We start from the raw sequence: 144179 nt of genomic DNA, 5'->3' as shown, positions 1-144179 counted from the left end.
ATATATCCTAATACATTTTTCCTAAAAAATGAAAATACAACCTAATCTATTTTACATACCAAATATAAAATAAATTACATAACAAAATAATATTATTACAAACCAATTGAATAAATATTATTACAAACCAAATGAATGAATTAAATCAACCAAACATTCAACCAAACACAAGGTCAAGGCTTAGATTGTGAACATTATCATACAACCAACTATGAACCAAATGGAAGAGCCCAAAACCCACTTTTGGGACTCAACAAATTCGGCCAAAATGGAACCCCACTCAAACCCGAAAATTTTTGCATTCTACTTTCATGCATGTTCATAAAATGCAAAAATATAGTGGGTTTAATAAATCATCTCGAAGCATGTTCCAATAACTTCAGCTCTAGATACCATTGTTGGGATTTAACAAGTTCATATATACTTAAAAACATTTTAAGAACAAATAAAGCGGAAGCATGTAAGTATTACCATATTAGAACTTGTTATACTTTAACCAATTAAAGTTAAATCCCAATTAGGATCAAGTTGTGTAACATACTTACAAACTACAAGCAAGAAAAGAGTTTATACCTACTCCAAGCTTGTTGATAAGTGATGAAGATGATGATGATGAATGGAGCTCCAAAAGTATGAAACCTCAAGTTGTTATACCCCAAACTTTGCACCAACACCTTGTACTTTGGTTAGGATTTGATAACACTTGAATATAGCTTGAAAAAAAAAATGGACTCTCTTATGACCAAGAAAGGCCACGGCCAGCAACTATAGGAGAGGGAGTGCAGAATTTTTTTTTGCTAACTTGATATGTTTGAATGCAAGTGTGTGTTCCAAAGAGTCAAGACTTGCATGTATATGGAATGGGAATTTTATTTGACCAAGATGGAATCTCTAGCATGCTTACATACAATTTCAAGGCCACTCCCATCCTTTTATAAAATAATACTTGACATATTTATAAGCTTGCATCTCTTATAAACTTGTTTTGTAAAATTAGATTTTATAAAAAAAATTTTATTTATGTTTGCATTATTTATAAAACTAATTATATAAAATTCCATACCATTTGTTATGTATACTTTATTTTATAAAATCAATTTTATAAAATGCAACATAACTTAATTAATTATTTAACCTATAAATATTTAAATCCTTATTATATAAATCATTCCATGATTTATATATATACATATCAAGTGTTATTTAAGAAACCATTTTTCTTAAAGTTCAAGTGTCGCGTATTTAATCAACGATCCAACCGGTAAAATCAAATACAAATAAGGTGTCGGTAAGTTTGTTATTGGGTATGACCCGACTTGGATCAAAACATATTAGCCACGTTAATTTAATATGTCTCTCGGGCATACGAAATACCTTCACCGCTAACTGCTGGTCTATTGAAATAAAATGTAGCTCCACATCTTCTTTTTGAACATGATCCCTTATGAAATGGTATCGAACGTCGATGTGCGTAGTCCTTGAATGCATCACAGGATTGTTGGTAATAGCAATAGCACTTGTGTTGTCACAGTAGATTGGAGTTTTTGTAACATGAACACTATAGTCCTTTAGCTGGCTTTGTATCCATGGTACTTGAGCAGTACAACTACCAGCAGAAATGTATTCTGCCTCAGCAGTAGATGTAGATACAATATTTTGCTTTTTGCTCATCCAGCTAACTAGCCTACTACCCAATAACTAGCAACCACCGGTACTACTTTTCCTGTCTATTTTACACCCTGCAAAGTCAGCATCTGAATACCCAATTAGCTCAAAATCCTAGTCTTTGGGATACCAAGGACCATATTTAGCAGTACCTTTCAGATACCTAAATATCCTTTTTACTGCTAGCAAGTGTGACTCTTTAGGACCAGCTTGATATCTGGCACAGAGACATGTGACAAACATCATATCTGGTCTGCTGGCTGTAAGATAAAGTAGGGATCCAATTATACCTCTATATTCAGTGATATTGACTGGTTCACCATTGGGATCAGTATCTATTTTAATAGATGCTGCCATTGGGGTCCCTATATCTTTTAAACAGGTCAGACCAAATTTCTTTAACATATCTTTGATATATTTATCTTGACTTATAAAAATTTCATCATCAAGTTGTTTAATCTGCAACCCAAGAAAGTATTGCAGATCTCTTTGTAAACTCATTTCATATGTCTTAGACATAAGTTTTGAAAAATCTTGACAATGTTTCTCATTTTTAGAACCATAAATAATATCATCCACATATATTTGTATCAACAAGAGATCACCATCTATCTTCTTTGAGAATAGAGTGGTATCAATTGTTCCAACTTTAAAACCTATACTAGTGAGATACACATGAAGTGTCTCATACCATGCTCTTGGTGCCTGTTTGAGGCCATAAAGAGCTTTGTTTAGCTTGTAGACATGGTCTGGATATTTACTGCTTACAAAACCAGGAGGCTGTTTGACATAAACTTCTTCTTGCATCTTGCCATTTAGAAATGCAGATTTAACATCCATCTAGAATACCCTAAAGTTCATCTTAGCAGCATATGCCAAGAACAATCTAATAGCTTCCATCCTAGCCACTGGTGCATATGTTTCTCCATAATCCAATCCTTCTTCCTGTTTAAAACCCTGAGCTACCAATCTAGCTTTGTTTCTGATCACAATCCCATCTTCATCCATCTTGTTTTTGAAAACCCACTTGGTACCAATGATCTTTTTAGTTCCATCATCAGGTTTAGGTACCAATGTCCACACCTTATTCCTATCAAACTGGAAGATCTCTTCTTGCATAGCTCCTGTCCAGCTTAGATCTTTGATTGCTTCATCAGGACATGTAGGATCAATGGTATACACAAAATTTACATGTATACAGAAATTGCTGGTTGCATGTCTTCTTGTTTTAACACAACTTTCCAGATTAACAATAACTTGTTCAATTGGATGCTCCTTTGTCCATCTTGTGTTATGAACAGGTGATCTTTTTGTGGAACACACAGCATCTTGATCATCAGCTGGCTCAGAGGAATGAGCAGCAATGGGAGACAGCTGTTCATTATGAGTGTAACCAGTACCAGCTTGAGATCCTTCAGAACCAGTAGACCTATGCTCAAGTTTTAACACTTTTGTAGAGCCAGTAGGTCCACCTGGTTTAGACACAGATAGAACAGAGTGTTCCATCTCATCATCAGAGAACCCGGTAGCATGGATTGGTGAGGGATTTGCTGCTGGTTCTTCTTCATCATCAAGAGCTTGCTGAGTTGGCTCTTCAAACAGTAACTCCTCATCTTCTTGACCAGAAGATGAAGTAGGGGCAGTTTCATCAAATGTAACATTAATAGATTCTTCAAAACAATCCCTTCTTTTATTGAAATCCCTATATGCCTTTGACATGTTGGAATATCCAAGAAATATACCTTCATCAGCCTTAGCATCAAACTTGCCAAGCTGATCCCTATTGTTTAGAATGAAACAGGGAGTGCCAAATACATGAAGAAATGAAATTGAGGGTCTTCTGCCTTTGAGAACTTCATAAGTAGTTTTCTGATGTCTTTTCACTATTAAAGATCCATTCTGTTGAGGTGTTCTCACAGCAGAAAAATTTTGTGAAATACCTTTGTCAGCACAAAATTCTTCCAAAGTAGCATTTCTGAATTTTGTACCATGATCACTTCTAAGCTGCTTCATCAGTTTCCCATTCAGTAGTTCCATTCTTTTGATAAAATTGATGATTTCATCAGCAGTTTCACTCTTTTGCTTCAAAAAGAATACCCAAGTGTATCTGGAATATTCATCAACAATCACCAGTGTATACTTCTTCCAACTACAGCTGGCTATATTAATAGGACCAAAAAGATCCATATGAAGTAGGTGAAATGGTTTCTCAATAGATGAAACCTACTTTGACTTGAATGAGGCATGGTGATGCTTCCCTTTTTCACAACCAGGACACAATCTGTCCTTCACATAAGACATTGTGGGTAGCTCAGACACCAAACTTTTACTAGATAACTTATGAATATCTTTGAAGTTGAGATGTGAGAGTCTCTTGTGTCATAACCACTAAAGGTTGTCTGCTGCCTTTGAATAAAAACAAGTATCAGTTGTTGTGACTGCTATGTTCATGTCAATTTAATACATGTTCTCATGTCTTTTTGCTGTCAGCAGTGGCTTCCCTGTCTTATCAAAAATAGTGTCAATCTTCTTTCTAAACTGGACTATCTTACTTTTGCTTGTCAGTTGGCTTATGCTGAGTAGATTATGTTTAAGCCCAATGACATATGCTATATTTGAAAATGTAACATTCCCATTTGTTAAAGTACCAAAATCCTTTGTGTAACCTAACGAATTATCTCTATATGATACAACTGGACCATCCTTTTCTAGATAGTCCATCATCAGGGACTTACATCCGGTCATATGTCTCGAACAACCACTATTGAGATACCAGATTTGCTTGTTTTGAATGCCCTGCACAGTAGCTAAGAGATTAGTTCTTTTTAGGAACCCATCCAAGGATGGGTTTTGGAAGGGTCATCTTTGATGATCTCTTCCTGTCTGCTAGTTTGCTTGAAGAGGCAGCAGCAGATAGGGTTAGGGTTAGAGTACACCGGTTGGCTAAGTGAAACTTGCTGCCACACTTGTAGCATTTTCTCACATTTGATATCGGTGACTGGTCATACACTGAGTAAATGGTTGCAGTAAGATCGGGTCTACTTTCAGATATGGCAGCAATGAACTGGTCAAGCTTGACAGTTATTATCTCAGTGATAGATGACTCAGCACATGATTCCACAATTTAGCTTTTCCCTTAAGAACAGCTTTCTTTTTGGAACCAGTACCATAATCATGGTATACTGCTTTGCCTTTGTTGTTCAACGAGCCAGTGTGGGAAGTTACTGACCCATCAGCTGATACCAGATGATTCGTGTGAATCTTGATTGCTTCCTTTGACTTGCCAGTATTGCATTTTGGTGGCTTGTCAGCAGCTACTGGTTGACCAGTACAATTTTCATCCGCTGGCTCAGCATCGGTGGAATTTGAACATGAAGGGGAATCAATTTTTTTTGACTTTCTTTAGTTGTTTTCAGTGATTTCCCTTTTAATGTATCTTTCCTTTGGAGTCATGCAGTAAATGCTTGAGGGATCAGTAGTTTCATCAATTGAAGTACTGGTTTCCTTGGCTTTTACTTCATCCTCCAAGATTTCTTTCATGGATGGTGGTGGGGTCCCTGTAGGTCTGAAAAACTTATTTGTTAAGACCTTTTTACCCTTAACTATCTTGGAAAAAGTATTTGGCAAGACAGCTTCAGGATCAGTTTCGAGAATGAGGTCCATGTAAGTAACTTCTGCAAGAGCAGCAGCAGCAACATAGTCACCAGCAAAGAATGCTTCAACTTGAGCAGGCACCTACTCATTCACACATTTTGTTGTGTGTTGAGCAGATGTACACCAGGAAGCAACAATCTTTTTGAGATTTTTTAGCTGGTTCTTGACCTCTGCTGCCTCAACGTGAATAAACTTTAAAGCAAAAAAAAAAAAAATTTCAAGTTTTGAAATTTCATCTTTCAAGATTTTAATTTCATCGTTTTTGCCTTTAAGTTTTTCATTTGAAGATTTGTTATTATATTTTAAAACTTCTTCACGTTTACTGCCTCTGCATAGATCAACTCTGAGGTAGTCAAACATTTCAGCTTTTTCATCATCAGTATAAGTTCGAAAATTATCAACCTTATACATCATCTCATATTTCCATTGAGGTGAATCCTTTTTCAGATCAGCTTCCCTCATATCAGCCATAAATGTACTACCATTATCATCCTCATCAGACTCCTTGACCTCCTTGTCCATCAAACACAACTTTTTACCAGAAACATAACCAGCACTATCATCATTAGTATCACTGTCAGAAGATGAAGAAGAGCTGGTTTCATCCCAATCATGATGCTCAGCAACTAGAACCTTTTCTGGTTTCTTTCCCTTCTTAACAGCCTTTGCACTTTCCTTCATCTGAGCTTTCATAGCTTTGTACTTGTTCTTGTACTTATCAGCTTTTGAGAAAGAGTTAGCATGTGAGACAGAAGGTTTCCTGGACATGCATTCAGCAGCAAAATGTCCAACCTTCCCACAATTGTAACACTCGGATTTAGGACTTTTGACTGATTTGCTGCTATACCTAGCACTTGGTTTCTTACTCCCTTTGTATGACTTACTGGTTCTATTACGATTAAACCTTTTGAACTGCCTAGCCAGCAAAGCCATAACTTCAGCAAAACCTGCCACATCATTTTCATCACCACTGCTTTCTTCAGACCCAGTACCACTATCCAACTCATCTTCAGCTGACTCTTCTTCTGTTGTTAACTTTTGAACCAGTAAAGCCTTTTGAGCTTTCTTTTTAGCAGCAGCAATAAGAGCAGTATCATCTGTTTTAGAAGATTTTGAAGTGATGGGGGCAGACTTAAAGTTTTCTTTCAAGTTTAGTTCAAGTTTACCTTCTGCCTTCTCATGGTTTCAAAGTGTACCATAGAAGGAAGACATGTTAAAGTTCTTTAATGTCTGGGTGGTTCTTAGAGGTTCAGTCACTGGTTTCCATTTAGCAGATAATGAGTCAATGAATTTGTTTTCTTGTTCAAAATCAGTATATGTGATTTTCAAAGTAAGCAGGTCAACAACCAAGGAGTTAAACCTAATGAAGGTTTGCTCAAGGGTCTCATTCTTATAGGCAAAGAACATTTCATACTCTCTTTTCAAAGAAATAATCTTGTTCTGCCTAACCTCATCCATGCCTTCATAAGTAACATCTAGATAGTCTAACATAAGTTTAGCATTCAGTTTTCCTTTAATCAGTTTGAACAGGTGATTAGGTAAAGGTATAGCTAACAGAGTTCTGATCTTAGGGTCAAGTCTAACACGACATTTGTCCTCAGCATCCCATTTGGCTGGAGTGAGAACAACCTCTCTGCCAGGAATGGCAGGAGTGTCAGCAGTGGCTGGAATGTTATCAATAGTTTCAGTTGGGACAAATGGACAATCTGTGGCAATACCAGGCATAAGTGGGTCAATAGACTCCAGGTGAAGCATGAACCTTGCCTTCTAAGTTTCATACTCATCTTCATCAAATTTGGGTGGTCTATTGGATGAACCATTTTCAAGGTAAGCTGTATTTGAGTATGCAGTCATGAGAGAATTCAGATCCAAGATATTAAATTAGCAAGACTGAAACTCTGATACCAGTTGTTGGTCCCTTGATTAACAACAGGAGTATTGTAGGGGGGGTGAATACAATTTCTTTTAATTAACTAACCAATTAAACACAGTTATTCTTTATTGATTAAATCACAAAGGATTACAACTATCCTTGGTGGAATGATAGTTGGTTGATACAGATTTACCTAAGTATAGCTATGAGGATAAACTTAAAGCTATTACACGTTTTGGACTCTAAATAATAAAACCCACACCACTAGTTGTTACAATAGTGGATACAACAATTTATAGTAGTCCTATTAACCGTGTAATGGTTCTAATGTCCACTGGTACATAGGATGTCTGTACTTGTGGGGACAACTGCATCAGAGAGCATGCTCTCCTCTTTCCTCTTTGGTAGCTATTTGTAGGAACACCCCAATTTGGTTTGGCAACACTATTCGTTTAAACAAATAGAATGTTGTGTTCCCTAGGCATTGACAAAGTATAGCACATTTCTGCACATGCGTTAAACTTCTACATTCCCACGTGGTCTTGTAAGGTCACTTGTCAGCCGCCGACGCGTGTCCTTTCCTATTCAACATTGTCTTTGACTTCTGTTGAATAGTACAATTGATGTAGACCACTCAGGAAACCACCATGCTTGTAATGGAGCATGGTTATCTTGTGTTGTATGCTGCTTACCAGGTTTACTGGTTCTTCTTATGATGAGTCACTTGATATTCTTGAATTGCTGGGTACTCATCGTGTGCTGATTCGAAGAATACACTCTACCTGGTAGACTAGGCAACATACTGAACACTTGACACAGCAATATTTGCTGTCTATACATAAACAAACTTGTGCTGGCTGCACATAACATTTAGTGCAAATAAATTACAGTTTTGTCATAATTAAATCCTTAATTATTTTGGGGACTCAAAGTGTCATTAGGTGTGATTAATCAAGATTAACATCTTTTGGTTCAAAACTCTTTTGAAAACAAAGAAGGCAACTATTCTAAGTATATTTAGAAAGATTTTGTAATTTATAGATGCCTCAAAATGGTCTAAATCAAAGTGAATGGATTTGGTAACAGGAAGAACTGTGGTCGATCTACGATCAGCCGTGAGGTCAACCATGGATCATATTTTCAAAAATCGTTTGAAAATGTTAGTACAGGGCATCCACAGTCAGGCCTATGGTCAATCGTGGATCAGCCGTGTTTTATTTTTGCCAATTTTATTATTGTGAATTGGTCTTTTGCTAGAGAGAGTGAAGGTTTGTGAACTTGTGTTGTTCGATACGTTGTTTACGCACATTGGTGTCATCATCAAAACAAAGTGGTTAACGTTTGAATATTAATATTGGATCACTAACCAACACTCTTCAAAACTTCACTTAAATGATGTTCATGCTCCTTCATAGTCTTAGAATAAAAGAGTATGTCGTCAATGAACACAATCACTGACTTGTCAAACATAGGTTGGAATACTCAGTTCATAAGATCCAGAATACCGCGGGCGCATTCGTAAGACCAAAAGGCATTACTACAAAATCAAAATGCCCGTAACGAGTTCGAAAGGCGGTTTTCTCAATATCTTCCTCACGGACCCTCTTTTGGTGATAACCGGACCGTAAGTCAATTTTAGAAAAATAAGTCGCGCCTTGGAGTTGGTTAAACAAATCGTCAATCTGGGGCAATGGATAACGATTCTTAATCATAACTTTGTTCAACTCCTGATAATCAACGTACATCCGCATACGACCATCTTTCTTATTAACGAACAAAACCAGAGCACCCTATAGTGAAGCACTCGGTCGGATAAAACCCTTCTCTATTAATTCTTGGGTTTGATTCAATAACTCTTGCATTTCCGTTGGTGCTAATTAACGATAAGGTGTTTTAGCAATGGGAGTAGCCCCCGGAACCAATTCAATGCGAAATTCAACTTGTCTTTCCGCTGGAACACCCGGTAACTCTTCCGGAAACACGTCTTCAAATTCATTCACCATCGGAATACTACAAATGGATGAAGGTTCTTCACGAGTATCAACTACATGTGCAAGAAAAGCCATACAACTGCCACCAAGGAGCTGACGTGCCCGTCCATAAGTGCATAATGGCACAAGCCTTCTGTTTTTCACCATGAATAATTAACTCTCCCCCACTTGGGGTCTTTACCCAAATCTTCTCATGGAATGAAATATCGGCTCTATAACAATCGAGCCAATCCATGCCAACAACAATATCGAACTCACCCAAAGTTATCAGAATGAGGTCAATTTTAAAGATTTCGTTACCAAACTCAACATCACAATTTTTACACACATCAACCCCTAGCACCGTCTTACCATCCGCTATTTCGACTTCTATCGGATGACTTAACTTTGCTAGCGGTTTATTAAGCTTAGGCACAAACTTTAGAGACACAAATGATAAATTAGCACCACTATCAAAAAGTACCTTCGCGGGTTTAGAGTTACCAATAAAAGTACCTTAAAAGACTTCGTTGGACTTCTTAGCCTCCTCATTAGTCATCAAATAATTTCGCCCCTTTGTGGTACCCGCCGCCTTTTCGAGCTTCTTGATTTGGTCGCCATGCAAATCGGGACACTCCGACCTTCGATGCCCATCCTTTCGATAATTAAAACAAGTGATTTTTGTAGAAGAGGAGTGGGTACCACACTTATTAACACTACCGACGCTTTTGGTTGCACTCTTGATCTTCTTGTTGGAGTGACTTGTAGCTTCAAACTTTCTCTTGCTTAAAGTGAAATCATTCTTTTTCGGGAAAAGCGACTAATCTTCTCTTGTAAGTTGTCATTCAAAGTTCGATAAAAGTCTTCCATCAACATGCGATCATTACCTATGTACTTCGGGAAAAATTGTGTCTTTGACAAGAAAGTGGACTCGAGATTGTTCAAATCCATTAGCCCTTGCCTCAAATCCATTAATCTCATACATTGCTTATTACCAAAGATTTTAATTCCCCCATCCCATCATAGCTTGGCATCACCCCTCAACATGCTACTACCATACCTCGTCTTCTTTTCAAGAGGACTCTCACTAGTACGGAAAGCCCATGAATATCGAAGATTATCCAACTAGTAGTCTTGAACGGATCTCTTTCACCATCAAAACTGGGAGGTTGAGAAATCTTGAAGTTCTTGTAGAGGAAATCCCTTCTTCCATTATCACCCGCATCACCTTCCCCATGCCCACCTTGCGATTTAGGGAACCTCCTTTCAAACTCCACTTGAGGAATGGAACTCAGTTGTTCCTTTATGAGATCGGGCACTTGCTCATCAACCGATTCTTGAAAGACTTTTTTGACCTTTGCGAGGACATCCGCGTTATGGCTTTCCAAGATGGCCTCTACTTTGGCCGTGAAGTCACTTTCATCACTCTGAGTTCCATTATCATGCCCGTTTCTCTTTTTCATTCTATAAAACAAAATAAGTTAAACAACGAAGCACATGAAAAGCACACACACACCATACCACCCCATCTTGCTCAACACTCGTTGTACCTCAATTGTTTCACACGATTTGAACCCGTAACAGTTGTAGCTAGTCATTGTTACGCGAACACGTCGCATCAACTCGCTAGAACAACAACTATCTTGCTCGATGATTGCAAAACAATTACCATACAATCATCACATAGTTAGTTCACCAATGTTATGGCACTAACCAATCCCGTTCTGACCCGTATCCTAAAAGTCCCGCATAAAATGCGCACACAATAAAATGTAAGTCTATGTACATATCTCAAGTCACCTAAATCCATTGTGCCATGCTCTGATGCCACTTGTAATGACCCAACCCGTCATTAACCCGAATAATAAAAAAAACATTAATAACATTAATACAACACCGCATTACGTTTTCGGAACATAAACAACCACCATACAAGTTAATAACATGAAAACGTTTCGTACAACGCTTCAAGTATTAAAAGTTTAGTACAACTCAAAATGTAATATCGACCCATGAGTTTAAATGCCAAACAAAGCACGAGCATGTCGTTTGGGGTTAAACTACCCAACAAGGTCGTATTAAAAAATATCCTCCCATAGCCCGCTAGATGGAGGTCTATAGTCCACAAATTTAACCTTGCCTTTGTCCACACCTGAAACTAAAAAGAATAAACAACGAGAGGGTAAGCATGACGCTTAGTGAATGCAATACTTATACATATACATATATAACCTACTTACTTGCAAACACTTACACAATACCGCATACATGCTAGCAATGTATTTAGCATACCATAACAAAGTATAAGGCTAAAGTCTCAAACACACCCAAGCTAGCATAACTAATAGCATAACCGATACAATATAATATGCTAATAACAATCCAACACATAACCATGGTTAACCATAACACACACAAGGGAACGGTACTCGCACGATGACCGTTAATGTACACTAACCCCCATGGTGGACGTCCGCAGTTACCGAACCACCCCTTCATGCACATGTGGTCTTCATCACAAAAAAGAGTAGTGAATCCACACGCACGGATAACACTATAGTGAATCCACACGCACGGATAACACTAACCACAAGCCCGCAAGCAAATAAACTATATACACATATATATAGTTATTCCACTCACCTTAACACTTTGGTAGTGGTCAAAACCAAATCCTGCAACCTTCAATGCAATGTACCTATTACATTAGTTAAACAATTTAACACATAGACAAGTTGGACAACTTACCAACTTACAACCCTAGTGCATTAATGACTCACTGTGCAATTATGACCCATTGGCATTAATGACACTCATACTAGGTTAAGACTATTATAAATCACTAATGGCTAGTGATTAAAGTCTATCCACACCAACTAACACACGTTTTGAGCAATAAACATATCATCTTGGTAGTTGGGTCACAATACACCCATTTGACCCATTTCAAAGCCAATACTTGCATTTGGGTCACCCATAACCCAAATGACACCCATTTCACTAATAACTAAGTGAGCTAGTGCTCTAATCAATACTTTAAAACTTACAACCCCAAATAATAACATAAAACCCTAGATTATGATTCATTAGATTTATCTACATGAATCTTACCCAAAGTCACCCCTTTATCATGGAAATGGGGCTTACACCAAACCCATGAACAAAACTCCAGCCCTAACCCAATTTAAACATCAAGACTTGGAATTAGAACTTACCACAACACTAAATGATGGCTATCAAGTGGATTCAACACAAACCCAACTCAAAATGATGAGAACTAGCTTCTTCTTCACTAGAATCAAACTCTCTCTCTCTAGGGTTTCTAGCTTTCTCTCACTAAATTGAAAATTTTGGAATGGATAAGAATGAGAGCTAGATGAGCTTGAGGTGATTTTTGTGGCCAAAAATCCGACTCTAATGTGAAAGGACCAAAATGCCCTCTTAAAACCCCCTATTAAAACGAGTTGTATGGGATTTCTGGCGCCATCCTCGCGACCGCGAGGCACACATCGCGACCTTGATGTCGCACTAAATAAAAACGCTGTTCGATAACCCGCATCCCGCCACCGCGATTCGGCGTATTGCGATCGCAAAAACCTCATTATGCGTACTGTAGTTCTGTTACCAACTCGCGACCGCGAGTCATAATTTCGCGAGCGCAAAATTTATGTTTTTCAGTCTTGTTCGCACTTGGGCCACCAGATCACTGTTGTTTACATGTATCTCAAGACCGCGAGAAATGATGTCGCGAGCGCGAGCCTCCGTGCTCAGCTTCTACTTTGTTTTATGATTAACTTAAGTTAAACAAGGTTAAGAATTATACAATAAAGATCAAACTCGTACCTTGAACTTCACATGGTAACCAAATCAACGCGTTATGAAAAATGGGGTGTTACAGGAGGCTAAATTTCTTTTCAAAATGGTTTGCTGACTAGTGATAACACAACACATAGAAGGAGTTTTGTGTTGAATACCAAGATTAACTGTATGCAGTTAAACCAAATGTCTTATAATTATGTAGGGGCCAATTAAAGATCACATGCTTTGAAAATGATCTTGTGGGTTCTTTTCAATGAAAATGAATGCCAAAATGAACTGATGATTACACTTTGGAAACAATCTATTTTCTTTCTCAGAGTGATCCGAGCTATCAAGCTCAAATTGAAATACAGTTTGAGGAAGTTTTTCCAACCACACAAAGTTCAGAATTTATGGATCTTATTCACACTGTGGAAGGTGGTCCATCAACATCTCACAACCAGTCAACAGTTGTTGATGATGAACAACAACGATGAGATGAAGAACAACAACGAAGAGATGAAGAACAAAATGTAGTAGCCTCAAATGATGGTATGTCAACTTCAATCGACAGCACAGTTTCTCATTATAGCACTGAAGAGAATGTTTCTGGTGACGAAGGTAGAGAAGAGGAAGTGGAACAAAATCTAGAGCCTGCCCCAGTTTAACGTTTCGGGTTTGTTAATCAAGGTGAGGCTAGTAATACTTTTCCATTCGATGATGACCAAGAAGCTTCATGAATTTTTTATGATAAAGAGAATGGTTCTATTACAAAAGGAATGGTGTTCCGGAACAAAGCCGAACTTATATATGCTGTTCGAAAATGGAATATAAACATTAATAGAGAAATCATTATTCCAAAAAGAAAGTCGGGTTATTGGAAAGCAAATTGTAGAACAACTAGCTCAAATTACAAGGGTTCACAAGAAAGATACCATTATTGCTAGACTGTAAGTGGTTCGTGCCACAATAGATCCAGGGTATGGAAAATTTCAAAATGGAAAGATGAACACACTTGATATGGAAACGTCTCTGAAAAAAACAACCGTTGTTTAACCTCTAGCTTAATTGCTAGTGAAATTTCCTATCAAGTAAGTTTAAACATGGTTTTTCCTGTTAAGAACGTCCAAGCACAAATAAAAAATACATGGCATGTGGATGTCCATTACACTAAAGCATGGAATGCTAGGCGTATTGTAATCGAACGATTGTTTGGAACTTGGGAAAGTAATTTTGTTCATCTACCAAAGTATTTAAATGAATTAGTTTTTACCAATCCATATATGTTTTTTGGGCATTTTGTCCAGTTATTAAAGCATATAAAAGGTGTATTCCGATAATTTGCATCGATGTCATCAATTTGAAAGGTGGTTATAAGGGTAAGCTGCTAACAACAGTTGAAAAAAATGCTAACAATCAAATTATGCTTGTTGCCTTCGCAATAGTTGATGAAGAAAGTAACGATAGTTGGTCTTGGTTTTTGGAAATGTTCCAAGAACATGTTGCTGGAAACATAAAGTTGTGTGTCATCTCTGATCGACACCTAGGCATCCTACATGCAATGGTTGCTCGAACATACGGTTGGGAACATAGGTACTGTTTGTGCCACATTCGTAGCAATGTATTGAGCAAATTTATTAAAGTAAAATTGCTCAAACACTTATGTCGGACAGCCGGTTCGACATCCAATAAAATACTCTACAAAAATTCCCTCAAAGCCATCAAAAAAGGTAGTATAGAGGCTTGGAAATATTTGCATCATGTTGATTCAAGCATGTGGACTGTGTATAGGGACAAAGATAGGAGTCATTGGAGTAACACAATGATAAATATTGTTGAGTCCCTCAAGAATGAGTTACATCATGCCCGTATGATGCCGATCAAAGCATGTATTGAATATACCTTTGACTACACCAGACAACACTTCTACGATCAAAGTCGAGAAGCAAGGCAGTGTAATTCACCACTATCCAAGAACATGTTAAACACCTTTAACGAACGAGCAAAAAGAGCTCAAAGATACAACTCAAGTGTTTCTTCAAAAACTCCAAATAAAACATACAACTCAATTTTTTTTGAAAGTATACATGCTTTGCCTACTAATGTATACCATTCTTCATCATAGCACATTACTTCGGGTTCAGCAACTTCTCGTTTGTAATAGTATATGTCCATTAAAGTTGGCTTCTCTGGTAACTTTTCTCGAAGGAACTCTATCAACTTCTCCATATTAAAGCCGCGAACATCTACGTTATCAAACGTTATTTTATGCCCTCCAGAGAGTTCCATTTTTCATCATTCCATACAAAATCACAACTATGATACACGTCAAATGAAACGTAACTCGGATCCATTTTAGTTATGTGGTTATGCAACAATCAAAATTCACTTTTATAAGCATAAATCTACAATAACCTGGCATTTTAAAGTCCGGATTCAGACCTTTCAGAAAAAGCAATAAAAAACGGTGTTGCAAAATTCGGTTTGTCAGGTACCAGACATGTCATAAAAAGAAATTAAAGATACGTTACTGTTACCTTTTACTGTTCGTCAGCTTTCACTATTTGTCAGCTATTACTGAAACCAGTTTTTAAAATTCCGGTTTATTAATTTTACATTAGTCTATATAAACCGACCTCCATTAGAAGAAACAGATGTATCACTCTCCTTTCTAAAAAAATAAAAAATCAAATTGAAAACATGTCACCAATTATTGTTCAGATTAATATCTATAGGAATGGTAAGTTTTATCACAATTCACGCATTACTCTGGGTACACTTGTAACACCCTGATTTTTTTTATCACAGCAGAAGTACTTGAAATCACCAAAATAACCCTGATTAACATTTACAAATCATAGTTAAGAAATCAACTTAATTATCATTCATTACAAAATTCCAAAACGACGGTGTTACATAAAACAGTACAAAAGAGACAACATCAGAGTTTAGCTTATAGTCAAACATGTCTTCAACCCGTTCGTAGCACCCTTCTAAACAGGAGTACCTAAACCTGCAAGGGGTGCAAATGTGGGAGAATTAGCACAACTGCTAAGTGAATGGATACTAACAGACCAAGCATAAGCAACTGAACATGCAAAGGTCACCAATATGCCAACGTCCTGAACTAGCATAGAACAACAACTGACAATATGAGGATCGACGGCTTGTACGAGCACACGGCTTAGCTGATCAGGCTACAGTCTACTGATAGTCTGCTTTACTGAATCTGCTGCATAACCGTCCAGATGCAACACATGCGTCCTTCTATGCTATACTAAACAATCAGTAATATCATGACCCAACCAGGCTACCATGGCCGACCTCACACAAACCCTACCTTGCCGCCTCGGTGGGTTCCCAACCTTGCCGCCTCAGTTGGTGTCCAACTAACAGTGTTCATATAAGATCACAGATAATCAGTCATGCAATTGTTCTAACTAGCATGGCAATATCTAACTACACTTGGCAATCATACAGATATAAACATAGTAACAACGAGTCTGAACAAGTACTGTGTCAGCTACTTAATACACTATCCGGAGATCGACCCACTCACCTAATACCAGCAACTAGCTCAGATAATCTATCACTGAGCTGCTTCCTTGTCCTTATCAACTGAACATAAGGAAAATCAAGTTAGTTTCTCTCCGTTAGCACAAAACAGCACAATACAGTAAATCAGTATTAAAAACGCCGCTAAAATCTACTCAACACTTATGCATTTTCAGAATTTACATTCTGATTATCATAAGTCACACGGACAACATAACGGCTAGACATCAACACATAATAAAATTTCCACTACCTAAGACCATCGGCCGACTGACCAAGACAATCGGCCGACCGTCATCACACCATCGGGCGAGGGTCTCTTCCACCGACCGAACGTCTAATGTAATTTCACTAACCGAAGGACTTCCACCATCGGTCGATGGTCAACTACCATCGGCCGGTTGTCAGTCACCATCAGTTGATGGTCAACAACCGTCGATCGAAGGTAGTTCATCAACTGCAACTGCAGAAAGTGACGGGTTTCGAGCAAAAAATCACCAAATCTCAATCTTGGACCTGTTTTTGACCTCAAAACCAACCATATTTTGTACACAAAACATTTAGAAGCATAAATCCACAACTTTTAAGCACAAACAACAACAAATTGTACCAATTTTGACATCAAAACCCACTTTCATAAAACTTAACTAAAACACCCATTTTGACACTGATTTGATCACGAAATTAAACAAACTTTACCTTGTTAGTATCACAACAACACAAGGAATGATTTGACACTAAAATCAAGCTTCAATTCGAGATCAAATGATTTAGGGTTATTTAAAGAAGGTGAAGTTAGGTGAGAGTGAGAGAGAGGAAGGTTCAAGAAACCAAACGAGAGAAATCAGCTGGTCTTACACTTATTTTGGGGTTAAAAGCCCATAGCTCACAACACACGGGTATTTACCAGTTATCTGATAACTTTCGTACTTAATTTGACAACCCTAACGGAGTCCAAATTAAATAAACGAACCTGTTCTGTGACCCTTGTCACAAACTGGTCTTAACTAATTAATAAAATAACACTAAATATTTAAAATAAAGGTATAAATAATCACACAATTATGTCTAAGGGCAAAAAGGTCATGTTACATCTAAGTCCGATCCGAGGGTGTTACAAATCCACCCCTTACGAAGTTTCCATCCTCGGAATCTGGTCTAGGTCAAACAGACGTGGATAACGAGCCTTCATCAATTCTTCGGTCTCCCACGTAAGGTTCGATCCTAAACTATGCTTCCACTCAACAAGCACTATATATATACCCTTTTTTGTTAACTTTGTCACTTTTCTATCGACTATCCTAATCGGTTCTTCAACTAGCTTTTGATTCAGATCCTCTCTCAAATCACTCAATGGAACAAGTTGCGTCTCATTATCGGCCTTACACTTTCTAACGTAACACACGTTGAATATATTATGTATTCCTGCCAACTCTGCTGGAAGTTTTAACACAACAGTCTGGTCGTTAACCCTTTAAATAATCCTGAACGGCCCAATGTATCTCGGTGCTAACTTACACCGCTTACCAAACCTGATAACTCCCTTCCACGGAGAAACTTTCAAGTAAACATGATCTCCAACCTCCAAGTTTACCGAACGTCTACGTGGATCAGCATAGATTTTCTGTCTGTCACGTTCTGCTTTCAACTTTTCACGTGCTATTGCTACCTTTTTTACTATTATCTGAACTAATTCTGGACCTGCAAACTGTTTCTCACCTGCTTCTAACTAGCAAGTCGGTATTCTACATTTGCGACCATATAGCATTTCATAAGGCGACATACCAATACTCGAATGATAAGTATTATGATAGGCGAACTCGATCAAAGGTAAATGTTTATCCCAGGGACCACCATACTCTAACATGCAAGACCTAAGCATATCCTCTAGTGTCTGTATTGTACGTTCACTCTAATCGTCGATCTGTAGATGATACACTGTACTCAGATTTACTCTCGTTCCCAAACTTTTCTGTAAACTATTCTAGAAGTTAGGCACAAATCTAGAATCCGTGTCGGATACTATAGATAACGCCACCCCATGTCGACTAACTATCTCTTTTAAGTATAACTCTGCTAGAACACTCAACGAGGCTGTCTCGTTTGTTGGTAAAAAGTGTGCACTCTTCGTCAGTCGATCAACAATTACCCATATCATATTTTTACCTCTCTGAGATGTAGGTAATTTGGTTAGAAAATCCATCGTAATATGATCCCATTTCCACTCTGGAATTTTCAGCTACTGTAATGAACAGTAGGGTTTCTGGTGTTCGGCTTTAACCTGAGCACAAATATGACATCTTTCTACCAATTGAGCAACATCAGTTTCAAGTCGTTATACATCTTTGTACTACCCGGATGGACAGTCAACCTCGATTTGTGCGCTTCATTTAAGATCAATTTCCTTAAATCTCCAAGCATAGGCACCCAAATTCGGTTCTTAAACATCTTAAGTCCACGAGAATCGTCAGTCAATTGGTATTTTATTTTGTTTACCATTTCAGTCTTTAAATTCTCTTCCAATAAAGCTTGGGCTTGAACCTATCTTAACTATTCAATAAGGTCTGATACTATTTCGGTTCTCATAAATTTCACAGTCTCCACAGTTTTCTTACGACTTAAAGCATCGGCAACAACATTTTCTTAGCTCGGGTGATACTTTATTTCACAATCGTAGTCTTTTATAAGCTCAATCCACCGTCTCTGTCGCATATTCAGTTCTTTCTACGTGAAAATATACTAGAGGCTCTTATGGTCTGTACATATCACACACATTGTACCATATAAGTAGTGTCTCCATAGCTTTAACGTAAATACCACTGCAGCCATTTCTAAATCATGAACTGGAAAATTACGCCCGTGTGTCTTTAACTGAAGAGAAGCGTACTCGATAACTTTATCTCTCTGCATCAGTACACACCCCAAACCGGCAATTGACACATCACAATAAACCACAAAGTCATATGAACCCTCTGGTAACGCTAACACTGGAGCCTGACACAACAACTGTTTCAGAGTCTTAAAGGCTTGTTCCTGTTGGTCACTCCACCGAAAACTTACATCTTTTCTGGTCAATTTGGCCAACGGATCCGCTATTTTAGAAAAATCTTTTATAAACCGGCGATAATAACCCGCAAGACCTAAGAAACTCTTAACTTATGTCGGCGCCTTCGGCGAATTCCAACCCATTACTGCTTCTATTTTCGAAAGATCCACTTTAATAGCTGCCTTACAGATAACATAACCCAGAAATTGCACTTCTCGGAGCCAAAACTCACACTTCAAGAACTTAGCGTATAACTGCTCTTTCTTTAATAACTCTAAAAATGCTCAAAGATGTATTGCATGATCAGCTTCTTTCTTATAATATACCAATATATCAGCAATAAATACAATAACAAACTGATCTAAATACGGTTTATAAAACCTGTTCATCAGATCCATGAAGACTGCTTGGGCATTCGTCAAACCAAATGGCATAACCAAGAACTTGTAATACCCATATCGTGTTCTAAATGCTGTCTTTGGTATATCTAATTCTGCAACCCCAACCTGATGATACCCAGATCTAAGATCTATTTTTGAAAAGTATGACACACCCTGAAGCTGATCAAACAGATCATCGATTCTAGGGAAAGGATACTTGTTCTTAACCTTCCTCTAATTTAATTCTTGATAATCTATTCACATTCTCAGAGTACCGTCATTCTTCTTTACAAACAACACTAGGGCACCCCACGGCGAGGAACTTAGTCTGATAAACCCTTTGTCTAATAATTCTTGTATCTGAGACATCATCTCTCTGATTTCAGAAGGAGCCAATCTATAAGGAGCCTTAGCTACTGGAGTTGTTTCCGGAACCAACTCAATCTTATACTATACTTCTCTTACTGGCGGCAACCCCGGTAATTCATCAGGAAATACCACAGGAAATTCTGAAACCACCGGAATATCGGTAACAGATCCCTTCTCTATCTTAGCATCAACAACATAAGCCATAAAAGACTCACGCCCCTTAGAAGGTGACTTCTTTGCCTTCATCATAGAAATCAATGGAAAACTGAACCCACCACGCTCCCCTTGGGCCACAACTCGGGTTCCATCATTCAAATAAAAGGACATAATCTTCTTATCACACTTAATGTGGGCCTTAGGTAGGCTTATCCAATTCATCCCTAACACAACATCAAAACTAAGGATAGACAATACTAAACAGGACATAGCAAGCGGTCTACCATCAATTTCTATACTAGCTCCAGACATATACGTTGTGACTGGAACCGTCTTACCATCAGCTACCTCTACTCTAACAAGCTCAGGCAGCATAGTAGCAGATAACCCTAACTTAGTATCGAAATATATAGACATAAACGTCCTATTTGCACTCGAATTAAACAATACTCAAGCAGGTATTGAGTTAATCAAAAATATACCAGTTATGATGTCATCATTGTTACTAGCAGCCTCAACTATCATCTGAAAGGCTCTTTATTCCGCAGTCAGCGGGTTCTTTCTCTTCTGTCTACTCGAGCCTGTGGAACCCCCGATAGATTCCGAACATGCCCCAGACCCTGCCCCGGAACTAGCACCCTGACAACTTGCTGAACGATAACCCAGTTGATGACAACTCCAACAATCATTTTACCTGAAGGAACACCCCTGAGAATCATGTCCTACCATACCACATCTCAAACATATTCTCGTTGCCTCAGAACACGGCCTACTATGAGAAGATTTACAACCCTTACACCATTCTCTCTTTCTCGAACCAGACCTTGTGCTTGCATGATTACATTTACCCTTTTATCTAAACCCAAATGATTTCTTAGACCTCCAGCTTGATTGACTGGTAGCTTCATTACCCTACGGTACCAAATTCCTTATATTCATACCCCTCGCTGCTCTAAAATCACTTTCTACCATCTTTGCCATCACAAAAGCATGAGATAACATCGGCGCGGACCTCACAAACGTCCTGTATTTTGGAAAGATCATATTCACAAAATGTTGGATTCTTGATTGTTCATCAGGAACCCATTGTTGTACAAACCTCAACATATCCATGTATTTCTCAATTGTGACGACCCGGAAATTACCGATCAAATTTAAACTTAATCTTTATATGATTTCGACACGATAAGCAAAGTTGATAATGTTGAGTCTTAAAAGTTTTGAAACTATTTACATTGATTCATTTAACCTCGGACTGTGCCCGGCGATTCAAGAACAATTGTTTGTAAACAAATAAATGTATATATATACATATAGATAAATATATATATATATAATTATAAAAATAAGTATTGGAAATTATAAAATGTTATTAATTCATTAAAAATATTAAATATGTAAAATATTATACAAAATAAGTTGTTACTAAAATAAATCTATGTATAAATACAAATTATTCTATAATAATTATTATAACAGGTATATTGGAATATATATAGATATTATATGTCGAAATATATTTTTTTTAGAATGTAACATATCAAGTAAATATATATATATATATATATATATATATATATATATATATATACACACACATATATATATACATATATATATATATATAAGACAATTATATTTAATATACAAACACATATCATATAATGTATTAAAAATGAATAGATAATATTCCACATATGATATATGTGGTACAATTATAATATATATTATTAATATGTTAAATATAATTACATATTAAAAATATGATTGTCATATTAATATTTCTAGTGTTACTATCGTTATTACTAATAATATTAATATTAATATTTATATCATTAATATTATTATTTCCAATCTAAGATATATATATGAAATTTGGTATGAATAAGTTTATATATATATCTATATATATATATATATATATATATATATATATATATATATATATATATATTGATATATTATTATTATTAATATTATCGTTATTAATCTAATTAGTATTATTGTTACTAACAATATTACTAATATACAATTATGGTAATTACTATCATTATCATTAGAAAAAAAATTATTATTCAAATCATGTTATTATAAATTGTATTATTATTATTATGTATAATATTAAGATCATTAGTACTATAGTTATATTTATTAATAATATTAGATATAATCTATAAAAATAAATATATAAAGAAATGTACATATATTGTGATAAATATATAGAGATATATGTATATGCTGTTATATACAGTTTTATTTATTAAGAAATCATTAATATTATTTATTTATCATTATTATTTATTATTATTATTATTACTATTAATGTAATTATTATTAATACTAATATATATATAAATTATATATTCTATAAATAAAAATAAAGAGAACAAATCTGTTATACACTTCAACACTGTGAGTGAGCTTTAATATCTTTGTTCCTATCTGAAATTGGTTAGATGTCGATCTCTTAACAAAGTTACAGACAAAATCTGTTGAACGTACCCATCTGCTTTTCAATTTTTTTTAAAAAAATCTGTCCTTGAAGAATAATTGCTGTCGACACAATTGAGTTATAAAAACCAATGATTTCTCAGTGTTATTACGAGAATCACTCAACTTATCACCAATTACTATTATACATTACCCTAAATTTGAAATTTAAATAAGAACTAAATAAGCGTAGCAGACCGTACCCTGTTCTTATCACTTTTTCACAAAAATTCGATTTTAAATGATTTTGAAAAATGTATTAATGCCATTGTGTTAGGAATTCTTTATATAATCTTTCTGCAAAATCTTGGTTTTCAATTCCTTTTATTCAATTCGAATTTTGGAGTCAAAGGTTGTTTCTAAAAAGTCAAACTTGGTTGTTCATCGTATAATTCGATTTTAGTTGAGTGTTTCAATATCAATTAAGGGTCCAGAAAGTTTTTAGGATGGATTTGCAATCATTTTCATTTAGTAATCGTGGTCTAAACCGCTTAATTTTTCGAAAGTGAATTTGGGTTGCAACGTGTTCATCAGCGAGATTTTAAATTTTATTTTACATTTGTTTTAATTAATATAAAAATTCTGTGATCGTTCTGTATAGGTTTTAAATATTAAAATTTATTAGAAAATCCATTTTTAGTTGGGTTAGATTGCTGGATTTGATCCCTGGTTGATTGTGGAGGAAGAAGGAGTTAGAAGAACAGATAGAAGAAGATTAAATATGTTTTGAGTGTAAATTAAATCAGAAAATTGGCCTTGGAAGAATGGTTTAGGGAAGTGACGGGTATTCGAGAGGTCAAGGGTTCGAGTCCCTGATGGGGCAATTTATTTTTTTTAGCTGATTTCCCTAGAAGGTAGCTTCATTTTTTGTTATTATTATTATTATTATTATTATTAGTAAATCATTAATATCAAAACTATTATTTTTAAACAAATGAATATTTTTGTACATAAAACATACTTAATACATATAATACAGATATATTAATATTCCATATAACTATATATAAATCATGTTAACATTACTTATATAAAAACTTACATACAACAGATTAGATTTTTTTATATATAATCCTAAATATATATAGATATTAATATAACTATATTAATCACTTTAAATACATATACCAGATAAATACATAAAACATATAATTTAAGATATAACATCAATCATATGTTTTTAGATGAAAGCTAGTATAAATCTTATAAAACTATAAAATATAAATAAATAATATATATTATTAAATGAAATTTTGGTACTTCTATTATATGTTTTAATAGAAATGCAATTAATATAGGTTCGTGAATCCGAGGCCAACCCTGCATTGTTCAGTTTTGTAATATGTATTTTTACTACAAAATACAGTATGGTGAGTTTCATTTGCTCCTTTTTTAAATGCTTTTGCAATATATATTTTTGGAACTGAGAATACATGCGCTACTTTTATAAATGTTTTACGAAATAGACATAAGTAATCGAAACTACATTATATGGTTGAATGATCGAAGCCGAATATGCCCCTTTTACTTGGTAACCTAAGAATTAGTAAACCAGTCTACTAATTGATGCGAATCCTAAAGATAGATCTATTGGGCCTAACGAACCCCATCCAAAGTACCGGATGCTTTAGTACTTCGATGTTGTTTTTATCATGTCCGAAGGATTTCCTGGAATGATAGGGGATATTCTTATATGCATCTTGTTAATGTCGGTTACCAGGTGTTCACCATATGAATGATTATTTTTGTCTCTATGCATGGGACGTATATTTATGAGAAATGAAAAATAAAAATCTTGTGGTCTATTAAAATGATGAAAATGAATGATTATGATAAACTAATGAACTCACCAACCTTTTGGTTGACACTTTAAAGCATGTTTATTCTCAGGTATGAAAGAAATCTTCCGTTGTGCATTTGTTCATTTTAAAGATATTACTGGGAGTCATTCATGGCATATTTCAAAAGACGTTGCATTCAAGTCATTGAGTTCAGTAGAGATTATTATTATGTAAATGATAGATTAGGTCATTTATAGTTGGACATTATGAAATGGTATGCATGCCTGTTAATTTTCAATGTAAAGAGAGTTTATCTTTTAAAAACGAATGCAATGTCTGAAAAATGTATCATATAGAGGTCAAATACCTCGCGATGTAATCAACTATTAATAATCGTTTATAATGTATATGAACGGGTCCTTTCAGTTGGTCTCAGAGCGGTGGTCTTAGCGAACTAGGTCTTGCATTAGTGTGTCTAACTGATAGTTGTTTAGATGCGTCTGGACTTCGACCGTGTCTGCATGTCAAAAGTTTTGCTTATCATTTAGTGTCGAAAATTATTTGTTTATCATCCTTAAAGTCTAGACACGTCTTACTGCCTCTATTGCATAGACAGTGTATAGATAAATTCATATTTTAGCGTATCTGTTATTGTTACATTTTCCTGACAGCTTCCGTAGATTCCTCCGTAACTTATGGGATTTGAGTATAATATATGCATATGTAAATTATGTATTGCAGGGTACTAATCTACACCCTATAATCTATTTCTTATCGAAAATCCTTCATTTGATCGTACGATATGGATCCCTCAACTAGTTCGAATTCCTCAGATTCTGACAGTTATTCCGACACGGATATTCACCTAAGCTCCGGAAGCAGCATCACCAGAATGAATCAACCAATCATCCATCCCCAATTCATCTAATGGGTTCGTAGTCAACTTAATCAATGGAGACGTGAAGAAGGTGATCCCTTCCACCAACCGAATTCACATCTTGGCGAAGAACCTGAAGCACTTACCGGAGAACCTATCCGAAACACCATTTTCACCCTCATTTCCTTAGTATCTCGTCACAATTATATAATATCTCAGATTCTAGATCTTATTCATCCGCTCGTTCCGACCGACAAATCATTCCGGAATAATAGAAGAAGTCAACAAACTTCGGGCTCGAGTAATCAATTTGGAGAATATGGTGCAAAATTTACCAGCTTCAGCAACATCACCGGCACCAATAGTACCATCAATAACAGCACCAGTACCATCAACAATCCATGCCTCAACATCTCATTCTGTACCTCGAGTATAATCACCGTTCTACTTGACGTTCTACATCATTTATCTTCGTTTAACATGATGGTTATGTAACCTCTAATGTTTTAGAGATTATATATTCTTGTTCTAACAGTAAATCAGATGAGTTAATATCATATTAACTCATTAAATCCATGATTACATCTGAGGAAAATATATATGTAAGTATATTTTCATAAAGATTGTAATTAAAAATTCTTTTTTACAAACTGTTAATGATGAAAATATTTTAAAGGGTAGGTAATACCCGAGGAATATTCAGATTTCACATTAATAAGTGCACTGTACATTCTTTCAAATCTAATTCAACAGTCATTTACTATCCTATTTACAACCACCGATATACGGATCCGTTCACCACAGAATAACCCTTTTCATTCAATTTCTTATTTGGATTTTGACCTATCAGAATCCAACAAGTGGCATAATGAAGAAAACATTGGACAAAAATAAAATTTGTTAGAAACAAACAAATTAACCATGAGAAAAATTTTGTTAAGAATCCACGCTAACAAAATCCTAGCTAACTGTTCCTGGCTAACTGTTAATTCCTTATTACATTTTATTATCATAATTTATTTATTGCAGTTTATTTATCATAATTTATATTCTCGCAATTTTATTTATCGTCACCTAATTTCTGTTATTTATTTTACGCACTTTAAATATCGGGACACGTATACAAGGTTTTGACATATCATATCGATGCATCTATATATATTATTTGGAATCACCATAGACACTCTATATGCTGTAATGCTAGAGTTCGCTATACAGGGTTGAGGTTGATTCTATAATAATATATATACTTTGAGTTGTGATCGTGTCTGAGACATGTACACGAGTCACGATATATATTAATTAATTCGAATATTATATAGTAAACTATATATGAATTATTATTTATACACTGCTAACTGTGGACTATCAACATTGGACAATTAAAATATTAATTATAACATATGAAACTAAACAATTCTTTAAGTTTGCCACTTGATTTCATCTTAAACTTCATTTGTATCTTGACGATTCCAATCTGCGTTCAAACCTTTCATGATTCTTGAAAACACCTCAATCGAGAGGATGAACCAACCGCACTTCATCTACGGAAGAACAGATTGATGCATATAGTTATGCACCTAAAAACACTCGAAACCTGAGCAAACGTTTAACACGTATCTGTGCTAGCTTCTTTGGCATTGTTATTACCGAAAAATAACTTTGCAATTCTTTTTCAAATTAGCCAATTTTGTCACAGCTCCAGCAAATCAACTTCGACTTTTCGTTCGAAATAAATTTATTATAACCTTGATATAAATGCGTGCTCTTTTATTGCTACCAGGGAATCTTTTATATTCCACCACACTATCAGCAGATGAACCAGCAATCTTGTTACCCTTTGGCGTAAGTCTCTCTGAAAAATCTTTTTATCTTTATCGAAACCCTATCATATATTCATCCACATGTTATAACGAGAATTACTATATCAATTACCGGGAATCAGCAAATCTGTATTTTGAATCTCACAGCGTTTCTACATCAACAGTTATATGTATACATATAACATTTACCTCTTAGAATTATGATCTTCCATTTTGAAACTCTGAAAAGTACCCAGTCTACGAATCTATACTCTAAATGTTGAAAAAGCTGAAGGAACCAGCAAAACTGTAAACCACCTTAACAGTCAAAAGTTTGATGATAAAGAATGGAGTGTTGGAAACGTTCAATAGAAAATTTAGTACCGTAAATCAAATTATGCAAAACTATGAAGAAGGCCGTGGACAAATCACAAAAACTGTAGTGACCCGAACTTTTCCATGTTTATATATATTAATTGAGATTGATATTTATATGATTAAATGTTTCCAACATGTTAAGCAATCAAACTTGTTAAGACTTGATTAATTGAAATATGTTTCATATAGACAATTGACCACCCAAGTTGACCGGCGATTCACGAACGTTAAAACTTGTAAAAACGACATGACAATATATATATGGATATACATATGGTTAACATGAGATTATGATAAGTAAGTATCTCCATAAGTATATTAACAATGAGTTATATACATATAAACAAGACTACTAACTTAAGGATTTCGAAACGAGACATATATGTAACGATTATCGTTGTAACGACATTTAAATGTATATATATCATATTAAGATATATTAATATATCATAATATCATGATAATATAATAATTTAACATCTCATTAGATATAATAAACAATGGGTTAACAACATTAATTGAGATCGTTAACTTAAAGGTTTCAAAACAACACTTACATGTAACGACTAACGATGACTTAACGACTCAGTTAAAATGTATATACATGTAGTGTATTTAGATGTATTAAAATACTTTTGGAAGACTTCAAGACATATATCAAAACACTCATACTTAACGAAAATGGTTACAGTTACTTTCCCATTCTTTTCTTTCATCAAGAATTCTAGTCGTATTCTTACCCGTATTATACACAGCTTCAAAACGTACTTACTATGGGTATATACCAATAGGAACTAGCATGGGATTCCATTCTTGATTATTTCATGTATGACTAATCAATTTTAACTTCTACCATGAGCTAGTCAACTAACTAGAACTCCTTTTAACCCCACTCACCACTCACCAATTACCACTCATCATTCACTCCATTTCACTTCCAATTCTCTTTCTAATTCTCTCTCAACACACCCACACTATTATGAACGTATTTTTCCAGTAGTTAATCATCATATTCATCAAAAATCACTTCAAGTATCAAGCTATAATCATCATAGGAAGAACACTTCAAGAACACTTCAAAAATCCCTTCAAGTTTACTAATTTACTTCCAAGCTTTCTAATCCATTCCAAGTAATCATCTAAGATCAAGAAACCTTTGTTATATATATTAGGTTATATTTCTTATTCAAGGTAAAATTCATATTCAAACTTTGATTCAATTTCTATAACTATAAACTATCTTAATTCGAGTAAAAAACTTACTTGAACTTGTTTTTGTGTCATGATCCTACTTCAAGAATTTTCAAGCCATCCAAGATCCTTTGAAGCTAGATCATTTCTTGTCACTTTCAGTAGGTTTACCTACTAAACTTGAGGTAGTAATGATGTTCATAACATCATTCGATTCATATATATAAAACTATCTTATTCGAAGGTTTAAACTCGTAATCACTAGAACATAGTTTAGTTAATTCTAAACTTGTTCGCAAACAAAAGTTAATCCTTCTAACTTGAATTTTAAAATTAACTAAACACATGTTCTATATCTATATGATATGCTAACTTAATGATTTAAAACCTGGAAACACGAAAAACACCGTAAAACCGGATTTACGCCGTCGTAGTAACACCGCGGGCTGTTTTGGGTTAGTTAATTAAAAACTATGATAAACTTTGATTTAAAAGTTGTTATTCTGAGAAAATGATTTTTATTATGAACATGAAACTATATCCAAAAATTATGGTTAAACTCAAAGTGGAAGTATGTTTTCTAAAATGGTCATCTAGACGTCGTTCTTTCGACTGAAATGACTACCTTTACAAAAACGACTTGTAACTTATTTTTCCGACAATAAACCTATACTTTTTCTATTTATATTCATAAAATAGAGTTCAATATGAAACCATAGCAATTTGATTCACTCAAAACGGATTTAAAATGAAGAAGTTATGGGTAAAACAAGATTGGATAATTTTTCTCATTTTAGCTACGTGAAAATTGGTAACAAATCTATTCCAACCATAACTTAATCAACTTGTATTGTATATTATGTAATCTTGAGATACCATAGACACGTATACAATGTTTCGACCTATCATGTCGACACATATATATGTATTTCGGAACAACCATAGACACTCTATATGTGAATGTTGGAGTTAGCTATACAGGGTTGAGGTTGATTCCAAAATATGTATAGTTTGAGTTGTGATCAATACTGAGATACATATACACTGGGTCGTGGATTGATTCAAGATAATATTTATCGATTTATTTCTGTATATCTAACTGTGGACAACTAGTTGTAGGTTACTAACGAGGACAGCTGACTTAATAAACTTAAAACATCAAAATATATTAAAAGTGTTGTAAATATATTTTGAACATACTTTGATATATATGTATATATTGTTATAGGTTCGTGAATCAACCAGTGGCCAAGTCTTACTTCCCGACGAAGTAAAAATCTGTGAAAGTGAGTTATAGTCCCACTTTTAAAATCTAATATTTTTGGGATGAGAATACATGCAGGTTTTATAAATGATTTACAAAATAGACACAAGTACGTGAAACTACATTCTATGGTTGAATTATCGAAATCGAATATGCCCCTTTTTATTAAGTCTGGTAATCTAAGAATTAGGGAACAGACACCCTAATTGACGCGAATCCTAAAGATAGATCTATTGGGCCTAACAAACCCCATCCAAAGTACCGGATGCTTTAGTACTTCGAAATTTATATCATATCCGAAGGGTGTCCCGGAATGATGGGGATATTCTTATATATGCATCTTGTTAATGTCGGTTACCAGGTGTTCACCATATGAATGATTTTTATCTCTATGTATGGGATGTGTATTGAAATATGAAATCTTGTGGTCTATTGTTACGATTTGATATATATAGGTTAAACCTATAACTCACCAACATTTTTGTTGACGTTTTAAGCATGTCTATTCTCAGGTGATTATTAAGAGCTTCCGCTATCGCATACTTAAATAAGGACGAGATTTGGAGTCCATGCTTGTATGATATTGTGTAAAAACTGCATTCAAGAAACTTATTTTGTTGTAACATATTTGTATTGTAAACCATTATGTAATAGTCGTGTGTAAACAGGATATTTTAGATTATCATTATTTGATAATCTACGTAAAGCTTTTTAAACCTTTATTGATGAAATAAAGGTTATGGTTTGTTTTAAAATGAATGCAGTCTTTGAAAAACGTCTCATATAGAGGTCAAAACCTAGCAACGAAATCAACTAATATGGAACGTTTTTAATCAATAAGAACGGAACATTTCAGTTGGTATCCGAGCGTTGGTCTTAGAGAACCAGAATTTTGCATTAGTGTGTCTTATCTAGTTTGTTAGGATGCATTAGTGAGTCTGGACTTCGACCGTGTTTACTTGAAAAATGATTGCTTAACAAATTTTGTTGGAAACTATATATTTTTAACATGTGAATATTATGTGATATATTAATCTCTTAACGCGTTTGATATTATGTGATAGATGTCTACCTCTAGAAAAAGTCCCATTGACTCACCTAATAATAATGAAGAGTCAAACGTAAATTGGAATGATTCGTGGACTGATTCACAAGTTCCCGAAGAGGAACCGGAAGAAGAGTCGGAACAGGAAGAAGAATCGGAACCGGATGAAGAAATAGAATCGGTGGGGGAAATAATAAAACGGTTAAGTAAAAGAAAATCCTCAACCAACCGACCAAGGTTAATTATGGTCAATGGTGTTTCCGCCAAGGAAGCAAAATATTGGGAGGATTACCAATTCTCCGATGAATCGGATTCCGATGAGAATTCCGATGATGTTATAGAAATTACCCCAACTGAATTTAAAAAGGCAAAAGAGAATAATAAGAGAAAGGGCATAAAAATAGAGAAATCTAATTCCAACCCCGATGAACTTTATATGTATCGTCAACCCCCGAAGTCCTTAAGTTGTAACAATGACCCGGGAACCTCTAAACCACCAGGTTTTTCTAAACCAATGTGGATAACGAAGGCTCGTATTAGGGGAACATCATATATCCCTAGAAACTTGGCAAAACGAACCAAAACCGAAGAAGAAGAAACAAGTGAGTCGGAATAAGATAGTTGTATTCGTGTGGTGTAATATAAGTAATATAGTGTGCTTATGCTTTATGATATATGTAAAAATTGCTTGTATTAATAAGTATTTTTTTTTTATGAATCTAACTCTTGTCTATTTTACAGTATAAAAACACAAAATGGATAGACAACCCAATATTTTAAGAGACCTACCCGGAGACATGATTGATGAAATCTTGTCTAGAGTCGGTCAGAATTCTTCGGCACAACTATTTAAGGCGAGATCAGTTTGTAAGACATTCGAAGAACGTTCCAAGAATGCCTTGGTTTATAAAAGGCTTTCGTTCGAAAGATGGGGGATATCACATTGGGAAATCCATAAGTTACGATGTGTTTACTTTGACGCATATATTGCGGGGAACCCAAATGCTATTTTACGCAATGGGTTAAGAAATTATTTTGACTCAATATATCCGAATATTGGACTTCGTGATTTAGAAAAAGCGGCTAACATGCAACATAAAGAAGCATGTTATGCTTACGGATTAGTAATGTTCGCTTCTCACCAAAGTGAGAACAAGAACATCGGGCTACAACTATTAAACAAAACGTTCCCACAAGTGACGGAGTCGGTAATTGGGGTAAGAAATGAGGTTTTTAGATTGTTACAGGACTGTTGGACATTACGTAACCCTCGTCCCTTTGACGACGTTACAACACGCTGTCTTATCAACGGCCATAACGGTTATGTTCCACAAGACCAAGGATGGGAAGTAATCCTAGTAAAACCAGAATGCATGACTTGTTTCTGGACGTATGAATTACGTGTCTTTATTGCCTTTGCTGAACGACTTGTGTACTAGCTAGAATTATCTTCACAACCATCTTGTATCAAATTTATTGTGTGCTATATTTCATGCTATATGTAAAATAAGCGGTATTGTAAGTTTGTAAAATATTGTGTAAAAGTTTGAACGCGAAATATTATTATAATCAGTTTTTCATATAGAATTGTAGTAGTTGAATTGTATATTAGCTACTAAGTATGAACTTAACGGGTAGGTACTACCCGAATTTAAACTTATAAAACGCTAATATGAAGAAAAAGCTTTTATAAATGAGTTCATATTATGCTACGAAATACTATTAACTACTCTTAATATTCTGTATGATTAACTTGTTCCATTTGACTATTTTGAAGGAAATGGCACCGACTACTCGACACACCGTGAATATGAATGAAGAGGAATTCCGTACTTTTCTAGCTTCAAACATAGCCGCAGTACAGGCTGCGCTACATACCAACAATAACCTTGGATCTAGCAGTACAGGAAATCGTGTAGGATGCACCTACAAAGAATTCACTGCCTGCAAACCTTTGGAATTTGATGGAACCGAAGGACCGATCGGATTGAAACGGTGGACCGAGAAGGTCGAATCGGTGTTTGCCATAAGTAAGTGTACTGAAGAGGACAAAGTGAAGTACGCTACGCATACCTTCACAGGTTCTGCGTTAACATGGTGGAATACCTATCTAGAGCAAGTGGGACAAGACGATGCGTACGCACTACCGTGGTCAGTATTCAAGCACTTGATGAACGAGAAGTACCGTCCCAGAACCGAGGTCAATAAGCTCAAGACAGAACTTAGAGGGTTACAAACCCAAGGATTTGATATTACCACGTACGAAAGACGATTCACATAATTGTGCCTATTGTGTCCGGGAGCATTCGAAGATGAGGAAGAGAAGATCGACGCGTTTGTGAAAGGATTACCGGAAAGAATCCAAGAAGATATAAGTTCACACGAGCCCGCCTCCATACAACAGGCATGTAGAATGGCTCACAAACTAGTGAACCAGATTGAAGAAAGAATTAAAGAACAGACTGCTGAAGAGGCCAATGTGAAGCAAGTCAAAAGAAAGTGGGAGGAAAATGGTGATAAGAATCACCAATACAACAACAACAGCACTTACAACAATAATCGCAACAATTATCCCAACAATCGCAACATCAATCGCAACTACAACAAACGGCCCAACAACAACAACAACAACAACAACAGCAACTACAACAATCATCTCAACAACAATAATAACCGCAACAACAACAACAACAATCAGAAGCAGCTATGCCAAAGGTGTGAAAAGTATCACTCGGGGTTCTGCACCAAATTTTGCAACAAGTGTAAAAGAAATGGTCATAGCGCGGCGAAGTATGAGGTCTACGGACCAGGGGTTAATAGAACGAAAGGAACAAATGGTGTCGAAACGAGTAATGGCGAAGCAAGTAGTGTCGGAGCAAGTTATGCCAATGTAGTTTGTTATAAATGTGGAAAACCGGGCCACATTATTAGAAATTGCCCGAACCAGGAGAACACGAATGGACAAGGCCGCGGAAGAGTTTTCAATATTAATGCGGCAGAGGCATAGGAAGACCCGGAGCTTGTTACGGGTACGTTTCTTATTGACAATAAATCTGCTTACGTTTTATTTGATTCGGGTGCGGATAGAAGCTATATGAGTAGAGATTTTTGTGCTAAATTAAGTTGTCCATTGACGCCTTTGGATAGTAAATTTTTACTCGAATTAGCAAATGGTAAATTAATTTCAGCAGATAATATATGTCGGAATCGAGAAATTAAACTGGTTAGCGAAACATTTAAGATTGATTTGATACCTGTAGAGTTAGGGAGTTTTGATGTGATAATCGGTATGGACTGGTTGAAAGAAGTGAAAGCAGAGATCGTTTGTTACAAAAATGCAATTCGCATTATACGAGAAAAAGGAAAACCCGTAATGGTGTACGGAGAAAAGGGCAACACGAAGCTACATCTTATTAGTAATTTGAAGGCACAAAAACTAATAAGAAAAGGTTGCTATGCTGTTCTAGCACACGTCGAGAAAGTACAAACTGAAGAAAAGAGCATCAATGATGTTCCCGTCGCAAAAGAATTTCCCGATGTATTTCCGAAAGAATTACCAGGATTACCCCCACATCGATCCGTTGAATTTCAAATAGATCTTGTACCAGGAGCTGCACCAATAGCTCGTGCTCTTTACAGACTCGCACCCAGCGGGATAAAAGAACTGCAAAGCCAATTACGAGAACTTTTAGAGCATGGTTTCATTCGACCAAGCACATCACCGTGGGGAGCTCCTGTTTTGTTTGTCAAGAAGAAAGATGGTACATTCAGGTTGTGTATCGACTACCGAGAGTTGAACAAACTTACCATCAAGAAAAGCCACCCACTACCGAGAATCGACGACTTATTTGATCAACTACAAGGCTCGTCTGTTTATTCAAAGATTGACTTACGTTCCGGGTATCATCCAATGTGGGTGAAAGAAGATGATATTCCAAAGACTGCTTTCAGAACACGTTACGGTCATTACGAGTTTATGGTCATGCCATTTGGTTTAACTAATGCACCAGCTGTGTTCATGGACCTTATGAACCGAGTGTGTGGACCATACCTTGACAAGTTTGTCATTGTTTTCATTGATGATATACTTATTTACTCAAAGAATGACCAAGAACACGGTGAACATTTGAGAAAGGTGTTAGAAGTATTGAGGAAGGAAGAATTGTACGCTAAATTTTCAAAGTGTGCATTTTGGTTGGAAGAAGTTCAATTCCTCGATCACATAGTGAACAAAAAAGGTATTAAGGTAGATCCGGCAAAGATAGAAACTGTTGAAAAGTGGGAAACCCCGAAAACTCCGAAACACATACGCCAGTTTTAAGGACTAGCTGGTTACTACAGAAGGTTCATCCAAGACTTTTCCAGAATAGCAAAACCCTTGACTGCATTAACGCATAATGGGAAGAAATTTGAATGGAAGGATGAACAAGAGAAAGCGTTTCAGTTATTGAAGAAAAAGCTAACTACGGCACCTATATTGTCATTGCCTGAAGGGAATGATGATTTTGTGATTTATTGTGACGCATCAAAGCAAGGTCTCGGTTGTGTATTAATGCAACGAACGAAGGTGATTGCGTATGCGTCTAGACAATTGAAGATTCACGAGCAAAATTATACGACGCATGATTTGGAATTAGGCGCGGTTGTTTTTGCATTAAAGACTTGGAGGCACTACTTATATGGGGTTAAAAGTATTATATATACCGACCACAAAAGTCTTCAACACATATTTAATCAGAAACAACTGAATATGAGGCAGCGTAGGTGGATTGAATTATTGAATGATTACGACTTTGAGATTCGTTACCACCCGGGGAAGGCAAATGTGGTAGCCGATGCCTTGAGCAGGAAGGATAGAGAACCCATTCGAGTAAAATCTATGAATATAATGATTCATAATAACATTACTACTCAAATAAAGGAGGCACAACAAGGAGTTTTAAAAGAGGGAAATTTAAAGGATGAAATACCCAAAGGATAGGAGAAGCATCTTAATATTCGGGAAGACGGAACCCGGTATAGGGCTGAAAGGATTTGGGTACCAAAATTTGGAGATATGAGAGAAATGGTACTTAGAGAAGCTCCTAAAACCAGATACTCAATACATCCTGGAATGGGGAAGATGTACAAGGATCTCAAGAAACATTTTTGGTGGCCGGGTATGAAAGCCGATGTTGCTAAATACGTAGGAGAATGTTTGACGTGTTCTAAGGTCAAAGCTGAGCATCAGAAACCATCAGGTCTACTTCAACAACCCGAAATCCCGGAATGGGAAAACATTACCATGGATTTCATCACTAAATTGCCAAGGACTGCAAGTGGTTTTGATACTATTTGGGTAATAGTTAATCGTCTCACCAAATCAGCACACTTCCTACCAATAAGAGAAGATGACAAGATGGAGAAGTTAGCATGACTGTATTTGAAGGAAGTCGTCTCCAGACATGGAATACCAATCTCTATTATCTCTGATAGGGATGGCAGATTTATTTCAAGATTCTGGCAGACATTACAGCAAGCATTAGGAACTCGTCTAGACATGAGTACTGCCTATCATCCACAAACTGATGGGCAGAGCGAAAGGACGATACAAACGCTTGAAGACATGCTACGAGCATGTGTTATTGATTTCGGAAACAGTTGGGATCGACATCTACCGTTAGCAGAATTTTCCTACAACAACAGCTACCATTCAAGCATTGAGATGGCGCTGTTTGAAGCACTTTATGGTAGAAAGTGCAGGTCTTCGATTTGTTGGAGTGAAATGGGGGATAGACAGATTACGGGTCCGGAGATTATACAATAAACTACCGAGAAGATCATCCAAATTCAATAACGGTTGAAAACCGCCCAAAGTCGATAAAAGAGCTACGCTGACATTAAAAGAAAAGATATAGAATTTGAAATTGGAGAGATGGTCATGCTTAAAGTTGCACCTTGGAAAGGCGTTGTTCGATTTGGTAAACGAGGGAAATTAAATCCAAGGTATATTGGACCATTCAAGATTATTGATCGTGTCGGACCAGTAGCTTACCGACTTGAGTTACCTCAACAACTCGCGGCTGTACATAACACTTTCCACGTCTCGAATTTGAAGAAATGTTTTGCTAAAGAAGATCTCACTATTCCGTTAGATGAAATCCAAATCAACGAAAAACTCCAATTCATCGAAGAACCCGTCGAAATAATGGATCGTGAGGTTAAAAGACTTAAGCAAAACAAGATACCAATTGTTAAGGTTTGATGGAATGCTCGTAGAGGACCCAAGTTCACCTGGGAGCGTGAAGATCAGATTAAGAAGAAATACCCGCATCTATTTCCAGAAGATTCGTCAACACCTTCAACAGCTTAAAATTTCGGGACGAAATTTATTTAACGGGTAGGTACTGTAGTGACCCGAACTTTTCCATGTTTATATATATTAATTGAGATTGATATTTACATGATTAAATGTTTCCAACATGTTAAGCAATCAAACTTGTTAAGACTTGATTAATTGAAATATGTTTCATATAGACAATTGACCACCCAAGTTGCCCGGCGATTCGCGAACGTTAAAACTTGTAAAAACGACATGACGATATATATATGGATATACATATGGTTAACATGAGATTATGATAAGTAAGTATCTCCATAAGTATATTAACAATGAGTTATATACATATAAACAAGACTACTAACTTAAGGATTTCGAAACGAGACATATATGTAACGATTATCGTTGTAACGACATTTAAATGTATATATATCATATTAAGATATATTAATATATCATAATATCATGATAATATAATAATTTAACATCTCATTAGATATAATAAACAATGGGTTAACAACATTAATTGAGATCGTTAACTTAAAGGTTTCAAAACAACACTTACATGTAACGACTAACGATGACTTAACGACTCAGTTAAAATGTATATACATGTAGTGTATTTAGATGTATTAAAATACTTTTGGAAGACTTCAAGACATATATCAAAACACTCATACTTAACAAAAATGGTTACAGTTACTTTCCCATTCTTTTCTTTCATCAAGAATTCTAGTCGTATTCTTACCCGTATTATACACAGCTTCAAAACGTACTTACTATGGGTATATACCAATAGGAACTAGCATGGGATTCCACTCTTGATTATGTCATGTATGATTAATCAATTTTAACTTCTACCATGAGCTAGTCAACTAACTAGAACTCCTTTTAACCCCACTCACCACTCATCATTCACTCCATTTCACTTCCAATTCTCTTTCTAATTCTCTCTCAACACACCCACACTATTATGAACGTATTTTTCCAGTAGTTAATCATCATCTTCATCAAAAATCACTTCAAGAATCAAGCTATAATCATCATAGGAAGAACACTTCAAGAACACTTCAAAAATCCCTTCAAGTTTACTAATTTACTTCCAAGCTTTCTAATCCATTCCAAGTAATCATCTAAGATCAAGAAACCTTTGTTATATACAGTAGGTTATCTTTCTTATTCAAGGTAATATTCATATTCAAACTTTGATTCAATTTCTATAACTATAAACTATCTTAATTCGAGTAAAAATCTTACTTGAACTTGTTTTTGTGTCATGATCCTACTTCAAGAACTTTCAAGCCATCCAAGATCCTTTGAAGCTAGATCATTTCTTGTCACTTCCAGTAGGTTTAACTACTAAACTTGAGGTAGTAATGATGTTCATAACATCATTCGATTCATATATATAAAACTATCTTATTCGAAGGTTTAAACTCGTAATCACTAGAACATAGTTTAGTTAATTCTAAACTTGTTCGCAAACAAAAGTTAATCCTTCTAACTTGACTTTTAAAATTAACTAAACACATGTTCTATATCTATATGATATGCTAACTTAATGATTTAAAACCTGGAAACACGAAAAACGCCGTAAAATTGGATTTACGCCGTCGTAGTAACACCGCGGGCTGTTTTGGGTTAGTTAATTAAAAACTATGATAAACTTTGATTTAAAAGTTGTTATTCTGAGAAAATGATTTTTATTATGAACATGAAACTATATCTAAAAATTATGGTTAAACTCAAAGTGGAAGTATATTTTCTAAAATGGTCATCTAGACGTCGTTCTTTCGACTGAAATGACTACCTTTACAAAAACGACTTGTAACTTATTTTTCCGACTATAAACATATACTTTTTCTGTTTAGATTCATAAAATAGAGTTCAATATGTTTAACAACCGGTCCTAATCCTCCCGGACGAAGTCATCAACAGTTGGTCCCATTGCGATGATCGACGCCAAGTAATGTCCTTAACATGAGCAAATGCACAGCGGAAGACTCAACTCGTACCTGAGAATAACATGCTTTAAAATGTCAACATAAAGTTGGTGAGATATATAGGTTTGATGCTAGCAGCGTTATAACTATGGACCACAAGATTTCATATTTATAAACATAATACACTCGCAAGTGTATGAAAAGCATTCCAAGCAGTGGGCACCCGGTAACTAGCCTTAACAAGAGTGTGTACCCCTGAGTTATAATAATATGTGCACCGAATCAAGTGCGTTCCGTTAACCTCGAAGTACTAAACACCCGTCCTTCTAGTTTAGTAGTGACTAGAACAACATCTGGGTGGGGGTGTAAAACCCGATAGATCTATCTTTAGGATTCGCGCCTACCAGTTCATAAACCAATAGTTAAAGTTACCAAGCTAGGGGATTTTTGATTCAAACCCATGTAGAACGTAATTTTAGTCACTTGTGTCCATAACGTAAATCATTTATAAAAACAGCGCATGTATTCTCATCCCAAAAATATTCAAAGTTCAAAAAGGGACTATATACTCACCATACTGTATTTTGTAGTAAAAATACATATATCGACATTGATCAAGTATAGGGTTGGCCTCGGATTCACGAACCTATATCATTTGTATATATATATATTAAAAAAAACGTAATAACAATTAACAAGTTTGTATATTAATATTACTATACTTAATAATTTGTACTTTGTATTAGTAAATAGTTTAATTACAACTATTTCTATATATTGTAGATAATTAATATATTTTTTTTATATATTTGATTAGGTTAAAATAGGTTTATTTATTATATATAATTTAATTAATCTTTTATAATAAAAACCTTTTATTCAAATCAATATGTAATATTAGTATAATTAGGATATACATATGTAAAAATATATTTTTATATAAATATTATTTGTTTAAAATAATAATTTTTATAATACTAAAATGTGATTAGTAATGATTAAATAATAATATTAGTTTGATTAATGATATTAATAATCATTTTGTTATTGTTTGTACTAATATCACATAACATGATAATACTAATTAATAACAATAATAATATCAATAATAATAACAGTAATAATAATTATAATAAGTTTTAAAATAAAAATTACCTTTAAAAAGAATTTTCTAAAAAGAAAAGCCCCTTAGCAGGCTTGAACACGCGACCCTTCAAATACAATCAATACGTCTAGACCAGCTGAGCTAATGCTCATTTACTGATTTAAACAGGATCCATTTATATATATTCCGTTTTACAGCAGCTCACTTGTATTTGGGTCACAGCCCAAAATTAAATTCGATCATGGCCCAACAATACATATATCCGAATACACGGCCCAAGAAACAATAAGATTAGGGTGTCCAGATATATCAACGAAGAAGTCGTCAGACAACAAAATAAATAAGTTTCGTTTCTTTTTTTTTATCACAAAAGTCGACAGATTTAGCTTTACAGCTATTAAGCTAACGTCCAATATAACCCTAATCATTATCTTTAATCCCAGTGCACGTCTCTATCCTCACCCTCATAATCAATAGTTTCGTTTTGACAGGTACATCACAGAGAAAACATCATCATTCACCGTTAGCTTTTCATCATCGTGATCATGGAACCATCCCGTAACAATACCACTGTTCGTCTTCTCCATAATTTCATTTTAATTGCAGTTGGTGTTTATCGACCAACAACAAAATCACAGTAGCAGGAGAAGGTTTAATGGTTGTTATGGTGATCCGTTTAACAAAGGGTGGAGGTTTCTGATGGTAATCGATGTTGGGTGGTTATATTCGAACAATAACAGCAACCAATAACGAGTAACAGAAAAATAAAGGTGTTGGGTTCAAGTCGACGGATCTCAAGGGTGGGGATTCGGTTGTATTGGTTTTCCATTATCAGGCCAAACAGAAAAAAAAAAAATGTTAAGTGGGTTCCGTTGTTTTATGTGGTGGTGGTCTTGGTGTCTGAACAGAAATACAGAGGGAAATATAAACGTGACAGTGGGTAAAATCAGAAAATAGAAAAGAGTGAGAGAGAGAGAGGAATAGAGATAGAAGAGAGGTGGTGGTTTCCGGTGGTTATGGTGATCATGGTGGTTTATAGGTGTCTTACGGTGGTTGTAGGATAATGTTAAATATGGATGATGGTGGAAGATGTTTGAAGGTGGCCGGATGAGATGAAGGGTGTCGTGTATGTTTTTCATCTTTTCTGTTAAATTCAGTAGCCAATAGCCGTTGATTGTGTTTGTTTGATATTGTGAATGTGAAGTTGAATGAGTAGGGGTGTCGACTAATTCTTCATCAGAGATAAAAACATTGGATTTATATAGAAGAGGAAATAATTGCGTGATAGTTATACAGCAGAAAAAAATATAAATAAATAAATAGATAAAGACTTGGTAACAACTCTTTTGTTTAGTTCTGTATTATTATTCGATTCCAAGGATAATTGACAAAATTATTTACAGTATATTGGTTACATGAACTGAATCAATTCTCTTTTCCTGATATTTATAATTTAAAAATAATTAATAAATATATAAATATTAATAATAATAATAATAATTTTAATAAGATACTAAATAATAAAAAAAATAATAGAATTAATAATTATAATGCAAATGATTTTAATAATAAAAATAATGATAATATTATCATCTCATATTAATACTAAGAGTTACTAAATTATAATTTTTGTTACTGATTATAATAATAATGATAGCTATATTAGAAGTAATAGTAATGATAACATAACAAATCGAATATATAAATTTCCATATTATAATTTTTCAATGGTCTTAATAATACAGATAATAAACAATAATGAATGTAATAAAATTATAACAATTAGAAGTAAACCTTTAATTACATATTATATATTAAATTCGTATCTATAGATTATATTTAAATATCACCAGTCTTGATATTAATATTGGGAGTAATAATATTACTATTATACTAGTTATATTTTTAATTGCAATTATCATTAGTAACAATTATATTTATTATTTATTTAAATTACATATATTATAGTATAATAATTCTTAATAGTAATTACATACATACATATATATATATATATATATATACATTTTGAATTTCACACAATAGTTCGTGAATCATCGAGCATAGTTAAAAAAGGTAACTAGTCATTCAAATATAAATTTTAGACTTTCTAGACTCAACATTGAGGTTTTTGCTTATCGTGTCGGAAACATATAAAGCTTAAGGTTTAAATTTGGTCGGAAATTTCCGGGTCGTTACAATACCCACCCGTTAAAGAAATTTCGTCCCCGAAATTTGGTAGAGGTTGTCATAAATAACAATAGGAATGTTTTCATGACGAACATGAGGTAATAATAGAGTTTTATCATTATTGGAAGATATGGATAAAATGATTCGATCATGTGAAGCGTACGAGTGAAGCTATTACAAAAGAGTGAAATGGTGAAATGTGAAATTGTTTTAACCGATGACGTAGTTATGATTGATTTCTGGAATTTACGGAAAGAAAATCTTCGTAATAGGATCTAGTTCTGCGGCGATTTAGGAAATCAAAATCTTCTTCGATTAATGCAATAATCTGTTCTGATTTCTCTGTCGGATATATTGCTATAAATCCACCTCCTTCGTTTCCTTATTTTTCTACAACTCACACCTTTTATTCTTTCTCCTCAATTTATACTTTATAGTATTCTTTAAAATACTCCATCCCATTCTGATCCTTGATATATTCTTAATTTTCACATCTATCATTCCCCTCTTTCATCTACCACCTGAGGATTTTTATTTTTTTTCTGCTATTATCTTGGGGTTGTAGTGTTATTAATTTTCCCGTGCCTTTACGTGGCAATACGTATTGATATGCACGGTTTGTAGTTTCAGGGTTGTTATTGGGTTTTATATTTTTCCTTATATCTCGATATCCCTACTTCTGTCTTCTATAATCATTGTGATCTATAGTTAATGCTCTCTTCGATTTGCTGCGATTTATACTCCAATTTCTGGTTTGGAGTCTTCATTCTTTCGTTTCCTCTTCCCGTCCTCGAGTCAAGCGAATAATGATCCGGAATTCATAGGTATGAAATTCAGATTGAACATAGCTAATGCTTTTAGAAAGAAATGGTAATGGCATGATTTTGATTGGTCAAATTTCCAGAATATCCTGGAAAAGATAGAACTATCAAGATGATATGCTCCTAATATGTTTGGAGATTGGATAGAATGTAAGAGCCGTGTAACATGGCACATGATGATGGTACTGTGAATCATCACATTTCATTAGAAACTCAACATGACTTACTGTAATATAATGAAGTTGATCAAGTTTCATTATATTATACTAATTCATGTATCTGTTCCCAACACTGCTTCAAAACATTCCTATTTTAAACTCGGAGGTTTCAGAATTTAGAAACTAACACAGTTTCTTTCATACCGATATTACGGAGAGGTAAATGATTGCAGATAAGAATAGTTGTGAAAATATTTCCAGAGTATTGAGGATATAAAAGATACGATGATATCTTGGAATTTCTAATATCAAAGGATGATGATGAAGATTTACCTGTAAGGGTTTAGATTCGGAAGCAAGGTGTTCACTAAAGATTTCATCAGAAACAGATTCATCTGGATTCTTTAAATACAGAGTTTGGTCCTTGTATTTGTCTTTGGTCTCTTTCATGGTTAGCTCAATCCGATTTTCAATATCAACTTTTTCCATCGGGTGTTCCTAACACCTCCTTCTTTATCATCAACTTTTGGTTATTAAGACCATCTACAACATGCTGCTTCGTCAGCATTTTCAAAGTTAACGAATTTGGGTCATTGGTTTTCAAAACGAGGTGATTTTAAGAGATTTGTGTTTTTAGATGATTAAACGCTGATGGTAGTATGGTGGAATATAAAAGGTTCTCCAGTAACGACAGCGAAAGAATAACGTGTATATATATCGAAACTAACCTTTCCGAGAAGTCGAGGTTAACTTGCTGGAGCTGTGACAAAATTGGCTAATTTGAAAAGGGATTGCAAAGTTATTTTAGGTAATAATAACACTAAAGAAATTAACACTGCTGCGTGTTAAACGTTGACTCAGTCTCCGAGAGTCTTACAAGAGCATAAGTCTTTTCTTTCGTAGATGAAACGCGGTTGGTTCATCCTCTCGATTGAGGGGTTTTCAAGAATCATGAAAGATTTGAACACGCATTGTAATTGTCGAGATACAAATGAGGTTTAAGATGAAATCAAGTGGCAAGCTTGAAGAATTATTTAGTTTCATATGTTATAATCAATATTTTAATTTAATTCATTTTAATTGTCCAAAGTTAGCAGTCTAATAGTCCGATGGTTCAATGATTCATATATAATTTAATATATAATATTCGAATTAAATAATACGTATCGTGACCCGTGTACCGGTCTCGGTGTCGATCACAACTCAAAGTATATATATATTTTGGAATCAACTCCGACCCTGTATAGCCAACTCCCACCTTCACATATAGAGTGTCTATGGTTGTTCCGAAATATATAGATAGATGGGTCGATATGATAAATCGAAACCTTGCATACGTGTCCCGTTATTTAAAGTGCGTAAAAATAAATAACAGAAATTAAATGACGATAAATAAAATTGCGAGAATGTAAATTGCGATAAATTAAATGTTAATCAGTTAGCTGGGAATAGTTAGCCGGAACAGTTAGCGTGAAATCCTATCACAATTCCAATTAATTAATTCGTTTGTTTCTAACACTTTTTATTTTTGTCCAATGTTTTCTTCGTTATGCCACTTGTTGGATTCGGATAGGTAAAAATCCAAATATGAAATTTGAATGGAAATGATTATTTTGTGATAAACGGATACGTATATCGGTGATTGTAAGTAGGATAGTAAATGATCGTTGAATCAGATTCGAAGATTATACAGTGTAAGTTGTTAATGTGAATTTTAAATATTCCTTGGGTACTACCCACCCGTTAAAATATTTTCATCATTAACAGTTTGTACGAAAGAATTTTTAATTACGATCCTTATGAAAATATACTTGCATATATATTTTCTTCAGATGAAATTATGGATTTAATGAGTCAATAAGATATTAAACTCATTTGATTTATCGTTAATACTGGATTACATGATCTCTAAAACATTAGAGATTTCATAATCACCATGTCGAACGAAGATATATGAGGTAGAATGTTACGTAAAGCGAAGATAAGCGAAGATAGCCGATGTAGATCGATGTGTAGAACGAAGTTCATACTCGAAGTACAGATGGTGATATTGAGGCATGTAATGTTGATATTCGAGGTTCAGATTGTGATATTGAGAGTTACGGCGCGGTTATGGTTTAGAGATGATAAGGGTACTGTCGACGTCGATGATGGTGGTACTGATTATGCTGCTGGTGCTGCTGCTGGTGTTCGTAACCTTCGCACCAGGTTCTCCAAAGTCGTCACACGAGCGCGTAGTTCGTTAACTTCTTCTAGTACTACGGAATGATTGACGGTTGAAGCGAGTGAATGAATAAGATTCGAACTATGGGATAGTATGTATTCATGATGGGATACTCGGAAAAAGGGGAGAGAAAATGGTTTCTCGAACAGGTTCGCCAGTAAGCGCTTCAGGTTGAAAAAGCAATTTGGTGGATGGAAGAGATCTTCGACGTGAAATGATTTTCGGATATCGGATGATATTATAACTATATAGAATATCGTTATGTATTTCATAGACTACAGAGGAATTTACGGCATATATCAGGCAAGTCTACAGATGCGCTAAGATATGAATTTTGTCTATACACTATCGATGCACCAAATGCAGTATGACGTGTCTAGACTTAAGGATGATAAGCAGGTAAATTCCCTAAGGATGATAAGCAGATGGTTTTCGACTAGAAATGATAAGCAAAACTTTTTGACAGGCAGACACGGTCAAAGTCCAGACTCACTACTGTATCCTAACAACTACTAGTCAGACACACTAATGCAAGGCCTGGTTCACTAAGACCAACGCTCTGATACCAACTTTAACAACCGGTCCTAATCCTCCCGGACGAAGTCATCAACAGTTGGTCCCATTGCGATGATCGACGCCAAGTAATGTCCTTAACATGAGCAAATGCACAGCGGAAGACTCAACTCGTACCTGAGAATAACATGCTTTAAAACGTCAACATAAAGTTGGTGAGATATATAGGTTTGATGCTAGCAGCGTTATAACTATGGACCACAAGATTTCATATTTATAAACATAATACACTCGCAAGTGTATGAAAAGCATTCCAAGCAGTGGGCACCCAGTAACTAGCCTTAACAAGAGTGTGTACCCCTGAGTTATAATAATATGTGCACCGAATCAAGTGCGTTCCGTTAACCTCGAAGTACTAAACACCAGTCCTTCTAGTTTAGTAGTGACTAGAACAACATCTGGGTGAGGGTGTAAAACCCGATAGATCTATCTTTAGGATTCGCGCCTACCAGTTCATAAACCAATAGTTAAAGTTACCAAGCTAGGGGATTTTTGATTCAAACCCATGTAGAACGTAATTTTAGTCACTTGTGTCCATAACGTAAATCATTTATAAAAACAGCGCATGTATTCTCATCCCAAAAATATTCAAAGTTCAAAAAGGGACTATATACTCACCATACTGTATTTTGTAGTAAAAATACATATATCGACATTGATCAAGTATAGGGTTGGCCTCGGATTCACGAACCTATATCATTTGTATATATATATATTAAAAAAAACGTAATAACAATTAACAAGTTTGTATATTAATATTACTATACTTAATAATTTGTACTTTGTATTAGTAAATAGTTTAATTACAACTATTTCTATATATTGTAGATAATTAATATATTTTTTTTTTATATATTTGATTAGGTTAAAATAGGTTTATTTATTATATATAATTTAATTAATCTTTTATAATAAAAACCTTTTATTCAAATCAATATGTAATATTAGTATAATTAGGATATACATATGTAAAAATATATTTTTATATAAATATTATTTGTTTAAAATAATAATTTTTATAATACTAAAATGTGATTAGTAATGATTAAATAATAATATTAGTTTGATTAATGATATTAATAATCATTTTGTTATTGTTTGTACTAATATCACATAACATGATAATACTAATTAATAACAATAATAATATCAATAATAATAACAGTAATAATAATTATAATAAGTTTTAAAATAAAAATTACCTTTAAAAAGAATTTTCTAAAAAGAAAAGCCCCTTAGCAGGCTTGAACACGCGACCCTTCAAATACAATCAATACGTCTAGACCAGCTGAGCTAATGCTCATTTACTGATTTAAACAGGATCCATTTATATATATTCCGTTTTACAGCAGCTCACTTGTATTTGGGTCACAGCCCAAAATTAAATTCGATCATGGCCCAACAATACATATATCCGAATACACGGCCCAAGTAACAATAAGATTAGGGTGTCCAGATATATCAACGAAGAAGTCGTCAGACAACAAAATAAATAAGTTTAATTTCTTTTTTTTTATCACAAAAGTCGACAGATTTAGCTTTACAGCTATTAAGCTAACGTCCAATATAACCCTAATCATTATCTTTAATCCCAGTGCACGTCTCTATCCTCACCCTCATAATCAATAGTTTCGTTTTGACAGGTACATCACAGAGAAAACATCATCATTCACCGTTAGCTTTTCATCATCGTGATCATGGAACCATCCCGTAACAATACCACTGTTCGTCTTCTCCATAATTTCATTTTAATTGCAGTTGGTGTTTATCGACCAACAACAAAATCACAGTAGCAGGAGAAGGTTTAATGGTTGTTATGGTGATCCGTTTAACAAAGGGTGGAGGTTTCTGATGGTAATCGATGTTGGGTGGTTATATTCGAACAATAACAGCAACCAATAACGAGTAACAGAAAAATAAAGGTGTTGGGTTCAAGTCGACGGATCTCAAGGGTGGGGATTCGGTTGTATTGGTTTTCCATTATCAGGCCAAACAGAAAAAAAAAAATGTTAAGTGGGTTCCGTTGTTTTATGTGGTGGTGGTCTTGGTGTCTGAACAGAAATACAGAGGGAAATATAAACGTGACAGTGGGTAAAATCAGAAAATAGAAAAGAGTGAGAGAGAGAGAGGAATAGAGATAGAAGAGAGGTGGTGGTTTCCGGTGGTTATGGTGATCATGGTGGTTTATAGGTGTCTTACGGTGGTTGTAGGATAATGTTAAATATGGATGATGGTGGAAGATGTTTGAAGGTGGCCGGATGAGATGAAGGGTGTCGTGTATGTTTTTCATCTTTTCTGTTAAATTCAGTAGCCAATAGCCGTTGATTGTGTTTGTTTGATATTGTGAATGTGAAGTTGAATGAGTAGGGGTGTCGACTAATTCTTCATCAGAGATAAAAACATTGGATTTATATAGAAGAGGAAATAATTGCGTTATAGTTATACAGCAGAAAAAAATATAAATAAATAAATAGATAAAGACTTGGTAACAACTCTTTTGTTTAGTTCTGTATTATTATTCGATTCCAAGGATAATTGACAAAATTATTTACAGTATATTGGTTACATGAACTGAATCAATTCTCTTTTCCTGATTTTTATAATTTAAAAATAATTAATAAATATATAAATATTAATAATAATAATAATAATTTTAATAAGATACTAAATAATAAAAAAAAAATTAGAATTAATAATTATAATGCAAATGATTTTAATAATAAAAATAATGATAATATTATCATCTCATATTAATACTAAGAGTAACTAAATTATAATTTTTGTTACTGATTATAATAATAATGATAGCTATATTAGAAGTAATAGTAATGATAACATAACAAATCGAATATATAAATTTCCATATTATAATTTTTCAATGGTCTTAATAATACAGATAATAAACAATAATGAATGTAATAAAATTATAACAATTAGAAGTAAACCTTTAATTACATATTATATATTAAATTCGTATCTATAGATTATATTTAAATATCACCAGTCTTGATATTAATATTGGGAGTAATAATATTACTATTATACTAGTTATATTTTTAATTGCAATTATCATTAGTAACAATTATATTTATTATTTATTTAAATTACATATATTATAGTATAATAATTCTTAATAGTAATTACATACATACATACATATATATATATATATATATATATATATATATATATATATATACATTTTGAATTTCACACAATAGTTCGTGAATCATCGAGCATAGTTAAAAAAGGTAACTAGTCATTCAAATATAAATTTTAGACTTTCTAGACTCAACATTGAGGTTTTTGCTTATCGTGTCGGAAACATATAAAGCTTAAGGTTTAAATTTGGTCAGAAATTTCCGGGTCGTTACAATATGAAACCATAGCAATTTGATTCACTCAAAACGGATTTAAAATGAAGAAGTTATGGGTAAAACAAGATTGGATAATTTTTCTCATTTTAGCTACGTGAAAATTGGTAACAAATCTATTCCAACCATAACTTAATCAACTTGTATTTTATATTATGTAATCTTGAGATACCATAGACACGTATACAATGTTTCGACCTATCATGTCGACACATCTATATATATTTCGGAACAACCATAGACACTCTATATGTGAATGTTGGAGTTAGCTATACAGGGTTGAGGTTGATTCCAAAATATGTATAGTTTGAGTTGTGATCAATACTGAGATACGTATACACTGGGTCGTGGATTGATTCAAGATAATATTTATCGATTTATTTCTGTATATCTAACTGTGGACAACTAGTTGTAGGTTACTAACGAGGACAGCTGACTTAATAAACTTAAAACATCAAAATATATTAAAAGTGTTGTAAATATATTTTGAACATACTTTGATATATATGTATATATTGTTATAGGTTCGTGAATCAACCAGTGGCCAAGTCTTATTTCCCGACGAAGTAAAAATCTGTGAAAGTGAGTTATAGTCCCACTTTTAAAATCTAATATTTTTGGGATGAGAATACATGCAGGTTTTATAAATGATTTACAAAATAGACACAAGTACGTGAAACTACATTCTATGGTTGAATTATCGAAATCGAATATGCCCATTTTTATTAAGTCTGGTAATCTAAGAATTAGGGAACAGACACCCTAATTGACGCGAATCCTAAAGATAGATCTATTGGGCCTAACAAACCCCATCCAAAGTACCGGATGCTTTAGTACTTCGAAATTTATATCATATCCGAAGGGTGTCCCGGAATGATGGGGATATTCTTATATATGCATCTTGTTAATGTCGGTTACCAGGTGTTCACCATATGAATGATTTTTATCTCTATGTATGGGATGTGTATTAAATATGAAATCTTGTGGTCTATTGTTACGATTTGATATATATAGGTTAAACCGATAACTCACCAACATTTTTATTGACGTTTTAAGCATGTCTATTCTCAGGTGATTATTAAGAGCTTCCGCTGTCGCATACTTAAATAAGGACGAGATTTGGAGTCCATGCTTGTATGATATTGTGTAAAAACTGCATTCAAGAAACTTATTTTGTTGTAACATATTTGTATTGTAAACCATTATGTAATGGTCGTGTGTAAACAGGATATTTTAGATTATCATTATTTGATAATCTACGTAAACCTTTTTAAACCTTTATTGATGAAATAAAGGTTATGGTTTGTTTTAAAATGAATGCAGTCTTTGAAAAACGTCTCATATAGAGGTCAAAACCTCGCAACGAAATCAACTAATATGGAACGTTTTTAATCAATAAGAACGGGACATTTCAAAAACTAAACCTGCCTTCAAAGAATCCAAATGATTCAATATCTGCTGAAGTCATTAACAAATATCTTGTTCCTTACTCTAAACCTTTGCGGACAATATTGTTCATCATCCTCTGATCTTAGATATTCTAAGATATTATCATATCTCTCATTATAAATATCCTCGATATTTCTAAAGATATTTTTCATAACTAATCTTATCTGAAATCATTTATCTCTTCGCGCTATCAGTGTTACATCATATAAGAAACTGTTAGTTTCTATATTCTGTAAACTTTCGAATTTAAACTATGAATGTTTTTGAAGTAGTGTTGGGAACTGATGCATGAGTTAGTATAATATAATGACACTTGATCAACGTGATTATATTACAGTAAGTCATGCTGAGTTTCTAATGGGACATGATGATTCACAGATCATAACGTCATCATATGCCATGTTACATAACTCTTTCATTCTGCACAACTTCGGAACATATCGAGAAAGTCTACTCTTGATAGATCTATTCTCCGTGATTCTGGTAATTTGACAAATCAAATCATGCTAATACGTTCTTCCTTGTTTAGAACATTAAGTTCATTCAAAAACTCCATATTACAAATTCTGAACCATTACTCGCTTTACTAGAGGTCGAGAGGAGAACAAAAAGGCAAAGAACTCCAAAATATAAGAGAAAATATAAAGCCCAATAACAACACGAAGAATACAAATCATGGATATTAATATGAATAGCAATATAAAGACACGGTAGAATTAAGAATAGTATCACCCCAAGGTAATAGTGAAAGTAAACAGATTTTTCTGATAGAAGATTTAAAGGAAGAATGACAGAAATAATAATTAGGAAAATATCAAGGATTAGAATTGGATTAAGTATTTTCACAATCTTTTGGGATGTATGAACTAAGAAAGAAAGTATAGGAATGGTGAGAATAATGGAACGGAAGAGCTTAATTTATAGTGGAAATAGCAGACAAAGCAATCGAGACAGATGATCGCATTTAATTAAAGAGATCTTAATTTCCATAAATCCCTAAGAATCAGTTCTTATAGATTTCCAAGATTTTTTTTTTAATTCCTTAAATGCCGGAAATCAACCGTGAGTACGTCACCGGTTAATACAAACTTGCATTTACTCATTTCATTCTTTTGTGATAGCTTCACTCACACACTTCGAGTAATCCAATTGTTTTATCCATAGTACTCAGTGATGATAAAACTCTATTTATCAACTCATTTTCATCATGAAAATATTTTTATTGTTAGCCATAACGACCTCACTCAAATTTCGGGACGAAATTTCTTTAACGGGTAGGTACTGTGACGACCCGGAAATTGCCGATCAAATTTAAACTTAATCTTTATATGATTTTGACACGATAAGCAAAGTTGATAATGTTGAGTCTTAAAAGTTTTGAAACTATTTACATTCATTCATTTAACCTCGGACTGTGCCCGGCGATTCAAGAACAATTGTTTGTAAACAAATAAATGTATATATATATATATATATATATATATATATATATATATATATATATATATATATATATATATATATATATATATATATATATATATATATATATATATATATATGTAATAACCCAAACCAACCCGCGATTAAACCGTGTAAAATTACAACAAAAAAAAAAAAAAAAAATTGCTGAACTGCCACCTGGCGCGGCGCGCCACCAAGGGTGCGCGACGCCACACCTGTCTGTCCGGAAAGTCTTTAAACGCGAAAATGTTTGACTAGTTCCCGACATATTTAGGCGTAACGCTTTTAACCCCATGTTCTATATATAAAAACTAGCACGTTCTATTAATAAAATTATGCTTACGAAGCGGGGCCCACATCGACCCAAATTACCCTTTAAGTATCAAAATACAATTTTCGACCATAAGACTTTTAATACAAAACAAAGCCGAGCATGGCGATTGGGGATACGCTACCCAATCCTAATAAATCCAAAAAGCAAGCCTTCTACGCAAACTATGCAAGTCCTCTAATCCTCGCGCTTACCCGAGCCACCATCTGCATGCAATCTATAAAAAGAGTCAACAATGAGAGGGTAAGCTAATACTTAGTGAATGATAATATACTACATACATATATATGTATAAAATGGACACGCCACAAAATAACAAATACCGCATACCGAGGCATCCATATAAGGCACTACACTAAGCATACCGTACGATCTCTAAGCAACGAGCTAAAGATACAACAACAATATAAGTTCACCAACGACGATGTGAACAACGCCAAATAGCTACACCCGGAGGGTTAGCTACAACACAACAATACATTAATATATAACAATATAAACGAACAAGGTTAACACCTTAACCCAATACCGAGAACCAAATACCACAATGAAGATTGGCCGAACTACACGAGCCTTAGTAATCCGAAACCACACGAGATTACTATCTTCACAACATCGAGGTTGGCCGAACTACACGAGGCTTAGTAATCCGAAACCACACGAGATTACTACCTCAATAAGATGACCGAACTACACGAGTCACCATGAATCCGAACTACACGAGATTCATTTCCACAATACAATAAGATGACCGAAACCACACGCGTCATCGTGAATCCGAATACACATGCGATTCACTTCTCAATATTATACCCTTCGCCATTGGGGTTATATCAACCACATCACAACCACGTGTGATAATGTACACGCGAACGCGTACTTCGCCAAAGATGGTCAACCAAAACGCACAACCGTGCCAATTGGACTAATACAAAAGTCCATCAAATCCATCTATATGTGAAGTAAGCTCTATAGTCGAGAATCACTTCACCCGACCCGCACCCATCCTACACATACATATGCACATAGGATATTATCACTCACCTTGAAGTCTTGAAGAATGCTTCCAAGTAATCCGCAACTCGCCAATGGAAAGTACCTATTCCATTATCACAATTACAACATTACACTTAGAGTGGATTTACAAATCAACCCAATTCGTCACTTAGTGCAATTTCGACCCAAATGCACTTCCAAGCACAAACCGTGCCCAAAACTAACCAATAATCACTAACACAAGTGAGAATGGTCCTAATAAGCCAATTAAACCAGAACTCAAGTGTTAAACACGTGTCATACCCATTTTGACACTTAAACCCTAATTTTGACCCATAAGGTCAAAATCTCACCATTTACAAGTTTTAACACCAAAACACATTTAACTCGGTTTAATACTTCAACTTAATCCATTTTAAGTTTATAAACCTCATTAAATCGCCAAATGGGTCATAATCACCACCAAATCCTAATTTGACCCAAAGTCACAATTAGTCAACCAAATAACCTTAAATGGGTTTCAATACTTCCATAATCACTAACTTAAGTGATTAAACTCAATTTCAAGTCCTAAACATGGCCAATTAGTTCACCAACCCAAAATCCACCAACAATTAACAATAAACCCAATTACTAGCATCACTAAACCCATTTCATCATCTAAAAGGGTTTTTCATCAAACTAACTCAAACCCTAACTTGAATATCAAATCAAATAGATGAAATTCGGAGTTTGAGCTTACCAATACTATCACCGCGTAGCCAAGAACGAGAGGAACAACTTTAGAACTCGAGCTTTGATGAGAATCCGCCTCCTTCTTCTCTAAATCCACCTCTCTCTCTCTAAAACTCTTACTCTCTCACTAGATAAGGTTGGGAGTGTTTGATGAGTGAAAATGTGATCCAAACTGATCAAAGGATCAGTTTTGATGACCCCAAACCGACCCTAAGTGAAAAGACCAAAGTACCCTTCATTTAGAACTTTTAAAAAGGCTGAAAATTGCATCAGACGGGTTCGGCGCGCCGCGCCGAAAGGTGGAGCGCCGCTCCAACCTTCAGGTCAGTTTTCAGTTTCTTGTTTTGGCCATAACTTTTTGACCGTAGCTCCGTTTTCGATGAATCAAATATCGTTGGAAACGTGATAAGATTTCCTTTCCAATGGTAAGGCTTTGGAACATCAACACAAACTTTATTTGGGGTTAAAAGGATACGTACACACCTTGTCACTTCAGACAATGTCCAGTTTCCTTCGGCGTCCGAGCAAGCAACACGTAAACTTCATACACGCATCGTACACCATAAATACATTATGTACAATAAATATTTGGGTCTTACAACTCTCCCCCACTTAAACTCGATCACGTCCTCGTGATCTTCTCCACTTAACCAATCTGGACCTACTCAACGATCCTCACTCAAGTACCAATACGAACTTTCCTAGACAATTCTTCCCAATGGATCACTTTTAACAACTAAAATCGTCAACCGTGATTTATCAAAACCACAATCTGAGCACTAAAACCTGCTCAATTTCCCATATCGGGAAAAACTCAACTAATTTCGTACCGAGATATTAATCCCTTAGCGTACTATTACCGAGTACAAAGCTAGAAGCAACCAAGTCTCAACCTAGGGTCAACAACCCGAAACGATGAAGACCGAACCAAACTAATCCTTACGGATCCCATCAATCAATAAACATCCATTGTAGTGCGCAATACGACCAATACGCAACTATCGTAACATCATAATCCAACGGTTAGAAACCGGTAGCGCCCAAGCGACTATGGCGACGCTAATCCCATGGTGTACAAAATTGACGATCGTCACACCAGTAACAACACGTGAGCGAAACACGGCTATCGCATCACTAATCACACAACATAGTCCTCACGACCCCACCATCGACGTATAAAACGACCGATAGTTCCCGCAACATGGTCCTTACGACCCTACCATTGGTGTATCAAACAACCAATAGACCACACGACACGAAGGCTGGCCGAAAACACACGCGCCCTAGTGAATCCGAACTACAAGCGACTCACTACCTTCACCACAACAACAATCGGGAATGGCCGAACTACACGCGCCATAGTGAATCCGAACTACACGAGAGTCACTATCCTGGAGGAATGACCGAACTACACGAGTCATTTGTGAATCCGAACTACACGAGACTCACTCCTCAATATAATGACCGAAACCACACGAGTCATTTGTGAATCCGAACTACACGAGATTCACTTCCACAACATCGAGGTTGGCCGAACTCCACGAGCCTTAGTAATCTGAAACCACACGAGATTACTACCTCAATAAGATGACCGAACTACACGAGTCACCATGAATCCGAACTTCACGAGATTCATTTAGTTAAGATGACCGAAACCACACGCGTCATCGTGAATCCAAAACCACACGCGATTCACAATCTCAACATAGGAATGGTACTCACATTTCCCACCGGTACTCGCATTTCCCGATAGTGTTACACCATACCGACATAACACTACTCCCTTGATGAAGTCAGCAGACCCCGAAGGTCATACTCCACCAATCTCAACACCGGATGAAGTCAGCGGACCCGAAGATCATGCTTCACCGATATAACACCACGCTCATGATGAAGTCAGCGGACCCCGAAAGTCATGCTCCACCAATCACGTATTCCCATGATGAAGTCAGCGGACCCTAAAGATCATGCTTCATCAAACAACCATACCATAATCGAGCAAGAACCACCTATACCAAACATAGGTACCAAACAATAATTCTCCACAAGAGAACCCGACACACACCTCCCTTAACCGGAGGATTTCACCTTGCTCGCCAAACACGTCCATTATCTCTCAACGAGATTTACCACGTTACCACCTCGGTGATGATTCAAATCCAAACCATAAGTACAATTTATCCGAAATTGTACTCTACCACAAATCGACCCAACCAGGTCTCGACAACATTTTTCGGATCTACCAATAGCATCATCCGAAATCTCACACTAAAACTTCCTCGTGCGGGAGTGTAACTCCCCCACTTAGAACCACGTTCCATATCCATAACTCGTACAACCGCACAATGCTACCACAGGTAGACTTTACCAACAATTGGGCTCACACGACCCATTACCACATCTTGCTCCAACCTTGAGCACACGAAGGATTTTAACCAACCCTTAAACACTTTGTACGAAAAGTGTACCGCAACACAATCGGAGTCGAACTCTACGCTAGTAGGTATAAAAGAGGCACCTAATGTCGCGTCATAAAGACTCCATTACCAACACACATCGAGATTTAAAACACTCGATCTCAAGGGTTCCAACCAACCGACGAACCTCATGATTCGTCACTTCAACATAAAAGCGAACACGCGCTTAACAACCAAACACCAAAACCATTTCCGTGGCTTGGTAGAAACGTTTCCCAAATACTAAGGAATGCTTGGTTGCACCAAGTCTTACGCCCTTCGCCCGTCAATCAAACATCAACATAGGGTACTTCCATTAGGAACGTCACCCATAGCATAACATGCACAACAAAGGCACGCAACTCAAACTCAAACGGCATTTAATAAATAATCAAAAGACATATTTATCAAAATTAAACGTACCTTAACGTCTCCTGGCCGCACCCGTCCCCGCTAACTTGGGACATTCCGACTTACGATGTCCTTCTTTTTGGCAATTGAAGCACACCATACCATCACCCTTTGGTACCGAACATTCCCAAGACTTGTGACCCCTCACGCCACAATTGTAACATCTAGCCGCACTAGAATCCGACATACCCATTCGCGTACCACCCGTGCTCACACTCGGACCCTTAGCCCTCTTACTCGGAGCACCATAAGAAACGACCCTTCGCTCACTTGAAGGTTCACCCTTTTTCGATCGTGAATACGACTCGAAACCTCTAGCCAAGTCGAATAATTCCGAAAACGATTTCGCTTGACCCCGGCTAATTTTACTTTTCAAGTCATCATTCAAGGTCCGATAGAAATCTCCCATCAACAAACGATCATTCCCCAAATACTCCGGACAAAAACGAGCCTTTGCCATAAAGGTCGTCTTGAGAGTACTCAAATCCATAGACCCTTGTCGCAAATTTCGCAACTCATTACGCAATTCCCACAAATCGGCCGAAGTCCGGAACTCCTCGAAGAATTCCTCCTTAAAGTCGTCCCACGATAAAGCCATAAACGTCTCGCCACCGACAAGATCAATCTTACCATCCAACCAATCCTTTACCCTACCCCGCAACAAACTCGTAGCGAGTCTCGTCTTTCTCTCGGGAGGGCAATCAATAGTACGGAAACACCCTTCGACGTCCGAAATCCAAGTTGTGCTTACCAAAGGATCCGGCTTTCTGTCATACATTGGGGGTTTAGTCCTCATGAAGCTCTTAAGATAACGCTCCATTTCACTACTACTTTGAAGTTCGGAATACCTCCTTTCCATTCTTTCTTCTAACGCACCCATTTGCTCCGCAACGGCGGCCGCAACCCTAGCGTTAAACTCCACGTCATTCGCCTCGGTCTCGTTTCGCGCCGTCATTCTAAAGAATGCAAAACGATTAGTCCACGAACGTGTAAAACCGTACGCATGACACAATCCCATCTTGCTAAACACTCATCGTACATCACTTGTTAGACACGATTTGCACCCGTAATAAGGTTTGCAAGTTCTTATTACGCACACATGCCGCATCGACTCGTTAGTACAACGACCGTCTCGCTCGATGATATACACAAACACAACCAAAATTCTACGCGGTACAAACACACGCGAGAATTATTATCACAACACAACAACATATTAATAATATCCGCATTACTAATATAAACGTTAGTCAACCTATAGCCAAGGCACTAACCAAACCCATTCCGACCCGTAATCCTACAAGTCCCGCAACAATTTAAGCACACACAAGTCTAAGTCTAGGCACCTATCTCAAGTCACCTAAATCCCTTAGACCATGCTCTGATACCACTTGTAACAACCCAAACCAACCCGCGATTAAACCGTGTAAAATTACAACAACAAAAAAAAAAATTGCTGAACTGCCACCTGGCGCGGCGCGCCAAACCTGTCTGTCCGGAAAGTCTTTAAACGTGAAAATGTTTGACTAGTTCCCGACATATTTAGGCGTAACGCTTTTAACCCCATGTTCTATATATAAAAACTAGCACGTTCTATTAATAAAATTATGCTTACGAAGCGGGGCCCACATCGACCCAAATTACCCTTTAAGTATCAAAATACAATTTTCGACCATAAGACTTTTAATACAAAACAAAGCCGAGCATGGCGATTGGGGATACGCTACCCAATCCTAATAAATCCAAAAAGCAAGCCTTCTACGCAAACTATGCAAGTCCTCTAATCCTCGCGCTTACCCGAGCCACCATCTGCATGCAATCTATAAAAAGAGTCAACAATGAGAGGGTAAGCTAATACTTAGTGAATGATAATATACTACATACATATATATGTATAAAATGGACACGCCACAAAATAACAAATACCGCATACCGAGGCATCCATATAAGGCACTACACTAAGCATACCGTACGATCTCTAAGCAACGAGCTAAAGATACAACAACAATATAAGTTCACCAACGACGATGTGAACAACGCCAAATAGCTACACCCGGAGGGTTAGCTACAACACAACAATACATTAATATATAACAATATAAACGAACAAGGTTAACACCTTAACCCAATACCGAGAACCAAATACCACAATGAAGATTGGCCGAACTACACGAGCCTTAGTAATCCGAAACCACACGAGATTACTATCTTCACAACATCGAGGTTGGCCGAACTACACGAGCCTTAGTAATCCGAAACCACACGAGATTACTACCTCAATAAGATGACCGAACTACACGAGTCACCATGAATCCGAACTACACGAGATTCATTTCCACAATACAATAAGATGACCGAAACCACACGCGTCATCGTGAATCCGAATACACATGCGATTCACTTCTCAATATTATACCCTTCGCCATTGGGGTTATATCAACCACATCACAACCACGTGTGATAATGTACACGCGAACGCGTACTTCGCCAAAGATGGTTAACCAAAACGCACAACCGTGCCAATTGGACTCATACAAAAGTCCATCAAATCCATCTATATGTGAAGTGAGCTCTATAGCCGAGAATCACTTCACCCGACCCGCACCCATCCTACACATACATATGCACATAGGATATTATCACTCACCTTGAAGTCTTGAAGAATGCTTCCAAGTAATCCGCAACTTGCCAATGGAAAGTACCTATTCCATTATCACAATTACAACAATACACTTAGAGTGGATTTACAAATCAATCCAATTCGTCACTTAGTGCAATTTTGACCCAAATGCACTTCCAAGCACAGACCGTGCCCAAAACTAACCAATAATCACTAACACAAGTGAGAATGGTCCTAATACGCCAATTAAACCCGAACTCAAGTGTTAAACACGTGTCATACCCATTTTGACACTTAAACCCTAATTTTGACCCATAAGGTCAAAATCTCACCATTTACAAGTTTTAACACCAAAACACATTTAACTCGGTTTAATACTTCAACTTAATCCATTTTAAGTTTATAAACCTCATTAAATCGCCAAATGGGTCATAATCACCACCAAACCCTAATTTGACCCAAAGTCACAATTAGTCAACCAAATAACCTTAAATGGGTTTTAATACTTCCATAATCACTAACTTAAGTGATTAAACTCAATTTCAAGTCCTAAACATGGCCAATTAGTTCACCAACCCAAAATCCACCAACAATTAACAATAAACCCAATTACTAGCATCACTAAACCCATTTCATCATCTAAAAGGGTTTTTCATCAAACTAACTCAAACCCTAACTTGAATATCAAATCAAATAGATGAAATTCGGAGTTTGAGCTTACCAATACTATCACCGCGTAGCCAAGAACGAGAGGAACAACTTTAGAACTCGAGCTTTGATGAGAATCCGCCTCCTTCTTCTCTAAATCCACCTCTCTCTCTCTCTAAAACTCTTACTCTCTCACTAGATAAGGTTGGGAGTGTTTGATGACTGAAAATGTGATCCAAACTGATCAAAGGATCAGTTTTGATGACCCCAAACCGACCCCAAGTGAAAAGACCAAAGTACCCTTCATTTAGACCTTTTAAAAAGGCTGAAAATTGCATCAGACGGGTTCGGTGCGCCGCTCCGAAAGGTGGAGCGCCGCTCCAACCTTCAGGTCAGTTTTCAGTTTCTTGTTTTGGCCATAACTTTTTGACCGTAGCTCCGTTTTCGATGAATCAAATATCGTTGGAAACGTGATAAGATTTCCTTTCCAATGGTAATGCTTTGGAACATCAACACAAACTTTATTTGGGGTTGAAAGGATACGTACACACTTTGTCACTTCAGACAACGTCCAGTTTCCTTCGGCGTCCGAGCAAGCAACACGTAAACTTCATACACACATCGTACACCATAAATACATTATGTACAATAAATATTTGGGTCTTACAATATATATATATATATATATATATATATATATATATATATATATATATATATATATATATATATATATATATATATATATATATATATATATATATATATATATATATATATATATATATATATATAATTATAAAAATAAGTATTGGAAATTATAAAATGTTATTAATTCATTAAAAATATTAAATATGTAAAATATTATACAAAATAAGTTGTTACTAAAATAAATCTATGTATAAATACAAATGATTCTATAATAATTATTATAACAGGTATATTGGAATATATATAGATATTATATGTCAAAATATATTTTTTTAGAATATAACATATCAAGTATATATATATATATATATATATATATATATATATATATATATATATATATATATATATATATAAGACAATTATATTTAATATACAAACACATATCATATAATGTATTAAAAATGAATAGATAATATTCCACATATGATATATGTGGTACAATTATAATATATATTATTAATATGTTAAATATAATTACACATTAAAAATATGATTGTCATATTAATATTTCTAGTGTTACTTTCGTTATTACTAATAATATTAATATTAATATTTGTATCATTAATATTATTATTTCCAATATAAGATATATATATATGAAATTTGGTATGAATAATATATATATATATATATATATATATATATATATATATATATATATATATATATATATATATATATATATATATATATTAATATTATCGTTATTAATCTAATTAGTATTATTGTTACTAACAATATTACTGATATACAATTATGGTAATTACTATCATTATCATTAGAAAAAAAATTATTATTCCAATCATGTTATTATAAATTGTATTATTATTATTATTATTATTATTATTATTATTATTATTATTATTATTATGTATAATATTAAGATCATTTGTACTATAGTTATATTTATTAATAATATTAGATATAATCTACAAAAATAAATATATAAAGAAATGTACATATATTGTGATAAATATATAGAGATATATGTATATGCTATTATATACAGTTTTATTTATTAAGAAATCAGTAATATTATTTATTTATCATTATTATTTATTATTATTATTACTATTAATGTAATTATTATTAATACTAATATATTTATAAATTATATATTCTATAAATAAAAATAAAGAGAACAAATATGTTATACACTTCAACACTGTGATTGAGCTTTAATATCTTTGTTCCTATCTGAAATTGGTTAGATGTCGATCTCTTAACACAGTTACAGACAAAATCTGTTGAACGTACCCATCTGCTTCTCAATTTTTTTTAATAAATCTGTCCTTGAAGAATAATTATTGTCGACACAATTGAGTTATAAAAACCAACGATTTCTCAGTGTTATTACGAGAATCACTCAACTTATCACCAATTACTATTATACATTACCCTAAATTCGAAATTTAAATAAGAACTAAATAAGGGTAGCAGACCGTACCCTGTTCTTATCACTTTTTCACAAAAATTCGATTTTAAATGATTTTGCAAAATGTATTAATGCCATTGTGTTAGGAATTCTTTATATAATCTTTCTGCAAAATCTTGGTTTTCAATTCCTTTTATAATTTTGGAGTCAAAGGTTGTTTCTAAAAAGTCAAACTTGGTTGTTCATCGTATAATTCGATTTCAGTTGAGTGTTTCAGTATAAATTAAGGGTCCAGAAAGTTTTTAGGATCGATTTGCAATCATTTTCATTTGGTAATCGTGGTCTAAAACCGCTTAATTTTTTGAAAGTGAATTTGGGTTGCAACGTGTTCATCAGTGAGATTTTAAATTTTATTTTACTTCTGTTTTAATTAATATAAAAATTCTATGATAGTTCTGTATAGGTTTTAAATATTAAAATTTATTAGAAAATCCATTTTTAGTTGGGTTAGATTACTGGATTCGATCCCTGTTTGATTGAGGAGGAAGAAGGAGTTAGAAGAACAGATAGAAGAAGATTAAATATGTTTTGAGTGTAAATTAAATCAGAAAATCGACCTTGGCCGAATGGTTTAGGGAAGTGACGGGTATTCGAGAGGTCAAGGGTTCGAGTCCCTGATGGGGCAATTTATTTTTTTGAGCCGATTTCCCTAGAAGGTAGCTTCATTTTTCGTTATTATTATTATTATTATTATTAGTAAATTATTAATATCAAAACTATTATTTTTAAACAAATAAATATTTTTGTACATAAAACATACTTAATACATATACTACAGATATATTAATATTCCATGTAACTATATATAAACCATGTTAACATTACTTATATAAAAACTTACATACAACATATTAGATTTTTTTTATATATATAATCCTAAATATATATAGATATTAATATAACTATATTAATCACTTTAAATACATATACCAGATAAATACATAAAACATATAATTTAAGATATAACATCAATCATATGTTTTTAGATGAAAGCTAGTATAAATCTTATAAAACTATAAAATATAAATAAATAATATATATTATTAAATGAAATTTTGATACTTCTATTATATGTTTTAATAGAAATGCAATTAATATAGGTTCGTGAATTCGAGGTCAACCCTGCATTGTTCAGTTTTGTAATATGTATTTTTACTACAAAATACAGTATGGTGAGTTTCATTTGCTCCCTTTTTAAATGCTTTTGCAATATATATTTTTGGGACTGAGAATACATGCGCTGCTTTTATAAATGTTTTACGAAATACACACAAGTAATCGAAACTACATTATATGATTGAATGATCGAAGCCGAATATGCCCCTTTTACTTGGTAACCTAAGAATTAGTAAACCAGTCTACTAATTGACGCGAATCCTAAAGATAGATCTATTGGGCCTAACGAACCCCATCCAAAGTACCGGATGCTTTAGTACTTCGATGTTGTTTTTATCATGTCCGAAGGATTTCCCGGAATGATAGGGGATATTCTTATATGCATCTTGTTAATGTCGGTTACCAGGTGTTCACCATATGAATGATTATTTTTGTCTCTATGCATGGGACGTATATTTATGAGAAATGAAAAATGAAAATCTTGTGGTCTATTAAAATGATGAAAATGAATGATTATGATAAACTAATGAACTCACCAACCTTTTGGTTAACACTTTAAAGCATGTTTATTCTCAGGTATGAAAGAAATCTTCCACTGTGCATTTGTTCATTTTAAAGATATTACTTGGAGTCATTCATGGCATATTTCAAAAGACGTTGCATTCAATTCGTTGAGTTCAGTAGAGATTATTATTAAGTAAATGACAGATTAGGTCATTTATAGTTGGACATTATGAAATGGTATGCATGCCTGTTAATTTTCGATGTAAAGAGAGTTTATCTTTTAAAAACGAATGCAATGTCTGAAAAATGTATCATATAGAGGTCAAATACCTCGCGATGTAATCAACTATTAAGAATCATTTATAATGTATATGAATGGGTCCTTTCATCAATCACTTCATCAATTGACATCTGTGGCGTCATCCACATTTCTAGGAACTTCATCTTAATTCTGTTCATGTCAAACACATTGCAGTACTGCTCACACACCTTAACGTAAGACTGCTCCCAAGTGATCATTCGAACTTGTTTTGGAGGAATACTTGCTATTACCGAATCCCATCACACCATAGACCTGTCTTTCAACAACCTACTGGAATAAGTCACCTTCAGTTTTGGTTCACACTGACAGGCCTCAAATGCCTTTTCAACCTCCCATAACTAATTGAGAGTCACAGCTGGGTCTGAACTTCACTAGAACGGAGACGGTCCACAATCTTTGAATTGATTAAAGGTGCATCTTTTTAGTGGCTAGTACTATTGTTGGAATTTCTATTGTGGTAATGATTGGTGATATATGGGTGGCTGCACTTGATTCATCATCATTAGATTTTAATACTGGTAGTGAATCTGTGGTGGCATGACATGCTGAGGGAATTGGTGCTGTAATGGGTATTGGTACTGGTTTTGGTGTATTTGTGGTATGGTGTGCGACTGTGCAGTGGCAAAAACCAGCGGTGTACGACTGTCTAGCTAATTCAAGCTCAGCAACCTTGTCCTGAGCTTCTTTAAGTTTACTTTCGAGTTCATGCACATATTCATCCTCGTAAACCTCAGCCTCATCCTCCACATCTGGAGCACTGAACGTTCCGGGGTGGATCAGGTTCGTAGCGTTCGCATCTCTGTTATCTGCCATCTGTGCTACAAAACACTCACACAAAAGCTTAGTGGAGAACTTTTAGTTTACTAAACACTAACATGCACAACATCATACATTCACTTAGCCCCACCCCATGGACATGTTTGACTTGACTCAGGGTTTAGGAACAAGTACGCGCACATACTTGCTGCTAAACCACGCTCTGATACCAATTTGTAACACCCTGATTTTTTTTATCACAACGGAAGTACTTGAAATCACTAAAATAACCCTGATTAACATTTACAAATCATAGTTAAGAAATCAACTTAATTATCATTAATTACAATATTCCAAAATGACGGTGTTACATAAAACAGTACAAAAGAGACAACATCAGAGTTCAGCTTATAGTCAAACATATCTTCAACCCGTCTGTAGCACCCTTCTAAACAGCACTACCTAAACCTGCAAGGGGTGGAAATGTGGGGGAATTAGCACAACTGTTAAGTGAATAGATACTACCTAACAGACCAAGCATAAGCAACTGAACATGCAAGGGTCACCAATATGCCAACGTCATGAACTAGCATACAACTACAACTGACAATATGAGGATCGGTGTCTTGTACGAGCACAAGACTTAGCTGATCAGGCTACAGTCTACTTATAGTCCGCTTTCCTGAATCCACTGCATAACCGTCCAGACTCACCACATGCATCCTTCTATACCATACTGAATAATCAGTAATATAATGACCTAACCATGCTACCACGTTCGACCTCACACAAACCCTACCATGCCGGCTCGGTGGGTTCCTATCATGACCCTACTTTTTCCGTTATCTTTTACCGTTTGTTATTTAACGTTTGTTATTTGTTATTCGTGCATTATTTTAGTAATAATATATTATTTATTATGTTTTATATGAATATTTGTATTCGTATTTAAAGTTGTACGTTTCTACGTGTCGTGGTTTTCAATCCGGTGAATCATTTCGGTTTTCAAATCAACGGTTGGACTTTTGGGATTTTTGAATCCAAATTATTTTAATTATGATATTTTTATATCATATGAAGATATATAGTATTTATATATTTTATTTTTCGAGCGTGCATATTTCTTCCAAATATTTTATCGCGTAACGGTGTTTTCGCGTTTCGGGCTTCGTTCGGGCGTTTGGGCTAAAAGTTTTTAGTCTATTCTTCAAGATAGCCCACAAGTGGGGCCCACCCTACCATTTTCGGCCAAAAATGTCAAGGGGGAGGGATGTTTTTGCAATTTTTGTGACTAGTTCCATTTTAATCTCAAAATCTATTTCATTTCCTTATTATTTCTAAACCTAGCAAACTTTTCTCTCCTTCTCTTTTTTTTTTTTGATCCATCACCTACACCACACAAATCATCATCATCTTCGTCAAATTGTTACTCATCTCAAAGGGCTTTTAGTGTAATCGGATTCACCGCATCGTTCTCTACGCGATCATATCTTTTATTTCTTGATTAGGGTATAAACCCTAACCCTAGCTTTTTCATTTTTAATTATTTTTACTGTTTTTAATCATATTATGATTGTATAGTACTTGTGTATTGTTGTATTGATGATTTGATGCGTAGAAATACTCGTTTATGTATGATTTCGGTTTGATTAATTTTGCACAGCGGACTTTTTGATAAAATTAGTACACTTAATAGATTTTTTTTGATTAAATAAAGTGATTAGATGAGTTCCTCTTATCAAGACAATAATTTTAGGCTTTGGATTCATGTTATTTCGAGTTTCGGATCAAAAGTTATGCCCGATTTAGGGTTTTAAATTAAATTGTAAAAACGATTTAATCCATTGGGGTCCGACTTGGTGACCATCTTTGGAGTCTCTAAGGTGTACCATTAGGTTAGAATTGATTATTGGATGAACATTCATGTTCGAGTTATCAAAATCCGAGCCACGGATCACCCGGAATGGCTAAAACAAGTTTTTAATCGGATTAATGAAAATATTTTATTCATGGCTGTAGGTCAAGTCTTATGAACTGACCTTAGGGTTTAAGTTCACTAATGTGTCGGGCTAGTTGATTAGACGAGGATATATATAAAATTCATCGAAAACCGACACCCGAGGTTCAAGTTATGACCCGGCGAACTTTTAATTAAACTTATGGTTATAAAATTTGAACATGTGATATAAATAATGATTTTCATTATTATTTGTGATGACCCGAAAATTTCTTATCAAATTTAAACTTAATCATTATATGTTTCCGACACGATAAGCAAAGTCTGTAATGTTGGGTCTCAAAAATTTTGGAACGATGTTCATATATTCAATTGACCTTCGACTGCTCTTGACGATTCACGAACAATTAATTGTAAATAGATATGTGTGTATGTATATATAAATAATAGTTCAAAATATAATTTGAAGTATTATATGTTGTTGTTATTAAAAATTAATAAAATAAAAATAGGATATTATAATAATAATTATTATTATTTAAAATATATCTCTATATATAAATAAAGTATATTAAAAATAAATATTAAATGATTGTAATACTCGTTTGATGTTTTGATTGATATTAAGCAAGTTAAGTTCAAACTTATGTAATTTTAAAATAAACGGTGTTACGAAAATGAGTTCTATAAATTTTAGGCTTATTAAAAATGTATTTAGGAACTATTTGTTAAGTTTTAACACTTTTTATATTTTACCCAGAATTGGGAGGGACAGTTGATGTAATTTTTATTTAATAGTTAATGATCGAATTTTATACCATATTGACTGAAATAATTAAATATATTTGATATTATGCGAGGTGTATATGAAATAGTATTAATTTAAATACGAAATACGACAAAATATTACACAAGTTTTAATTATTTATTTACAAAATGGATATACCTAAACCTTGCTACAACACTATAGGCAGTGTACCTAATCGTAGAGTAGTATAGTTTTTAGTAAGTCCGGTTCGTTCCACAGGGAGCTGGTAAAGTTTAACACTATATTTTTAAACAATTATATTTGTACAAAATATTATATATATATATATATATATATATATATATATATATATATATATATATATATATATATATATATATATATATATATATATATATATATAATATAAAAGGGGGTTTACCGTTTATTGACTGGTTTGTCGATTTTATATTTTAAGCGTAAAGATAAATGACAATAATTAAAGTGCATAAAATAAATTACAATATTTAAATGACAATAAATAAAATTGCGAGTAAATAAAAGTACGATGAAAAATAAAATAAAACAATTATGCTTATTTAAACTTCTGTAATCATGATGTTTGGCGTTTTGATTTTAATTAATTATCTTGGGTTAATTGTCCTTTGTCCTGGATTTATTTGATACCTATCTGGTTTTTGTCCACAATAGTCCATCGGTCATAATTATAAAATGATCGTCAAATTAACCTTATTTCCGAAGTCAAATATTCCAACTAATTAGGGATTCGAACTATAACAAGGTCTTAATACTTTGTTTAATAATTCACCAGGTTATCGACTGTGTGTAATCCAAGGTCTTAATACTTTGTTAACAATTACACCAATTACCCTTGTATGTAATCCACCCTTGTTTTAATTAGTCCATGATTATTAATTTACCCACTTGATCAGAATGAATAATCAATTACCCAACCCAATTGATTAATTAAATGATTGTTAAAGATGTCGTATAAACGTCACTAAATAGGACATGCATAATCATTTAATAATTATTAGATTAATTAATTTGAAGATAGGTTCGACAGGCTCCAAAGAATTGTCATTCGATTAGACAATACCCCCCATCTATTAATGGTCCATGGTCCAATGTCGACAAGTGTCGGTCTTTTGTCCATACCCTAATTATGGTACAAAATTTAATAACACAATCTTAATTTTTAGTCTAACATCACGATTACTTCGGCTCAAATAAGCATAATAATAACTTAGTTACGAGACATTAATTTAAATAATTTAAACATAGCTTATAGTGATTATATATCGCGTAGCGTTACACGGACAGAGTTCCGACTTAAAACCTGTAAAACATTTCTTACAATAACCCAACTAAACCATTATTATTATTAAATCTAAAATTAAAATTAAAATTATAATATAAATATATTACATAAATTGAGAGATAGATTGAAAAATGGTACAAAAACTCGGCAGAAGCTCGTGCCTTTTATAGGCGAATTCTGAATTTGGTGTGCTCCGCGATCGCGGCATTTTATGCCTGAGGAGCTCCACACTTGCGGAGTTCGTGTATCCAGCTCATCCATTTTTGGAACCTTGCTTGTCGACATTTATATATATAGTATAATATAAATAATTTATATAATTATTTATATATTATATTATATTTATGTGTATAGTTGATTTGTAATTTTCACTCCGTTGCGTTGCGCGTTGAGAGTCGTTTCATGTCTTGGTTCCGGATTTTCGAACGCCTTTTCGTATAATTTAATATCTTGTACTTTTCGTTTTGTGATTTGTAATTTGCACAAAAATTGTTCTCCTTAACTTCCAAAATCCGTGCGAGTCTTTTACTCACTTTTTAGTGCCACTTTTAAGTGTACTATGGATTTAGTGGCAATTTTCAGGCTTTAGTGGCACTTTTTCTTCAATTATTTAATCTTCGTGCTTCGTCTTCACATTTATTTATTTAAACAATTACAATGAAAATATAATACAATTACATATGAAAACCTATTATTTAGGAGGGATATTGCTATGAAATATATGTTCATTTGGAGCACTATCAAATATCCTAACACTTGAACGTTGCTTGTCCTCAAGCAATACATAACTTGAAATTAAATCACACAAATCACTTCTTTATTCTTCACACTTTATACATCAGTGATTTTGATACGGCGGTATAGACAATGATAGTAACATTGTGGTTTACAGTCCCACGTGACTATGAAAATTTAGATCCTTTAAGGAAATTGGATCTTTATGAAAACATTTGATCTTTTGAAAATTCAAGCTAGATTTTACCCTAGACAAGTTTTCCGGAATAACCCTTCACCGGCGTTTGCAAATTGTTTTTGTGGGTTTCAGATTTGAAAATTTTAGCTCAACACTTGCGGTTTTGTGTTACCCACTTGCTAACCTTGTATTAGGAAAGCAACACGTCCAGTTTACTTGTCCCGTATATTATCTTTCGGCAAACTACCGTCCGGTTGTAAAGGAAAGCGTTGAACAAGCAACTGTTAAGGCAATGTCCCGTGACATGCTTTTGCTTATGGTCTATATCGTGTCGGATGCTAGTACTATCCTTTGTAGGAGCAATAGTAAAGATCATCCTATAATTTTTCAGTCTGGCACAAGGTCCTGTCTTCGACCATGCTATGCAACCACCATTCTTACGGTTGACACCCGATTTGGTTCAGGTGACCTAATGAATTCCAGGTGAATTCCTAGGATTTTACGTTCAATGGTAATGAACGCATTGAAAATGGGTTTTTAGAAAACAAATCGGTTTGTAATTTGATCAAAATATTTTCTCGTTCAAGCTCGAGTTTAGATATCATTGAATTCCATGAGTTTGAATTTCTCAATCTTTAAGGTCAATCTCAAGGATTGAGTAATATCAGGCTTAAAAGCTGATTTTTAATCTTTTAGGAGAATATCCTTTCTGGGGGTCTGATTCATTAGTCTTATCAAGCTAATTTGCACGGCGCCCTCCCCATTTTACAAGACAGATCCTCTCATGGTTAGGATAAGTCTGACCACATGGCGACCCTGTTTGATGCTGAGGTCCGTGGATTTCCTGCTGATTTTAGAGATGACTTTTCTAGATTTTTCGTCAACCTACAGCTGGTCTGGACGACAACTTCTTGACCTAAATCAAGAAGCGCGTGTCTTTTCCGGAAGACTTTACTTCCTTTTAATGATGGAATTGATTCATCGTGTAGATCCATGTATTCTTTAAAAATTATTACAATAAATCGGGTAAAACAGTTAATTTAGTTCAAAACAAAAGCACCTGCAATAATCTTGTACAAAAATATGTGATATATGTTTTAAAGAACTTGGTGAATTCTTCCCACACTTAGCTTTTATTTATTCTTTTATTTGCCTTTTTATTCTCCTTTATTCCATTTTAAATGAATTCTAGCGTTTTAGGTTGTTTCTCAATTTATGTCCTTTCCAAGGTAACAATAATTTTGGTATTAACACCTAGTTTTATCGTTCATAAATATGTATAAACATGATTTTGAATTCATTTAGTTGAAAATTTTTCAAATTTTCACAAAATTTGGCAATTAAACCAAGTGTAAACCCGAGAGAATTTATAACCCTTCCCCACACTTGAGATCTTGAAATGCCCTCATTTGCAAGAAATCAGTAAAAATTTAAATTCATGAGGGTGATTAGTGTAGAAAAATGATTAAAATTACCGAGTTTGCAAGCATATTGTTGTTATTTCACATTTGATATTTTGCGTCTTGTCGTCAAAATTAGTAGCTTTTGCTGAACTTAATGACAGTCTTTGAAAGTGCGTTGTTTTACCCTGTTTTGTACATAACATAAAATACAAACATATATATACATATTTTTGAAGTTTGGTATATATCCTCACTTTCAAAAATTTATAAAATCTAATATTTTTTTGCATACTTTAAATCAATAACATTAAAAATAATGATAATAAAATTTGTCGCCCCATCCTTGGGTAAAGCAATTTCGGTTCAACGACCTAATCTTCAACTCACGACGAATTTTAGAAATCATTTTTTAAACTTGATGAAATAAAGTAAATTTTATTTTTTAAAAATTCACACAAAACTTAAAAAAAACATATTAATTTCATACAAAACCTATAAAACAAAAAAAAATTCAGAATGGGGGAGAAAACTAGTTCTTTAGTGTCTGCTAGTGGAAAAGACCAATCGAATTCCATTCTCGGAACTACACGAGAACAGAACAACTAACTCTAGACAACATTTTCTTTTTAGAACATTTGAATCTCCCCACACTTACGTAGCTGTGGTGTCAAAATTGTGATTAACTTCATCGTCAATTTCTCTTGGACCATAATCAACTTGCATATCTGTGACTTTAGCTTTAAGCCAGTGACCAGCTTCTTCCGTAATATCCACAAATTCAACTAGTTTCGCCTTTTATTTAGGCGATAGATTGGATATTAACCGGTTACATAACTTAAAGTTCCCCTTAATTCTAGCATCGTAAACCCATTTAATAAGTTTCTTCATTGAACTATTAATAACGGGATCGTTTAATTTCGTATCAACAACGGGGTTCTTTGTTATCAGGTCATCATTAGGTGTTACTTCATTTTCCCCACACTTAGGCATTTTATTATTATTAAGCACTACCGTTGGAGTTGGTAAAACAACATGGTTCTTACCAATCGTTTTTGCTGGTTCAACGGTTTTAGTTGGTGGAGATTTAGACTTTTGAATCATAAAGGTGATTGATTTCTCATCATTACTAAGTGTCATTCTACCCTTTCTTACATCAAATAACGCCCTGGTGGACGCTAATAATGGTCGACCTAAAATTAGAGGAATGTTTGAGTCATCTTCTATGTCAATGACAATAAATTCGACTAGAAAGGTTAAATTACCTACTTGAACGGGTATGTTGTCAGCAATTCCAACTGGGTGTTTAATGGTTTGATCAAGGAGTCGAACACTCATATCCGTTGGACTTAACTCACCTACTCCTAATCTCTTATATAATGAAAGAGGCATAACACTTACACTCGCACCTAAATCTGCTAGTGCATCATACATGACACATTCACTAAGTAGACAAGGAACAATAAATTCACCCGGATCACCTATCCTGGGTGGACGTTTTGGTTGAACTGTCTTCACCGGGTTTACTTCTACTGTTTTTGTTTCTTGCGCCTTCTTCTTCTTCTTCTTCCCAAAGGTATCACCAACTTTATTACCTATTACTTGCTCATACTCAACTCCTTTTCTTGAAAACGGGATGGGTGGTTTGTATGGTGCCACCACTGGCTTTACATACTCGGGTGGTGGTGGTGGTGTAACTTCTTCATTGTTACTTACATCTAAAATCTTCCCATCTTCTGGTGCTGGTTTTTCAGAATTAGTTGAAACCATGTTAACATTTTCATTCCGCGAATTTTCTTCAGTATTACTCGGTAGCTTTTCTTGTTCCCTTTCACTCATCAATCTAACAAGAGTACCTACTTGTTTTTCAAGATTTAAAATGGAAGCTTGTTGAGTTCTAAATGACTGGTCAAACCTCTCATTCGTTTGGGTTTGAGTTTCAGTAAATTGTGTTTGAGATTCAACTAGCTTAAATACCACTTCTTCCAGATTTGACTTTTTCTCTTCGGTTTGTTGTGGTGGTTTATACAAGCCATGTCTTTGTTGATTGAAAGTGTTATTTTGAGTTGGTTGGTTATTCGGACCTTGTTGGTTATACGAGTTATTATCGGGTCCTTTTGGATTGTAAAGAATGTTTTGATTTCGATTGAAGTTTAGCCTTGGCGGTTGATAATTATTCTGATAATTATTTCCCGGCCTTTGGTTCATGTAGGAAACATTCTCACATTGTTCCATCATTTGCTCAATATTACAATCTTTCATTAAGTGTTGTCCACCGCATTGCTCACAACTGATTCGTATTGCGTGAATATCTTTAGTCATCTTTTCCATTAGTCTTTCGAAAGCATCTATTTTTGCGGAAACAGAATCAAAGTTATGGCTAGAATCGGCTCTAGCCGCTTTAGATGAATGAAAAATATCTTTTTCCTGATGCCACTCATGAGAGTGGGATGCTGTGTTATCAATAATCTTGTGAGCTTCGGTTGCGGTTTTCTTCATAATGGAACCACCAGCTGCTGTGTCGATGTCTTTTCGTGTGGCGATGTAGACGCCTTTATAGAAGATTTGCACTATTTGAAAAGTATCTAAACCATGTTGAGGACATCCTCTCAACATCCTTCCGAATCTTGTCCATGCCTCATATAACGTTTCATTTGGCTTTTGCACGAACGTGGCAATTTCTCCTTGAAGTGTCACGGCTTTAGATGCCGGAAAGAATCTTTGAAGAAATTTCTCAACTAAAACATCTCATGTATCAATCGCTCCTTCAGGTAATGATTCTAACCAATCTTTGGCTTCTCCTTTTAAAGTCAACGGGAACAACATAAGATAAATAGTTTCATCCTCAACTTCTCGAATTTTAAATAGATTACAAATCCTATTAAAAGTTCAAAGATATTCGTTTGGATCTTCTTTTGTTGTACCACCAAATTGGCACTGATTGGTGATCATGTGTAGGATTTGTCCTTTGATTTCAAAATCTGATGCTCTAACATCTGGCTGAATAATGGCTTGACCTTGGCCCGTGCGTATGGCTCTCATTCGGTCTTCCATACTTTGAGGTTCCGTTATTTCCATTTTTGAATTTGTTGAATACGAATCACTAGAGGATTCTGATTTAATGGTTTCTTCCTCGACAATCTCAGATTGTATGATTTGTGGTTCAGGAGGAATGATTAGTGGATCAGGATCTATGAATTGTCCCTCCGGATTCTCAATTGTGAGATTTGGTTCAAAAATTGGATTATCGGAAATTTGAGTTGGAGTACTTGGTCGACTAGATGACGATTCTAAAGAAAAATCAACGGCGACAATATTGGCTAGATGTCTTGATCGAGTTACAGGTGGTGAACGTATGAAAGGTGGTGAACATTTTGCTCGGTGCATTCACTGAATATCCTATTAGTTATAAATATAAAAATTATATAAGTTATTAAATTAATAGAATTTTCTGATTTTGCCCACGTTTCGAATAGCCAATAGATGCAGCAGGTAGCCAGGACCCTTTAAATCGGAAGCCCACAACTCGCCACTAACAAATCCAACTATTACTAAAAACCAGAAAATTTTTTATGTCTATCAATTTAACCGCTTAAAATAATTTTTCGTTTTGAAATTTTACAGAAGAAATAGAAAAATTCTATGTCCTAAAAACTAGAGCGTCGAGAAATAAGAAAGAAAAAGAGCGCGTCGACAAATGTCGAAAAATAAAAGGTTGAAAAATAAGCGTCGAAAAATAAAAAGAAAATAGCGCGAAAAACGGCGTCGCAAAATTCTAAAGCACCTAAATCTTAGTCTAAAGAAAAAGCACTTAAGGGATTTTACGGCAAAGCCTAAAAATCTAGAAATAAAAATAAACTATGGCAAAAACTAAATTTAAAACAAATATTACGAACGATAAATATACAAATTACGAATAAACGAAAAAAAAATACAAAATAAAAAAAATAAAACTAAAGATAATAAAATACAATTTATATAAAAATATTATTTTTATGTTATTATTATATAAAAATATTAATTATATATGAAAAATACAAATTTAATTAAAAGTTAAAAACTAATTAAAATAAATAGATAAACTAAATAATTAATAAATTAAAATAATTAACCCTAATTGTGCATTAAATGTTAGGGTTTTGACTTGACAGACACGGCTCCGCGTTCGCTGTGGTTTTCTGTCTCCAGGCTCCGAGATCGCGGAGTTAAACAGTAACCGGACTCCTCTGGGCTTAAAATAGGTTCGACCCAACAGTATTTAACTATTATTTTGGGCTTTGAATTTAATCCGGCCCAGTACGAATTTTTTATGGTTTTTTTTTTTTTAGTTTTATAAAATAATAGATAGATAATTTATATAAAATAAAAATATATTTTAAAAACTTAAAATAAAAAAATACTTATTAATTTATAAATAGAAATCTTAAAAATAAATATATAATAATTTTTTTTTATTTTTTTTTAAATTTTATATTGTTTTTCTCAAACTTAAATATAAATATATTTTTACAAATATATATTAAAATATAGCGTTTCGCCGTTCCCCGGCAGCGGCGCCAAAAACTTGATGTTATGCGAGGTGTATATGAAATAGTATTAATTTAAATACGAAATAAGACAAAATATTACACAAGTTTTAATTATTTATTTACAAAATGGATATACCTAAACCTTGCTACAACACTATAGGCAGTGTACCTAATCGTAGAGTAGTATAGTTTTTAGTAAGTCCGGTACGTTCCACAGTGAGCTGGTAAAGTTTAACACTATATTTTTAAACAATTATATTTGTACAAAATATATTCTATATATATATATATATATATATATATATATATATATATATATATATATATATATATATATATATATATATATATATATATATATATATATATATATATATATATATATATATATTAATAATATATAAAAGGGGGTTTACCGTTTATTGACTGGTTTGTCGATTTTATATTTTAAGCGTAAAGATAAATGACAATAATTAAAGTGCATAAAATAAATTACAATATTTAAATGACAATAAATAAAATTGCGAGTAAATAAAAGTACGATGAAAAATAAAATAAAACAATTATGCTTATTTAAACTTCCGTAATCATGATGTTTGGCGTTTTGATTTTAATTAATTATCTTGGGTTAATTGTCCTTTGTCCTGGATTTATTTGATACCTATCTGGTTTTTGTCCACAATAGTCCATCGGTCATAATTATAAAATGATCGTCAAATTAACCTTATTCCCGAAGTCAAATATTCCAACTAATTAGGGATTCGAACTATAACAAGGTCTTAATACTTTGTTTAATGATTCACCAGGTTATCGCCTGTGTGTAATCCAAGGTCTTAATACTTTGTTAACAATTACACCAATTACCCTTGTATGTAATCCACCCTTGTTTTAATTAGTCCATGATTATTAATTTACCCACTTGATCAGAATGAATAATCAATTACCCAACCCAATTGATTAATTAAATGATTGTTAAAGATGTCGTATAAACGTCACTAAATAGGACATGCATAATCATTTAATAATTATTAGATTAATTAATTTGAAGATAGGTTCGACAGGCTCCAAAGAATTGTCATTCGATTAGACAATACCCCCCATCTATTAATGGTCCATGGTCCAATGTCGACAAGTGTCGGTCTTTTGTCCATACCCTAATTATGGTACAAAATTTAATAACACAATCTTAATTTTTAGTCTAACATCACGATTACTTCGGCTCAAATAAGCATAATAATAACTTAGTTACGAGACATTAATTTAAATAATTTAAACATAGCTTACAGTGATTATTTATCGCGTAGCGTTACACGGACAGAGTTCTGACTTAAAACCTGTAAAATATTTCTTACAATAACCCAACTAAACCATTATTATTATTAAATCTAAAATTAAAATTAAAATTATAATATAAATATATTACATAAATTGAGAGATAGATTGAAAAATGGTACAAAAACTCGGCAGAAGCTCGTGCCTTTTATAGGCGAATTCTGAATTTGGTGTGCTCCGCGATCGCGGCATTTTATGCCTGAGGAGCTCCGCACTTGCGGAGTTCGTGTATCCAGCTCATCCATTTTTGGAACCTTGCTTGTCGACATTTATATATATAATATAATATAAATAATTTATATAATTATTTATATATTATATTATATTTATGTGTATAGTTGATTTGTAATTTTCGCTCCGTTGCGTCGCGCGTTGAGAGTCATTTCATGTCTTGGTTCCGGATTTTCGAACGCCTTTTCGTATAATTTAATATCTTGTACTTTGCATTTTGCGATTTGTAATTTGCACAAAAATTATTCTCCTTAACTTCCAAAATCCGTGCGAGTCTGTTACTCACTTTTTAGTGGCACTTTTAAGTGTACTATGGCTTTAGTGGCAATTTTCAGGCTTTAGTGGCACTTTTTCTTCAATTATTTAATCTTCGTGCTTCGTCTTCACATTTATTTATTTAAACAATTACAATGAAAATATAATACAATTACATATGAAAACCTATTATTTAGGAGGGATATTGCTATGAAATATATGTTCATTTGGAGCACTATCAATATTTAATTTAAAAATATAAGATTTTTCTAAAGACTTTTTATCCGCCACTAATTATTAAACGGAGCACGATACACTACTCGGTTTAAACTGTCCGTAGAGGTGGAGATTTACACGTTTATGTCTTAAGAATTTTATTATATTTTTGGAATCACTGTGCTGGAATTCACTTTCCGTTTCTTTTCCCTTTCAAGATTTGATTGCCTACAGTATTACTTTATCACATTCACTTAATTTAATGTTTTGATCTCTTTTTGTTTGTCTGGCTCATATATCGAATCTTTTTCCTGATATATATATATATATATATATATATATATATATATATATATATATATATATATATATATATATATATATATATATATATATATATATATATATATATATATATATATATATACATATTACATATGTTTATGGATAGATACATGCACACAACTTTAAACCCTTCTTTCATCACCTTTCCTCACTATCATCACCATGGACTACACACACATCATACAACAAACCCATCGCTGGGTCTTCCTCCTTCTCTTCTTGTCCCAGCAACCTCCATCACGCCACTTTGAACAACCCGTCACTCCCATCAAACACTTGTTTACTACTTTGCTTTCTATTTTCTATTACATGATCATAAGTCACCAACATTATAGACAATTGTCTGACCACCTTTATTACTCGAAACCCACCAAGTTTATTGTTATTTTTTTTCGATTCATCATAGAACCATTTTCTCTTTCTCTGACCGGAACCACACAACCACCACCACAACCATCAATGATCACCCATGATCACCATAAACCGCCATCCTAAAACACCTTATGTTTTCATTTTTATTTCTTGAATCACCAACACAACACCATCCAACATTACCATTGAGCCACCTTCAAAGAAACCATCGATCATCGATACTTTCATCACCACAATTAACACCACCAATAATTAAACATCACCACTACCTTTAATTTGGAAACACACTTTAGCTCTAACAACCGCCACTAATCACCCTCTCATCATTTATTTATTTTTTTTCTTTTCGCTATGGCTGTGACCAAAATAACCCACCATGCTGCTACAGCTTCTGTGAAACAACTTCTTACATCTATCTCACTGATTTCTGTTTGCAATTCATATTCGAAAATAGCCACCCAAAATAACAAAAACGCTGTTGCTTTCATTTTTTTCTTTTTTCCTCGCGAACACCATTAAAACATCTACAACCCAAGTAAACCCATATAAAAATCATCATCATTAACATTCTTGCTGCTGTTTTTCTGTGGTTTCTACTCGGTAATAAAACCATTGATGAAACGAAAATAAAAATAAAAAGTTGATGAAACATGGTTGTTTAAGTTCGCAGTCTAAGGTGTTGGTCAAGTTGATGTATTAGGTATATAAATATCTCAATTTGTTATGCAATTGGGACTGGTACAATGAAATGGCCGACCAAGACAATTGCTTTCTATATAATATTACTTGCTTTATTATTTTTCGCTGCTCAAACTTTATTAAATTCCATAGGACTGAGCCAACAACAAGGGAACGGGATTAGGGCCGTGAGTTTGATATTGGGCTGAAATTCAATTGTTGTTGGGCTAATACATTTCTGGTTGCCTTCAAGACCCGTTTAGGATGATGTAGAAACGAGTATGTTTTAAAGATGATAAGATGTTTATGAATATGATAAAGGTCGTATGATGATATGGTGAGTTAGTGATCATGATGGTATTCGATCATAATAATGATAGTGATGATGGATGATCGAGTGATATGTTAATAGGATTGTACCGAAGACAAACATGTTGTTTTCAGTTACTAACTTAACTCATGAATCAAGTATTGGAAACAGATAAATAATGGGTTAAATAGATTTAAGATATGAATATAGACAGAAAAGCTGAGATAGACGGATGGTTATGGGTGTTGTGGGTTAAGCAAGAGGTCGCGGGTTCAAAATCGGACTTGGGCATTTTTTTAAGGACTACTTCTTTGAGGTAGTTTACTTATTACTCATTATTATTATTATTACTATTATTATTATTATTATTATTATTATTATAATTATTATTATTATTATTATTATTATTATTATTATTATTATTATTATTACTAATAAAGTTATCATTTATATTACTAAAAGTATCATTTTTATTAAAGACTATCATTTTTTGTTTAAAAATATCATTTTTAAAAATACTAATATCATTGTTTTTTATCATAACAACTATTATTATTATTATTATAAAATGAAACAATTTTTTTGTTATTATTATTAATATTATCAAATAACTATTAGTTATATAAAACTATACTTAATACATATAATATAACTATATTTTATTTATTAAAGTACATAAAATGAATACATTTACGAAACATACAAGTTATTAATGTAAAATAATATCATTAATAAATATATATAAATTTATTCGATTACAACTATATGTGTTAAAATATATATAAATGATATAGGTTCGTGAATCCGAGGCCAATCCTGCATTGTTCAGTTTCGTCGTATGCATATTTTTACTACAAAATATCGTATAGTGAGTTTCATTTCCTCCCTTTTTAAATGCTTTTGCAATATATATTTTTGGGACTGAGAATACATGCGCTGCTTTTATAACTGTTTTACAAAATAGACACAAGTAATTGAAACTACATTATATGGTTGAATCATCGAAATCGAATATGCCCCTTTTTAGTCTGGTAATCTAAGAATTAGGGAACATACACCATAATTGACGTGAATCCTAAAGATAGATATATCGGGCCCAACAAGCCCCATCCAAAGTACCGGATGCTTTAGTAGTTCGAAATTTATCATATCCGAAGGGAGTCCCGGAATGATGGGGATATTCTATATGCATCTTGTGAATGTCGATTACCAGGTGTTCAATCCATATGAATAATTTTTGTCTCTATGTATGGGACGTATATTTATGAGAAATGGAAATGAAAATCTTGTGGTCTATTAAAAATGATGGAAATGATTATTTATGATAAACTAATGAACTCACCAACCTTTTGGTTGACATTTGAAATCATGTTTATTCTCAGGTATTAAAGAAATCTTCCGCTGTACATTTGCTCATTTTAAAGACATTACTTGGAGTCGATCATCGCAATGGGACCAGATGTTGGTGACTTCGTCCATATGGATTAGGACGGGGTATGACATTATTAAATTACTTATGATATAAAATTAATTATTTTTAATCAATACTTATGATATAAATATTTATTATATCATTTATTAATTACATTATGATTTAATTATACTTTTAATTAAACTTAAGATTAATAATACTTTTATTATTAATGAAAAATACTTACGATAAGTGGTAAACTTATATTATGAGATTATTATATCAAGACTTATAATAAAGATTAATGAATTATTTAATTATTATAAGGCTTAGTTATTATTTAATTATAATTTAATTATTAAATACTTATGGTTTAATAATAATATTAAAATACTTATGATATGATTAATAATTCATTATTAATTAATAATACTTATGATATGATTACAAAATTTATTATAAATTAATAATACTTATGCTATGATTAATATTTAATTAATTAATTAAAAACTTATTTTATATTAATTATATCATTTAAACTTATGTTAACTTTATAATTCAATATAATTTAATCAAACTTATGATATGACTTGATTATACATATATGACTTTAAATAACATTATAACTTATATTATTAATATAAATTACACTTTAGTTTCAATATTGACTAAGTTTGACCAAGGTTGACTTTTGAGTTGACTTTCGGTTGACTTTGACATTCATTTGGCTTTTGTTGACTTTTCTAATTAAGGAAACTTTCCTAAGTTAAAAACTTTTAAAAAATAGAAACATTCCTAAAATAGAAACTTTCCAAAAATAGAAACTTTCTAAAAATAGAAACCTGCTAAAAATAGAAACTTTCTAAAAACAAAAAGTACGTGTTATAAGCTGTCCTGATCATACCAAAAGATACTGAGTGTTGTTCTGTGCTTATTTGCAACAAGTACTATAGCTATCATACTAAGACTTGACCTAAGTTAGTTATTTATATCGACATGCTTTATTTATAGGTTGGCGTTGTGGTCATTCTTGATCACTTTATCTTTAGCTATTCGCATTTCTGTGGTGTTGCTTCATTTGCTTTAAGGTGAGTTATAGTCATATTTTTCTATTTTAAATCCTTTGGGATGAGAATACATGCAATTTATTTTACATATCGGACACAAGTGGAAATTGGTTTAAATTATTCATTGTGAGTTGAACGAAAATATTTCCTAATCTGGTAATTTTAATCACTAGTATCTACTGGTGAACGCGAATCCTATGGATAGATCTATCAGGCCTGACAGCCCCATTTCGTGCTAGGTGCGCTAGCAGTTACAGACGGAATGTATTAGTACTTCGTATTTTTAGAAGATACACATGTTCAATGTGTATTGTTATATTGGTTTTGTTAAGGATAAGGAGTTGTTAAGTGAATTACCAGGTGGCTCACAGGTTAATGGAATAATGTTTTTATATGTTTTCAAGCATATAATTTTGTGGTCCAAGATGAGACTTATGTTTTCAAACATAAATTTTTATGGTTTAAATTAATTATTGTTTGCAATATTAAGCCTATAATTCACTCAACATTTTTGTTGACAAATTACTCGCATGTTTTATTCTCAGGTTCATGATTGATTGCTTCCACTGTGCTTAGAGAGTCTGCATATTTATGATGGCAGCTTTTTTTAAACATTAACTTGCATTCTATTTTGATACATTAAATTGTGGGTGTTTGTTGACTTTGTTTTGGTCAACTTTTGGTTAAGTCTTTATGTATGTTTTTTCTAAACTTACATATTTTGGTAGGTTTCCTTTATAGGAAATCATTTTTTTAAATAAAGAATGCAAGGTTATTTATTAAATTCATTTAGAGTTATGATCAAGCTGTGGGACCAAGATAACGATGGTCGTCAAGTGTACTTTGACGGGACGTTAAAGTTGGCATCAGATCCTTGGTTGTAGGGAATTAGGCTGCATTGATGTCGTTACCCGAGTCAATAGGGTGCATTAGTGACTCTAGTCTACAGCCCGGCCTATAGCGTATTATTATATGTGATTATTTGTATCGTATTGGTATGCATATTGTTTTCATATACATACATCTCCTTCTTAAGTTCTGAATTCAGGAGGAACTCCCATTCCGATTTAAACATATTCTCTAACTCATTCGAGTTTATCTTTTATAAGAACACCTCGGTTAGTGAAACCGAGGGATGTCATTCTTGACTTTTGGAATTCTCAACATTTCTATGTCATCTATTATAGTTATGTATATAACGTTTAAGTTATATTACGCGAGATGTCATTCTTGACTTCTAAATGCTCGGCATTTTGATGTCAGCTATTATGTTTAGGTATATAACATTCTTGTTATATTACGTGCCTTTGTGCCTTGGTGCTTTGGTTTTCGAACCGAAAAACATCATTCATGACTTTTAAAGATTCTTGATACTTCAAAGACATTTCTATGTCATTGTTACTCCTATTCATTACTTTTGATGTTTTTGCCTCTTGGTGATATCCTTAGCACATTGTTTAAGAAATCAATCCAGAGAAAATTGTGTAGAAATTCGAGGTTGATCACGTGTCCTGACCTTATGTAGTGCTATTAGAATGGAACTATGAATTGGTGAAATATAATGGCGTCTGGCCAACGGGATTATATTACAGTAATTATTATAGAAATTCCAATATCGTGACATGAGGACTAGAAAGCGAGTCAAAGAAAACTTTTATACTACTCATTCAAAAATTCCAATGTTATTACATGAGGAATGAAAATACACATTATCTTATTTGTGGATATACGAAGAACTCATTTTATCCAAACTACCCATCTCGTGATTATGAGTGGATTACAGTCTCTCATATACCATAAAGGTTGTGAAGCGAGGAACTGTGGAATTTTACATTCATTCTTGTTAACGGCGTACCTCTTATTCCTTGATAATCATCATCACTTATTAAATCTGGGTTCACCCTATTACACTATGTTTAGTTAAATGTTAGTTCGATACTCACCACCATATCCTTGTTGGGAGGCACGGTACATATTCTTATGTGACTGGTAGTGACACCCCCGAAATTTCCTAAAGTGTGCATCTTGTTATCTATTATTACGCTTTTGGCGTAGATTTTCATATGATTTCCATGACCACATTTGGATATTCAACGGAGATAATCGACAATCACTTGTACGTATTTTAGTTGAACCCTCAAGCGTCGAACTTATAAACACCTTACTAGTTCGCCCCTTATGTTAAGGTGGTAATTATCTCACAGAGATAGCCTTTTGAAGAATCGAACCTATCTACGGGTATCTTTTGATTAACATGACCAAGAAAATTTTCACGATCGTGCGTTCATTAAATAGCAGATTACTCGGCATCATCCGAGTAATAATGTTGTACCCGACTAAAAATCGTTCACAATGAATTTAAAACCTAGGGTGAGATACATCCTCTGAAGTTCTCTCATTTGCCTGCGGGCTGTGGCATGAACTAAATTCATCCAAATTACATCCGAAAACTACTATGACAATATTTTTCTCAGCTAGAGAGGCTCACATGGATCCTGATTTTGATGATAGTGTATTCCTTCTCAAGATTTTATGATTTCGAAGTTGTTTAGCACTGGTACGTAGAATCCGTAAATTCGAGGAATTTGGTGTTACGACATATGATCCACCAACAACCATGGACGTTAAAAATTCTATAGAACCCAGTAAAGGGTACACTGGAAAAGTTGGGTGGATGATTTGAAGTTGTGCTTTAAATTTAATGGGAAGGTCATTTAAAGATGACCTCATACCAATAAAGCTAAGGAGGTTTGATGACGTGTTTGGTCAGGATTTGCTATCGAAGAATAGAGATGGGATCGTTTGCGTTGGTAAACCCATTCGTACTCCTCAAGTAGATGGAGAACCTTTAATGATCTTCGGAGATAAGAGATACAAATAATTGAATCTTATCTGGTATTTGAGAGTTCATAAATATCTTCGTAAAGGCTGTCATGCTATTCTGGCCCATGTGGTAGAATCTGACAAGGAAGAGAAGAAAAGTGGTGTTGTTCATGTCGTTAGAGATTTTCCAGAGGTATTTCCTGAGGATTTACCTGGACTTTCGCCGCATCACACGGTAGAATGTCAAATTGATCTTGTACCCAGTGCTGCTCCTGTAGCACGTGCTCCTTATAGACTCGCTCCTTTCGAAATTCAAATGTTGTCAAGTCAACTCCAAGAGTTGTTAGACAAAGGTTTTCTTCGACCCTGTTCATCCCCTTGGGGAGCTCCTATTTTGTTTGTTAAGAAGAAATATAGTTCGTTTTGGTGGTGTATTGATTATCGCGAGTTGAACAAACTTACTGTTAAAAATCGGTACCCTCTTCCTAGAATTGATGATCTGTTCGATCAGCTTCAAGGTTCATCCATTTATTCTAAGATTGACCTACAATCTGGTTATCACAAACTGCGCGTCAAAGAAAAAACATTCCGAAAACCGCTTTTCGTACCCGCATGGTCACTACGAATTTCTAGATATGTCGTTCGGATTGACTAACGCACCTGCAGTGTTCATGGACCTCATGAACCGTGTGTGTAGACCTTATCTAGACAAGTTCGTTGTTGTTTTCATCAATGATATTCTTATCTATTCCAAGAGTGATCAAGAGCACGAAGAGCATTGAAGTTAGTGCTCGATTAGTTAAGAAAAGAAGAGCTATATGCTAAGTTTTCAAAGTGTGCATTCTGGCTGAAAGGAGTTCAATTCCTTGGACACGTTGTGTAGTGACCCGAACTTTTCCATGTTTTTATATATTAAATGAAATTGATATTTACATGATTAAATGTTTCCAACATGTTAAGCAATCAAACTTGTTAAGACTTGATTAATTGAAATAGGTTTCATATAGACAATTGACCACCCAAGTTGACCGGCGATTCACGAACGTTAAAACTTGTAAAAACTATATGATGACATATATATGGATATATATATATATATATATATATATATATATATATATATATATATATATATATATATATATATATATATATATATATATATATATATATATATATATATATAGTTAAAATGATATTATGATAAGTAAACATATCATTAAGTATATTAACAATGAACTACATATGTAAAAACAAGACTACTAACTTAATGATTTTGAAACGAGACATATATGTAACGATTATCGTTGTAACGACATTTAATGTATATATATCATATTAAGATATATTAATACATCATGATATCATGATAATGTAATAATTTAACATCTCATTTGATTTAATAAACAATGGGTTAACAACATTTAACAAGATCGTTAACCTAAAGGTTTCAAAACAACACTTACATGTAACGACTAACGATGACTTAACGACTCAGTTAAAATGTATATACATGTAGTGTTTTAATATGTATTCATACACTTTTGAAAGACTTCAAGACACTTATCAAAATACTTCTACTTAACAAAAATGCTTACAATTACATCCTCGTTCAGTTTCATCAACAATTCTACTCGTATGCACCCGTATTCGTACTCGTACAATACACAGCTTTTAGATGTATGTACTATTGGTATATACACTCCAATGATCAGCTTTTAGCAGCCCATGTGAGTCACCTAACACATGTGGGAACCATCATTTGGCAACTAGCATGAAATATCTCATAAAATTACAAAAATATGAGTAATCATTCATGACTTATTTACATGTAAACAAAATTACACATCCTTTATATCTAATCCATATACCTGTAGTGACCCGAACTTTTCCATGTTTATATATATTAATTGATATTGATATTTACATGATTAAATGTTTCCAACATGTTAAGAAATCAAACTTTTAAAGACTTGATTAATTGAAATATGTTTCATATAGACAATTGACCACCCAAGTTGACCGGCGATTCACGAACATTAAAACTTGTAAAAACGACATGACGATATATATATATATGGATATACATATGGTTAACATGAGATTATGATAAGTAAGTATCTCCATAAGTATATTAACAATGAGTTATATACATATAAATAAGACTACTAACTTAAGGATTTCCAAACGAGACATATATGTAACGATTATCGTTGTAACGACATTTAAATGTATATATATCATATTAAGATATATTAATATATCATAATATCATGATAATATAATAATTTAACATCTCGTTAGATATAATAAACAATGGGTTAACAACATTAATTGAGATCGTTAACTTAAAGGTTTCAAAACAACACTTACATGTAACGACTAACGATGACTTAACGACTCAGTTAAAATGTATATACATGTAGTGTATTTAGATGTATTAAAATACTTTTGGAAGACTTCAAGACATATATCAAAACACTCATACTTAACGAAAATGGTTACAGTTACTTTTCCATTCTTTTCTTTCATCAAGAATTCTAGTCGTATTCTTACCCGTATTATACACAGCTTCAAAACGTACTTACTATGAGTATATACCAATAGGAACTAGCATGGGATTCCACTCTTGATTATGTCATGTATGACTAATTAATTTTAACTTCTACCATGAGCTAGTCAACTAACTAGAACTCCTTTTAACCCCACTCACCACTCACCAATTACCACTCATCATTCACTCCATTTCACTTCCAATTCTCTTTCTAATTCTCTCTCAACACACACACACACTATTATGAACGTATTTTTCCAGTATTTAATCATCATCTTCATCAAAAATCACTTCAAGAATCAAGCTATAATCATCATAGGAAGAACACTTCAAGAACACTTCAAAAATCCCTTCAAGTTTACTAATTTACTTCCAAGCTTTCTAATCCATTCCAAGTAATCATCTAAGATCAAGAAACCTTTATTATATACAGTAGGTTATCTTTTTTATTCAAGGTAATATTCATATTCAAACTTTGATTCAATTTCTATAACTATAAACTATCTTAATTCGAGTAAAAATCTTACTTGAACTTGTTTTTGTGTCATGATTCTACTTCAAGAACTTTCAAGCCATCCAAGATCCTTTGAAGCTAGATCATTTCTTGTCACTTCCAGTAGGTTTACCTATTAAACTTGAGGTAGTAATGATGTTCATAACATCATTCAATTCATATATATAAAACTATCTTATTCGAAGGTTTAAACTCGTAATCACTAGAACATAGTTTAGTTAATTCTAAACTTGTTCGCAAACAAAAGTTAATCCTTATAACTTGACTTTTAAAATTAACTACACACATGTTCTATATCTATATGATATGCTAACATAATGATTTAAAACCTGGAAACACGAAAAACACCGTAAAATCCGGATTTACGCCGTCGTAGTAACATCGCGGGCTGTTTTGGGTTAGTTAATTAAAAACTATGATAAACTTTGATTTAAAAGTTGTTATTCTGAGAAAATGATTTTTATTATGAACATGAAACTATATCCAAAAATTATGGTTAAACTCAAAGTGGAAGTATGTTTTCTAAAATGGTCATCTAGACGTCGTTCTTTCAACTGAAATGACTACCTTTACAAAAACGACTTGTAACTTATATTTCCGTCTATAAACCTATACTTTTCTGTTTAGATTCATAAAATAGAGTTCAATATGAAACCATAGCAATTTGATTCACTCAAAATGGATTTAAAATGAAGAAGTTATGGGTAAAACAAGATTGGATAATTTTTCTCATTTTAGCTACGTGAAAATTGGTAACAAATCTATTCCAACCATAACTTAATCAACTTGTATTGTATATTATGTAATCTTGAGATACCATAGACACGTATACAATGTTTCGACCTATCATGTCGACACATCTATATATATTTCGGAACAACCATAGACACTCTATATGTGAATGTTGGAGTTAGCTATACAGGGTTGAGGTTGATTCCAAAATATATATAGTTTGAGTTGTGATCAATACTGAGATACGTATACACTGGGTCGTGGATTGATTCAAGATAATATTTATCGATTTATTTATGTACATCTAACTGTGGACAACTAGTTGTAGGTTACTAATGAGGACAGCTGACTTAATAAACTTAAAACATCAAAATATATTAAAAGTGTTGTAAATATATTTTAAACATACTTTGATATATATGTATATATTGTTATAGGTTCGTGAATCAACTAGTGGCCAAGTCTTACTTCCCGACGAAGTAAAAATCTGTGAAAGTGAGTTATAGTCCCACTTTTAAAATCTAATATTTTTGGGATGAGAATACATGCAGGTTTTATAAATGATTTACAAAATAGACACAAGTACGTGAAACTACATTCTATGGTTAAATTATTGAAATCGAATATGCCCCTTTTTATTAAGTCTGGTAATCTAAGAATTAGGGAACAGACACCCTAATTGACGTGAATCCTAAAGATAGATCTATTGGGCCTAACAAACCCCATCCAAAGTACCGGATGCTTTAGTACTTCGAAATTTATATCATATCCGAAGGGTGTCCCGGAATGATGGGGATATTCTTATATATGCATCTTGTTAATGTCGGTTACCAGGTGTTCACCATATGAATGATTTTTATCTCTATGTATGGGATGTGTATTGAAATATGAAATCTTGTGGTCTATTGTTACGATTTGATATATATAGGTTAAACCTATAACTCACCAACATTTTTGTTGACGTTTAAAGCATGTTTATTCTCAGGTGAATATTAAGAGCTTCCGCTGTTGCATACTAAAATAAGGACAAGATTTGGAGTCCATGTTTGTATGATATTGTGTAAAAACTGCATTCAAGAAACTGATTTCGATGTAACATATTTGTATTGTAAACCATTATGTAATGGTCGTGTGTAAACAGGATATTTTAGATTATCATTATTTGATAATCTACGTAAAGCTTTTTAAACCTTTATTTATGAAATAAAGGTTATGGTTTGTTTTAAAAATGAATGCATTCTTTGAAAAACGTCTCATATAGAGGTCAAAACCTCGCAACGAAATCAATTAATATGGAACGTTTTTAATCAATAAGAAAGGGACATTTCAGTTGGTATCAGAGCGTTGGTCTTAGAGAACCAGAATTTTGCATTAGTGTGTCTTATCGAGTTTGTTAGGATGCATTAGTGAGTCTGGACTTCGACCGTGTTTACTTGAAAAATGATTGCTTAATAAATTTTGTTGGAAACTATATATTTTTAACATGTGAATATTATGTGATATATTAATCTCTTAACACGTTTGATATTATGTGATAGATGTCTACCTCTAGAACAAGTCCCATTGACTCACCTAATAATAATGAAGAGTCAAATGTAAATTGGAATGATTCGTGGAATGATTCACAAGTTCCCGAAGAGGAACCGGAAGAAGAGTCGGAACCAGAAGAAGAATCGGAACCGGAAGAAGAATCGGAACCGGATGAAGAAATAGAACCGGTGGGGGAAATAATAAAACGGTTAAGTAAAAGAAAATCCTCAACCAACCGACCAAGGTTAATTATGGTCAATGGTGTTTCCGCTAAGGAAGCAAAATATTGGGAGGATTACCAATTCTCCGATGAATCGGATTCTGACGAGAATTCGGATGATGTTATAGAAATTACCCCAACTGAATTTAAAAAGGCAAAAGAAAATAATAAGGGAAAGGGCATAAAAATAGAGAAATCTAATTCCAACCCCGATGAACTTTATATGTATCGTCAACCCCCGAAGTCCTTAAGTTGTAACAATGACCCGGGAACCTCTAAACCACCAGGTTTTTCTAAACCAATGTGGAAAACGACGGCTCGTATTAGGGGAACATCATATATCCCTAGAAACTTGGCAAAACGAACCAAAACCGAAGAAGAAGAAACAAGCGAGTCGGAATAAGATAGTTGTATTCGTGTGGTGTAATATATGTAATATAGTATGCTTATGCTTTATGATATATGTAAAAATTGCTTGTATTAATAAGTATTTTTTTTATGAATCTAACTCTTGTCTATTTTACAGTATAAAAACACAAAATGGATAAACAACCCAATATTTTAAGAGACCTACCCGGAGACATGATTGATGAAATCTTGTCTAGAGTCGGTCAGAATTCTTCGGCACAACTATTTAAGGCGAGATCAGTTTGTAAGACATTCGAAGAACGTTCCAAGAATGCCTTGATTTATAAAATGCTTTCGTTCGAAAGATGGGGGATATCACATTGGGAAATCCATAAGTTACGATGTGTTTACTTTGACGCATATATTGCGGGGAACCCAAATGCTATTTTACGCAATGGGTTAAGAAATTATTTTGACTCAATATATCCGAATATTGGACTTCGTGATTTAGAAAAAGCGGTTAACATGCAACATAAAGAAGCATGTTATGCTTACGGATTAGTAATGTTCGCTTCTCACCAAAGTGAGAACAAGAACATCGGCCTACAACTATTAAACAAAACGTTCCCACAAGTGACGGAGTCGGTAATTGGGGTAAGAAATGAGGTTTTTAGATTGTTACGGGACTGTTGGACATTAAGTAACCCTCGTCCCTTTGACGACGTTACAACACGCTGTCTTATCAACGGCCATAACGGTTATGTTCCACAAGACCAAGGATGGGAAGTAGTCCTAGTAAAACCAGAATGCATGACTTGTTTCTGGACGTATGAATTACGTGTCTTTATTGCCTTTGCTGAACGACTTGTGTACTAGCTAGAATTATCTTCACAACCATCTTGTATCAAATTTATTGTGTGCTATATTTCATGCTATATGTAAAATAAGCGGTATTGTAAGTTTGTAAAATATTGTGTAAAAGTTTGAACGCGAAATATTATTATAATCAGTTTTTCATATAGAATTGTAGTAGTTGAATTGTATATTAGCTACTAAGTATGAACTTAACAGGTAGGTACTACCCGAATTTAAACTTATAAAACGCTAATATGAAGAAAAAGCTTTTATAAATGAGTTCATATTATGCTACGAAATACTATTAACTACTCTTAATATTCTGTATGATTAACTTGTTCCATTTGACTATTTTGAAGGAAATGGCACCGACTACTCGACACACCGTGAATATGAATGAAGAGGAATTCCATACGTTTCTAGCTTCAAACATAGCCGCAGTACAGGCTGCGCTACATACCAACAATAACCTTGGATCTAGCAGTACAGGAAATCGTGTAGGATGCACCTACAAAGAATTCACTGCCTGCAAACCTTTGGAATTTGATGGAACCGAAGGACCGATCGGATTGAAACGGTGGACCGAGAAGGTCGAATCGGTGTTTGTCATAAGTAAGTGTACTGAAGAGGACAAAGTAAAGTACGCTACGCATACCTTCACAGGTTCTGCGTAAACATGGTGGAATACCTATCTAGAGCAAGTGGGACAAGACGATGCGTACGCACTACCGTGGTCAGCATTCAAGCACTTGATGAACGAGAAGTACCGTCCCAGAACCAAGGTCAATAAGCTCAAGACAGAACTTAGAGGGTTACGAACCCAAGGATTTGATATTACCACGTACGAAAGACGATTCACAGAATTGTGCCTATTGTGTCCGGGAGCATTCGAAGATGAGGAAGAGAAGATCGACGCGTTTGTGAAAGGATTACCGGAAAGAATCCAAGAAGATATAAGTTCACACGAGCCCGCCTCCATACAACAGGCATGTAGAATGGCTCACAAACTAGTGAACCAGATTGAAGAAAGAATTAAAGAACAGACTGCTCAAGAGGCCAATGTAAAGCAAGTCAAAAGAAAGTGGGAGGAAAACGGTGATAAGAATCACCAATACAACAACAACAGCAATTACAACAATAATCGCAACAATTATCCCAACAATCGCAACATCAATCGCAACTACAACAAATGGCCCAACAACAACAACAACAACAACAACAACAACAGCAACTACAATAATCATCCCAACAACGATAATAACCGCAACAACAACAACAATCAGAAGCAGCTATGCCAAAGGTGTGAAAAGTATCACTCGGGGTTCTGCACCAAATTTTGCAACAAGTGTAAAAGAAATGGTCATAGCGCGGCGAAGTGTGAAGTCTACGGACCAGGGGTTAATAGAACGAAAGGAACAAATGGTGTCGGAACGAGTAATGGTGGAGCAAGTAGTGTCGGAGCAAGTTATGCCAATGTAGTTTGTTATAAATGTGGAAAACCGGGCCACATTATTAGAAATTGCCCGAACCAGGAGAACACGAATGGACAAGGCCGCGGAAGAGTTTTCAATATTAATGCGGCAGAGGCACAGGAAGACCCGGAGCTTGTTACAGGTACGTTTCTTATTGATAATAAATCTGCTTACGTTTTATTTGATTCGGGTGCGGATAGAAGCTATATGAGTAGAGATTTTTGTGCTAAATTAAGTTGTCCATTGACGCCTTTGGATAGTAAATTTTTACTCGAATTAGCAAATGGTAAATTAATTTCAGCAGATAATATATGTCGGAATCGAGAAATTAAACTGGTTAGCGAAACATTTAAGATTGATTTGATACTAGTAGAGTTAGGGAGTTTTGATGTGATAATCGGTATGGACTGGTTGAAAGAAGTGAAAGCAGAGATCGTTTGTTACAAAAATGCAATTCGCATTATACGAGAAAAAGGAAAACCCTTAATGGTGTACGGAGAAAAGGGAAACACGAAGCTACATCTTATTAGTAATTTGAAGGCACAAAAACTAATAAGAAAAGGTTGCTATGCTATTCTAGCATACGTCGAGAAAGTACAAACTGAAGAAAAGAGCATCAATGATGTTCCCATTGCAAAAGAATTTTCCGATGTATTTCCGAAAGAATTACCGGGATTACCCCCACATCGATCCGTTGAATTTCAAATAGATCGTGTACCAGGAGCTGCACCAATAGCTCGTGCTCCTTACAGACTCGCACCCAGCAAGATGAAAGAACTGCAAAGCCAATTACAAGAACTTTTAGAGCGTGGTTTCATTCGACCAAGCACATCACCGTGGGGAGCTCCTGTTTTGTTTGTCAAGAAGAAAGATGGTACATTCAGGTTGTGTATCGACTACCGAGAGTTGAACAAACTTACCATCAAGAACCGCTACCCACTACCGAGAATTGACGACTTATTTGATCAACTACAAGGCTCGTCTGTTTATTCAAAGATTGACTTACGTTCCGGGTATCATCAAATGCGGGTGAAAGAAGATGATATTCCAAAGACTGCTTTTAGAACACGTTACGGTCATTACGAGTTTATGGTCATGCCATTTGGTTTAACTAATGCACCAGCTATGTTCATGGACCTTATGAACTGAGTGTGTGGACCATACCTTGACAAGTTTGTCATTGTTTTCATTGATGAAATACTTATTTACTCAAAGAATGACCAAGAACACGGTGAACATTTGAGAAAGGTGTTAGAAGTATTGAGGAAGGAAGAATTGTACGCTAAATTTTCAAAGTGTGCATTTTGGTTGGAAGAAGTTCAATTTCTCGGTCACATAGTGAACAAAAAAGGTATTAAGGTGGATCCGGCAAAGATAGAAACTGTTGAAAAGTGGGAAACCCCAAAAACTCCGAAACACATACGCCAGTTTTTAGGACTAGCTGGTTACTACAGAAGGTTCATCCAAGACTTTTCCAGAATAGCAAAACCCTTGACTGTATTAACGCATAAAGGGAAGAAATTTGAATGAAGGATGAACAAGAGAAAGCGTTTCAGTTATTGAAGAAAAAGCTAACTACGGCACCTATATTGTCATTTCCTGAAGGGAATGATGATTTTGTGATTTATTGTGACGCATCAAAGCAAGGTCTCGGTTGTGTATTAATGCAACGAATGAAGGTGATTGCTTATGCTTCTAGACAATTGAAGATTCACGAGCAAAATTATACGACGCATGATTTGGAATTAGGCGCGGTTGTTTTTGCATTAAAGACTTGGAGGCACTACTTATATGGGGTCAAAAGTATTATATATACCGACCACAAAAGTCTTCAACACATATTTAATCAGAAACAACTGAATATGAGGCAGCGTAGGTGGATTGAATTGTTGAATGATTACGACTTTGAGATTCGTTACCACCCGGGGAAGGCAAATGTGGTAGCCGATGCCTTGAGCAGGAAGGACAGAGAACCCATTCGAGTAAAATCTATGAATATAATGATTCATAATAACCTTACTACTCAAATAAAGGAGGCGCAACAAGGAGTTTTAAAAGAAGGAAATTTAAAGGATGAAATACCCAAAGGATCGGAGCAGCATCTTAATATTCGGGAAGATGGAACCCGGTATAGGGCTGAAAGGATTTAGGTACCAAAATTTGGAGATATGAGAGAAATGGTACTTAGAGAATCTCATAAAACCAGATACTCAATACATCCTGGAACGGGGAAGATGTACAAGGATCTCAAGAAACATTTTTGGTGGCCGGGTATGAAAGCCGATGTTGCTAAATACGTAGGAGAATGTTTGACGTGTTCTAAGGTCAAAGTTGAGCATCAGAAACCATCAGGTCTACTTCAACAACCCGAAATCCCAGAATGGAAATGGGAAAACATTACCATGGATTTCATCACTAAATTGCCAAGGACTGCAAGTGGTTTTGATACTATTTGGGTAATAGTTGATCGTCTCACCAAATCAACACACTTCCTACCAATAAGAGAAGATGACAAGATGGAGAAGTTAGCACGACTGTATTTGAAGGAAGTCATCTCCAGACATGGAATACCAATCTCTATTATCTCTGATAGGGATGGCAGATTTATTTCAAGATTCTGGCAGACATTACAGCAAGCATTAGGAACTCGTCTAGACATGAGTACTGCCTATCATCCACAAACTGATGGGCAGAGCGAAAGGACGATACAAACGCTTGAAGACATGCTACAAGCATGTGTTATTGATTTCGGAAACAGTTGGGATCGACATCTACCGTTAGCAGAATTTTCCTACAACAACAGCTACCATTCAAGCATTGAGATGGCGCCGTTTGAAGCACTTTATGGTAGAAAGTGCAGGTCTCCGATTTGTTGGAGTGAAGTGGGGGATAGACAGATTACGGGTCCGGAGATTATACAAGAAACTACCGAGAAGATCATCCAAATTCAACAACGGTTGAAAACCGCCCAAAGTCGACAAAAGAGCTACGCTGACATTAAAAGAAAAGATATAGAATTTGAAATTGGAGAGATGGTCATGCTTAAAGTTGCACCTTGGAAAGGCGTTGTTCGATTTGGTAAACGAGGGAAATTAAATCCGAGGTATATTGGACCATTCAAGATTATTGATCGTGTCGGACCAGTAGCTTACCGACTTGAGTTACCTCAACAACTCGCGGCTGTACATAACACTTTCCACATCTCGAATTTGAAGAAATGTTTTGCTAAAGAAGATCTCACTATTCCGTTAGATGAAATCCAAATCAACGAAAAACTCCAATTCATCGAAGAACCCGTCGAAATAATGGATCATGAGGTTAAAAGACTTAAGCAAAACAAGATACCAATTGTTAAGGTTCGATGGAATGCTCGTAGAGGACCTAAGTTCACCCGGGAGCATGAAGATCAGATGAAGAAAAAATACCCGCATCTATTTCCAGAAGATTCGTCAACACCTTCAACAGCTTAAAATTTCGGGACGAAATTTATTTAACGGGTAGGTACTGTAGTGACCCGAACTTTTCCATGTTTATATATATTAATTGAGATTGATATTTACATGATTAAATGTTTCCAACATATTAAGCAATCAAACTTGTTAAGACTTGATTAATTGAAATATGTTTCATATAGACAATTGACCACCCAAGTTGACCGGCGATTCACGAACATTAAAACTTGTAAAAACGACATGACGATATATATATGGATATACATATAGTTAACATGAGATTATGATAAGTAAGTATCTCCATAAGTATATTAACAATGAGTTATATACATATAAACAAGACTACTAACTTAAGGATTTCGAAACGAGACATATATGTAACGATTATCGTTGTAACGACATTTAAATGTATATATATCATATTAAGATATATTAATATATCATAATATCATGATAATATAATAATTTAACATCTCATTAGATATAATAAACAATGGGTTAACAACATTAATTGAGATCGTTAACTTAAAGGTTTCAAAACAACACTTACATGTAACGACTAACGATGACTTAACGACTCAGTTAAAATGTATATACATGTAGTGTATTTATATGTATTAAAATACTTTTAGAAGACTTCAAGACATATATCAAAACACCCATACTTAACGAAAATGGTTATAGTTACTTTTCCATTCTTTTCTTTCATCAAGAATTCTAGTCGTATTCTTACCCGTATTATACACAGCTTCAAAACGTACTAACTATGAGTATATACCAATAGGAACTAGCATGGGATTCCACTCTTGATTATGTCATGTATGACTAATAAATTTTAACTTCTACCATGAGCTAGTCAACTAACTAGAATACCTTTTAACCCCACTCACCACTCACCAATTACCACTCATCATTCACTCCATTTCACTTCCAATTCTCTTTCTAATTCTCTCTCAACACACACACACTATTATGAACGTATTTTTCCAGTAGTTAATCATCATCTTCATCAAAAATCACTTCAAGAATCAAGCTATAATCATCATAGGAAGAACACTTCAAGAACACTTCAAAAATCCCTTCAAGTTTACTAATTTACTTCCAAGCTTTCTAATCCATTCCAAGTAATCATCTAAGATCAAGAAACCTTTGTTATATACAGTAGGTTATCTTTCTTATTCAAGGTAATATTCATATTCAAACTTTGATTCAATTTCTATAACTATAAACTATCTTAATTCGAGTAAAAATCTTACTTGAACTTGTTTTTGTGTCATGATCCTACTTCAAGAACTTTCAAGCCATCCAAGATCCTTTGAAGCTAGATCATTTCTTGTCACTTCCAGTAGGTTTACCTACTAAACTTGAGGTAGTAATGATGTTCATAACATCATTCGATTCATATATATAAAACTATCTTATTCGAAGGTTTAAACTCGTAATCACTAGAACATAGTTTAGTTAATTCTAAACTTGTTCGCAAACAAAAGTTAATCCTTCTAACTTGACTTTTAAAATTAACTACACACATGTTCTATATCTATATTATATGCTAACATAATGATTTAAAACCTGAAAACACGAAAAACACCGTAAAATCCGGATTTACGCCGTCGTAGTAACACCGCGGGCTGTTTTGGGTTAGTTAATTAAAAACTATGATAAAATTTGATTTAAAAGTTGTTATTCTGAGAAAATGATTTTTATTATGAACATGAAACTATATCCAAAAATTATGGTTAAACTCAAAGTGGAAGTATGTTTTCTAAAATGGTCATCTAGACGTCGTTCTTTCGACTGAAATGACTACCTTTACAAAAACGAATTGTAACTTATTTTTCCGACTATATACCTATACTTTTTCTGTTTAGATTCATAAAATAGAGTTCAATATGAAACCATAGCAATTTGATTCACTCAAAACGGATTTAAAATGAAGAAGTTATGGGTAAAACAAGATTGGATAATTTTTCTCATTTTAGCTACGTGAAAATTGGTAACAAATCTATTCCAACCATAACTTAATCAACTTGTATTGTATATTATGTAATCTTGAGATACCATAGACACGTATACAATGTTTCGACCTATCATGTCGACACATCTATATATATTTCGGAACAACCATAGACACTCTATATGTGAATGTTGGAGTTATCTATACAGGGTTGAGGTTGATTCCAAAATATACATAGTTTGAGTTGTGATCAATACTGAGATACGTATACACTGGGTCATGGATTGATTCAAGATAATATTTATCGATTTATTTCTGTACATCTAACTGTGGACAACTAGTTGTAGGTTACTAACGAGGACAGCTGACTTAATAAACTTAAAACATCAAAATATATTAAAAGTGTTGTAAATATATTTTGAACGTACTTTGATATATATGTATATATTGTTATAGGTTCGTGAATCAACCAGTGGCCAAGTCTTACTTCCCGATGAAGTAAAAATATGTGAAAGTGAGTTATAGTCCCACTTTTAAAATCTAATATTTTTGGGATGAGAATACATGCGGGTTTTATAAATGATTTACAAAATAGACAGAAGTACGTGAAACTACATTCTATTGTTGAATTATCGAAATCGAATATGCCCCTTTTTATTAAGTCTGGTAATCTAAGAATTAGGGAACAGACACCCTAATTGACGCGAATCCTAAAGATAGATCTATTGGGCCTAACAAACCCCATCCAAAGTACCAGATGCTTTAGTACTTCGAAATTTATATCATATCCGAAGGGTGTCCCGGAATGATGGGGATATTCTTATATATGCATCTTGTTAATGTCGGTTACCAGGTGTTCACCATATGAATGATTTTTATCTCTATGTATGGTATGTGTATTGAAATATGAAATCTTGTGGTCTATTGTTACGATTTGATATATATAGGTTAAACCTATAACTCACCAACATTTTTGTTGACGTTTAAAGCATGTTTATTCTCAGCTGAATATTAAGAGCTTCCGCTGTTGCATACTAAAATAAGGACAAGATTTGGAGTCCATGTTTGTATGATATTGTGTAAAAACTGCATTCAAGAAACTGATTTCGATGTAACATATTTGTATTGTAAACCATTATGTAATGGTCGTGTGTAAACAGGATATTTTAGATTATCATTATTTGATAATCTACGTAAAGCTTTTTAAACCTTTATTTATGAAATAAAGGTTATGGTTTGTTTTAAAAATGAATGCAGTCTTTGAAAAACGTCTCATATAGAGGTCAAAACCTCGCAATGAAATCAATTAATATGGAACATTTTTAATCAATAAGAACGGGACATTTCAATACCAACGACCAAAAACACCTACAAACACTTTCATTCTTCAATTTTCTTCATCTAATTAATCTCTCTCAAGTTCTATCTTCAAGTTCTAAGTGTTCTTCATAAATTCTACAAGTTCTAGTTTCATAAAATCAAGAATACTTCCAAGTTTACTAGCTTACTTCCAATCTTGTAGAGTGATCATCCAACCTCAAGAAATCTTTATTATTTACAGTAAGATATCTTCCTAATACAAGATAATACTCATATTCAAACTTTGATTCAATTTCTATAACTATAACAATCTTATTTCGAGTGAAAATCTTACTTGAACTTGTTTTCGTGTCATGATTCTGTTTCAAGAACTTTCAAGCCATCCAAGGATCCTTTGAAGCTAGATCCATTTTTCTCATTTCCAGTAGCTTTATCCAGAAAACTTGAGGTAGTAATGATGTTCATAACATCATTCGATTCATACATATAAAGCTATCTTATTCGAAGGTTTAAACTTGTAATCACTAGAACATAGTTTAGTTAATTCTAAACTTGTTCGCAAACAAAAGTTAATCCTTCTAACTTGACTTTTAAAATCAACTAAACACATGTTCTATATCTATATGATATGCTAACTTAATGATTTAAAACCTGGAAACACGAAGAACACTGTAAAACCGGACATACGCCGTCGTAGTAACACCGCGGGCTGTTTTGGGTTAGTTAATTAAAAACTATGATAAACTTTGATTTAAAAGTTGTTCTTCTGGGAAAATAATTTTTCTTATGAACATGAAACTATATCCAAAAATCATGGTTAAACTCAAAGTGGAAGTATGTTTTCTAAAATGGTCATCTAGACGTCGTTCTTTCGACTGAAATGACTACCTTTACAAAAATGACTTGTAACCTATATTTCTGACTATAAACCTACACTTTTTCTATTTAGATTCATAAAATAGAGTTCAATATGAAACCATAGCAATTTGATTCACTCAAAACGGATTTAAAATCAAGAAGTTATGGGTAAAACAAGATTGGATAATTTTTCTTGTTGTAGCAACGTGAAAATTGGTAACAAATCTATATTAATCATATCCTAGCTAACTTATATTGTATTATACATGTATTCTAATATATTATGTAATCTTGGGATACCATAGACACGTATGCAAATGTTTTGACATATCATATCGACCCATGTGTATATATTATTTGGAACAACCATAGACACTCTATATGCAGTAATGTGGGAGTTAGCTATACAGGGTTGAGGTTGATTCCAAAAATATATATACTTTAAGTTGTGATATAGCCTGAGACATGTATACACTGGGTCGTGGATTAATTCAAGATAATATATATCAATTTTTTCTGTACATCTAACGTTGAACAACTAGTTGTAGGTTACTAACGAGGACAACTGACTTAATAAACTTAAAACATCAAAATGTATTAAAAGTGTTGTAAATATATTTTGAATATACTTTGATATATATATGTACATATTTGTTATAGGTTTGTGAATCGACCAGTGGCCAAGTCTTACTTCCCGACGAAGTAAAAATCTGTGAAAGTGAGTTATAGTCCCACTTTTAAAATCTAATATTTTTGGGATGAGAATACATGCAGGTTTTATAAATGATTTACAAAATAGACACAAGTACGTGAAACTACATTCTATGGTTGAATTATCGAAATCGAATTTGCCCCTTTTTATTAAGTCTGGTAATCTAAGAATTAGGGAACAGACACCCTAATTGACGCGAATCCTAAAGATAGATCTATTGGGCCTAACAAACCTCATCCAAAGTACCGGATGCTTTAGTACTTCGAAATTTATATCATATCCGAAGGGTGTCCCGGAATGACGGGGATATTCTTATATATGCATCTTGTTAATGTCGGTTACCAGGTGTTCACCATATGAATAATTTTTATCTCTATGTATGGGATGTATATTGAAATATGAAATCTTGAGGTCTATTGTTACGATTTGATATATATAGGTTAAACCTATAACTCACCAACATTTTTGTTGACGTTTAAAGTATGTTTATTCTCAGGTGAATATTAAGAGCTTCCGCTGTTGCATACTAAAATAAGGACAAGATTTGGAGTCCATGTTTGTATGATATTATGTAAAAACTGCATTCAAGAAACATATGTCGGTGTAATATATTTCTATTGTAAACTATTATTTAATGGTCGTGTGTAAACAATATATTTTAGATTATCATTATTTGATAATCTACGTAATGCTTTTGAAACCTTTATTGATAAAATAAAAGTTATGGTTGTTTTAAAAATGAATGCAGTCTTTGAAAAACGTCTCATATAGAGGTCAAAACCTCGCAATGAAATCAATTAATATGGAACGTTTATAATCAATATGAACGGGATATTTCACGTTGTTAGTAAAAAGGGAATTCAAGTTGATACTGCTAAGATTGAGGCGATTGAGAAGTGTGAAATTCCAAAGACTCCTACTCGGATTCGTCAGTTTCTAGGTTTGGCAGGCTATTATAGAAAGTTCATTCAAGATTTCTCTCGAGTAGCGAAACCTCTGACTGCTTTAACGGATAAGGGGAAGAAGTATGAGTGGAATGATGAACAAGAGGCTGCTTTTCAAACTCTGAAGAAGAAGTTAACTTCTGCTCTGATATTATCTGTACCTGAGGGTAATGACGATTTTGTTGTCTATTGTGACGCTTCGCGTCAGGGATTTGGTTGTGTTTTGATGCAACGAAAGAAATTCATTGCTTACGCCTCACGTCAGTTAAAGATCCATGAATAGAATTACACAACACATGATTTAGAATAGGGAGCTGTTGTGTTTGCGCTTAAGATTAGGAGACATTATTTGTATGGGGTCAATAGTACAGTGTACACTGATCACAAAAGTTTTCAACACATCCTCGATCAAAAATATTTGAATATGAGACAGTGCAGATGTGTTGAATTGTTGAACGATTATGTTTACGAACTCCTTTATCATTTGGGTAGGGCCAATGTTGTGGCCAATGCCTTAAGTCGTAAAGAGAGAGTTGAACCTCGTAGATTTAGAGCCTTGAATATGACAATTCGAACTAACCTCGCTAGGCAGATTCTTGAGGCGCAGTAAGAAGCCTTGAAGGAGGAGAACTTCGTAAACGAGAAGGTCAGAGACTTTGGTAAACAGTTTGAGGTGCGAACCGATGGTACTCGGTACTTTGCGTGACGTCTTTGGGTTTCAAAATTTGGTGATCTACGACAACTTGTTTTGGATGAAGCTCATAAGTCTAGATACTCTATTCATCCTGGTTCAGGAAAGATGTATCATGATCTTAAGGAGCTATATTGGTGGCCTAATTTGAAAGCTGATGTGGCTACGTATGTGGCTAATTGTTTGACATGTGCTAAGGTTAAAGCTGAACATCAGAAACCGTCTGGACTTTTGGTGCAACCTGATATTCCCAAGTGGAAGTGGGAAGATATTACGATGGATTTTATTACGAAATTACCTTGGGTTGTGGGTGGTTATGATACCGTTTGGGTGATTGTTGACCGACTCATAAAGTCAGCTCATTTCTTGCCAATTAAGGAAACAGATTCGATGGAGAAGCTTACTCGTTTGTATCTGAAGGAAATTGTTTCAAGACATGGTGTTCCTGTATCCATTATTTCAGACCGAGACAGTCGATTTACATAGAGGTTTTGGCAATCCTTACAGGATGCTTTGGGTACAAAATTAGATATGAGCACTGCTTATCATCGACAGTCAGATGGTCAGAGTGAAAGGACCATTCAAACGTTAGAAAATATGTTGCGAGCGTGCGTCATTAATTTTGGTAATGGTTGGGATAGATAATTGCCGTTGGCTGAATTTTCTTATAATAATAGCTATCATGTAAGTATTAAAGCCGCACCATTTGAAGCTCTATATGGTAGAAAGTGTAGGTCTACTATTTGTTGGAATGAGGTTGGGGATGCTCAACTCACAGGCCCCGAAATTATTCATGAGACTACCGAGAAGATAGTGCAGATTAAAGAAAGGTTGAAAACCTCTAGGAGTCGGAAAAAGAACTATGCCGATGTTATAAGGAAAGATTTAGAATTTCAAGTTGGTGATCGTGTCATGTTAAAGGCATCACCATGAAAAGGTGTGGTACGTTTTGGTAAAAGGGGAAAGTTGAATCCTCGCTTTGTTGGACCGTTTGAGATTATCGAAAGAATTAGACCTATGGCTTATCATTTGAAATTGCCACAAGAGCTTAGCGTTGTTCATGACGTTTTCATGTATTGAATTTGAAGAAGTGTTTGGCCGTGGCCGATGAAACCATTCCTCTTGATGAACTTCATGTTGATAAACAACTCCATTTTATTGAGTAACATGTCGAGATTATGGATCGAGAGGTTAAGACACTTAAGCAAAGTAGAATTCCTATCGTTCGAGTTAGATGGAATGCCAGATGCGGACCCGAGTTCACTTGGGAATGTGAAGATCAGATGAGGCAGAAGTACCCGCATTTATTCCCAGATGTCGAGTCAACCCCTGCACATGCTTAAATTTCGGGACGAAATTTCCGTAACGGGAAGGTACTGTCACGACCCTACTTTTTCCGTTATCTTTTATCATTTGTTATTTAACGTCCGTTAATTGTTATTCATGCCACGTCATTTCTATGACTTATATTATTATTTTAGTAATAATATATTATTTATTATGTTTTATATGAATATTTGTATTCGTATTTAAAGTTGTACGTTTTTACGTGTTGTGATTTTCTATCCGGTGAATCATTTCAGTTTTCAAACCAACGGTTGGACTTTTGAGATTTTTGAATCCAAATTATTTTAATTATGATATTTTTATATCATATGAAGATATATAGTATTTATATATTTTATTTTTCGCGCGTGCGTATTTCTTCCGAATATTTAATCGCGTAACGGTATTTTAACATTTCGGGCTTCGTTCGGGCGTTCGGGCTAAACGATTTTAGTCTATTCTTCAAGATGTCTCATAAGTGGGGCCCACCCTACCATTTTCGGCTGAAAATGTCAAGGGGAAGGGATGTTTTTGCAATTTTTGTGACTAGTTCCATTTTAATCTCAAAATCCATTTGATTTCCTTATTATTTCTAAACCTATCAAACTTTTCTCTCCTTCTCTTTTCTTTTTTGAGCCATCACCTACACCACACAAATCATCATCATCTTCATCAAATTGTTACTCATTTCAAAGGGCTTTTAGAGTAATCGGATTCACCGAATCGTCCTCTACGCGATCATATCTTTTACTTCTTGATTAGGGTATAAACCCTAACCCTAGCCTTTTCATTTTTATTTATTTTTACTATTTATAATCATATTATGATAGTATAGTACTTGCGTATTGTTGTATTGATGATTTGATGCGTAGAAATACTCGTTTATGTATAATTTCTGTTTGATTAATTTTGGACAGCGGACTTTTTGATAAAATCAGTACACTTAATAGATGTTTTTGATTAAATAAAGTGATTATATGAGTTCCTCTCATCAAGACTATAATTTTAGGCTTTGGATTCATGTTATTTCGAGTTTCGGATCAAAAGTTATGCCCGATTTAGGGTTTGATGAAATTAATTTGTAAAAACGATATGATCAGTTGGGGTCCGACTTTTTGACCATATTTGGAGTCTCTTGGGTGTACCATTGGGTTAGGATTGATGATTGGATGAACATTCATGTTCAGGTCATCGAAATCCGAGCCATGGATCACCCGGAATGGCTAAAACAAGTTTTTAATCGGATTAATGAAAATGTTTGATTCATGAAATGTCCCGTTCATATTGATTATAAACGTTCCATATTAATTGATTTCGTTGAGAGGTTTTGACCTCTATATGAGACGTTTTTCAAAGGCTGCATTCGATTTTAAAACAAACCATAACTTTTAAAATATTACGACGATTATCAAATAATGATAATCTAAAATATAGCGTTTTCACACGACCATTACATAATGGTTTACAATAATATTACACATCAATATATATGCCTTCGAATGCAGTTTTTAAACAATATTATATAAGCATGGACTCCAAATCTTATCCTTAATTTAGTATGCAACAGCGGAAGCTCTTAACAATCACCTGAGAATAAACATGCTTAAAACGTCAACAAAAAATGTTGGTGAGTTATAGGTTTAACCTATATATTTATCAAATTGTAATAATAGACCACAAGATTTCATTTCTCATTAATACACATCTCGTATCAGGCATTTCGCAAACTGCATAGAGATAAAAATCATTCATATGGTGAACACCTGGTAACCGACCTTAACAAGATGCATATAGAATATCCCCTATCATTTCGGGACTCCCTTCGGACATGATAAATTCGAAGTACTAAAGCATCAGGTACTTTGGATGGGGTTTGTTGAGCCCAATAGATTTATCTTTAGGATTCGCGTCAATTAGGGTGTCTGTTCCCTAATTCTTAGATTACCAGACTAAAAAGAGGCATATTCGGTTTAATAATTCAACCATAGAATGTAGTTTTACGTACTTATGTCTATTTTGTTAAACATTTATAAAACTGCAAGTATTCTCATTCCAAAAATATTAGATTTAAAAAAATGGGACTATAACTCACTTTCACAGATTTTTACTTCGTCGGAAATTTAAGACTTGGCCACAGATCGATTCACGAACCTATAACAAATATATACATATATATCAAAGTATGATCGAAATATATTCACAACATTTTTTATTACGTTTTAATGATTTAAGTTTATTAAGTTAGCGGTCCAACGTTAGTAATCTACAACTAGTTGTCCACAGTTAGATGTACAGAATGAATCAATATATATTATCTCGAATCAATCCACAACCCAGTGTATACAAGTCTCAGGCTAGATCACAACTCAAATTATATATATTATTTTGGAATCAACCTCAACCCTGTATAGCTAACTCAAGCATTACTACATATAGAGTGTCTATGATTGTTCCAAATAATATATATATATGGGTCGATATGATATGTCAAAACATTGTATACGTGTCTATGGTATCCCAAGATTACATATAAATGTTAGAATACATGTATAATACAATATAAGTTATTTAAGTTATGGTTAGTCTAGATTTGTTACAAAATTTTCGTAGCTAAAACTAGCAAATTTATCAAATTTTGTTTTACCCGTCATTTCTTCGTTTCAAATCCACTTTGAGTGATTCAAGTTGTTATGGTTTCATAATGAACTGAAATTTATGAAACTAAACAGAAAAAGTATAAGTTTATAGTTGGAAATATAGGTTACAAGTCATTTATTAAAGAGGTAGTCATTTTCGTCGAAAAAACGACATCTTGATGACCATTTTGAAAAACATACTTCCACTTTGTGTTTAACCATGGTTTTTGGATATAGTATCGTGTTCATATGTAATATCATTTTTCCAGAAAACAAACTTCCAATTCAAAGATTAAGATAGTTTTTATTTTTCTAACCCAAAACAGCCCCCGGTTTCACTACGACGGCGTATGTCCGGTTTTACGGTGTTCTTCGTGTTTTCAGGTTTTAAATCATTAAGTTAGCATATCATATAGATATAGAACATGTGTTTAATTGATTTTATAAGTCAAGTTAGAAGGATTAACTTTTTTTACGAACAAGTTTAGAATTAACTAAACTATGTTCTAGTGATTACATCTTCAAATCTTCAAATAAGATAGTTTTATATATATGAATCGAATGATGTTATGAACATCATTAATACCTCAAGTTTAGTAGGTAAACCTACTGGAAGTAACAAAAATTTATCTAGCTTCAAAGGATTCTTGGATGGCTTGAAAGTTCTTGAAGTAGAATCATGACATGAAAACAAGTTCAAGTAAGATTTTTACTCGAATTAAGATAGTTTATAGTTATAGAAATTGAATCAAAGTTTGAATATGAGTATTACCTTGAATTAGAAAGATAACCTACTATAAGTAACAAAGGTTTCTTGATCTTAGATGATTACTTGGAATGGATTAGAAAGCTTGGTAGTAGACTTGCAAACTTGAAAGTATTCTTGATTTTATGAAACTAGAACTTATAGAATTTATGAAGAACAATTAGAACTTGAGAGAGATTAATTAGATGAAGAAAATTGAAGAATGAAAGTGTTTGTATGTGTTTTTGGTAGTTGGTATATGGATTAGATATAAAGGATGTGTAAGTTTGTTTTCTTGTAAATAATTCATGAATGATTTATAATACTTTTGTAATTTTGTGAGATATTTCATGCTAGTTGCCAAATGATGGTTCCCACATGTTTGATGATTCATTAAGGGCTACTAATAGCTAATCATTGAATGTATATACCAATAGTATATACGTCTAGGAGCTGGGTATTGTACGAGTACGAATACGGTTATATACGAGTAGAATTGTTGATGAAAATGAATGGGAATATAAATGTAAGAATTTTTGTTAAGTAGAACTACTTTGATATGTGTCATGAAGTATTTCAAAAGTGTACTAATACATCTTAATATACTACATGTATATACATTTTAACTGAGTCGTTAACTCATCGTTAGTCGTTACATGTAAGTGTTGTTTTGAAACCTTTAAGTTAACGACCTCATTTAATGTAGTTAACCTATTGTTCATTATATCTAATGAGATGTTAAATTATTACATTATCATGATATTATGATGTATGAATATATATTAATATGATATATATATACATTAAAATGTCGTTACAACGATAATCGTTACATATATGCCTCGTTTCGAAATTCTTAAGTTAGTTGTCTTGTTTTACATATGTAGTTCATTTTTAACATACATAATGATATATATAATTATCATTTTATCATGTTAAATATAGTGTAACAATACCTTAATATGACACATATGTATTTAGTAAGGCGTTGTTATAACGATAATCGTTATATATATCGTTTCGAGTTTCTTAACTTAGTAATCTCATTTTTTTATGTATATAACTCATTGTTAATATACCTAGTGAGATACTTACTTATCATAATATCATGTTAACTATATATATATATATATATATATATATATATATATATATATATATATATATATATATATATATATATATATATATATATATATATATATATATATATATATATATCCATGTATATATCATCATATATTTTTTACAAGTTTTAACGTTCGTGAATTGCCGATCAACTCGGGTGGTCAATTGTCTACATGGAACTTATTTCAAATAATCAAGTCTTAACAAGTTTGATTGCTTAACATGTTGGAAACATTTAATCATGTAAATATAATTTTCATTTAATATATAATCATGGAAAAGTTCGGGTCACTACAGTACCTACCCGTTAAATAAATTTCGTCCCGAAATTTTAAGCTGTTGAAGGTGTTGACGCATCTTCTGGAAATAAGTTCGGGTATTCCTTATTTTCTGGTCTTCACGTTCCCCGATGAACTCGGGTCCTCTACGAGCATTCCATCGAACCTTAACAATTGGTGTCTTGTTTTGCTTAAGCCTTTTAACCTCACGATCCATTATTTCGACGGGTTCTTCGATGAATTGAAGTTTTTCATTGATTTGGATTTCGTCTAGCAGAATTGTGATATCTTCTTTAAAAAAACATTTCTTCAAATTCGAGACTTGGTAAGTGTTATATACAGCCGCGAGTTGTTGAGGTAACTCAAGTCGGTAAGCTACTGGTACGACACGATCTATAATCTTGAATGGCCCGATGTATCTTGGATTTAGTTTCCCCCATTTACCAAATGAAACAACACCTTTCCAAGGTGAAACCTTAAGCATGACCATCTCTCCAATTTTAAATTCTATATCTTTTCTTTTAATGTCCGCGTAGCTCTTTTGTCGACTTTGGACGGTTTTTAACCGTTGTTGAATTTGAATGATCTTCTCGGTAGTTTCTTGAATTATATCCGGACCCGTAATTTGTCTATCCCCAACTTCACTCCAACAAATCGGAGACATGCACTTTCTACCATAAAGTGCCTCAAACGGTGCCATCTCAATACTCGAGTGGTAACTGTTGTTGTAGGAAAACTCTGCTAACGGTAAGTGTCGATCCCAACTGTTTCCAAAATCAATAACACATGCTCTTAGCATGTCTTCAAGCGTTTGTATCGTCCTTTTGCTCTGCCCATCAGTCTGTGGATGATAGGCAGTACTCATGTCTAGACGAGTTCCTAATGCTTGCTGTAATGTCTGCCAAAACCTTGAAACAAATCCGCCATCCCTATCAGAGATAATAGAGATTGGTATTCCATGTTTGGAGACAACTTCTTTCAAGTATAATTGCGCCAACTTCTCCATTTTGTCATCTTCTCTCATTGGCATAAAATGTGCTGATTTGGTGAGACGATCGACTATTATCCAAATAGTATCATAACCACTTGCAGTCCTTGGCAATTTAGTAATGAAATCCATGGTAATGTTTTCCCATTTCCATTCCGGGATTTCAGGTTGTTGAAGTAGACCTGGTGGTTTCTGATGTTCAGCTTTGACCTTAAAACACATCAAACATCCTCCTACATATTTTGCAATATCGGCTTTCATACCCGGCCACCAAAAATATTTCTTGAGGTCCTTGTACATCTTTCCCGATCTGGGATGTATTGAGTATCTAGTTTTATGTGCTTCCCCAAGTACCATTTCTCTAACATCTCCAAACTTTGGTACCCAAATTCTTTCGGCTCTATACCGGGTTTCGTCTTCTCGAATATTAAGGTGTTTCTCTGATCCTTTGGGTATTTCATTCTTCAAATTCCCTTCTTTTACAACACCCTGTTGCGCCTCCTTTATTTGAGTAGTAAGGTTAGTGCGAATAATTATATTTATAGCTTTTACCCGTATAGGTTCTCTGTCCTTTCTACTCAAAGCATCGGCTACCACATTCGCCTTCCCCGGATGGTACCGAATCTCGAAATCGTAATCATTCAATAACTCAATCCACCTACGCTGCCTCATGTTCAGTTGTTTCTGATTAAATATGTGTTGGAGACTTTTGTGATCGGTATATATAATACTTTTGACCCCATATAAGTAGTGCCTCCAAGTCTTTAATGCAAAAATAACAGCACTTAATTCCAAATCGTGAGTCGTATAATTTTGCTCGTGAATCTTCAATTGTCTGGACGCATAGGCAATTACCTTCATTCGTTGCATTAATACATAACTGAGGCCTTGCTTTGAGGCATCACAATATATCACAAAATCATCATTACCTTCAGGTAATGACAATATATGTGTTGTAGTTAACTTTTTCTTCTACAATTGAAACGCTTTCTCCTGCTCATCCTTTATGCGTTAATGCAGTCAAGGGTTTTGCAATTTTGGAAAAATCTTGGATGAACCTTCTGTAGTAACCAGCCAGTCCTAAAAATTGGCGTATATGCTTCGGAGTTTTCGGGGTTTCCCACTTTTCAACGGTTTCAATCTTTGCTGGATCTACTTTAATACCTTCTTTGTTCACTATGTGACCGAGGAATTGAACTTCTTTCAACCAAAATGCACACTTTGAAAACTTAGCGTACAGTTTTTCTTTCCTCAACAACTCTAGCACTTTTCTCAAATGTTCTTCGTGCTCTTGATCATTCTTTGAGTAGATAAGTATATCATCGATGAAAACAATGACAAACTTGTCAAGATATGGTCCACACACTCAGTTCATAAGGTCCATGAACACAGTTGGTGCGTTAGTCAAACCAAATGGCATAACCATAAACTCGTAATGACCGTAACACTTCCTAAAAGCTGTTTTCGGAATATCATCCACCTTCGCCCGCATTTGATGATATCCAGAATTTAAATCGATCTTCGAATACACCGACGAGCCTTGTAGTTGATCAAATAAGTCGTCGATTCTAGGTAGTGGATAACGGTTCTTGATGGTAAGTTTGTTCAACTCTCAGTAGTCGATACACAACCTGAATGTACCATCCTTCTTTTTGACAAACAAAACAGGAGCTCCCCATGGTGATGTACTTGGTTGAATGAAACCACGCTCTAAAAGTTCTTGTAATTGGCTTTAGAGTTCCTTTATTTCGCTGGGTGTGATTCTGTATGGAGCACGAGCTATTGGTGCAGCTCCTGGTACAAGATCTAATTGAAATTCAACGGATCGGTGTGGAGGTAGTCCCGGTAATTCTTTCGGAAATACATCGGGAAATTCTTTTGCGACGGGAACATCATTGATGTTCTTTTCTTCGGTTTGTACTTTCTCGACATGTGTAAAATAGCATAGTAACCTTTTCTTATTAGCTTTTGTGCCTTCAAATTACTAATAAGATTTAGCTTCGCATTGCTCTTTTCTCCGTACACCATTCAGGGTTTTCCTTTTTCCCGTACAATGCGAATTGCATTTTTGTAACATACGATCTCTGCTCTCTCCTTTTTCAACCAGTCCATGCCAATTATCACATCAAAACTTCCTAACTCTACTGGTATCAAATCAATCTTAAATGTTTCGCTAACCAGTTTAATTTCTCGATTTAGACATATATTATATGCTGTAATTAATTTACCGTTTCTTAATTCGAGTATAAATTTATTATCCAAAGGTGTCAGTGAAAAACTTAATTTAGCACAAAAATCTCTACTCATATAGCTTCTATCCGCACCCGAATCAAATAAAATATAAGCAGATGTATTTTTAATAAGAAATGTACCCGTAACAAGCTCCGGGTCTTCCTGCGCTTCTGCCGCATTAATATTGAAAACTCTTTCGCGGCCTTACCCATTAGTATTCCCTTGGTTTGGGCAATTTCTAATAATGTGGCCCGGTTTTCCACATTTATAACAAACTACGTCGGCATTATTTGTTCCGACATTATTTGTTTCTTTATTTTTTTTGTTCTTTGGTCCATAAACCTCACATTTTGCCGTGCCATGACCACTTCTCTTACACTTGGTGCAAAATGTTGTGCAGAACACATTCGGATGGTACTCTGCACACCTGAAGCATGGTTGTTTCTGTTGTTTGTTGTTATTGAAATGGTTGTTGTTGCGATTGTTATTATTGTTGGGATGGTTGTTGTTGCGGTTTTTGTTGCGAAATTTGGTACGATTGAAGTTGTGATTGCTGTGTTGATTGTTAAAATTGTGACCTTGTCACTGGTTTCTTCCCACTTTCTCTTGATTTGTTTCATGTTGGCTTCTTCGGCCGCCTGCTTTTTGATTCTTTCCTCAATCTAATTTATGAGTTTATGGGCCATTCGACTCGCCTTTTGTATGGAGGCGGGCTCGTATGAACTTATATCTTCTTGGATCCTTTCTAGTAACCCTTTTACAAATGCGTCAATTTTCTCCTCTTCATCTTCGAACTCTCTTGGGCACAATAAACACAACTTCGTGAATCGTCGTTCGTATGTGGTAATATCGAATCCATGTGTTCGTAATCCCTTAAGCTCTACTTTGAGCTTATTGACCTCATTTATGGGACGATACTGCTCAGTCATCAGATGTTTGAATGCTGACCACGGTAGTGCGTAGGCAGCATCTTGTCCCACTTGCTCTAGATAGGTATTCCACCATGTTAACGCAGTACCTGTGAAGGTATGCGTAGCGTACTTTACTTTGTCTTCTTCAGTACACTTACTTATGGCAAACACCGATTCAACCTTTTTGTTCTACCGTTTCAATCCGATTGGACCCTCGATTCCATCGAATTCTAGAGGTTTACAGGAAATGAATTCTTTGTAGGAGCATCCTACACGATTTCTTGTGGCGTTATTTGCATTGCTAGATTCAGAGTTATTGTTGTTGTTTTGCATTGCAGCCTGTACTGCAGCTATGTTTGCTGCAAGGAAAACACGGAAGTCTTCCTCGCTCATGTTCAAATTCTGACGAGTCGTCGGTGCCATTTCCTTCAAAAATAGCCCAAAAGAATTAAGTTAATCATATAGAATATTAATAGTAGTCAATAGTATTTCGTAGCATAGTATGAACTCATTTATAAAAGCTTTTTCTTCATATTAGCGTTTTATATTATTAATTCGGGTGGTACCTACCCGTTAAGCTCATACATAGTAGCTAATATACAATTCAACTACTACAATTCTTTATGAAAAACTGATTATAATAATATTTCACGTTCAAACTTTTATACAATATTTTACAAATTTACAATACCGCTATTATACATATAGCATGAAATGTAGCACACAATAACCTTGATACAAAACAGTTGTGACAACAATCCTAGTTAATACGCAAGTCGTTCAGCAAGGCAATAAAAACAAGTAATTCATAAGTCCAGAAAAAGTCATGCATTATGGTTTTACTAAAACTACTTCCCATCCTTGGTCTTGTGGAACATAACCGCTGTGGAAGTTGACAAGACAGCATGTTGTAACGTCGTCAAAGGGACGAGGGTTTCGTAATGCCCAACAGCCTCGTAATAATCTAAAAACCTTGTTTCTCACCCCAACTACTAAATCCGTCACTTGTGGGAAGGTTTTATTTAAAAGTTGTAATCCGATGTTCTTTTTCTCACTTTGGTGAGAAGTGAACATCACTAACCCGTAAGCATAACATGCTTCTTTATGTTGCATGTTAGAAGCTCTTTCTAACTCACGAAGTCCTATGTTGGGATATGTTGAGTCAAAATAGGTTCTTAACCCGTAACGTAAAATTGCATTTGGGTTCCCCGCATTTAACGCTTTAAAGAAAACACGGCGTAACTTACTGTGTCCCTAATGTGATATACTTCATCTTTCAAATGAAAGCCTTTTATAAACTAAGGCATGCCTGGAACATTCTTCAAATGTTCTACAAACTAATTTTGCCGTAAATAATTATGCCGATGAATTCTGACCGACTTTAGACAAGATTTCCTCAATCATTTCCCCGGGTAGGTCTTCTAAAATTTTTGGTTGTCTATCCTTAACGTCCATTGTGTTTTTATACTGTAAAACAGACGAGAATTATATTCGTAAAAGATAATTATCAAATAATACAAACAATTTTTTTTTACATACAACATGAAAGTACAAGCACACTTATATTACATATATTACACCGCATGATTACAACTCTTTATTCCGACTCACTTGTTTCTTCTTCTTCGAACTTGGTTTGTTTCGCTAATTTCCTAGGGATATATGGTGCTCCCCTAATACGAGCCGTTCTTTTCACAAATGGTCTAGAAGGACCCGGTGGCTTAGATGTTCCCAGGTTATAGCTAAAACTTAAGAAATACGGGTGTTGATGGTATTTTCCATCGGGATATTTCATGTTAACATAGAGGTCATCGGGGTTGGACTCGGGTTTTCTATTTTTATGCCTTTTCCCATATTATTTTCTTTTGCCTTTTCAAATTGTGTCGGGGTAATTTCTATAAAATCATCGGAATCCTCATCGGGATCCGATTCATCGGAAAATTGGTAATCTTCCCAATATTTTGCTTCCTCGGCAGAAACACCATTGATCATTATTAATTTTGGTCCATTGGTTGAGGATTTTCTTTTATTTATCTGTTTTTCAGTGGTTTCTAATACTTCCTCCCCCGGAACCTCTACTTCTTCGGGTTCCTCTTCTTCCGGTTCCTCTTCGAGAATTTGTGAATATTCCCAATATATATTCGACTCTTCATTATTATTAGGTGAGTCGATGGGATTTGTATTAGACGTAGACATCTATCACACAATATCAAACACATTAAGAAATTAATATATCACATAATATTTACATGTTAATAATATATAGTTTCCAACAACAACAAAATGTTAAGCAATCGTTTTTAAAGAAAACACGGTCGAATTCCAGACTCACTAATGCATCCTAACAAATTCGGTTAGACACACTAATGCAAATTTCTAGTTCTCTAAGACCAACGCTCGGATACCAACTAAAATGTCCCGTTCATATTGATTATAAACGTTCCATATTAATTGATTTCGTTGCGAGGTTTTGACCTCTATATGAGACATTTTTCAAAGACTGCATTCGATTTTAAAACAAACCATAACTTTTAAAATATTACGACGATTATCAAATAATGATAATCTAAAATATAGTGTTTTCAAACGACCATTACATAATGGTTTACAATAATATTACACATCAATATATATGCCTTCGAATGCAGTTTTTAAACAATATTATATAAGCATGGACTCCAAATCTTATCCTTAATTTAGTATGCAACAGTGGAAGCTCTTAACAATCACCTGAGAATAAACATGCTTAAAACGTCAACAAAAAATGTTGGTGAGTTATAGGTTTAACCTATATATTTATCAAATTGTAATAATAGACCACAAGATTTTATTTCTCATAAATACACATCTCGTATCAGGCATTTTGCAAACTGCATAGAGATAAAAATCATTCATATGGTGAACACCTGGTAACCGATCTTAACAAGATGCATATAGAATATCCCCTATCATTCCGGGACTCTCTTCGGATATGATAAATTCGAAGTACTAAAGCATCTGGTACTTTGAATGGGGTTTGTTGAGCCCAATAGATCTATCTTTAAGATTCGAGTCAATTAGGGTGTCAGTTCCCTAATTCTTAGATTACCAGACTAAAAATGGGCATATTCGGTTTAATAATTCAACCATAGAATGTAGTTTCATGTACTTGTGACTATTTTGTAAAACATTTATAAAACTGCATGTATTCTCATCCCAAAAATATTAGATTTGAAAAAATGGGACTATAACTCACTTTCACAGATTTTTACTTCGTCGGAAATTTAAGACTTGGCCACAGATCGATTCGCGAACCTATAACAAATATATACATATATATCAAAGTATGATCGAAATATATTCACAACATTTTTTATTACGTTTTAATGATTTAAGTTTATTAAGTTAGCGGTCCAACGTTAGTAATCTACAACTAGTTGTCCACAGTTAGATGTACAGAATAAATGAATATATATTATCTCAAATCAATCCACGACCCAGTGTATACAAGTCTAAGTCTAGATTACAACTCAAAGTATATATATTATTTTAGAATCAACCTCAATCCTGTATAGCTAACTCAAGCATTACTGCATATAGAGTGACTATGGTTGTTCCAAATAATATATATAGATGGGTCGATATGATATGTCAAAACATTGTATACGTGTCTATGGTATCCCATGATTACATAATATATGTTAGAATACATGTATAATACAATATAAGTTAGTTAAGTTATGGTTAGTCTAGATTTGTTACAAAATTTTCGTAGCTAAAACTAGCAAATTTATCAAATTTTGTTTTACCCGTCATTTCTTCGTTTCAAATCCGTTTTGAGTGATTCAAGTTGATATGGTTTCATAATGAACTAAAATTTATGAAACGAAACAGAAAAAGTTTAATTTTATAGTCGAAAATACAGGTTACAAGATATTTTTTAAAGAGGTAGTCATTTCCATCGAAAAAAACGACATCTTGATGACCATTTTGAAAAACGTACTTCCACTTTGTGTTTAACCTTGATTTTTGGATATAGTATCATGTTCATATGTAATATCATTTTTCCAGAAAACAAACTTCCAATTCAAAGATTAAGATAGTTTTTATTTTTCTAACCCAAAACATCCTCCGGTTTCACTACGACGGCGTATGTCCAGTTTTACGGTGTTCTTCGTGTTTCCAGGTTTTAAATCATTAAGTTAGCATATCATATAGATATAGAACATGTGTTTAGTTGATTTTAAAAGTCAAGTTAGAAGGATTAACTTTGTTTGCGAACAAGTTTAGAATTAACTAAACTATGTTCTAGTGATTACATGTTCAAATCTTCGAATAAGATAGTTTTATATATATGAATCGAATGATGTTATGAACATCATTACTACCTCAAGTTTAGTAGGTAAACCTACTGGAAGTGACAAAAATTGATCTAGCTTCAAAGGATTCTTGGATGGCTTGAAAGTTCTTGAAGTAGAATCATGACATGAAAACAAGTTCAAGTAAGATTTTTACTCGAATTAAGATAGTTTATAGTTATAGAAATTGAATCAAAGTTTGAATATGAGTATTACCTTGAATTATAAAGATAACCTACAGTAAGTAACAAAGGTTTCTTGATCTTAGATGATTACTTGGAATAGATTAGAAAGTTTGGTAGTAGACTTGCAAACTTGAAAGTATTCTTGATTTTATGAAACTAGAACTTATAGAATTTATGAAGAACACTTAGAACTTGAGAGAGATTAATTAGATGAATAAAATTGAAGAATTAAAGTGTTTGTATGTGTTTTTGGTCGTTGGTATATGGATTAGATATAAAGGATGTGTAAGTTTGTTTTCTTGTAAATAATTCATGAATGATTTATAATACTTTTGTAATTTTGTGAGATATTTCATGATAGTTGCCAAATGATGGTTCCCACATGTTTGATGACTCATTAAGGGATACTAAGAGCTAATCATTGAATGTATATACCAATAGTATATACATCTAGGAGTTGGGTATTGTACGAGTACGAATACGGTTGTATACGAGTAGAATTGTTGATGAAAATGAATGGGAATGTAAATGTAAGCATTTTTGTTAAGTAGAAATACTTTGATATGTGTCATTAAGTCTTTCAAAAGTGTACTAATACATCTTAATATACTACATGTATATATATTTTAACTGAGTCGTTAAGTCATCGTTAGTCGTTACATGTAAGTGTTGTTTTGAAACCTTTAAGTTAACGATCTCATTTAATGTAGTTAACCCATTGTTCATTATATCTAATGACATGTTAAATTATTACATTATCATGATATTGATGTGCGCAGAGGTGTATATAAAATAGCTTATATTTTACAAGGAAATACTATTAAATATGATACAATTTTACACAAGATATTTATTTATTTATAGAATGGATATACTTAAACCTTGCTACAACACTTATAGGCAGTGTACCTAATCGTACAGTAGTGTAGTTTTTAGTAAGTCCGGTTCGTTCCACAGGGAATATTTTTCACAAAGCTTAACGCTATATTAGTTTAAATTTATAAAAATACAAATATATATATATATATATATATATATATATATATATATATATATATATATATATATATATATATATATATATATATATATATAAGTAATATTATTATTATAAAGGGGGGTTTTTACCGTTTAATGACCAGTTTGTCGATTTTAAAAACTTTAGTCGCAGTTAAAACCAAATGTAAAATATTAAAAATAAATAAAAGACTTAATTTAAAGCGTAAAGTAAATAACGATAATGAAATTGCGATAAATAAAAGTGCGATAATTAAAAAGTACGATAATTAAAAGTGCAATTAAATACAATAACAATAAATAAAAGTGCGATAATTAGAAGTGCAATTAAATATAAAATAAAGGAAATTAAATATGAAATAAAAGAATTATGCTTATTTAAACTTCCGTAATCATGATGTTTGACGTGTTGATTTTAGTTTTATGCCCATGGGTTAGTTGTCCTTTGTCCTGGATTATTTAATATGTCCGTCTGGTTTTTGTCCATAACAGTCCATCAGTCATAAATATAAAGTGCGAGTGTCCTCGTCAAATTATCCTTATACCCGAAGTCAAATATTCCAACTAATTTGGGACTTAAACTGTAACAAGATTTTAATACTTTGTTTAATAATTACACCAGGATGTCGACTGAGTGTAACCCAAGATTTTAATACTTTGTTATCAATTATGCCAAGTGTCCTTGTACATAATTTCACCCCTGTTTTAATAATTCTAGTGGCTATTAATCCATTCCTGTGTTCGGTTAAATGAACGATTTTTCGTACATATAAATATCCCGCCCATCGTGTCCGATTGAGTGTATATGGTTATTTATAGGGACGTCCAATTGTAAATCTTTATATTAAAATTAACAAACTATCATTTAGTTAAACAAATATAAAGCTCATTAATAGCCCATAGTCTAATTTCCACAAGTGTCGTTCTTTTGTCCAAACCCCAATTATGGTACAAAGCCCAATTACCTAATTTTAGTAATTAGCCCAACATCATGATTACTTCGTTTTAAATAAGCATAATAATAACTTAGCTACGAGACATTAAATTAAAAAGGTTGAACATAACTTACAATGATTAAAAATAGCGTAGCGTTACACGGACAGAATTTCGACTTACACCCTTACAATATTCGCTAACATACCCTTATTATTAGAATTAAAATTAAAATTAAAATTAAAATTAAAATATAAATATAAATATTTACGTATAGATATAGAGAGATTGATATTTTTTGGATATTTTTGCGATCAAACTGTGTTTGCTTTTATAGGGATTTGAGTCCAGGTGATCTCCGCGAGTCGCGGCCTTTTCCATCTTTGAACTTCGCAAGTCGCGGAGTTCGATTTTACAGCTCACACCATTTTGGAGCCTTTCTTGCCGATGGATTATTATATAAATATAATTTATATATATAATTTATATAATTAATTATATATTATATTATATTTATATACATAGTTAACTTGTAATTTTTAGTCCGTTGCGTCGAGCGTTGAGAGTTGACTCTGGTCCCGGTTCCGGATTTTCGAACGTCTTTGCGAATAATTTAATATCTTGTACTTTGCGTTTTGAATCTTGTACTCTTGTAATTTCGAGACGTTTCTTATCAATAATTGGAACCTCTTTGATTGTATTTTGTACATTTGAGTTTTTTGGTCTTTTGCGTCTTCAATTCGTCGAATCTGTCTTCTGTCTTCACCTTTTATTATTTTAAACGAATATTACTTGTTAATAGAACAATTGCAACTAAAAGCTTGTCTTTCTTGAGGAATAATGCTATGAAATATATGTTCGTTTTTAGCATTATCAAATATTCCCACACTTGAGCGTTGCTTGTCCTCAAGCAATATAGTCTTGAAATACTAGAATCACTTCTTTATTCTTCACACTTTGTACATCAGTGATTTCTATACGGCGGTATAAACAATGGTAGTAACGATATGGTTTACAGTCCCACATGACTATAAAATTTAGATCCTTTAAGGAAATTGGATCTTTATGAAAAAATTTGATCTTTTGAAAATTTTAATCTAGCTTTTACCCTAGATAAGTTTTCCGGAATAACCCTTCACCGGTGTTTGCAAAATATTTTTGTGGGTTTGGTGGGTTTCAGATTTGAAAATTTTGGCTCAAAACTTATGGTTTTGTGTCACCCACTTGCTAACCTTGTATTAGGAAAGCAACACGTCCAGTATACTTGCTCCGTATATTACCTTTCGATAAACTACCGTCCGGTTGTAAAGGAAAGCGTTGAACAAGCAACTGTTAAGGCAATGTCCCCTGACATGCTTTTAATTATGGTCTATAACTTGTCGGACGCAATTACTATCCTTTGTAGGAGCAATAGTAAAGCTCACCCTTATAATTTTTCAGTCTGGCACAAGGTCCTGTCTTTGACCATTCTATGCAACCACCATTCTTACGGTTGACACCCGATTTGGTTCAGGTGACCTAATGAATTCCAGGTGAATTCCTAGGATTTTACGTTCAATGGTAATGAACACATTGAAAATGGGTTTTCAGAAAACAAATCGGTTTGTAATTTTTGATCAAAACATTTTCTCGTTTAAGCTCGAGTTTAGATATCATTGAATTCCATGAGTTTGAATTCTCAATCTTTAAGGTCAATCTCAAGGATTGAGTAATATCAGTCTTAAAAGCTGATTTTTAATCTTTAAGGAGATTATCCTTTCTTGGGATCTGATTCATTAATCTTATCAAGCTAATTTGCACGGTGTTCCCCCATTTTACGAGATAAATCATTCTCATGGCTAGGATAAATCTGACCACTTGGTGACCCTGTTTTATGCTGAGGTCCGTGAATTTTCTGCTGATTTTAGAGATGACTTTTCTAAATTTTTCGTCAACCTACAGCTGGTCTGGACGACAACTTCCTGACCTAAATTAAGAAGCGCGTTTTTTTCGGAAGACTTTACTTCCTTTTAATGATGGAATTGATTCATCGTGTAGATCCATCTCTTCTTTTCTTTCATCGGGTAAAACAGTTTAGTTTAGTCCAAAGCAAAAGTATTTTCAGTTATTTGTTACAGAAATATGTGACATATGTTTAAAATATCTTGGTAAATTTTCCCACACTTGGCTTTTATTTTCCTTTTTATTGTCCTCTATTCCATTTTAAATGAATTTTAACATTTTGGTTTGTTTCTCAATTTATGTCCTTTCCGAGGTAACAATAATTTCGGTGTTAACACCTAGTTTTATCGTTCATAAATATGTATAAACATGATTTTGAGTTCATTTAATTGAAAATTTTGAAAAATTTTACTAGAATTGGGTAGTCAGTATATAAGACTAGGGCTGTTCTTTATTATCAGAGAGCACTAGATTCTAATACAACTACTGCTTTACTAGTATTTTTAATGGTAACCAAGTGTTTAAGATAAAAATCCGAAAGAATTTAACCCCTTCCCACACTTAAGATCTTGCAATGCCCTCATTTGCAAGAAATCAGTAACAATTTAAATTATTGAGGGTGATTAGCGTAGAAAAATGATTAAATTTTACCAAAATTTCCAAACATATTGGCGTTTGTTTTCTGAATGATAAATGGTGCATATCATTTGTTCATTCCGTCTTGTTGTTATTTCACATATATTTTGCATCTTGTCGTCAAAATTAGTTGCTTTTGCTGAACTTAATGCCAGTCTTTGAAAATGCGTTGTTTTACCCTGTTGTGTACATAAGATAAACTGCAAACATATATACATATTTTTGAAGTTTGGTATATTATCCCACATTCAAAAATTATTAAAATCTAAAAAAAAATAGAAAATTATAAAAACTATTACAATATTAACATAAGTATTAAATGTATCAACATTACAAATAATAAAATAAATAAAACTAAGTAGACTAGGGATGATACTGATACCAGTAGGAGTTCCATGCATAACCGTATGTGTTATAGAATGCTTCGGCTGGGTTATACGTAGGATACGGTGGTTGGATCTCTATAGACCAGGGAGGAAATACGGGCGATGGAGTAGGAATATAGTTTCTACCCACATGTTGGCAATGAGCTATGATTTGGTTTTGATGAACTTGCCAATCTTCAAATGCTCGATGTCTAGCATTTTCATACTCTTGTGAAGCTATAAACCTTTGCATTTCTGTCATTTCATTTCCTCCTCCCACATTACCTGGCTGTTGGTTTCTCTCAACCTGTGAATGTCTACCATGGTATTGTACTGCGGCGTTATTTCGCCTCTTCAAAACCTTCGCACCATGGTATACATTTAAACCTATTGTATCGCGGGGTTCTGGTTCTTCGACTAATAATTCCCCCCGACTTATATCCACACCGAGATATTCAGCAATCAAAGTAATAAATATACCACCTCCTATTATGCTATGCGGTCTCATCCCCCTAACCATAGCTGATAAATAATAACCCACACAATAAGGTATACTTACAGCGCTTTGTGGGTCTCGAATACACATATGGTAAAACAAATCCTGTTCATTTACCTTTTCCTTATTCTTACCTCTTTGTGTAATCGAATTAGCTAAAAACCTATGAATTACTCTTAACTCTGCTCTATCTATATCCAAATAAGAGTAATTTCCCCCTTTAAATCGGTGATGGCTAGTCATTTGACTCCATACACCATGTGTATCAAAATTTTCATCAATCTTTCTACCATTTAATATCAACCCTCTATAATCGACAGATGCTAACTCCTCAGGCGTATATATACGTAAGGCCTGAGCCATGTCTAGTAAAGACATGTGGCGCATCGAACCTCCTAACAAAAATCTAATAAAAGATCGATCGGTTAAACTAACTACCCGATCATTTATTTCTATACTACACAATAATTCTTCACACCATACTTTATATACAGGTCTATGTATGCTGAATAATCGTACCCAATCATTAAAAGTAGAATTACCATACCTCTGTGTAAGTAATTCTCTAATTGGCCCGGCTAATTCTACAGCTTCTAACGGTGCCCATTCTATTACCCTAGGTACTTCAACATCTTTAGAATGAAGAGTATGCAAACCCCTTTAGTATTTTGGATAATCTATCCAACGTCTGTCAAATCTCAAGTTCGGGTGCAACTCTTCCAAGTGCATATCTGAAAATGTCATGACTGGATGAGGTATATCTTGTTTGTAGTAGTTATCCACCTCCTGTTGTTCTGCATTCTCAGCAGGAGCATTGCGAGCTTGGGATGAAGATTCACCCCTTTCAGTCTGCAAAACACATCAAACACAATTTTTGTGCATCCAAATATGCATTAGTGTCAGCAAAATCATCAATCAAAATAATTACAATGACATGTTCAATTTATTTCAAACTTAAGCTCATTTTCATATTTTTATCAAATCTACACTTTTTCAAATAAGCATATACGAAAATGTTCGCCAAGTTCATAAGCATTCAACTTAAATAACATGTCAAAATAATCATTACTAGCAATTAAACAAGTTTCAAATGGCATTATCTCTTAAAATTCAAGTTCATGAATTTTAGACTTGAAAAAGTCCACTTTAATTCTCAAAATCATGTTTAGGCTCAAAGTTTGGATCATTTAACTACCTAAACATGTTACACTACTTAATTTAGCAACAATTCATGACAAAAATCGGCCATAACCTATTTATATCAAAAAGCCCAAATTGCTCAAGAACACAAAACCTAGATTACTCAAAATTTGAAGTTTAAGGCTTCTAATCATGTTAAATAGCATCAATCTAGGTTATACAAGCATAATACATAAGCAATTTAAGCATAATTACACTAAAAAGTATCAAAATCGAATTGGGTAAAAAATTGCTCAAGAACACTAATTTTCGGATTAAATGGTGTTTAGGTGTAGAAATTTACCGTTTTTCTTGAGTAATTCCTTGATAGCATCCTTCTCAACATGATTTTAGTAAAAAAAAATGTGATGATTTTTGGTGAAAAAATTCGGATTTTAGAGGTGATTTTCGATATTTTTCGCAGTTTTATGTGTGTGGTAGTGTGCAGACTGATCTGTTCGGCCCTTTTATTTTTTTCTGTATTTTTTGAACTCCGCGACTTGCGGTGTTTGACTCTTTCAAACTCCGCGAGTCGCGGTGTTTGATTTTTTTTTTTTTAACTATCTATAACTTATAAAACAATTAAGTAATTAATTTTAAAATTTTGTTTCCCTTGTTATTTAGGACGAGGTCGTTTCGGATCGATGTCCTAGTTCGTCCCTCGACAAAATTTTAAAATTTGTCTTTTTGTAGCGATTGTTTTAAAAGTTAAGATTTTTGAGTTTTTTTTAATGTTTTTGGCATACTTTAATTCAATAAGTTTAAAAATAATGATAATAAAAGTTCTCGTCCCTCCCTCGGGTAAAGCAATTCCGGTTCAAAGACCTAATCTTCAACTTACGACGAATTTTAAAAATCATATTTTTAACTTAGCGAAATAAAGTAAATTTTTGTTTTTAAATTCACACCACTTAAATTTAAAATGCATAAAATTAAAAATACATATTTTAAAAATTAAAAATTCACACCAAACTTAATTTAAAAATTAATATTATAAATTCACACCAAACTTAAATTATATTTTTATTTTTATACATGCAAACTTATATTAAAAATATTAATTTTTCAAATATTTACAATTTTAAGTATATTGATTTTAAAAAGTTTACAATATTATTTTAATATTAATTTTAAAAACAAAGTAAAAATAAAATTAAAAATCTTTTTGGCTTTTATCCCACTTTTATCAATCAAATATTATCAAAAATATGCGCCCCTCTTTTCGGTAAAGTAATTTCGGTTCCATGACCTAATTAAACTCATGACGAATTTTTGAAATATTTTGGTTTGATTGATTAAAGATATTTATACCTTAAGAATAAACGTTAAATTTCGCAGTGATGTAATAAATTTTTGTATGATATCAATAATTTCGGTCGCCAAATCTAATTTTATCGAATACCAATTTAATACTTTATAGCGAACAAATTAGCGTTTATTATCAAAAGGTTAAAAATGAAAATAAAAAAAATAAAAACTGTACAGACTTACCTGTGAGATAGTATTCTTAGTGATATAATCTATCCCACTCATAAGATAGTCGGTTTAATTGGTTTTCCATAGCTACAAAGGCGTAACCTCGATCATTCAGTGTTTTTTCTTCTAAACATATGAACGGTCCGTCTCTGCATAAAGTAACAAATTCGGTGTTTGAATAGGTTTGATTATGTGAACATTTACCTCCATGTGACCATTTTCCGCATTTGTGACATCTTTCTAGGTTTCGTGCTCTTCTTTTCGCTGCGGATTTTGATTTTCCTTTACCAAATTGTAACTTATTATCTTCGCATCTGGATTCTTTTCTTACTCCGTCCAATCTTTCTCTGATTACTGATACTATTTCACTCGGAAGTGTGTCATTATTACGTTTAGTGATCAAAGCGTGTAGCATTAGACCATGGTTTAGTTCACATGAAGTCTTCATTTCGTAAAAACCTAAAAAAATAAAAATTCAGAATGGGGGGAGAAGACTAGTTCTTTAGGGTCTGCTAGGGAAAGACCATTCGGGTTCCATTTTCGAGAACTACACGAAAACAGAAAATCTAACTCTAACAGAAATACATATTATCCTTTAAAAGACATGAATCTCCCCACACTTAGTTAGCTGTGGTATCAAAATTGTGATTAACTTCATTGTCAACTTCCATTGGACTATCTATGTAATGTTTAACTCTGTGACCATTAACCTTAAATTCAATCCCATTTGAATTTATTAATTCTATCGTTCCGTATGGGAAAACTCTTTTGACTATGAATGGTCTAGACCATCTTGATTTCAATTTTCCAGGAAATAGCTTGAATCGTGAATTGAAAAGAAGAACTCTGTCTCCTTCTTTAAATTCTTTTAAAATTCGGATTCTTTTATCATGCCATTTCTTCGTTCTTTCCTTATAGGTTAACGAATTTTCGTATGCTTCATGTCTTAATTCTTCTAATTCGTTTAGTTGACTTAACCGTAGACGTCCAGCTTCATGTAAATCAAGATTACATGTCTTCAAAGCCCAAAATGCTTTGTGTTCAATTTCTACTGGAAGATGACATGCTTTTCCATAAACAAGTCTAAAAGGTGTGGTTCCAATTGGAGTTTTGTAGGCTGTTCTAAAAGCCCAGAGTGCATCCTCCAATTTAATGGACCATTCCTTCGGATTTGATCCTACGGTTTTTTCTAGAATACGTTTTAAAGCTCGGTTGGTATTTTCAACTTGTCCACTTGTTTGTGGATGATAAGCAGTGGAGATTTTATGAGTTACTCCATATCTTTTGAGAACTTTCTTAAGTTGATTATTACAGAAATGAGTACCCCGATCACTTATTAAAGCTTTCTGTGTTCCAAACCTTGCAAAAGACGTTTTAAAAAGTTGACTACAACTCGTACATCGTTAGTTGGGAGAGCTTGTGCTTCCGCCCATTTAGATACATAATCAATGGCTACGAGAATATAGAGATTATTATGAGATTTTGGAAATGGACCCATAAAGTCAATACCCCAAATGTCAAATACTTCACATACTTGAATGACATTTTGTGGCATTTCATCACGTTGACTTATTTTTCCGGCTCTTTGACAAGCATCACAGGATTTGCAAAGAAGGTGTGCGTCTTTGTAAATTGTAGGCCAATAGAATCCAGCATCATAAACTTTTTTTGCTGTTAGTTGAGGCCCATAGTACCCTTCTGTTGGTCCTGTGTGACAATGGTTTAAAATTTTACTAGCTTCATCTCCGAATACACATCGGCGTATTATTCCATCTGGACAATTTTTAAACAGATGTGGATCTTCCCAGAAATAGTGTTTTATATCACTGAAGAATTTCTTTCGTTTTTGGTACGATAATCCTTTTTCAAGGAATCCACATACTAAATAGTTTGCATAGTCTGCAAACCATGGAATTTCATTATATTCTATCTTCAATAGATATTCATCAGGAAAGTTGTCTTGTATGGCCGATTCATTTAGAACTTCTAATTCGGGATTTTCAAGACGAGAAAGATGATCAGCGGCGAGATTTTCTGCTCCTTTTTTATCTCGGATTTCAATATCAAACTCTTGTAAGAGTAAGATCCAACGGATTAATCTTGGTTTGGCATCTTGTTTCAAAAATAGGTATCTAAGAGCAGAATGGTCGGTATAGACCACCGTTTTTGCTAGAACGAGATATGAACGAAATTTGTCAAAAGCAAAGACAATAGCAAGGAGTTCTTTTTCAGTAGTTGTGTAATTCATTTGTGCTCCTTGTAACGTCTTACTAGCATAATATATAGGTTGAAATCGTTTTTCAATCCTTTGTCCTAAAACGGCTCCCATTGCAAAATCACTTGCATCGCACATTAATTCAAACGGTAGATTCCAATTTGGTGTTATCATGATCGGCGCATTATTGAGTTTCTCTTTAAGAATATTAAAAGATTTGATGCATTCATCTGAAAAGATGAATGGAGCATCTTTTTCTAGGAGTTTATTCATAGGAGTGGCAATTTTAGAAAAATCTTTTATGAAACTTCGGTAAAAACCGGCATGCCCTAGAAAACTCCTAACTCCTCTAACATTGGTGGGATGTGGAAGTTTAGCAATTACATCTACTTTAGCTCTATCCACTTCAATTCCTTCTTTTGAAATTTTATGTCCAAGAACGATGCCTTCTTTAACCATGAAATGGCATTTCTCCCAATTAAGAACTAGATTTGATTGTTCGCATCTAATCAGCATTCGTTCAAGATTAGCTAGACATGTTTCAAAAGTATCACCGAAGACTGAAAAGTCATCCATGAAAACTTCCATGCATTCTTCTATCATGTCGTGAAAAATCGCCATCATGCACCTTTGAAAGGTTGCAGGGGCGTTGCAAAGTCCAAATGGCATGCGTTTGTAAGCAAAAGTACCATAAGGGCACGTGAACGTGATTTTCTCTTGGTCCTCAGGTGTTATTGGAATTTGAAAATATCCGGAAAAACCATCAAGAAAACAATAGTAACTATTTCTGGCTAATCTTTCCAATATTTGATCAATAAAAGGTAAGGGAAAGTGATCTTTTCTGGTGGCGTCATTTAATTTTCTATAATCAATACATACACGCCATCCTGTTACAGTCCTAGTAAGAATAAGCTCATTTTTTTTCATTTGTAATGACAGTCATGCCACCCTTCTTAGGCACGCATTGAACTGGGCTTACCCATGGACTATCAGAAATTGGATAAATTAAACCTGCATCTAGCAGTTTAATTATTTCTTTTTTAATAACATCTTGCATATTCGGATTTAGTCTTCGTTGGCGTTGCACATACGTTTTATGACCTTCTTCCATAAGGATTTTATGTGTGCAATACGAAGGACTTATTCCTTTAATATCATGAATCTTCCATGCAATGGCTGGTTTATGAGCTTTCAACACATAAATGAGTTGTGATTTCTCATTTTCAGTAAGAGAATACGATATTATTACAGGTAATTCAGATTCACCATGTAAATAAGCGTATTCCAAATGGTTTGGAAGTGGCTTTAATTCTAATTTCGGTGGTTCTTCTATCGATGATTTATATCGATATCTGTCTTCTTCTTTTAGCATTTGAATTTCTTCTGTTGTTGGTTCATATTCATTAGCTATTAGTGTAGCTAACATTTCAGCTTCATCAATTGGTTCATTACCTTCTCCTAAAGAACATTCTCCTGTTCCTTGTAATTCTGGAAATTCTTCTAACAATTCTGCATGTGAATCTATAGTTTGAATATAATAACATGTATCATCTGTAGATTGTGGTTGTTGCATTGCTCTATCAACTGAAAAGGTAACACTCTCATCCTCTATACTTAGGGTCAGTTTCTTACCAAACATGTCTATCATTGCTTTAGCCGTGTTTAAGAATGGTCTTCCTAATATGAGAGGAACTTGAGAATCTTCTTCCATGTCCAGAACAACAAAATCTACTGGAAATACTAAAGTACCAACTTTAACTAGCATGTTCTCCATTATCCCTCTAGGATATTTTATTGATCGATCGGCTAGTTGTATGCTTATTCTTGTTGGTTTCAATTCTCCAAGGTCTAGTTTAGCGTATAGTGAATACGGCATTAAATTTATACTAGCACCTAAGTCTGCCAATGCTTCTATTGAACTAAGACTACCCAGAAAACATGGAATTGTGAAACTTCCTGGATCAGATAATTTTTCTGGTATCTTATTCAACAGCACTGCTGAAAAATTAGCATTCATAGTAACGGCCGAGAGTTCTTCCATTTTCTTTCTATTTGAGATTAGATCTTTCAGAAATTTAGCATATCTAGGCATTCCTGAAATCACATCAATGAAAGGAAGATTTACATTTATCTTTTTAAACATATCCAAGAATTTGGATTGCTCGGCTTCAAGTTTCTCTTTCTTCATTTTACTCGGGTAAGGAAGTGGTGGTTGGTATGGTTTAACATAAGGTTTATCCTTAGCTGTGTTATCTTCATTAACCTTTTCAACTACCGGTTCTTTTTCCTTATCTTGATCAGGTTATGGTTCTTGTGGAGTATGAATAGCTTCATCAGAAGTTACAGGTATTTCAAGTGGTTTAAGTGTTGTACCACTTCTTGTGGTAATGGCTTTAGCTGTTTCATTCCGGGGGTTAGCATTTGTATCACTAGGTAAACTTCCCGGATTTCTTTCACCTATTAACCTTGCTAGGTTACTTACTTCTTGTTCCAAGTTTTGAATAGAAGCTTGTTGATTTCTAAATGCTTGAGCATTTTGTTCATTAGTTTGTTTTTGAGATGTGAAAAACTGCGTTTGAGTTTCAACTAGCTTCGTCATCATATCTTCTAAATTCGGATTTTTATCATCGGTTTGTGGTGGTTTGTTTTGAAAATTAGGTCTTTGCTGATTGTAAGTATTATTGGATACTTGTTGATTGCTAGGACCTTGTTGGTTGTTGTATGGAACATTTCTGTTATAATTCTGGTTTTAATTGTAGATCGGTCTTGGCGGTTGATAATTATTCTGATAATTATTTCCAGGCCTTTGGTTTATGTATGAAATATTCTCTCTTTGTTCCATTGTTAATTCAATACTGAGACAATCTTTTGTCAAATGTGGTCCTCCACACTGCTCACAACTAATTCGTATTGAGTGAATATCATTAGTCATCTTTTTCATTCGTCTCTCGACAGCATCTATCTTTGCGGAAATGGAATCTAAGTCATGGCTAGAATCGGCTCTAGCTGCTTTAGATGATCTAACGATATCTTTTTCTTGTGCCACTCATGTGAGTGGGAAGCAGTGTTATCAATAATTTTGTAAGCATCAGTTTCGGTTTTCTTCATAATGGAACCACCAGCTGCAATATCTATGTCTTTCCTTGTAGTGATGTCGCATCCTTGGTTGAATATTTGTCCTATTTGACAGGTATCTAAACCATGTTGCGGACATCCTCTTAATAACTTTCCAAATCTTGTCCACGCCTCATATAGAGTTTCATTTGGCTTCTGTGTGAACGTAACAATTTCTCCTTGAAGTCTTACGGCTTTAGATTCCGGAAAGAATTGTTTAAGAAATTTTTCAACTAAAACGTCCCATGTATCAATCGCCCCTTCAGGTAACGATTCCTACCAATCTTTGGCTTCTCCCTTTAAAGTCCAGGGAAATAACATGAGATATATCTGTTCATCCTCAACTTCTCTTATTTTAAATAGAGTGCAGATCCTATTAAAGGTACGAAGATGTTCATTTGGATCTTCCTTCGGCGCACCACTAAATTGGCATTGATTAGTCACCATATGTAGAATTTGTCCTTTGATTTCATAATCTGGCGCATTAATGTCAGGATGAGTAATTGTGTGACCTTGGCCAGTGCGTTTAGCTCTCATTCAGTCTTCCATACTTAAAGGTTCCAGATTCTCCATAATTGAATTTGTTGAATCCGAATCACTAGAGGATTCTGATTTAATGGTTCGTTCCTCAACAATCTCTGTTTGAATGATTGGTGGTTCCGGAGGAAAATTTAATGGTTCAGGATCTATGAATTGTCCCTGAATATTATCCGGATTCTCAATTGTGAGGTCGGGTTCAAAAAATGGATTATCGGAAATTTGAATTGGAGTACTTGGTCGACTGGATGACGATTCTAAAGGAAAATCAACGGCAGTAATATTTGCTAGATGTCTTGATCTAGTTACATGTGGTGAACGTACAAAAGGTGGTGAACGTCTTGGTCGGTGCATTCACTGAATATCCTATTAGTTTTTAAAAGGAAAGAAAAAATTATATAAGTTATCCAATTAATAGACTTTTCTGATTTTGCCCACGTTTCGAATAGCCAAAAGATGCAGCAGAGGGGCAGGATTCGTTTGGTCTCAATATAATTGAGGACTGTTTGGCTCCAATAACCCGGTCCACGTACAAATCCAACTATTACTACGAACCAGAAAATTTTGATGTCTATCAATTTAACCACTTAAAATAAATTTTCGTAATTTTAAGAAATTTAGATAAGAAGTAGAAAAAAAATCTATGTCCTAAAACTAGAATAGCGAGAAATAAGAAAGAAAAAGAGTGCGTCGAAAAAGGTCGAAAAAGAAAAGATCGAAAAAATAAAAGGTGTCGAAAAATAAGAAATAAAAAGAGTGACTTATAAAACTTTAAAAAACTCGCCTAACCCAACCTTATTACTACCACTAACTTAAAATTATAATCGCAAATTGAGATTACTAATTGGAATGATAATTGATACATAGGTAAAAGGTGTCTAAAAATATTAAAGCTTACAAGTAAAACTATATCCCAAATGGAAATAACTTAAAAAGGTACTAAAACTTAAAAAGACGTCGAAAAATTCTAAAACACTTTAATCTTAGTCTAAAGAAAAAAAACTTAAGGGATTTTACGGCAAAGCCTAAAAATCTAAAAAAATAAAAATAACTATGGCAAAAACTATGTTTAAAACTAAAAACTAGCAAAAAACACAAATATTACGTTAAAACAATTAAAAAGGGAAAAATATAAAAATATACTAAAAGTTGTAAAAAGTACAATTTTTATAAAAATATTATTTTTATATTATTTATTTATTAAGAGTGTTAATTTTATAATTTATTTAAATTAATTAAACTAAATATACAAATTAAATAAATAAACTAAACTTAATTAATTAAAAATTAAAACCTAATTAGGGTTTTTAATTAATAATAATAATAATAATTACGTAATTAATGCGAAATTAGGGTTCTGTGTAACCTGTGTCAGACGGCTCCGCGAGTTGCGGTATTCCAGGCAAAAAACTCCGCGGCGCCAAAAATACTTGATGTGCGCAGAGGTGTATATAAAATAGCTTATATTTTACAAGGAAATACTATTAAATATGATACAATTTTACACAAGATATTTATTTATTTATAGAATGGATATACTTAAACCTTGCTACAACACTTATAGGCAGTGTACCTAATCGTACAGTAGTGTAGTTTTTAGTAAGTCCGGTTCATTCCACATGGAATCTTTTTCACAAAGCTTAACGCTATATTAGTTTAAATTTATAAAAATACAAATATATATATAAGTAATATTATTATTATAAAGGGGGGTTTTACCGTTTAATGACCGGTTTGTCGATTTTAAAAACTTTAGTCGCAGTTAAAACCAAATGTAAAATATTAAAAATAAATAAAAGACTTAATTTAAAGCGTAAAGTAAATAACGATAATGAAATTGCGATAAATAAAAGTGCAATAATTAAAAAGTACGATAATTAAAAGTGCAATTAAATACAATAACAATAAATAAAAGTGCGATAATTAGAAGTGCAATTAAATATAAAATAAAGGAAATTAAATATGAAATAAAAGAATTATGCTTATTTAAACTTCCGTAATCATGATGTTTGACGTGTTGATTTTAGTTTTATGCCCATGGGTTAATTGTCCTTTGTCCTGGATTATTTAATATGTCCGTCTGGTTTTTGTCCATAACAGTCCATCAGTCATAAAAATAAAGTGCGAGTGTCCTCGTAAAATTATCCTTATACCCGAAGTCAAATATTCCAACTAATTGGGGACTTAAACTGTAACAAGATTTTAATACTTTGTTTAATAATTACACCAGGATGTCGACTGAGTGTAACCCAAGGTTTTAATACTTTGTTATCAATTATGCCAAGTGTCCATGTACATAATTTCACCCCTGTTTTAATAATTCTACTGGCTATTAATCCATTCCCGTATCCGGTTAAATGAACGATTATTCGTACATATAAATATCCCGCCCATCGTGTCCGATTGAGTGTATATGGTTATTTATAGGGACGTCCAATTATAAATCTTTATATTAAAATTAACAAACTATCATTTAGTTAAACAAATATAAAGCCCATTAATAGCCCATAGTCTAATTTCCACAAGTGTCGTTCTTTTGTCCAAACCCCAATTATGGTACAAAGCCCAATTACCCAATTTTAGTAATTAGCCCAACATCATGATTACTTTGTTTTAAATAAGCATAATAATAACTTAGCTACGAGACATTAAATTAAAAAGGTTGAACATAACTTACAATGATTAAAAATAGCGTAGCGTTACACAAACAGAATTTCGACTTACACCCTTACAATATTCGCTAACATACCCTTATTATTAGAATTAAAATTAAAATTAAAATTAAAATTAAAATATAAATATAAATATTTACGTATAGATATAGAGAGATTGATATTTTTTGGATATTTTTGCGATCAAACTGCGTTTGCTTTTATAGGGATTTGAGTCCAGGTGAGCTCCGCGAGTCGCGGCCTTTTCCCTCTTTGAACTCCGCAAGTCGCGGAGTTCGATTTTACAGCTCACACCATTTTGGAGCCTTTCTTGCCGACGGATTATTACATAAATATAATATATATATATATAATTTATATAATTAATTATATATTATATTATATTTATATACATAGTTAACTTGTAATTTTTAGTCCGTTGCGTCGAGCGTTGAGAGTTGACTCTGGTCCCGGTTCCGGATTTTTGAACGTCTTTGCGAATAATTTAATATCTTGTACTTTGCGTTTTGAATCTTGTACTCTTGTAATTTCGAGATGTTTCTTATCAATAATTGGAACCTCTTTGATTGTATTTTGTACTTTTGAGTTTTTTGGTCTTTTGCGTCTTCAATTCGTCGAATTTGTCTTTTATCTTCACCTTTTATTATTTTAAACGAATATTACTTGTAAATAGAACAATTGCAACTAAAAGCTTGTCTTTCTTGAGGAATAATGTGTAGTGACCCGAACTTTTCCATGTTTATATATATTAATTGAGATTGATATTTACATGATTAAATGTTTCCAACATGTTAAGCAATCAAACTTGTTAAGACTTGATTAATTGAAATAGGTTTCATATAGACAATTGACCACCCAAGTTGACCGGTGATTCACGAACGTTAAAACTTGTAAAAACTATATGATGACATATATATGGTTATATATATAGTTAACATGATATTATGATAAGTAAACATATCATTAATTATATTAACAATGAACTACATATGTAAAAACAAGACTACTAACTTAATGATTTTGAAACGAGACATATATGTAACGATTATCGTTGTAACGACATTTAATGTATATATATCATATTAAGAGATATTCGTACATCATAATATCATGATAATATAATAATTTAAAATCTCTTTTGATATTATAAACATTGGTTTAACAACATTTAACAAGATCGTTAACCTAAAGGTTTCAAAACAACATTTACATGTAACGACTAACGATGACTTAACGACTCAGTTAAAATGTATATACATGTAGTGTTTTAATATGTATTCATACACTTTTGAAAGACTTCAAGACACTTATCAAAATACTTCTACTTAACAAAAATGCTTACAATTACATCCTCGTTCAGTTTCATCAATAATTCTACTCGTATGCACCCGTATTCGTACTCGTACAATACACAGCTTTTAGATGTATGTACTATTGGTATATACACTCCAATAATCAGCTCTTAGCAGCCCATGTGAGTCACCTAACACATGTGGGAACCATCATTTGGCAACTAGCATGAAATATCTCATAAAATTACAAAAATATGAGTAATCATTCATGACTTATTTACATGAAAACAAAATAACATATCCTTTATATCTAATCCATACACCAACGACCAAAAACACCTACAAACACTTTCATTCTTCAATTTTCTTCATCTAATTGATCTCTCTCAAGTTCTATCTTCAAGTTCTAAGTGTTCTTCATAAATTCCAAAAGTTCTAGTTTCATAAAATCAAGAATACTTTCAAGTTTGCTAGCTCACTTCCAATCTTGTAAGGTGATCATCCAACCTCAAGAAATCTTTGTTTCTTACAGTAGGTTATCATTCTAATACAAGGTAATAATCATATTCAAACTTTGGTTCAATTTCTATAACTATAACAATCTTATTTTAAGTGATGATCTTACTTGAACTTGTTTTCGTGTCATGATTCTGCTTCAAGAACTTCGAGCCATCCAAGGATCCATTGAAGCTAGATCCATTTTTCTCTTTTCCAGTAGGTTTATCCAAGGAACTTAAGGTAGTAATGATGTTCATAACATCATTCGATTCATACATATAAAGTTATCTTATTCGAAGGTTTAAACTTGTAATCACTAGAACATAGTTTAGTGAATTCTAAACTTGTTCGCAAATAAAAGTTAATCCTTCTAACTTGACTTTTAAAATCAACTAAACACATGTTCTATATCTATATGATATGCTAACTTAATGATTTAAAACCTGGAAACACGAAAAACACCGTAAAACCGGATTTACGCCGTCGTAGTAACACCGCGGGCTGTTTTGGGATAGTTAATTAAAAACTATGATAAACTTTGATTTAAAAGTTGTTATTCTGAGAAAATGATTTTTATTATGAACATGAAACTATATCCAAAAATTATGGTTAAACTCAAAGTGGAAGTATGTTTTCTAAAATGGTCATCTAGACGTCGTTCTTTCGACTGAAATGACTACCTTTACAAAAATGACTTGTAACTTATTTTTCCGACTATAAACCTATACTTTTCTGTTTAGATTCATAAAATAGAGTTCACTATGAAACCATAGCAATTTGATTCACTCAAAACGGATTTAAAATGAAGAAGTTATGGGTAAAACAAGATTGGATAATTTTTCTCATTTTAGCTACGTGAAAATTGGTAACAAATCTATTCCAACCATAACTTAATCAACTTGTATTGTATATAATGTAATCTTGAGATACCATAGACACGTATACAATGTTTCGACCTATCATGTCGACACATCTATATATATTTCGGAACAACCATAGACACTCTATATGTGAATGTTGGAGTTAGCTATACAGGGTTGAGGTTGATTCCAAAATATATATAGTTTGAGTTGTGATCAATACTGAGATACGTATACACTGGGTCGTGGATTGATTCAAGATAATATTTATCGATTTATTTCTGTACATCTAACTGTGGACAACTAGTTGTAGGTTACTAACGAGGACAGCTGACTTAATAAACTTAAAACATCAAAATATATTAAAAGTGTTGTAAATATATTTTGAACGTACTTTGATATATATGTATATATTGTTATAGGTTCGTGAATCAACCAGTGGCCAAGTCTTACTTCCCGGCGAAGTAAAAATATGTGAAAGTGAGTTATAGTCCCACTTTTAAAATCTAATATTTTTGGGATGAGAATACATGCGGGTTTTATAAATGATTTACAAAATAGACACAAGTACGTGAAACTACATTCTATGGTTGAATTATTGAAATCGAATATGTCCCTTTTTATTAAGTCTGGTAATCTAAGAATTAGAGAACAGACACCCTAATTGACGCGAATCCTAAAGATAGATCTATTGGGCTTAACAAACCCCATCCAAAGTACCGGATGCTTTAGTACTTCGAAATTTATATCATATCCGAAGGGTGTCCCGGAATGATGGGGATATTCTTATATATGCATATTGTTAATGTCGGTTACCAGGTGTTCACCATATGAATGATTTTTATCTCTATGTATGGGATGTGTATTGAAATATGAAATCTTGTGGTCTATTATTATGATTTGATATATATAGGTTAAACCTATAACTCACCAACATTTTTGTTGACGTTTTAAGCATGTTTATTCTCAGGTGATTATTAAGAGCTTCCGCTGTCGCATACTTAAATAAGGACGAGATTTGGAGTCCATGCTTGTATGATATTGTGTAAAAACTGCATTCAAGAAACTTATTTTGTTGTAACATATTTGTATTGTAAACCATTATGTAATGGTCGTGTGTAAACAGGATATTTTAGATTATCATTATTTGATAATCTACGTAAAGCTTTTTAAACCTTTATTGATGAAATAAAGGTTATGGTTTGTTTTAAAATGAATGCAGTCTTTGAAAAACGTCTCATATAGAGGTCAAAACCTCGCAACGAAATCAATTAATATGGAACGTTTTTAATCAATAAGAACGGGACATTTCAGTTGGTATCAGAGCGTTGGTCTTAGAGAACCAGAATTTTGCATTATTGTGTCTTATCGAGTTTGTTAGGATGCATTAGTGAGTCTAGACTTCGACCGTGTTTACTTGAAAAATGATTGCTTAACAAATTTTGTTGGAAACTATATATTTTTAACATGTGAATATTATGTGATATATTAATCTCTTAACACGTTTGATATTATGTGATAGATGTCTACCTCTAGAACAAGTCCCATTGACTCACCTAATAATAATGAAGAGTCAAATGTAAATTGGAATGATTCGTGGACTGATTCACAAGTTCCCGAAGAGGAACCGGAAGAAGAGTCGGAACCGGAAGAAGAATCGGAACCGGAAGAAGAATCGGAACCGGATGAAGAAATAGAACCGGTGGGGGAAATAATAAAACGGTTAAGTAAAAGAAAATCCTCAACCAACCGACCAAGGTTAATTATGGTCAATGGTGTTTCCACCAAGGAAGCAAAATATTGGGAGGATTACCAATTCTCCGATGAATCGGATTCCGACGAGAATTCCGATGATGTTATAGAAATTACCCCAACTGAATTTAAAAAGGCAAAAGAAAATAATAAGGGAAAGGGCATAAAAATAGAGAAATCTAATTCCAACCCCGATGAACTTTATATGTATCGTCAACCCCCGAAGTCCTTAAGTTGTAACAATGACCCGGGAACCTCTAAACCACCAGGTTTTTCTAAACCAATGTGGATCACGACGGCTCGTATTAGGGGAACATCATATATCCCTAGAAACTTGGCAAAATGAACTAAAACCGAAGAAGAAGAAACAAGCGAGTCGGAATAAGATAGTTGTATTCGTGTGGTGTAATATATGTAATATAGTGTGCTTATGCTTTATGATATATGTAAAAATTGCTTGTATTAATAAGTATTTTTTTTTATGAATCTAACTCTTGTCTATTTTACAGTATAAAAACACAAAATGGATAGACAACCCAATATTTTAAGAGACCTACCCGGAGACATGATTGATGAAATCTTGTCTAGAGTCGGTCAGAATTCTTCGGCACAACTATTTAAGGCGAGATCAGTTTGTAAGACATTCGAAGAACGTTCCAAGAATATCTTGGTTTATAAGAGACTTTTGTTTGAAAGATGGGGGATATCACATTGGGAAACCAATAAGTTACGATGTGTTTACTTTGACGCATATATTGCGGGGAACCCAAATGCTATTTTACGCAATGGGTTAAGAAATTATTTTGACTCAATATATCCGAATATTGGACTTCGTGATTTAGAAAAAGCGGCTAACATGCAACATAAAGAAGCATGTTATGCTTACGGATTAGTAATGTTCGCTTCTCACCAAAGTGAGAACAAGAACATCGGGCTACAACTATTAAACAAAACATTCCCACAAGTGACGGAGTCGGTAATTGGGGTAAGAAATGAGGTTTTTAGATTATTACGGGACTGTTGGACATTACGTAACCCTCGTCCCTTTGACGACATTACAACACGCTGTCTTATCAACGGCCATAACGGTTATGTTCCACAAGACCAAGGATGGGAAGTAATCCTAGTAAAACCAGAATGCATGACTTGTTTCTGGACGTATGAATTACGTGTCTTTATTGCCTTTGCTGAACGACTTGTGTACTAGCTAGAATTATCTTCACAACCATCTTGTATCAAATTTATTGTGTGCTATATTTCATGCTATATATAAAATAAGCGGTATTGTAAGTTTGTAAAATATTGTGTAAAAGTTTGAGGGCGAAATATTATTATAATCAGTTTTTCATATAGAATTGTAGTAGTTGAATTGTATATTAGCTACTAAGTATGAACTTAACGGGTAGGTACTACCCGAATTTAAACTTATAAAACGCTAATATGAAGAAAAAGCTTTTATAAATGAGTTCATATTATGCTACGAAATACTATTAACTACTCTTAATATTCTGTATGATTAACTTGTTCCATTTAACTATTTTGAAGGAAATGGCACCGACTACTCGACACACCGTGAATATGAATGAAGAGGAATTTCGTACTTTTCTAGCTTCAAACATAGCCGCAGTACAGGCTGCGCTACATACCAACAATAACCTTGGATCTAGCGGTACAGGAAATCGTGTAGGATGCACCTACAAAGAATTCACTGCCTGCAAACCTTTGGAATTTGATGGAACCGAAGGACCGATCGGATTGAAACGGTGGACCGAGAAGGTTGAATCGGTGTTTGCCATAAGTAAGTGTACTGAAGAGGACAAAGTGAAGTACGCTACGCATACCTTCACAGGTTCTGCGTTAACATGGTGGAATACCTATCTAGAGCAAGTGGGACAAGACGATGCGTACGCACTACCGTGGTCAGCATTCAAGCACTTGATGAACGAGAAGTACCGTCCCAGAACCGAGGTCAATAAGCTCAAGACAGAACTCAGAGGGTTACGAACCCAAGGATTTGATATTACCACGTACGAAAGACGATTCACAGAATTGTGCCTATTGTGTCCGGGAGCATTCGAAGATGAGGAAGAGAAGATTGATGCATTTGTGAAAGGATTACCGGAAAGAATCCAAGAAGATATAAGTTCACACGAGCCCGCCTCCATACAACAAGCATGTAGAATGGCTCACAAACTAGTGAACCAGATTGAAGAAAGAATTAAAGAACAGACTGCTGAAGAGGCCAATTTGAAGCAAGTCAAAAGAAAGTGGGAGGAAAACGGTGATAATAATCACCAATACAACAACAACAGTAATTACAACAATAATCGCAATAATTATCCCAACAATCGCAACATCAATCGTAACTACAACAAACGGCCCAACAACAACAACAACAACAACAACAACAACAACAACAACAGCAACTACAACAATCATTCCAATAACAATAATAACCGCAACAACAACAACAATCAAAAGCAGCTATGCCAAAGGTGTGAAAAGAATCACTCGGGGTTCTGCACCAAATTTTGCAACAAGTGTAAAAGAAATGGTCATAGCGCGGCGAAGTGTGAGGTCTACGGACCAGGGGTTAATAGAACGAAAGGAACAAATGGTGTCGGAACGAGTAATGGCGGAGCAAGTAGTGTCGGAGCAAGTTATGCCAATGTAGTTTGTTATAAATGTGGAAAACCGGGCCACATTATTAGAAATTGCCCGAACCAGGAGAACACGAATGGACAAGGCCGTGGAAGAGTTTTCAATATTAATGCGGCAGAGGCACAGGAAGACCCGGAGCTTGTTACGGGTACGTTTCTTATTGACAATAAATCTGCTTACGTTTTATTTGATTAGGGTGCGGATAGAAGCTATATGAGTAGAGATTTTTGTGCTAAATTAAGTTGTCCATTGACGCCTTTGGATAGTAAATTTTTACTCGAATTAGCAAATGGTAAATTAATTTCAGCAGATAATATATGTCGGAATCGAGAAATTAAACTGGTTAGCGAAACATTTAAGATTGATTTGATACCAGTAGAGTTAGGGAGTTTTGATGTGATAATCGGTATGGACTGGTTGAAAGAAGTGAAAGCAGAGATCGTTTGTTACAAAAATGCAATTCGCATTATACGAGAAAAAGGAAAACCCTTAATGGTGTACGGAGAAAAGGGCAACACGAAGCTACATCTTATTAGTAATTTGAAGGCACAAAAACTAATAAGAAAAGGTTGCTATGCTGTTCTAGCACACGTCGAGAAAGTACAAACTGAAGAAAAGAGCATCAATGATGTTCCCGTCGCAAAAGAATTTCCCGATGTATTTCCGAAAGAATTACCGGGATTACCCCCACATCGATCCGTTGAATTTCAAATAGATCTTGTACCAGGAGCTGCACCAATAGCTCGTGCTCCTTACAGACTCGCACCCAGCGAGATGAAAGAACTACAAAGCCAATTACAAGAACTTTTAGAGCGTGGTTTCATTCGACCAAGCACATCACCGTGGGGAGCTCCTGTTTTGTTTGTCAAGAAGAAAGATGGTACATTCAGGTTGTGTATCGACTACCGAGAGTTGAACAAACTTACCATCAAGAACCGCTACCCACTACTGAGAATCGACGACTTATTTGATCAACTACAAGGCTCGTCTGTTTATTCAAAGATTGACTTACGTTCCGGGTATCATCAAATGCGGGTGAAAGAAGATGATATTCCAAAGACTGCTTTCAGAACACGTTACGGTCATTACGAGTTTATGGTCATGCCATTTGGTTTAACTAATGCACCAGCTGTGTTCATGGACCTTATGAACCGAGTGTGTGGACCATACCTTGACAAGTTTGTCATTGTTTTCATTGATGACATACTTATTTACTCAAAGAATGACCAAGAACACGGTGAACATTTGAGAAAGGTGTTAGAAGTATTGAGGAAGGAAGAATTGTACGCTAAGTTTTCAAAGTGTGCATTTTGGTTGGAAGAAGTTCAATTCCTCGGTCACATAGTGAACAAAGAAGGTATTAAGGTGGATCCGGCAAAGATAGAAACTGTTGAAAAGTGGGAAACCCCGAAAACTCCGAAACACATACGCCAGTTTTTAGGACTAGGTGGTTACTACAGAAGGTTCATCCAAGACTTTTCCAGAATAGCAAAACCCTTGACTGCATTAACGCATAAAGGGAAGAAATTTGAATGGAATGATGAACAAGAGAAAGCGTTTCAGTTATTGAAGAAAAAGCTAACTACGGCACCTATATGATCATTGCCTGAAGGGAATGATGATTTTGTGATTTATTGTGACGCATCAAAGCAAGGTCTCGGTTGTGTATTAATGCAACGAACGAAGGTGATTGCTTATGCGTCTAGACAATTGAAGATTCACG

At 33.9% G+C, this 144179-nt stretch overlaps 1 non-coding gene across 1 annotated transcript; it reads left to right on the top strand.

Moving 5' to 3' along the window:
* The first annotated feature begins 74905 nt into the window (after positions 1-74905).
* Positions 74906-75012, top strand: LOC139860884 (small nucleolar RNA R71). Its single transcript, XR_011763507.1, has one exon. It is a non-coding gene; the product is annotated as a small nucleolar RNA R71 (small nucleolar RNA).
* Positions 75013-144179: the final 69167 nt, after the last annotated feature.

This window comes from Rutidosis leptorrhynchoides, chromosome 7 (assembly GCF_046630445.1).
Source record: "Rutidosis leptorrhynchoides isolate AG116_Rl617_1_P2 chromosome 7, CSIRO_AGI_Rlap_v1, whole genome shotgun sequence".
NCBI classification, from domain to species: domain Eukaryota; kingdom Viridiplantae; phylum Streptophyta; class Magnoliopsida; order Asterales; family Asteraceae; genus Rutidosis; species Rutidosis leptorrhynchoides.
This window is presented reverse-complemented; position numbering and strand designations above follow the sequence as displayed.